Source organism: Vulpes vulpes, chromosome 12 (genome assembly GCF_048418805.1).
Source record: "Vulpes vulpes isolate BD-2025 chromosome 12, VulVul3, whole genome shotgun sequence".
NCBI classification, from domain to species: domain Eukaryota; kingdom Metazoa; phylum Chordata; class Mammalia; order Carnivora; family Canidae; genus Vulpes; species Vulpes vulpes.
In genome coordinates this window covers 169,588,164-169,704,630 of record NC_132791.1, presented here as the reverse complement: position 1 = coordinate 169,704,630, position 116,467 = coordinate 169,588,164, and the positions used below count along the sequence as shown (strand labels likewise).

The 116,467-nt window shown below is 48.7% G+C and overlaps 4 protein-coding genes across 23 annotated transcripts; 1 reads left to right on the top strand and 3 right to left on the bottom strand.

The window, feature by feature from the left end:
* Positions 1-6,215: 6,215 nt before the first annotated feature.
* MBTPS1 (membrane bound transcription factor peptidase, site 1) lies at positions 6,216-60,286 on the bottom strand. Of its 11 annotated transcripts, none has more exons than XM_072731430.1 (24): positions 60,070-60,238; positions 52,472-52,628; positions 46,319-46,809; positions 45,368-45,625; positions 42,368-42,571; positions 40,661-40,771; positions 40,120-40,229; positions 38,513-38,629; positions 38,008-38,075; positions 34,428-34,530; positions 33,016-33,167; positions 30,368-30,529; positions 25,662-25,806; positions 21,832-22,014; positions 21,149-21,321; positions 19,734-19,849; positions 18,977-19,133; positions 18,102-18,226; positions 17,377-17,454; positions 14,402-14,542; positions 12,471-12,602; positions 11,331-11,457; positions 8,391-8,521; positions 6,216-7,068 (listed from the first exon to the last, which is right to left on the bottom strand). In XM_072731430.1, the coding sequence occupies exons 3-24, from the start codon at positions 46,479-46,481 to the stop codon at positions 6,872-6,874; spliced, it is 3,153 nt and encodes a 1,050-aa protein (XP_072587531.1). In that variant the 5' UTR covers positions 46,482-46,809; positions 52,472-52,628; positions 60,070-60,238; the 3' UTR covers positions 6,216-6,871. The 11 variants fall into 11 exon arrangements, with proteins under 11 accessions (XP_072587531.1, XP_072587536.1, XP_072587527.1 ...); XM_072731435.1 differs by having other exon boundaries at positions 45,379-45,625; positions 60,070-60,179; XM_072731426.1 differs by lacking the exon at positions 52,472-52,628 and having other exon boundaries at positions 60,070-60,286.
* A 1,672-nt stretch (positions 60,287-61,958) lies between these two features.
* On the bottom strand, positions 61,959-83,037 carry HSDL1 (hydroxysteroid dehydrogenase like 1). Of its 2 annotated transcripts, XM_072731424.1 has the most exons (6): positions 82,900-83,037; positions 75,231-75,287; positions 71,516-71,741; positions 70,399-70,844; positions 69,965-70,192; positions 61,959-64,191 (listed from the first exon to the last, which is right to left on the bottom strand). In XM_072731424.1, exons 3-6 carry the CDS (start codon positions 71,733-71,735, stop codon positions 64,093-64,095), a joined length of 993 nt encoding a protein of 330 aa, XP_072587525.1. In that variant the 5' UTR covers positions 71,736-71,741; positions 75,231-75,287; positions 82,900-83,037; the 3' UTR covers positions 61,959-64,092. The 2 variants fall into 2 exon arrangements, with proteins under 2 accessions (XP_072587525.1, XP_072587526.1); XM_072731425.1 differs by lacking the exon at positions 75,231-75,287 and having other exon boundaries at positions 82,900-83,017.
* Positions 83,038-83,098: 61 nt separating this feature from the next.
* Positions 83,099-104,190, top strand: DNAAF1 (dynein axonemal assembly factor 1). Of its 3 annotated transcripts, none has more exons than XM_072731423.1 (12): positions 83,099-83,242; positions 85,513-85,648; positions 86,355-86,446; positions 88,926-89,147; positions 89,262-89,428; positions 92,314-92,435; positions 95,310-95,476; positions 96,814-97,080; positions 100,247-100,341; positions 101,923-101,979; positions 102,822-103,185; positions 103,835-104,190. In XM_072731423.1, exons 3-12 carry the CDS (start codon positions 86,356-86,358, stop codon positions 103,930-103,932), a joined length of 1,650 nt encoding a protein of 549 aa, XP_072587524.1. In that variant the 5' UTR covers positions 83,099-83,242; positions 85,513-85,648; position 86,355; the 3' UTR covers positions 103,933-104,190. The 3 variants fall into 3 exon arrangements, with proteins under 3 accessions (XP_072587524.1, XP_025860702.1, XP_072587523.1); XM_026004917.2 differs by having other exon boundaries at positions 83,178-83,389; XM_072731422.1 differs by having other exon boundaries at positions 83,178-83,389; positions 101,890-101,979.
* A 266-nt stretch (positions 104,191-104,456) lies between these two features.
* On the bottom strand, positions 104,457-113,485 carry TAF1C (TATA-box binding protein associated factor, RNA polymerase I subunit C). Of its 7 annotated transcripts, none has more exons than XM_072731416.1 (15): positions 113,345-113,485; positions 111,205-111,331; positions 109,779-109,860; positions 109,499-109,596; positions 109,337-109,426; positions 109,170-109,243; positions 108,338-108,576; positions 108,078-108,194; positions 107,873-107,990; positions 107,719-107,790; positions 107,398-107,533; positions 107,122-107,265; positions 106,197-106,371; positions 105,987-106,124; positions 104,457-105,893 (listed from the first exon to the last, which is right to left on the bottom strand). In XM_072731416.1, the coding sequence occupies exons 2-15, from the start codon at positions 111,328-111,330 to the stop codon at positions 104,932-104,934; spliced, it is 2,571 nt and encodes an 856-aa protein (XP_072587517.1). In that variant the 5' UTR covers position 111,331; positions 113,345-113,485; the 3' UTR covers positions 104,457-104,931. The 7 variants fall into 7 exon arrangements, with proteins under 7 accessions (XP_072587517.1, XP_072587518.1, XP_072587521.1 ...); XM_072731417.1 differs by lacking the exon at positions 113,345-113,485 and adding an exon at positions 112,973-113,167; XM_072731420.1 differs by lacking the exon at positions 109,170-109,243 and having other exon boundaries at positions 113,345-113,473.
* Between the last annotated feature and the right edge of the window lie 2,982 nt (positions 113,486-116,467).

Here is a 116,467-nt window from a genome sequence, read left to right as displayed (position 1 = left end):
GGAGCATCTCCCTTCTGCGACATCCCAACAGGGGAGCACCTGTCATCAAGGGTTGTTCTCCAGGGTCCAGAGCTCCTTTCTTTCTCCACAGAATAAGGGTCACGTGGCAGGTTCAGAACTTCAGAGAGAAAACCACCTCTCTTGTTTCTCCAGACCTCTGTGCTTTCACCTGTTAGAAAGTTCTGGAAGATGGATGAGGACAGGTCCCAGGGGCCAGAGTCTGAAATGGGATCACGATAGTTCCTATCCTACAAGGCTGCTGGGAAGACTCATGAGAACGAGCCTTCGGCACAGGGGTGAGCAGCAGGTGTCATCTGCCAAGAGTGCATGTCAGATTCCATCATCGGTATTTATGCGTCTTCACCTCGGTCTGATTCTGAGCTTCTGGAATGGCATCCTGAACCCTGGCCACTAGGAATCCTGGAGAAACTCTTCAGGTGAAAGCGGTACTGGACTCACTCTCAGAGCTGCAGATGATGGTGTTCTGGGGCGAGGCTGGCATCAGGATCTCACCATGGAGGAGCACAGCTCTGGGCAGGCAGTGTCCTGTGCTCCTGGGCCCGTGGTCCCCCGGTATCCCATGTGTCCCGGGCCAGGGGCAGCTCATCAGAATCCAGCTGGGGTGAACCTACCCCTGGGAGGAGTGAAGTCCTGGCTCCTCAGAGGACAGGAGCCCGGGGCCTGCTGTGAGCAGCTCCACCTGCAGCAGCTAACCACGGACCCAGAGTCTGGCGCAAATGCACTGCAGCTCCAGGACAGGGAGTCCCAGCATGCTCGGCTGAGTGATGGCCCCTGAAGGTGTCCTCATCCTGATCCCAGGACCTGCGAGTACATGAATGGACACAGCAAAAGGGACTCTACAGAGGACAGGAAGTTAGGAACCTCGAGATGGTGCCAGTGTCTGGCATGGGTCAAAGGTAGGAAAGGAGAAGGCGGGGTCAGGGCTTTGAAGGTGAAGGGGGGCCAGGAGCCCAGGGAGGCAGGCTCCTCCAAAAGATGGAAAGGCCAGGATGCGGATTCTCCCCGGGAGACTCCAGAGGAAACCAGCCCTGCCCACACCCGACTTCGGCCCGAGGCTGACTTTGGCTCTCCAACCTCCAGACAACTTTACAGAAACATGTTACGGTGGCAACAGAAGATGGGACTTGCCCAGCACCCTGAGTTCTGATGGTCGGGCCCCTCAGGCCGGAGGTCTGCTGACCCCCACCCACCACCAGGGGTCTCTTCTGCAGGGCAGAGGCTGGGCCTCTGGGTGACACATGGCCCCATGGGCATGGGCCATGCCAGGTCTTGCTGTCCCCTCCCTCCAAGGAAGGGCTGGTGCCCCAGGTTATGGCCCAGAATCCAGCTGTGGGAGAAGGGAAGGTGCCCTCGCAGCCAAAGGAGGACTACAGGGTCTCGGGCATCTAGGTCCTGACCACTAGGCCCACAGCCTCTCCCAGCCTCCAAGCCATGGGCTCCTACCTTGCCTGCTGCAGGAACCCCCCCTGAGGAGATTTGGAGGTCTGGATGCTAAGTCATATAAAATCTACCATCTTACCCATGAAAAGCAGAGTCCAAGCCCACATACCGCACATCCGCAGTGTTGTGCAACCGTGCCCACCACCATCTAGTTCCAGAACTCTGCATCCCCCCAGGGAAAGCCCTGTACCCGTCAGTGGGCATCACACTCCCCCCACCACCCACTAGCACACTAGCCCACTGTCTGTCCCTACGGCCACCTGTCCTGGACATTTCACGTGACACAATCTGTGGCCTTTTGTGTCTAGCTTCTTCCATTCGACGTGATCATGAACTCGAGGTTCATGATCAGTATTTTACCCTTTAGTGGCTAAAAAACAACCTGGTGTCTGGACGGGTCTCTTTCTACCATCTGCTGACGCATACATTTGGGTTGTTTTCAGCTTTTGGCTATTGTGGAATAGTCACGTATAGATTTTCTCAAACACCTGTTTTCAATTCTTTTGGGTCTACGCCCAGCCGTGGGATCGCTGGGTTGGATGGTAGTTGTTTACCTTGGGGAGCTTTTAAAACAGATTTCTAAGCTCCTCCCAAGGAGCCTATAATTCAGTAAGTCTGGGGCAAGGCCCAGGAATGTGTATTTCTAAGCTACTCATCTGCAGTGCCCTCTGGTCACCAGCTTGAAACCAACATCCTGTGTGTTAATATCTGCTTATGTGGGTAGTACCAACTGTTACAAAAAAAAAAAAAAATTCAAGACTCTTACTATTTCTCTGGAAACTTCTATATAATCTATATATAGAATCCTGGTCTCCATTTTGTGTCCAGCAAATCCAAATCTAAGTAGCATGGCCATTGTTACCAGTAAGTGAGCATCTTTCCTGCTGGGGGAAAATAGGAAGCAGCCTGGCGTCCAGGGCTGGAATGCCAGTCTCGCCATGGTTTTCTCATCTGTGAAATGGCAGTGAGAGCATCACAGGTGGCTACGATGCCCAGGTGGCATCATGCACGTAAGACATGGGCCAAGGCCAGGCGGATGGTGAGCACTCTGAAGCGTTCATGTGCATGTTGCTGGGGACAGGTGCTCTCGGGGCCCCATCCTGTGGGAACACAGGACAGATACGGTCTTGGACAAAAACACCTAACATAGGCGGGGCTGAGGGTGGTGTCCGGGGGCCCAGCTGTCCGCATCTACAGCTCACCTTCAAGGTTCCTGCTGACAGGACCTCAGCCTGGCTCCCAAGAAAGACAGCGCCCGTTAGGGATGAGCCCTGGGACCCAGCCTCCATGCGCACCCTGCCCCCTGCAGGGACCTCAGGGGCCCTGCAGACTCCCAGATGTATCTGTGGTTGTGTTGGGTTGACTGCCCTTTTTTGTTTTTTAAAGATGTAGGCTTTCTCTGGGACAATGAGATTTCATGCCAGGGCAACAAAGGATCCCCTAAAAGCAGAGAGTTGGCTCAGCCTGGCCCCAGGCCACTACACACATCTGTCACCGTGGAACAACCTATCATTGACAACAGTTGACATAACCAAGCACGGCTCTGTGAGGGCCCACGAGCAGGACGCGGCTGGGCTGGAACTGGACTCCAGGCAGCCTGAGGCTCAAGCCACGGCTGCAGTTCAACACCTGCGCCCAGATGGTGACATTCTCTCCAGAGCATGCCTTTCAGGCGGACCTTGGGCAACTTGGTGCAAGCATCCGACAAGGGCTTTCTTCTAGGAGAGGGCATCTGTTTCCCGGACCCCACGAACTGTTTTTTTCCAGAGACCTGGTCCCCTTTGTGGGTGAGCACTCCCCATTGAAGACCCTTTTCAGCTCAGCCTCACCCACTCCTTTGTCCCCTCCCGTCTTCTCATGGTTCTGTCCAAGACCTCTGCATCCCGTCACCCTCCTCATGTGTCACTGTCCCGAGTGAGGCGCTCAGGCGCAGTTCCAATCCTGCCTGCACCAGAGGTGTGGTTCTGGGCAAGGTCCTGAGCCCATCTCTCTGGGCTGCCACTTCCTCTGGGAGGTAGGGCCTGCGATGCCAAGCCCCCAGCCGTGTACCAAGATGTAATCAATGCAATCTACCTAGTGTGGTGAGCCTGGCACAGAGCTCCTGATACTAACCCTCTTGCCTGCAGACAGGAAAGGATTCACTTTCTTTTTTATATGTCTATTAACACAGCACTTTTTGGCAGGTATATCACAGAATAGGCTTGCCAATTCACAGGCACACCCCCATCTAGGCCCAGGGCTCCAGGATGGCGATGAAGCCACCCCGTATTCAGTCTTCACACAGTCACTACTGACCTTCACCTTGCAACATCATCCCCCATGCAGGTACCCTTTGTGGAGCTGCAGTAACCACGGGTCCCTAAAAATCTGGTACACTAAACAACTACATGACCCTATGCCCAAACCTAAACCATCCACGTGTGTGTCCTGAGACTGTCGTCAGAGTGTTCCATCCCGGGCTGGCACAGTCCACCCTGTCTGAACAGGATAGCCAGTCCCAAAGGCAAGAGACACACATAGATGCCGACCTTGAAGGCCAAGCGAGGGACCCTCCCAGCAGGCAGAACAAAAGACACCCCCAGGTCCAAGTTCCACCTTTTAGGGGTGGGGGGAGATGGCCAAGTCCCCAGAGAGACAGGTGCACCCAAGGTCCTCAGCCAGCACAGAGACTCGGGTCTGGAACTTGACTTCACAACCACGTGGACTATAGCGCTATGGAGAAACAGTCTGAGTCACAAAAAGTGTCTCTATTTCAACCACTTGCCAACGAACTACAAATTTCAGGCTTCTCTGGAAAAACCTAAAGATGTGCTGTCCCTGAGACAAGGCCTGGGTATTCCAGCCAGTCCCAGCTCCGACGACCTACTCTCTTTTGCTGAGGTCTCATTTCTAGGACCTGCCTGGGCCTGTGGATGAGGACAGGCTGTGACCCCTGTTAAGTATTAAGGAGCAGGTGGTAAGCTGTTCACAGCTGCAGATGCCAGGCAGCAGGCCCAGAAGGCTCATAACAGTGCACAGGCCCCTAGATGTGACACACTGAAGCTAGCCTTGGATCCACGGCTCATCTAAGGACCACAAGGCTACTGTATGCTAAATGCTTACATCCTCAGGGCTGCTTGGGGTGGAAAGAGCTCTGGGGGGACCCAAGAGATGCCTCCAAAGCCTTGAAGGAATAGCAGCCACAGAGTACAGTACAAGCTGCAAGGTCACCAATGTGACCTCCAAGGATGGCCTGTCACAGGGAGAGGTGGGCCTGGGCGACTTCTCCCTCATCCCTTGGCCTGGGCCTTTTCCTCTCAGGTCCTCAGCAGCATCCGATCCCATATGGACTCTACCCCTCCGGTCAATCCGTTCCTCACCTGTGACGAGGAGGCTGAGATCAGCCAGCTGGCATATAGAAACAGACTGGACAGGCAAGGGTTAAAAATCAATGGGCTCCCTGGATTAGGCCAGTTTCCTATGAATGGCACCTGGCAGATAAAATAGCCTTTGTCAAAATTAGACACTTTCATGCTTCAGAAGAGACACTCAGGAAAGTGAAGACAACCAACAGAATGAGAAAACATTTGCAAGTCAATACCTGATAAGGGGACCTGGACCCAAAATACAGAAAGAGCTCTTACAACTCCATGATAAAGAAAACCAAATTACAAACTGAATCTGAACACTTACCCAAAGAAGATGTACAGACGGCCCACAAACACACAAAAAGATGTTCAATATCATTTGTTTTTAAGAAAATGCAAATCCCAACCACAAGGAACACGCCACTTGTCACCCAGGCTGTGCTAGAAGGATGATCACAGGCCTGGATGAGGACACCGAGAGCCAGTATCCTCATGCACCGCTGCTGGGAATATAAAATGGCATACTTGCTTTGGACAAGAAAGCTTGGCAATTCCTTTGAAACTTTAACGTGACGCTGTAAGATCTTACTCCTGGGTATTTATACCCAACAGAGATGAAAACTGATATCCATAAAAAACTAAACTCATACACAAATATTCTTAGTATCAGCATTCCTAAAAGCCAAAAAACAGAACATCCCCAATGTCCACCAACTGAGGAATGGATACACAAGTGGGCCGAGTTGCACGCTGCACTGGTGCCCGGGCTGTGAGAAGGCACAATGTCCTGGTCATGCTAGCACATGAGTACGTCTTAGAAACGTGCTAAGGGGAGGGATCCCTGGGTGGCGCAGCGGTTTGGCGCCTGCCTTTGGCCCAGGGCGCGATCCTGGAGACCCGGGATCGAGTCCCACGTCGGGCTCCCGGTGCATGGAGCCTGCTTCTCCCTCTGCCTGTGTCTCTGCCTCTCTCTCTCTCTCACTGTGACTATCATAAAAAAAAAGAAAAAAAAAAGAAAAAAAAAAAAAAGAAACGTGCTAAGGGGAAACAATGGACTATGTATCATGTGATAACACACGCATGGAATGCTCGAGACAGGTACATCTGGAGAGACAGCACAGGAGGGGTTGCTGTGGCTGGGACGGAAGAAATAGAGGTTGATTTCTTAATGAGAACAATTTCTTGTGGGGGTGATGAAATGTCCTGGATTCACAGGGGTGATGGCTACACAACCCTGTGAATGTACTAAAAATCAGTGAATTGGACACATCAGAGAATCTCACAGTATGTGAATTATAGCTCAAACTATCCCTGCACCCTCACCCCAGCAGGCTGACTGGGAACCCGTTCTAGGCGGTCCTCAGGGAGAAACGGGGCAGGTGGAAGAAGAGCCTGTTATATCCTTCCTTTCAGCTTCATACAGGTAATGCATATTTATTGAAAATTTTCTTCACCGACAATGGTGAAATCAAGACCCCAAATTACAAAACATGATGGCAGTTGATACTTATAAAAATAAAGCGAAGGTCTATGTTTCACAGATCTGTGCAAGTTTCCTTCAAATCTCAGTCTGTCCTTTCATCAAAAAGGAGACCACGGAATCTTTGTTCCTTATGATGTCATAGTAAAAAACCGCATTCCACTGACAAAAAAAATAGCTTTGCTTCCAAATAGCACAAGTCTTTAAAGTGACTTTTCCCAACAATAAATATAGAAAATAGCCTTTGACAAGCACAGTTCAGCTTGGTCAGAACTTCAGCATGTGTAAAGCACCCGCCCCTCGGGTCGGGAGCCCCCAGCCAGCCTGCCACAGACCTTAGTCGGTGCATGCAGTGGCTACAGAGGTGACCCTGGAGGCTGCCCCGCGAGCCCCTCCCACAGGCCCCCACTGCCGGATGATGCCCTTGTGTGTGGCACCCAGGATGCCCACGGACAGACGCTAGGACACTGCAGCTGGAGCCATGATCGCTTTCTGACGGGCTGCTCCTGGAAACCGCAAGTGCTGCCTGCTGGTTTAGGTCCTCGAAGGCTCTCTTTGGCTCTCAAGGTCAGCTGGTCTGGTGTCACACAGAAGGGGTCTTTGGTGGGTGAACCTGCTGCATGAGCTGGGGGCGCTTCACCCTGGGCTTCCTGCGCTTCGGCCTACTTCTGGCCTTGTTGATTTGTACCACAAAGAAGGCCAGGACCACCATGGCTCCCAGGAAGGCAAACACAGGGATGGTCTGGCCCACCTCCTGGTTGTAGCGGCCAGGCATGATCCCTGCAAGAGCACAGCATAAATGGTCAGTGGCACCACAGCCTCTCTGCCTCAGAGGCAGACTTGTCAGAAACAAAATGTTAAGTAATTTCAGCTGGGCTCACAGGGCAAACAATTTAAAAACTTCAGGTGAAGTGACCAAGGCCATTAGCAAAAGAGAGATTCTCAGATTAGCAGCTTCGGGGGTGGGATGGGCAGGGTGTCTGGAGGTGAGGTTTTTGCTCCTTCTATACCCTATACCCAAATTGGACTAAACTGGCCTTTAGTCACAGACTAAACTGTGAAGGCCACAGACTGGCCTTTCTTCTGTCACAGACAACCCACAATGGGGGTGCATGGATGAGCCTGGACGCCAGGAAGGAGAAGAGGTGCTGGTGTCAGAGGAGTTGAGTGGGAGGATGAGGGAGGCAGACCAGGCTGGGAGTAAGGACGGCTGGCCGTGCCCCTGCCCCTTCTGGGAAAGCCTTCCGCAAATAGGACATGTGGTCAGAAGTCAAAAGTGATGGCTGGAAGACCCTGGTTTGTTAGTATGACTCTGCAACTGAGCCATGCTGGGGTTCCAGAAATAACCATCATCGGTATGCCCCATGACTGCAGGCAAGGCCCTTAGGAGTTTGGCACCACAGTTAAAAAGTTCCCAGGGCTGGAGCACATGGGCCATGGCACCAGTTCCTGGAACCAGCAATCCCAGGAGGCTATAACCTCTTGGAAGAGCACAAGGATCCCCAGAAAGTACTGCCCATGCCCTGCTGAACACCTGGATACAATCACTCCAGGTACAGGAGAACCTGTGCTAATGGTCTCGTCAGGCCAAAAGCCACTGCCCATGGAGTGGACACAATCAGATCAGTGGAGGAGCATAAACCCACATCCCAGCCTAGGGAAGTCCCATCCCAGGTGGGCCAGAACAAAGAATCAGTGGGGACCTCTGGGCTGAGGGTTTAGGGGCCAGGGCAGCTCAACCACTTGCTGGGACCCAAACCAGCAGATGACAGATGTTCCCTAGGATGCATAATAGACATTTGCTTGCAGAACTTAGGACAGAAGTGTGCAAGTTACAAGTTACTCTACTGAAAGAATTTTAACACCTAGCTATCATGACAGAAATTCAAATTTGAAAATCAAGGTAGAATATTCTGAAGGGAGCATGGTGTGTTAATCTTTTAGGTCCACTTCCGGCCTGGCTGATCTGTACCACAAAGAAAGCCTGGACCAGATGCTCCCAGGAAGGTGGACATAGGCGCCTCTGGCCCATGCTGTGGGGGATGGGGAGGTACAAACAAACCAGAGCCGGATCTAGCACCACGAAGCACCTAAGAACTGACCTCCAGGAATGTCCCAGGCACTGCTCTCTCCGGGAGACAACGGTCTAACTTGAGGGCGGTTCGATCGGAAATTGGGTAATACCACTTTGTCCAGGTCGATGGAGAGCAGCTTCTGGTGTTTCCAAAGATTACTTCATGAAAATGGATTAGAACAAAATAAAAATAAGTAATTGTACCGCCTGTGATGCTTAGGCAATACCTAAGAAATAAAATGTGATTTAAAGAGAAAGGTGAAATGATATCCCACTAACACCCACACTTAAGCCCAACTGCTTAGCAATGCTTGTGACAGCTTCTGGGTCCCAAGACGGAAATGTTAAATCAAATCCATTTGTGGGAGATTTTAGTATTCTGAGTAGGGGTCAATTCTGCTGGGTTCCTAACAGCCCCCAAAGAGGTGTCCTGCTTCTGCTTAAGCTGGACACCACCAAGCTGTGGGAGAGGAAACCACACATGAACCTCTGAAAAGAGCCGGAGGACAGTAGCCGAAGCCAGGGCTCAGGGAACCTGGGGCTGATGGGAAGGTGTGTGGACGTCTCTGCCATGAGGCACCACAGCTGGTGGGGCTTGCTCTCTGATGAATGGTGGCCAGTGTGGCACAGGAGGCTCTGCGTGTGCCAGGAACCAGACACCCTCTCTGTCCTCAAGGACACCACCACAAAAGGCCAAGAGGCAGACACATAATAGTGGAGCTGTGGAGAGAAGCAAACCACGGGCCAGAGAGAAAAGAAAGGAAACCTGGCTGCTCGCTGGGTAATCATGCTGGACTCCTATGGTAGTAGCACTGCTCTTGTTCCTGATTCTGAGATCTGAACAACTTTTCAGGATCACACCTGAAGGACAGAGAGGCTGACACACTACACAGAGCAGCAGACAGCCTGGGGGGCACCTGGATTAGAGCAGCACACAAAGAGGAGTCTGAAGACTGCTCTGGCGAACGCAGGGCAAGGGAATAAAGTATGTCTGCTGATCATGAACTCCCCATTTTTCTGCATCTTATTCTTCTGGAAGCAGCTGGCTTGTCTTGTACTTCGGCCAAATGAAGGCAAAGACACTTCGTTCTCTGGGCATCCGGGGAAAGGGGCACCGGGCGACACAGGGTCTGGGAAGGGGCTTCCTATGCAGGAGAGAAACTACTCTCCCTTCTTGCAGCTGGGGAGCTACATGGAAAATGCTGGTGAGCACGACCACTGGTCCTGCCTCACAGGGTCTAACTTTACGTTTCAGGTTTCATCATCTGAAAATTAAACTGACAAGGGTATGTTATGGAATCGATGCTAAATGCCAAGGTAAGCTCATGACCCTGCAGCTCAGTAGAGGGGTGGGGGGGGGAGGGACTGTGCTCTCACTCTGACGGGGAGATCATACTCCAGAATTTAATTATCTGGCGATGGCACTTTCTAATTGAACAATCGTGCAAACAGCACATAGCGCAGTAGTCTGAGAAGTTCATGATGCTCCAGTGGAAGGACAGAGGGGTCACCTTGCCCCTGAGGTTCCTCTCGGGTGTGACATTCCTGCCACTGCCCTAAGTAAGGTCACCTGATGCCCAACAACAAAATGGAGAAGGATCATTTCAGAGATGGACAGAAATGGAGTTCAGCACTGGACGGTGGGACACTGGGCCTTTCAGGGGCTGTCTGGGGCTGCAGAATCAAGATCCAGGTGTAGGTCCCGGGTACTGAAAGTAATTTTCAGTGTGAGATAAGGGGGAGCCTGGCAGGCATGTTAAGAAGCAATCCCCCAGAGTGCTGGCAGACACCAGACCTCAGGCTTTGCACGCTGTCCCTGACAGCTGGCTAGTGTCGGATTATGAATGTGGACTCGAGTACAGACCAAGGACGGCCTTCTCTGCTTCTGAGTCCCGAACAGCGCCGGGGGCTGGGGGGTTGGGGGGGGGGGGAGGACGACACTGACTGCCACCCACCAGGAACTGCTGACCACAGCTGGAACTAGAGGCTGGTCTAATGTGATGATAATGGCAGGTTACGAATAAATGGGATGTAAAAATGGCATCTTAACAGAAATTTTTAAATGATGGGATGCTAACTAGAATGGAAAAATACTCTGTAATTAAAGTCGCAAGAATAAACAGTTGATGGGAAGACAACGTGAGGACTTTACAATCCCACTGTCTTCTGCCAAGCATGTTCTGAAGAGGACAGACCGTCTGAGTGGAGTGGTGTGCGGAGTGCTCTATCCATGACAGGTAGGCATCCTCCTCTCGGTGGCTCACAGCGCAGACAGTGGCCCTCTGTCCCCTGCCACCCCCGTGCCTGGACACACTTGGACCCAAGCTAAGTGGGCAGCCTGGTGGGGAGCCCCACCGGCCAGGGTGTGAGGTGTGCTGCCAGTGAGCGGCGCAGTTTCCTGCACCACCGCCCAAAGGAAAGGCGGGGGGCAGCCCCCAAACTGGCCCGGGACACAGGCCCCTGCCTCACTATGCCAGGACCCCAAATCGGGACCAACCCCCATTCTTCCTGCCAGAAATGGGGAGAAGGAATGAGGGGGAAAAGAAACACAGGAACCAGTGTGGCCAGGCCACGAGCAGGAACGCACACCTGCTCTGAGCAGTCCCAGCCCCCTGGGCTGACAGAAGAACCTGTCAGCGTTTCAAAATCCACATCACAAACAGGGCACACTCGACTCTTGAACTCCAAACCAGAGGAGTAAGAGATCTCAGCTTCTGAAGCAAGAATCAACCAAACCTAACAAAGTGCTCACTCCCCAAAGCACTTCCTCAGGCAGGACACCGCCAGAGAGCGTAATTCTAAAGGTCGATATGGGGGCTCACCAATTTAAATAACGTCACAAAATGACAAGCCGAAAGATCTGAGGATTTACTAATGATGTCAGTAAAATTCCATTCTCTCTTATAAAAAAAGAGTAATGAATCACAAGCCCTGCAGAAGAAGTGGAAAAGCACAGTAAGGCACTAACCTGGGAGCCGTCTCGTTTAAAGGCTGTGGCTTGGCCCATGACAGGTGCGGACAGGCCGGCAGAGCCCGCGGCTCTGGGCCTCCCAAACGCGCCTCCAGGACCTTGGAGTACCGGTGCAGGTGGTTTCCTGGGGCGGCAGCAGCACGGGTGACACAAAACCATTGTTGTTAGGAAGATGCGAGGAGATAGCCCAGGTACCCTGGCCTGTCTGCTTTCCCGTCAAGAGGCCAGCCCGGCGCCCTGTTACCCTGGCTCCCCGGTGCCCCAGGTGACGCGTGCTCACTGCTCACAGCGGGGGAACAGAGCAGAAGGGCCACTGCCTTTAAAGTGGCCATGCCATACACATGGCAGGGGCCAGGTGACCTTTACTGACCACATTTTCACACACAAGGCTATGCTCAAGGAATCTAAGCTGTAGATGTGCTTCATAAAGAAAATCTTTCTCTTTTGGCATATTTATTCTCAGCCAAAACAAAACAAAAAAAAAATGTACATTTTCAAATTTCAAAATTTCTTTAATTTATCAGACCGGTGCTGTCCAGTACTGTAGCCATGTGTGGCTGACTACTGAGAGACTGAAATAGGTTGAGTGTCTCATCTTTAAACAATAATTTGGTGTATTGGGCCAAAGAATTTTACTAAAAATGAATTTTACCTGTTTCACTTTATTTTTTTAACAGGGCCACGGGAAAACTTAGAATTGTTTGTGTATTCAGAATTGTACGTACAGCTCACACTAGGCCTCTGGTGGGCCTGGTGGTGAGGACCTGAATACTGTCTGACACACTGAGGGCAAGGCCGCAGGGGTCACCTCTCAATTCCTGTCTCTTCGCCTGTGAACTGGAAAGAACAGTATCTATGTTCCCGAGTTCTAAGAGGCCCTGAGGAGGTGATCCATGTGCTTGGCACCTGGTGAGTGCTCAGAATCGCTGGCCCTTCTTCCCACAGACCCACAGGGGCCAGGGCTCCATCTGTGAGAGAGGACAACACATGCTAACCCAGGGCAGGGTGAGGACCTCAGAGTATGCGTCCTCTCTATTCCCCAGGACAGCCTGCCTGTGAGCAAACAGTCTGGAGCTTGACCAACAAGCATGACGGCCTCCTGAAGCAGCCAGCCGCCCACCCACCGTGCTCACTCACCTTCCATCCTCTCTGGAGTGGCCGAGCCAGCTCCGCTGGGAGGGCGCTGGCGGTTCCCGGAGTGACTGAGGCTGGGAGGGGTCACTCCATATGACGTGTACTGAAGGAGTGCATCCAGGAGCCAAAAGCAGTCTGTGGGTTCAATGGGCATGTTGTTTAGGGATCAGTGTGATTTTAAGGAATCCCTATAGGAAAATAAAAGCCCCCCAAAAGAGGGGAAATGGGAGGTGAAAAGATCACCCATTCTTGAGAAGCACACATCCTCTGGGGTCAGCCCCAGCCCACAAAGACCAGCTCGATGGACAAGACCTGACTGGGGCTTCACTCCTAGCCCCAGGGCTCAGGTGGATCAGTGCCACCGAGCACTGGGCTGGACGGGCTGCCCGAGCACCATCTGGCTCTGCGGCCCCTCACGAGGAGGCCAGAACAGAGACCACTCAGGGGTTGCCAGACCACGTGACACCCACTGAGCAAAGAATCGCTTAGAGAATGGGCACCAAAGCTTCTGCTAATTCCCAGAGGCTGTCCTGGGGGAAGGATCTGGATCTATACTTCGAGGACAGAGCCAGGACCCCAGTGTGTACTCCACTGGGAGGGGAGTTCAAGTTCCACACAAGTGCAGAGTCTAGTAATTTGGGCCAGTGGGCCCCCCATACAACATATGGCAACGGGAAACGGTCAGTCATTCTGAGGGACATGGCAGGGAGCCTAAGCGCTGGGCTATGGCTGACAGCCCTCATCGCAGACCCACACAGGAGGTCCTCTTGTCAGGAGACCGAGACGCTGCTGTGTCTGTAAATCCGGGCCCACCGCCTGCACAGGGGTCTGCCTATGTCTGCCACCGCAGCCTCACTGTCACCAGCGGGACTGGACAGGCCCCCCCAAGATAAGACAGCAGCAAGCACTTCGCTCACTCAAGGGCACTCCAGCTATGTGCATGAAGCACTACCACTGGAAAATTCAGAACCAGGACAGTCCTCTCAGGCATTTAAAATTTTAATAAAGACTCTTACCAGGAGATCTCCAGTCTTAAAAGAAAATCTCTACGGAAATAAAACATTAATCTTCTTTCAACTGTGACTTTAACCTTTTAAAAAAGACCAATCATATTACACAAAACACTAGGAATTTAGTCAAGCTCAACTTCACTCAGAGAGAGGCACATAGCTCCCAGCTCACACTCCAGTGGCTAACGTGAGGCTCCTGCCCAACCTCCCCAGCCCCATCCTCCAGGGAGCCCACAAAACTTTAGACTTGGCTGTGTTATCACCTCACTAGACCTAAATATGCAACACTTCCACATCCCATTTCCTCCTTCACAAAATGAGAGAAATAAACAGGCTCAAAACCCTGAATCTGAAACAGACACTGAGATACTAAAACAGTGGAGGAATGCCAAGAACCAATCCCCCCAACCTTCGCTAGTTCCCCCACACCCGACAATACCAAACGCCCCCACTAATGAAGGCTCACAACAGCCAAATCCCCAAGTCTGGGAGAAAAGCCAGGTGCTGGTCCTCCAGGAAGAGTGGGTCCAACCTAGAAGATGGGCCCCTGACCACAGCAGCGCCTGGGATGTATAGACTCCAGAGGGGGAAGCGGAGGTGGACAGAGCCAGGCGGGGAGCCTGTCCACCAAAGGCAACAGTCTTGGCATCTGCCCGCCTGAGGACGACGGCTTGGAGGGAAGGCAGCACAGCCTACGTGCCCAGTTTTGTTTGGCTTATTCAGTGTGCCTAGACTTACATACCTAGTCAACGTGCCGTGCGACCAAAGCAGCTGACACTTGCCAGATAGCACCTGGAGCTCACTGGCATGTCCCTTTACCTTCCAGCACCTTACCAGTGCCTTTTCAGGGACAAGGGGGATCAAGGATTTGTACATCGCAGTCAGGAAGCCCAGCTGCTTTCCGGCCACGCCACCAATCCTCACCCTTCTGTCGGTGACTGTCGTCCAAACAATTGGAGTCTCCGTACAGCACAATCCGGCCTCCGCCCTCAACTGGAATCTGATACAGTCCCAAAATGGGCACGTTTTCAACAACTGCAGTTTCCTGCTTTAAAACCTCCAATCCTGAAATAACATCACAACAAAAACAAAAATGTCGAAGGATGAGTTACTTTTTTTGTTGAGGAATGAAATGATTTTCCAATTGCTACTTGACATTTAGTCCACACGACCGGGGGGGGGGGGGGGGGGGGGATCACAGCAAAATCTAATATTCAATCACAACAGTGCAGGCAGCCCCAGTGGCGCAGCGGTGTGGCACCGCCTGCAGCCTGGGGTGTGATCCTGGAGACCCAGGATCGAGTCCCACATTGGGCTCCCTGCGTGGAGCCTGCTTCTCCCTCTGTCTGTGTCTCTGCCCCTCTCTCTCTGTGTCTATGAATAAATAAAATCTTAAAAAACAAAAACAAAAACAAAAAACAACAGTACAAACTTTTACACCAGGAAAATGCCATTAATTTGGGTTTTAGCAAAACTCACCTGTCTATACACATTCCCATACCATCCTCTTTACATTTTCACAAAGTATTTTTAATCCTAAAAACACACATGCATGTCCTTTCTGATTCTGCTGAAAGGCTTTGGTCTTGGGGCTGCATTCACAAGGGGCAGCCAGCCAGGCAGCTCTCAGTACACACAGGTATCTTCGTGGGCTCGTTACATATACCTAGGTTTTAAAAGCCAGGACAAGGGACTCCCATGTGGCCCAGTTGGTTAAGCATCTGCCTTTGGCTCAGGTCATGACTCTGGGGATCATGCTGCTCAGCAGGGAGTCTGCTTCTCCCTCCACCTCTGTCCTCCCCACCACTCGTTCTCTCTCACAAATAAAATCTTTAAAAAAAAAATGTAATAAAAGGAAAAATATTAACTAATTTTTAAAACATATGCCCACATACTTTAAGTTTAGATTTAAAACACTTGTTACATTTGTCTCACAATTACAAATGTTCCAGTGGCAGAGCGTTCTTATCTCTGCCCAATCAGAGGATACAGTTTACAATGTTAAATGAATCAAGAGGTCAAAAATGCATAAATACCAGGGGCAGCAACTGCCAATAATATCACCATATAATCTAAGAGTCTAGCCCTGAAGCAAAAGCCTTCCTCCATGCTGGAGATGACGCACATCTTCAGCATGGTGTTTACTGTGTTGGTAACATCTAAAATATCTAAAATGTCTGTGGCTATAAACACATGGCCTTTCCTGCTCACTCTGGATAATACCACTAGGAACAAAGTGGAAAATAAAACAAGATTCTCAAAAAAAAAAAAAAAAAGAAAGAAAGAAAAAGAAAAGAAAGAAAACAAGATTCTCTTTGTTGGAGGGAAAGACAGAGAGCAGTAACAGATGAAACGGGGCAAGCATGCACTGTGCTGCCACGTGGCCTCATGCTTTGTTAGAGATTTGTGTCTGACAAACAGGGTCCCTTCTGATCCAGCATAACCCAGATTTTCAAATTCCTATTTTGTACCCAAAAGATTATTTAACGTAAAGGCTATTTGGAAATAAAAAGTCTCTTAGAAAGGATTTCAAGGTAACTACTTTTTATTTTCACCAGCAAAGAGCAAAACAGGCACCCTGAAATCTACAGTGATTCCTCTCCCCCTCAAAACCAGGCAGTGACAAGCTGATGATGAGACATCTACTCTCACCCACTGTGCACACAAGCATCAGAAACCATGATGCCCTGGGACAAACGGATTCCAGAAAGAATCACTAGCCCATGGGTAACTGTGCATAGTGACTGGAACACTGAATCACTGATGTGCCTGAAGTTACAATACAACCTTATGAATACAGATCTATTTATTGACTGACCTTGCCTTGATGAAGAGAAAAAAGTCATTTTAATAAAATAAATTCTACTTTATAAATGCAAACAGATGTGAGAGAAATTCTGTCTTTTTGTTATTTTTAACCAAAGAAACTGTCCCTAACTTCCAATTACAGAAAACAGCAATCTTCATTAGAAGCAAAACTGCAAGGGAGGACCTTTCTTTCCTTCAAATGCTTTCTCTTTTTTTTAAGGATTTTAAGTAATCTCTACACCCAACGTGGAGCTCGAACTCACAACCCCAAGATCAAGAGTCACATGGCTCTACCAACTAAGCCAGTCAAGCACCCCCACTTTCCTTCAAATTCTTAAGAGAATTTTAAGAGATGAATCTATAATTAATATTCTTTACACAGTTAAGAACTTTAAAACGTGGTCAACATTTTTCTAAGATTTTAGTGATCTGGCAACCACAGAAGCAGAACAATTCATAAATAGTAACAAATTTCAAGCAACGTTGAAGGTAGTAAAAAAACAAAACAAAACAAAACTATACAAATATTGGGGGCACCTGGGCAACTCAGTCAGTTAAGCATCTGCCTTTGGCTCAGGTCATGATCCCAGGTCCTGGGATCAAGTCCTACAATAGGGATTCCTGCTCAGCAGGGAGTCTGCTTCTCTCTCTCCCTCCATCCCTTCCACTACTCGTTTTCTTTCTCAATAAGTAAATAAAATCTTTTAAAAAAGATCTAGAAATATTCAACAGCTGCTCTCCTGAAGGAATTCTATTTTGCAGTGATCAATATCTACAAATACTCAAATTATCTATCTCTGCAGCCCCCGGATCCACCATCCCGAACTTCTGCCTAAATCAGGTACCATACAAATAATATTACAGTAAGTTTTTGAAAAACAAAGCTGCTAAAGGGCATGGAGTGATGAAAATATTCTGAACGCAGTTAACAGGGAGGCCTGCAAGAGTCAGTGAACATGAAGGATCATAGAACTGTACACCTTAAGAGAGTCAAAGAGTCCCCCCACCCAATTTTTTTTCAAATAGATGTGAATTATATGCAAATAAAATGCTTATAAAAAAAGGAAAGAAACCAAAATAGCATTACTTACCTTGGTCTTTAAAAGTCTGTGTTATCACTATGCCATCTTCTGGAAATTTAGCAATGCTGCACCCTGATGCATAATACACTAGAGAAAGTAGTTGTTTAGAGTTACGAGAATGCAGAGACACTCAGCACTTTATCAATAGCTACTCATTCACCTAAAATGCAGTCTTTATACATGATAGTTTTTAATTCCAACACTGTTTTTAATTCTAAGACACAGGTTGCTGTTACTTCCTGTTCACACTTGAATAACAAGTAATCACCTAGAATTCAAGCTAACAAGTACTACTAATGTAAGGTTTCTTAACAGCCTTCCAAAGTCAGAGTTTCCAGTGAGGATGAGCACAGTTGGTAACAATAATGCTCAAGACATTATCCTAGAGATGAGTTACCAAAAACTCATCTGTGAGGAAACATCGTAAATGAGGCACGCAAAGTGATTTCATAAACAGAATTTTATAAATCAGGGATCCGTAAGGGGTTTGCTCTGTAGGGTCACAGAGGAGGAACATAAAGAACCTGACAGGTGGCATGAAGATTAGGAATGCCTGCAGAAAAGATTTTCATTTTAAGAATCTGGATAAAACAACAGCTTTACTACAGGTGTCCTTTTTGAAGACATGGCTGCTTCTGCGTAGAGGCCCCATTTCTCTGAAATCCTGACTTCAAACACACACAGCTTCTGCTCTTGATATAATGTGCCCTAATAAAGAAAAAACAAAACCTTACTGTCATGGTTTGCTAAGGTAAAATCCCCTTCATACAGGCCATCGCTGAACCCCATGTTCCAGACAGACAGAAGCTCATTCAGGGCAGGGACGTTGGCCCCTCCGGTGTCTGGCATCCACCACTGCCTGTGGGAGAAACAAGGGGTGCGGGGTTGTAAGGGGCTGAAACAGCCACCCCCACACTCAGGCTTCATGACGAAACTAAAGGTCTCCTGACAGAATGCAGCCTGTGCACACTAAGGTTTCAGCTGAAACACCTCCTTGGGTTTGAGTGATAATACAACTACATGCTTCAGTCAGCGTACAGAACAAATCAAAGCTCCATTAACTTCACACAACACACCATGTGTACATAAACACACAGCCTAGACCTCGAGAGGGTACGTGAAAATAAATGAAAAATCTCTAAAGTTGAAGTCACAGACTCTGAAGAAAAAAACCTCAAAATATATTATGATAATGATATTCATAAAACACTGGGAATTCTTGATTGATAACCAACCTACCAGAAGGTATAGACTCAACAACAGAGAGATGGGAGAAATTTAAAAATCAAGTATCTAAGATGAACAGGGAAGACAGGACCTGGATCAAGGAGCACCTGGCTTTCTCTCTCTCTGTGACTATCAAAAATAAAATAAAAATTTAAAAAAAAAAAAAAAAATTAAAAAAAAAAAAAAAAAAAAGGAGCACCTGGCTTACTCTACAAGCGACTCTCAGCCGCATCACTGCTGGGGTAGAGGGAGCCTGCACCAGCCCAGCGTCTGAACTGGCTTCCGGCAACTGAAGGACCCCCAGTCCTCTTAAGTACTTGCTAGACAGAATTTAATTCCCAAAAAGCCAAATTTCTTATAAAATACCAACTCCCATCAGTACCTCGTGTTTTCATCGTAAAACTTGACTTTTCTCATGACAGACGTGTTGTACCAATCACTGAAGACAATGAGTGAAAGGCCATTGTGCACATCCCTCCGCAGCTTGGCGACCTCCTCAGGGAAGTACTCCTCCTCGCTGTCCACCATGAGCAAAGTTCCTGAGGGACAGAATGCTGGCAGTGAGTCTGCGCCTCTGAACCACAGGACTCAGGTCAGAAAAACAGTATTTCACTGGTATCCATGTCTCAAGCTCCAGCTTCTAGTGTTTTGTGTGGCCCCCAGTATCCTTCAGGAAGGGGGTGAAAAAGAAAGGACCAGGGTCCAAAACACAGACCCCTGCTAATGACACCAGCCTCTTTCGTGAGTGACACCCAGGTACACAGATGTCACTCACTGGAGAAAAAGCAAAATGCAGCACTAGTTTCTTTTCTTTAAAGTAAATAAATAAAAATGTACAAATATCCTTGTCCCTAGTTTGCCAGTGTTCCATCTTACCTGAAGGTTACTACTGTCACCACCGGACAAGAACATGTGTCACTCTGCTTCAGAGCCTCATGCAGCCTTCGCAAGGACTGGGAGGCCTTGCATCCGCTCCCTCACTGCCTCTCGTTTACATAGGGATTCATCTTTCAAACTGTCCCCATACACAGACACACACACACACACAGACACACACACACACACACACACACACACACACACACACACACGACCAGGGAGCAGGGGGGCGGGCAGGGAGGCACCTTGTGGCTACTCACCATACTGACTGGCGTCGAAGCACGTGAAGGGGGAGCCGAGGACTTCAACAAAGTAGCCCATGCTTCTCAAGTGTTGGTACATGTCCCTGAAGTTGGTGTGGATATGGTCACCGTTCCTGAAAAACAGTAGGCTTTGCACTAGGATGACCAATCTACTCATGATGAAGGCTTAGCTAGCCACACACAGCTAATTTCTGGAACCGGTTTCCTCAAAGGAGCGTGGCTCACCACAGAAGAGGCCTGGGGGTCTGGCCCACCTTGCAGAAGTCAGCCCTTCCAGACCAGCATTCTCTGGGCTCACATGTAAAATGGGTGATAACACAAATGATGCATATGGCATGGGCTCGAAGGAAACAGAACGATGAGGAGGATGGACAAAGAGCTGCTCTGTAGAGTGCACTGAAGTGTCACGTTAGTGGTGGCATACACCCAGAGCAGAACAACCACCAGGACTCAGCATGGGAACACAGAGGTGCTGGAGCACCACACTGGCTGGTGAATACATTAACCATGCATCACCCTTCTATCTCTTTTCCCCCTGCATGTACTCATTTTCCCACAGTACCCTCTACATAAGCCCCTTCCCAACCACCCCATGGAAGCACCAGGGGCCCAGGGCTCATTTTATCTGCCTACCCCCTCCCTGCAGCCCTGCAGAGCTAGCTCCTCCACAGGGCTGAGGCCGGGCATTTCTCCAGGATGTGGCCCTTACCTCAGCCTACCCTCTTCTCACTCCTCTCCCCCTGCCGCTGGTCTGAGCCTTCATGAAAAGACATCTTCATGGAAAGACATCTTCATGAAAAGCTCATCACACCTTTAAGTGTCCTGCCTGCATCTTTCAAGGCTCCTTTCTCCCCCACTTTGAACTTTAAGTCCAAACTCCCAGTACTTACAGAGGGTGGCAATGAGCTAGGCATACGGGCCAAGAGGAAGCCAAGCCAACTGCCCTGGAGGGCAAGCCAGGAGGGCATAGGGCAGGGTCTGGAGGGTGGAGCAGGGCACATCAGGGAGTCTGGCGTGTCACTAAGTCTGGAGAGACAGCCACTGGAGAGCTTTAGGCCAAGTGTGCTCAAGTTCCTGCCCTTTCAGATTATCAGGGCTGCTGCATGGACAATGGACTCTAGGGAAACAGCTAGACTGGCTAGGAGGCTGCGACACCATCCAGGCAAGCACGGACAGTGGGCTGCGCGGGGAGGGGGAGGGAGCAGGGGCAGCTATAGCCAACTGTGCAGGACTCGGGACATGCTGTAAAGGTAGGACTGACAAAAGTCTGCTGGCTCAACAAAAATAAGGAAAGAGAGCAATCAAGGATGAGCTCGGCGGTGGCAGAAGTAGGGCTCCCTGAGGGGACAGGGACACTCAGTTCTGCTGTGGGAGGACCAGTGGGACAAGCGTGGCGGCTGGTGGCTGCTTACCAGTCCAAAGGGTCATTCTTCATTCTTAGGTTATCCCTGGGGAAGTAACCAGGTGGGTAGCGGAGGTTGTGGTACTGGTCCCAGAGAACTCTCTTACTCCGTGGAGGAGCAGGAATTATCTTCACCTTAATTGGGAGCTTCACGGTTGAAGTCTGTTCTGCACCATTTTTTGACTGAAATAAATAAAAGACATCGAAACTGCCCCTATTGCTCAGAAGAAACTTTCAGACTTTTGGGTTTTAAAAAAATCACTTCTATATCAATTTAACACAAATAATTTGAATGCAAGCATTCCTAAAACAAATGTAAGAAGAAATATTCACATGTCACAATTCATTCTGTTAAAGTTCTTCCTTTAAGTGTTCAAGCTGTAAAATTTAAGGCATCTTATTCCTAAAAGCTACTAGGCCACACAGGTTTAACTGCACAGTCCCTAGTAAAGAATCCATATTGCTGCAATCATTTTGAACTTGAACTCTGGCACAAAACAGTCTAACTGCTGTTGCTCAGCAACAGAATGGGGATGAGTGGGCTCTGACACTCCAGCTGCTCCACAGGCCCGGGAAGCACTGACCAAGGCCTGCAAGCCTCACCACACCCATCAACTGGCTTCAAATCCTAGACCCCAGGCACTCAGCCTGCACCCCCCCGCCCCCCACTTCTTGGTGTGTACTGACTCCCACCTCTGCTGGGGAAGCTACAGTGACAGTGACGTGTCCCTGTGCGACACCTTCCCACGAAGCCGCCTTCTTGGTGACAGAGATGGAGATGGCCAGGTAGCCTGACCAAGGCCATAATACGGAGGAGTAAGAGAAAGCAACTTCGATGTTGTCTCCATTCTGTGGTAAGTAGGGCTGCCAGTCAGGCTGCAGGAGAAAAACAAGCAAAGGCTCTGGTGAGAGGCTCACTTGCTACCTTACCTGCTTTGGTTTTAGACCACTCCTCTAGTAGACAGCATAAAATGAAATTTATATTCAGATCCTAAGCAACCTATAACCAAAGCAGACTAGGTAAAGTCTGGAACATCATCCACTAGAATAGTCTAGAAACCACTAATTCGGACAGCCTCCATTTTTTTTTTCAAGATTTTATTTAATTTATGAGACAGAGAGAGAGGCAGAGACATAAGCAGAGGGAAAAGCAGGCTCCATGCAAGGAGCTCGGTGTGGGACTAGATCCCAGGACTCCAGGATCACGCCTTAGGCCGAAGGCAGGTGCTAAACTGCTGAGCCACCCAGGGATCCCCCAAACAGCCTCCAATTTTAAAGAGAATTTTCCCGAAGCCTTTAAAAACAAAAAACAAAAGACACATGGTTTGGCAAAGAGCTTTCATCTGATAGAGAGCATTAAGAAATGAAAACTCTCCAATTTGAGAACAAAATCTATTTGTATGCTTCAAGAATCACAGTAATGCAAAGGAATAAAATACTAAAATGGTGCGGATTAACTGTTCAAACTCAGACCGTGCAGCTAGTGGCCAGGCAGGCAGGTCTCCAGAAGACACCCAGAGGAAGAGGGGAGCATGTGAGGAGGCATCTGGGAGAAACACAGACTCGCTCCTACAAAATGAATCGGTATTTCAAACCACACTAAATTACTCCCCAAGTGAGTCAGCATGTTAAAAAAAAACTCTGAAAAAGAAGACAAACATTTGTAGGCTATGGCATCATAAACAGTGAGGAAGGAAAGGGATTTGTGATCAATGCTCCAGGGACCACCAGTTAGCAAAAAAGCTAATTTTTATCTATCTCTTACGACATGTATCAAATGAAATCAATGCTGATGAGAAAATTAAGTATCTTACAAACATAAAAGAAACATTAGTAGAAAATAAAGTCCAGATTTTATCCTATCTCTGGAAAGGAAAGTTTCTAGTTTTTGAAATAGAAATTACAAAAGATGAAAACTCAACCAGAGGATAGTGTGGAACTTATACAAAACCAAAAATAACCAGGTAATTACACTACCACTAGTATTAAAGAGAAAGACACTAATCTGGGAGAAACTGTTGCATAAACACAGCAGTCAACTTCTCTAGGACAAAAAGATGTTCAAGTCGACAGAGAAAAACCTGAGTTCCAGAAGAATGGGTCGCAGGAATGAAGAGCTACTACCATAAGAGGTGATGGGGACAAACACAGAGAGCATCACCTCCCAAATAACTGGAGAAGTGCTCATGAAGCCGACTCGCATTTCATCTCCTCTAAAGTTTGGGTTAAAACATGAACCACCTACAAACAAAATGTCCACCAACTGATGAATAATACACAGACATGGCCCACCCACACAATGCAATATTACTCAGCCTGAAGGAGAACTTAAGCACTGATGCGCTCTGACACAGATGAACTGTAAAGACACACTGCGTGATAGGCCAGTCTTGAAGGGCCACACTGTCTATGACTCCAAGTATATGCACTGTCCACAACAAGCAAATGCAGAGACAGAAAGCACCTCAGGAGCTGCCCAGGGCTATGAAGAGGGAGAATGGAGAGTGGCAGCTAACAAGGTTTCCTTTTGGGGTGAGGAGAATATTCTGGAATTATAGAACAGTGACAGCTACAATCACTACTTATAAATATAGTAGGAACTACTGAATCACTTGATTGATATTTTAAAGATTTTATTTATTCACTAGAGACAGAGACAGAGAGAGAGGGGCAGAGACACAGGCAGAGGGAGAAGCAGGCTCCATGCAAGGAGCCCAATGTGGGACTCAATCTCGGATCCCAGGATCACTTCCTGAGCTTAAGGCAGACGCTCAACTGCTGAGCCACCCAGGCGTCCCTGAATCACTTGATTTAAAAGGCTGCATTTTATGGTATGTGAAGTTTATTTCAATTTTTAAAAACTTCACAGAATTAAAAAAAAAAAAAGCGGGGGCTGTCTGACCCTGTGCAGGCAATGGAGCCAGCACCCTCATATACTGCTTGCAGTAACTACAGCAACAGTCTGCGCGGACTACCTCTCAGAGAGAATTCAGTAGCATGTACCTGGGGCCATAATAATGTCTGCACACACTGACTTGGGATTCCAATCCAGGAAGTTTGTTAAAAACCTAATTCAGGGGCAGCCCAGGTGGCTCAGTGGTTTAGCGCCGCCTTTGGGCCAGGGCGTGATCCCAGAGTCCCAGGATCGAGTACCACATGGGGCTCCCTGCAAGGAGCCTGCTTCTCCCTCTGCCTGTCTCTCTCTCACTTCTCCCTCTGCCTGTCTCTCTCTCTCTCTCTCTCTGTGTGCCTGTCATGAATAAATAAATAAAATCTAAAAAAACAAAAACAAAAACAAAAACACCTAATTCAGAAGAAAAGGAAACCACATATGCAAAGATACTCAGTTAAATGTTTACAGTTGGAAACCCCTGCTGTCAAACCTTGGGGATGTGGGCCACTTCCCATGTAGCCCTGGCAGGTCACACTACACTGACCGGTCACAGCTGCTGCCTCTGTGCCTGCAGACAGATATAACATCCAGAATTCATACTATGAAGAAGAGTGATAAGGAAATTGTTGGCAAGTTTCTGAGATCGATGACTTTGTTTCAAATCATACCAGAAGGAAGAGTCACTCAATTAGATAAGAGCTGGCTCAACAGAAATACTCTAACACTGCTGAGAATAGGGCCCTGACTATGAATGGATTTCTTACACTTGCACTAGATTCTGTTTTGCCTTATGAAGCCAACAAACTAGAAATCTCTCTTAACTTGTGAATGTTTGGTTATATAAAACTGTACTGTTTTTGTAAGCTCATCACAATTATCTTGGAAAAGAACATTTTGTTCCTTGAAGGCTAAAATAAGGTTTGGGGTTAAAAAAAAAAAAAGAAAAAGGTAAGCATATTATGATTTAACAATCCAATGTGATATTCCATAGTTGTCAGCAAGTACACTGGGACTGTGCAGAGAGTTACAGTGAACATGACATGAACCGAGAAAGACAAAGCCCGATGTTGGGCCCAGCACAAAAGGATCAATGATAACTACGGGCTGGAGATGAGGGCTGGACATACAGTGGCTACATCAGTATGCATTAGTATACATTTTTCTGCTTTTTCTGTCCTTTACTATCATGATAATGCTTATACAGTAAGTATTATTTAAAAAAATATAAAATAATAATATGAAATTATAATAATTAAAATTATTTTTAAAAACCTCAAAAGAGAAACACACCTTTTCAACTGGAAGGCCCATTCATACTCACTCAAGAATACAATAATTACATGTAAGCCTTTAATTATGGGTGCGAAATTATAAAATGAAAAATCAAAATTAATTAGTCCATTTAGGAGCCCAACTCAAAATGTCAAAGTCAGAGAGTAGCAAATTGGTTCCATTAATTTCTCCTGAGTTTATCCATAAAGGACGCAGCAGAAAACAAATCACTGCTTCCAATACCCTGGCACCTCAGACAGGAGGAGAAAACTTCTCCTGCTCTAACATCAGGAGAGAGAGACAAGGCACAAAGGGTGGGCCATGTCTATGTTCACCATAAGCCAGAGAGCAGGGTCACCTTGTCTACAATTCTTCCTGTGACGCCCATGCCGTTGAGGATCGTGACGTTGACAATTGTCGGCATCCCTCCATAGTAGATGGGCTGGGAACAGTATGGCCACATGTAGGGACACTCGGTCAGATCTATGTAGCTGGGACTCAGACTGAAACAAAGAACACAGGGTCAGAACACGGCACGTCAGAGGAGAATGAGGTGCTACAGCTGCAGCAGCACGTCAGCAGGGGACCTGAGCCAGGGAGGGTTGCTTGCAGGACCACCCTGGGCTGGTATCCGGGGACTTGCTTTGCAACACTCCCTGCACCCAGAGGGCACCGGGCTGGCCTGCCTAGACTGCTTGTACATGCCACAATGAAACACCTCTTTGCTTCCATGATTCTCAAACTCTGGAGGCCCCAACTGGTAGAGAATGAGTACATGACCACCCCCAGTAATTACCCTGGACCCAGAATCTCACAAGACAGCACCTCAAATTGCTGGGGCAAAGATGGACATTTTATAAAGGGAGCTCACAGACTGGTGGCAAAGATAGTTATTTCATGTTTCCACCTATAGACCAAAATAAACTCCATTTGGATCAGAGAGGCTCATGTATATAAAAGAAAGCAAGCACATATTAGAAGGAAACAGGTGAGTTCCCGTACTTTCCAGCAGAGAAAAGCTTTCTGTGACTCAAAGTCCAGGACTGGCAATGACAAGAGCCCAACAAAAGTGGCTACTGAAAAAACATACTGAACAGCAATGAACATATTACACAAAGCCAAAAGGCAACTGACAGACGGAGAGAAAGAGCTGCAGAATGGGTCGCTGACAAAGGGTCAGTAACCCTAATTTGTAAAGAATTCTTAAAAACTGAGGAACAAAACCCCACAGAGAAATAAGTAGTAAGCAGATGCTTCACAAGAAAGGTATAAAAACAGCCCTTAAAAAAAAATAAATAAAAAATAAAAACAGCCCTTCACCACAAAGTGTCGCCACTTTACTCATAACAAGACAAATGCAAATGAAAGCAACAGTGAGATACCCTGTGTCCCCCATCGGACTGGCCGCCAGTGCAGTCACAAGTATGGAGGCCATCCTGTGGTGGGGGGTCTGGGAAGCAGGCTCGTACTTACGTGGGGCTGAGGTACGCTGCCAGGCACAACCCTTCTGCCTGGGAGCAAGGGAGCAGGGTGGGACTTAACGAAGCCTCCCACGCTGGTAATTTTGACCCAGCAATATCACCTCTAGGAACCTCCCCTAAAGACACACCTCCAAAGAAACTAAATTACACTGGCACTGCAATAGTTTATAATTAACAATATGTTGTAAGGAATTTATTTTTTTAAATTTTTTTTTTTATTATTTATTTATGATAGTCATACAGAGAGAGAGAGAGAGGCAGAGACACAGGCAGAGGGAGAAGCAGGCTCCATGCACCGGGAGCCCGACGTGGGATTCGATCCCGGGGGGTCTCCAGGATCACGCCCTGGGCCAAAGGCAGGCGCCAAACCACTGCGCCACCCAGGGATCCCTGTTGTAAGGAATTTAAATGCTTACATACAAATAAGTAGTTGAACAGACAACGCATATCCACCCTCTGCTGCTATGAAGAGAAGGAAGAGAGATTTGCATGAACTGATAGGGAGTGATTTCCAGGATGCTATTAAGTGAAAAGAGCAAAATGCAATAAAATATTTTCAGTGATGCTATTCTTAATGTAAGAAAAAGGATGTAAGAACATACATGTGTATCTGCTCATTTGTGCAAAAAGAAATACAAGAAGGATAAACTGTGATACCCACCAGGGGTGGAGAAACTGAGGGAGAGGGAGCAGGGCCAGAAGGGATGGGGGGCCTCCCCTGTGCACTTCTGACTGCAAAGCCAGGGTAATGTGTCACATACCAAACACATAGCCAGTGGAAATCAACCACCATGTGTTGGGGGGATCCACAAAGAAATATAAACTAACTTGGCTGTACCAAAAATGAGCAGTGACAGAGGTGAAAGAGATGGAGGCAGAAGGAAGGAAGAAAGGGAGTAAGCTGAGGAAAGCTGGGGCACAGCAGGGCCACGTGCTCTAAAGCCAAAGATACGAATTATACACAGATCCTGCACTCCAATCAGCATGTTTTTTCCAAGGGGACGTGGACTGAGCAAACAGGTAAATGTTCTGTGCATGTCATGGTGGAGAAGTGCATTCCACGTAAGGGGAAGGAAGACAGGGCAGAGAACAGCAGCTCAGGAAGGAGTGGCAGAGGGATAGACTCATGCGCTCCCATCCACAGCAACAGACATACACAGGTGCAGATGGCGTGCATACACAGACACTGCCCAGCCAACTGCCGAAAGGGTCTACAAAGCCATGGGCGCAGCAGGGAGCACATCGCCGTGAGTCTGGGTTCCAAACACATGGAAGAGCCGGGGCTGCATGGAGAAAGAATGAAGACCAGGGCTGGGGCTGGAAATGTGTGATCATCCTCTGCTGCCAAACAAACAGCAAGGAAGTGCTCAAAAAAACAAGGGAGGCATGATGTAAATAACACAGCAGCCAACCGGTAGGAGACTCTGAGGGCCAAATCTGGGACAATCTGAGCCACAAAATCAACAATGATATCAATGGGCTACAATTTACAGAGTAAAATAAATAGCCATGTGCCCACACTGATATAAACAAACGGATAAGTAAACACAGGAGAGAAAAAAGGGATAGCTCTTCCTTGGAGCAGAATTCCAACTAATAAATCACCACAAGGCATTCTCTACAGTAGTATCATTTCAGGTAAGAACCAACAATGGATGCTGGAACCTATGAGGCAAAGGATGTCAGAAACAGGATCATCTTGGGGTGCCTCACCCCATCTATGAGGCATCTTGGGGTGCCTCAGTGGCTCAGTCAGTTAAGCATCTGCTTTAGGCTCAGGTTGTGATCCTGGGGCTCTGGGATGGAGCCCTGTGTCGGGCTCCCTGCTCCTCCCTCTCCCTCTGCTCCTCCCTGCCGCCTGTTGCTCTCTCTCGTTATCTCAAATAAAACCTTTACTAAAAAAAGAAAAAGAAAAGAAAGAAGAGCAACAGGATCATCTCCAAGACGATCATGAAACACTCAGCAATCACAAGGGACAGTAGAGGACACTGCAAATACCACCTATGGAAGCAGGAGTGCTGCTGCTCAGATCTGCTGCAGGAGCACAGCCAACGGACTGGACCCTCTGTTGTGTCTGCTCCTGCCAGGGTAGGCTTCCCGCTGCTGCTCCCAGCCAAGGCTGAGTGCAGGGGGGAGCCAGGGCAGGCTGACCCCCGGAAGCACAGGCTCCTCCTCGAACAGGCCACTCTGGTTCAAGAGCTCCCCGAGAGCAGACACTGTCTCAGACCTAGGCTGTGGTAGTGCTTGGACTCCTCCTATCTCCTTCCCATCCTCCTTTCTGGGTCCTCTCCTCACAGCTGATCTCCTGGACATCCTCCCCACCTTGGTGTCTGCCACCCAGAGAGCGCTGACTGACGCACCACCTCAATCACACAATACCAACGGACACCACCAACAGTGAGAGGAACAGGAACCAAGGAGTGTCCCCACGGGAGGAAACCATGCAGAAAGGCCCACCCCAAGTATCGCAGGATGCTGGTTGCATCCTGGCCCCAGAAAAGGATGGGACACACAGTGGGTGAAATCTGAGTATAGTTGAGAGATTATTAGTCCATGGTAACGGATTAATTAATTAACGAATTAATTTCCAGGCTTTGAGGCTTGCACCACGTTACCTAAGATGCAGTCCTTACATAATATTTACAACTTTGTTGTAAATCTAGTAATTTCCAATAAAAATTTCAGATTAGAAAGCAAACAAGCTCTAACCAAAAATACATAATCTCAAACTAATCATGAGAAAACAGCAGATAAACTCACATGGACAGTCTACTTACTAATAACCAGTACTCCCAAAGGAGTCAGTTATTAGTGACAGCAAAAGACAGATGAGCTGCTAAATCCTGGAGGGACCGGGAAGGCAGAGCTACGGGCACAGGCCTGATCCTGGCTGGATGGACACAGCACCCCAGGGACTGGATGCCTGTGAGCGAAGTCTGTGGATTCATCACAGTACAGCGTCAGTGCTCCTTTGCTGGTTTTAAGAGTTGACGCGTTGTTAACGAAGGTGCCAGCATCAGGGTAAGCTGGGTAAAAGGTATGTGACAACTGCTACACCACTTCTGCAAACCTAAGATTATTTAAAAAGTTCTGGGGCGCCTGGGTGGTTCAACTGGTTAAGTGACTGACTCTAGATTTCAGCTCAGGTCATGATCTCAGGGGCCTGGGACAGAGCCCCATGTAGGGCTTGGCTCTCTGTTCAGCACGGAGTCTGCTTGTCCCTCTCCCTCCCCTTCTGCTCCTCCCTCTCAGCTTGCACTCACATGCTCTCTTCCTCAAAAAATAAATAAAGATAAAAATTAAAAAATTAAAACGTCCCTTTAAACAAAAGTGAAAAGAAACCAATCAGTATTTTAAGCTACTTGTACTACAAATAACAACATCAGGAAGTAGAAAGCAGTTCAAGCGCTGCCAGGTGGTGCCCTTGCCCTCACCGAAAGGCAGCATGAAGCCTTCCCTGAGGGTCTGCTGTGGTGTGGATCAGTGATCAGTTCCTGCCCCGAGGCCAGTATTTTGCACAGAGGGATGAATACCCTCAGAGCCCAGGGAGAGAGAAAGGCCAATTCAAAAGAAGCATACCAACCTTGCCTGCGGTTTGTAGCTGTTGAGAATCTGATAGGCCCTGAGAAGGTCCAGCTTGCCATGGCCTTGCTCAAACATATTGACCCCAGGAAGCCTCCGGGCGGATGCAATGAGGGCCTGCTTCATGCTGGCTGGGTTCACCAGTTCTCGCTTCTGGACTGTGCTGGAGAGAAAACCATGTATTTGCTCATTCTCTCTCAGTAGGAAGAGGAAAATCAGACCATCCTTAACCTGTGGCCGTGCAGACCTGGGACCTTCCATCTGGTGTTGCAACTAATGGGAGCTTGTCAGGTGAAGCCCGTGCAGGATGAGAATAATGTGGCATTTCTGCCCCTGTCTTGGAACTACTGTTTAACCTTCCACTGGCTTGTGTCAAGTGATTCAGGGAGCTTTTGCCTGTTTATACCAGGTTTATCAGAAACATGTATTTTTCCAATTAAACAACTAAAATGACCTCCGAGGCTGCAGGAGACAAGAGCAGGTTAAGAGTGACGGACTCCTGAGGGGAAAGGAAGCCTGATGGCCACAGGAAGCAGAGGAGCTGTGAGGACACTTGGTGGCAGAAAGCATGGAGAGGACCTCCCCGGAGGGCCGGCAGGAACCACAGCACCTAAGTGAAGACTCCCACCTCTGCCTGCCTTTGCTGTTCTGGAGTCCAGGGTGTGCGACCTCCCAGGTGGGGATGGCCTGACAGAACAGAGTGCACCTGAGGCCAGCCTGAGCACTGGCATCATCAGAACGCACCTGGACAAACACACAGCTCGATCTGGCCAGGAACTTAGTGACACACAGGCACCATCAGTGCTCGAGAACACCAGCCCTAGCACGCACATTTCTGTATGTCTACTTATCATAAATACAAGTAAATTTTAACCCTTCAAATGCAGGGGACAAAATCCAGAAAGCAAAAAAGAAAAATGGACTCTCCACAGTTCCCAAATATCTTTCTATGATGGTGGCTGGTCTTGGAAGTGTGGGTGGGATTTCTACTAGGTCTAGATGAGAAATCTGGTGTAAGGAGAGTAAGAGGGGGTAAAGTGGGAGCCGATAAAAGTTCAGTGGCAGCCACAAGCCCCAACCCCTGCATGGACAAGCCAGATCAAAGGCCAGGTCGTGCATCCTTAGGAGTGCTGCCGGGCTACAGGGAGATGACTTGCCATAAGCACATTTCATCAGCTGCAGGAAGATAAGGAAAGTGAAAGGTTTCCCGGACAGCTGCTGGAAAGGAAATCCTCCTTAACTCCCCACTCACCTGACTCGGAGAGGTATGCCCAGCTCAGGATTGCAGCTGAGGCCTCAACCCTGCCCACAGTCATGGCTGGTGGTGAACGAGTCAGGGTCCCATAAACAACAAGGTGGCCAGCAGGAGCCCCTAGTGGAATGCACTCCTCCAGCCAGTGTGAAAAGCCTGAATGCGGCCAGGTAAATCCACATGCCTTCCCTCCCCTTCTCCTCTCTGTATGGAAGATGCGGTGAGGAAAACAAGTGCAAGAAAAAAGACAGGGTTTGTCTCCAGAGATCACCCTAGCCAGTGTCAACATTTTCAAGAAACTGCTCTGAACTCTAAGAGGATGGGAAAAGGAGGACAGAGATAGATATTTACCTTTATCAAAGGATGCTAATTAAAAAACAATATATCCCAGGCATTCAAAGCTAAAATCAAAATAAACTTAAGGGCCAATCACTAAGCTCTGTTCCAACTCTATGAGGGATTCAATGAGACAAAAGAGAATAAATAAATCACACAGAGAAACTGCCAGTCCTGCTGCCTAGCTGGACAGCTCCTCAGCTAACAGAGCACACTGAAAGGTGACTCTCCAAGGAAATGAAGACTATGGCAGGGAAATAACTGACTTTTTGTGCCTTGCCTGATACACACACTTGTTTGGACATCACAAGTGCAACTATAGCACAAAATTGGTATGTCAAAAACAAGAAAATGGAGGCACAGGGTCCATGGGGAACCCTGTACCTTCCTCAGTATTACTACGAACCTAAAACCTAAAGATTTAAAGATAAATCTTTAAGAGGTGCCTTGGTGGCTCAGTCAGTTAGGCATCCACCTCTTAACTTTGGCTCAGATCATGATCTCAGGGTTGTGAGATGGAGCCCCGCATCGGGCTCTGCCTGAATGTGAAGCCTGCTTAGGAGTCTCCCTCTTCCTCTGCCTCTCCCCCAACTCTCTCAAATAAATAGATTTTTTTTTAAAAGTAATAAAAACAAACCAGAACAAAAACAAACACAGGGCAGACTGTGTCCTCACACAGTGCTTTACAGTCAGACTTTTTTTTAAAATTTTTATTTAGTTATTCATGAGAGAGATGTAGACAGAGACACAGGCAGAGGAAGAAGCAGGCTCCCTGCAAGGAGCTCGATGTGGGACTCGATCCTGGACCCCAGGATCACGCCCTGAGCCAAAGGCAGACGCTCAACTGCTGAGCCACCCAGGCATCCCTGCAAGTCAAACTTTACAGTGTGTTCAGGCAGCCATCATCTCACATGAATCCCCTACACAGAACAGCATGGATGGAGATGGAGAGAGGGAGCAATGTTCATGGCATGCTCCTAAACTCACAAACCTGCTTGGTGACAAGCCAGACTCAGCTCCTGGTCTGCTGGACCACAGCCTCTCTGCTGAGCAGCACTCACCTTACCAACAAGGTGACAGCGCCAGCAACTACAGGAGAAGCCACACTGGTCCCCGACAAGGCCCGGCAGCCCCCTTTCACACCAGAGCCTCTCACTCCAGCACCATAGGTGACGATATCGGGTTTCACACGGCCGTAACCTCCTGGTAGTTCCTACAAATGAAAGTAGCTTGGTTTCTACCACAGCACACCACCGGCACACAGCTACATGCAGTTAGAGGAGTGAATATGGTTATTTCCATGTAATATAAACTTAGGAACATACTGGTTTTATCTTAAATTCACTGTGATACAACACAATCTTAATCGGCAATGGGGAAAATGAAATTGTTTTAGGGGTGCTTTATAGTTACTAGTATAATAGTAATGCCACAAAGCAACTGAAAGTGAGTATTTTAAATTCTGCAAGACTAGAAATAGAAATTAATCTAAAAATTAGAAATATGTTAAAAATAACAGAAAGTTAAAATTAAATAAACATGTTTAAAACGAAAGGAGTACATGACAGCATGAAACTACTAGAAGGGAAAGAAAGCACTCAAAATGATAATAACTGCACGAGTAACAAAATTTTAACTGAATACTCTCTTAAATTTCCTGGAAATTGAGGCAAAATGAGAATCACGAGATCTTATATGCTGTAAAAAAGTGCAGCAACCACCAACATGAAGTGAACAAAACCTTTTCTGGCACTCAAACATAACTAGACGTTGGATCCAGATTCATGTGGGGCACTGACTGAAGGTGCCTTCTGAGGCAGCTCTGCAGACCAGTCAGGAACATTTCTCAAAATGCTGGTATGACACAAGGCCTCGGTGCAGGCCAAGGACACAACCAGTGACAGCATCAGGAGAGGCAGGTAGGAGTACCAAGCAGTGCCCATGGGAGCAGCCACCTGTACATCCAACTCTGCTCTGGGAGTAAAGGAGGATGACCCAGCGGCGCAATTAAACCCCAAGGAGATGAACTGATTAACTTGCTAAAATTATTTCAATTTTGCCCAGCTAAACAGAATTATTTCCAGGGCAGCAGAGCTGATAGTAAGTTGTTCTCACCGGCCTCTCCAGCTTCCTAAGGCTAGAAAAATCATCTGACCTAGCAATGAGAAAGGACTGCTCCCCTTCCAACCAGTCAGAACAAGCGGGCATAAATCCAACCGCCCTAAAAGGTGCATTGCTCAGAAGTCAGTTACAAAGTGGGAAGCAGGAAGCACCACTCAGAACCAGCCCCTACCCAATGCACCACCATGAAACAGCAGACATCCAAGGGGCCAGATGACTCATTGTTGTGGCCAGGGGAGCACCCACAGCCCTGGCTACCTCCCCAGCTGCTTTTCCACATGTGCACCTATAAATACACCCACAGCTCGTACACACACAGTTCTGTGTGGTGCATCCCACTAGTAAAGCCTACCCAAGTAGTCATTCCCCTTGAGGAAAAGCGGGCAATGTTGTCCTCAAAGTCAATGCCACCTACTCCAATCACGTCCATCTGGTCAGCAGGGTTATTCAGGGTGCTAGATTGACACACAAAAACACAAAGGAAAAGAAGTCATTTTAAATGAGTACTTTGGGGGGGCACCTGGGTGGTTCAGTCGCTTAACTATCCGACACTGGATTTCGGCTCAGGTCAGCACAAAGTCAGCTTGTCCCTCTCCCTCTGCTCCTCACCCTGCTCCCTCTCTCTCATAAATAAATAAAATCTTTTTTTAAAAAAATGAGTAATTCAGGGGACCCCTGGGTTGTTCAGCAGTTTAGCGCCTGCCTTCGGCCCAGGGTGTTAATACTGGAGTCCTGGGATCAAGTCACACATCAGGCTCCCTCCATGGAGCCTGTTTCTCCAGAACTCTGCCTGTGTCTCTGCCTCTCTCTCTCTCTCTCTCTCTCTCTCTCTCTGAGTCTCTCATAAATAAATAAATAAAATCTTTTTTAAAAAATGAGTAATTCAGATAACAGCTAATATTCTCAGAAAAATCCAAGATGGTCTTAGGTTCTCGTGTAGCTTCTCTGGCTGAACAAAGGCCACGTTCTCTGCTACTCACACACTGGGCTGAGGCCACTATCTTGTACGTGCAGCAAGATGCACTTTCCCAAGATGCACTTCTGGACCTGAGGGAGTCCTCTCTCTGAGCGGCTGAGACTCCATGGGCTCATGACGGCTGCCCACTCCCATGCTCTCACATCATTCTCACTCCACTCCCAGGGAGTGCATCCTGTCCCCACCAGATCCCACACTTTTCTGGGAAGCAGTGATAGCCACAAACTGGCACCTGCCACCATCAGGAAGTCAAAGTTCTCAACTGATCACCTGCAGGTTGCTCCCCTGCTTCACAGGGAACTGAGGAGTGACCCCTCCAGCCTCATTGCGAGCTCCTCAAAGGGCAGACAGATGCAAAGGAAAACCATACAATTCTCAATATCTTGAGTGCACCAGATATGTAAAGAAATCACAGTGAAACAAATTACAACAAAAGTTTTAAACTCTAAAGAGCTAAATCAAGATAAAACCAAATGGTCTGAAAATATCAAACAACTTCAATTCATGAAATTGCATCTCTGAACTTTACCTACCATAGCTCTACCACCAAATTCAGAACCCTGACAATTCAATAACCACAACTGATTCCCAGAGACTTAAATGACCTTAGTAAAGACTCTAGGGCACCTGCTTTTAACCAACTATTTTAAACCAGCGTGAGTCAATCCTGGCACTGCCTCCTTAGCTCACTGGCCACCAACATGCTACCAGGTAATTGTTCAGAGGCACCTACAGTGATTTTTTTTTATTGGCTTATGCTAAAAATGAAGTTCAAGTACACCAAGGACATAGGACCCCATGATGGGCTCACAGGGCAGTTCCCAGCATGATGGGAGTTGCCAGCAGAGGCCAGGGCTCTGCGCAGTTTCACAAACAGATGTGAGAGATGGACATGGGGCCCTCTCAGGGTGCTCCTCTAACACAGAAAAGGAGTGTGATGGCCCACAGATGTCACAGGATTTCAGAGGAGGTACCAGTGTGTGGCAGAGCGGTCAGAGAAGCGCATGGAAGAGCTGGTGAGAGGGGTGTGAAGAGACAGAAAGGCAAGCGATGGGGGTCAGCAGCAAGAATAAGTGATGGGATGGAGATAAATAGGGTTTACTGCAGGGAGGACCAGGAGAGGAATGGGTCTGTGGAGTGTGCAGGGGGGCTGCGGGGAACACAGCTGAGCCAGCACCGGTGGGCTGCAGTTACCCACCTCTGGCCACAGGCCTTCTTGGGCCTACCACCTGTCCAATGTGTATCATATTTCCCTGGAACAGCCACGCCCATTCGTTTATATACATCCAAGGCTGCTTTCACATTACAAGGGCAGGTGAGTGGTTACAGCAAACCCCACATGGCTTGCAAACCCTAAAATATTTACTACCTGACCCTTTACAGAAAAAGTTTGCTGACTCCGGGATAGAGCAGTGAAAACCTTAGAATCCAAGAAGAAAAACGTGGATGTGATTAGGCAATGATAACCCACTGCAGATTCTTGAATATGTTAAGTGCTAAAGTCTATCTGAAGAGAAAACAAGGAAACAGAACAGCCGCCACTGCCAGGGGCTTGGTGCTGGCAGAGCCTTCCCTCTGCTGCCAAAGGTCTCCCTGGCAAGCACCACCCAGGGCAGCCTCACGCCCACGGTGACAGCAAGGCTGAGGCCCAGGGATGAGAGGGCCCAGCAGTGCCCAGCAGGAAGACAGGCTGGAAAGACAATGGACAATCTGTGGACTTTGGGCTGAGGGGTGGGGGACAGAGATAGGAGAAGTGGCCAGGGGGAGAAACACATCGAAGGGGAAATAAGACAACTGGGGGGACTACTTAGGACTCAGGGCCTCCACCATGCAAGGACATGTTTCCACCTTGCACACCTGTGAGTCCCAGCACACATGACTGGCAACACAGCAAACTCAGAACCTCGGGCCCCTCACAAGGAGACTGGAGCCACACCTGCCAACACACACAGCTCCTGACCTAGACAAACAGTAATCCCAGAGTTCAGCCTAATCTTGTGCCCTGAGCCATCAATCCTTAAACCATGGCATGCATGCCTAGGGGTGTCACAGCACAATGCAATGACCAACTCTGAAGGCCTAGGCACACATGCCCACTGTGCACACCACAGCAGCTCATGCACACGCTCGTTTCTCCTGCGTTTTCTCCTCCTCCTCTGTGGTTAACTCACACCCTCCCCATTACAGCACCGAACCGCTCAAGTCCTCAGTACCCAACATGGGAAGATGACACACATCCTGCTGCAAAAGCATTTCAGCACAAGAGACTATTTACACGCATCACCTACAGAATGCAAATTGGAGCCATAGGTGAAAGGAGATCGGGATCTCTAACCGGGTGAGAGCTCAAGACCTGTATCACAGTGAATGGCGTTTCACATCTCACACTGCTTCAGTCCACTGTGACAACCCAATACAGAAGAGCATTTCTGGGACACCATTCTCTCTCTTCATTCCGTCTGACCCTGCTCATCAACCGACAGAGGTCGCCAGGTCTATTATGCTGCCTGTACTGTCCCTCTCTGCCAACTCTGCTGCGTCTGCGCCTCATCCTTCCTAAGACAGGCACCTCGTCCCATTTACCTCCTCACACCTCGGCCTCGCACACAGCAGGTATCAATAAATACTACGGAATCCATTTATTTCTACAGGTTTACTTTCTTGATTGATTTCAGGGAGGAAAAAAAAGTACAATAAAAGCTGTAGGCCTCTAAACTGCTATTTACAGAAAACTAAAAATTATAAATAAAAAATTAAGCAGAAAAAAGACCAGCCTGAGCTGACCAGTAAGGCTCATTACACAGTCTGGCTCGTAATGTGCAGAACATTCCCATGACACAAAGTTTTTGACAGATACAAACAGGCACAGGTAGACACAGAGACAGATGGACAACAGATCTGCAGTTACTTCAGGGTGAGAAAATACCTCTAAGCCATCCCTATGGGGAACACTTACCCATAAAGAGGTCCGTCATTGCCAATAGCAGAAACCATGATTACGTTGTTAGCTGTTAATTCCCACACCTAAAGGATTAACAAACATTTATTTCTGCAACTATGGCTTCTGCAACTATGGCACTCTCAAACAATTAATGTACAACTGTTCAAAAATAACTTCTAAAAAGGGTGCCCTTCAAAATGTAACAGTAGCCCCTTATGGAATGGATGTTTGCCAACCAGTGTGTTCAGTAGCACTGATAAAAGCAGGATATGGGGTCTTGCAGTGCACAAAGCAAAGCCCGCTTTCTGGGCAGGTTCAGAAATGTGTTGTTTGGAAAAGGTACCAACACAACAGATTGTCCTGCTCCCAACGCTAGTTCTCAAAGCTCACGTCATCATCCATCGTCCTCATGAGGCAGTGGCCTTGTCCATGACAGGCTACCAGCGCACCAGAGATGAATGCTCAGAACAGACGCTGTCACCAGGAGTACCACTATCTTTTGTGCGGGGACATGACCAACCTTGTCAACAAAGGGATGGTCCATGAAGTCAGGGCCACCGATGCTGAGGTTCAGCACATCCATCTTCTTTAAGATGGCATAGTTGAAGGCGTCCAGGAACCAGGAGGTGTAGGATACCTAGTTAATGCCAGACGTGACTTTAGGGATTTCAGTGAAAGTCTAAAAGGGCTACAAAAGAGTTTGTTTCTAAAGGTAAAGTATAATCTCTTAAGCAGCACAACATATTAACTTAAATTTCAGAAATGAAAACCAAGAACAAATAATGCTCCGAAATGTAGACACTCGGAAATTCTAGGTCCCTGAAGCTGGACTTGAGGGAGAGCTGTGCTCTGGGGGTGGCTGCTCTCCCCAGGGCCTCACTCTCAAGTACACCTTCCAGGGTGAGGTGGACCCCCACACTGCTCACTGCCTCTCCCACTTCCCTTTCAGTTGAGCGTTCTACAGAGTTAACATATTTGTCTAATATCCTTCATTCCTAAACAGATTGAAGGGTAAATGGCATCGATAAAAGTTATTTCTCTGAATTATTTCTGAATTATTTCTCTGATGTTCAATTCCCCCAGTCTCCTGACAGAGCTGAATTGCATTGTGTATCACCACTCAGATGTTTTTTATAAAATACATGTACAATTAAACTTACAGTAGAAGTAGAATCAGTGCAATATTTCCGAATTATGTTTCTTAAAGGCTTTTACAAATAAGACCCATTTACATTTTTTTGTATAGGCAAAAAAAAAAAAAAACACCGGGGGGGGGGGGGAGGGGGGCGTACAAGAAACTGAGAAACCCTCACACGGGACACGAGGAAGTAAGGTTATCCCTGCTGGATGGGGACAGCATTGGGGAATCTTCCCTGTGTGCCTTTAGAGATTTTTGAACTGTGCACTATTTGTATAAAAATTTAAAAAAGAAATAGGAACCCCCCCCCTCCTTTCTATAAATTGTTATAAAAAGCAAGGGAATAGGGTTGGGAACCCACACTGCCCAATGTGCCACTGGGCACCACGGTACAGAGATGGCCCTTGAGCTGGTCAATAGGGGTGGCAAACACAGTCACTTGGATTCTTCTCTCACACAGAAAGCATGAGAAATGTGCCTGTGACACGGGGGCACGGGGGCACAGAAGCCCAGGGCATGCCCAGAGGACAGGAAGGAACAAGAGGCAGATGAGCCACTGCTGCAGTGCCCCAGGAGTGAGGTCTTCATGGTTCAAGGAGGCTGACAAAGGGATGGATGGCAAAGGGGCAGAGCCACGAAGAAGTGGCAGCAGAGAAACAACATGGCACATGTGAGATGCCAGATGCAGCTCCATCCGCATCAAGGAGGTGTGCTGCTTTTAAAAGAGTATGTGTTTTTTTTTAAAGATTATATTTATTTATTCATGATAAACACACAGAGAGAAGCAGACATACAAGCATTAAGAGAAGCAGGCTCCCTGCAGGAAGCCTGATGTGGGACTTGATCCCAGGACCCCAGGATCATGACCTGAGCGGAAGGCTCAACCTCTGAGCCACCCAGGTGTCCCAAGGAGTATGTGTTCTCCCAAGTTTTACTTTTTATATTTTGATGTCCACTCTTTAAGCTTCAGGGGTCCTCAAAACACCTACCTGGTTATTGGTAAAGACCCTGAAAATATGAAGTTCCGCATCTGGAGCAAACCCTTGGCATTCCCGCATGCTAGCTATCACACCTGCCACAAATGTGCCATGGCCCAACCCTGCCAACCACAAGGAGAAAAGTCGTAAGATACAGCTGATAACGTGCACCAGGATGCAACATTTCAAACCACCGATTTCAATAGACTCGTTCCCTGGACAAAGAAGCTGCACTGCCCCCACATGGTGTCCCACTCAGAACCCACACTATGGCAGCCCCAATTCTGGGCCTGGCACCCCCACCCCGTCTCGAACAGGGAAGTCAGCACTCCTCCACCAGGCAGCCCTCTCTCCTCAAACGCTACTTCCTGACATCCCAAGACAGTGAGACAAGCTTCCACCCAAAGGCACATGAACAACATGGGTTTGTCTCAATAATAGCTGTACACGATCATGTAATCATTTGCATACAGAGAATTGTACTCTTAACCCATAAAACTGGGGACAGGAACAAGGTACAAAGACAGAATCACACCACAGCATCATCACTCACCGTCGTCCAGTGTCCGCTCATTGGTCCAGTTGGTTCTCTCCTTCACGTTTTTGAAGTGGGGATGTTTCTCACTTAGCCCAGTGTCAAAAACAGCAACCCTTACGTTAGCACCTTATTCCGAAAAATAAGCAACAATCATGTTTGGAAAAATCATCTTTTTGGATTTTGTCTACAAAATACTTTCCTCCTTGGGACCCGTCACGGAGGCCCAAAGCCTGCCCAACGCATATGAGTTAGGTCAGGAACCTCAGGGGCCCTGGCTGAGCTATGACGAGGAAAAGTGGAGACCGAGGGAGATGCCATCACTTGCTATTTAATAAGACTTGAGGCTACAGGGGCAATCTCCTGGGACACCCTTCAACTGTCACCAGAGCTCAGTCCTCCACACAGGAGTGACTGTGACTTCCCCGCTTCTGGTGACTTCCACTGGGTCTGCCTCCCCTCATCGCATAAACAAAGAACACACCCTTGCAGGAGGGGAGACTATTCCCACCCCTTTGCTCAGAGCTCAGCCACTGTTCATGAGTAGCCTCTGCTCATGAGTAACCTCGACAACCAGGGGCTGCTGGCAATCTGCGGGGATAACCGCACCATGAGGAACACCACTCCAGTGTACACCTTGCTAGATAATGAGCCTATTTCAGATACGGGCCAAAAGCTACGTGTACCAATGTTAAGATTGATGTTACCAGATCAAGAAATTCTAGAAAACATGTGAACTATCTAAGACACTCATATTATTTAATAGCTAACAGGTGTCACAAAGGTAGGTGTCTTTCTGGTGTGAGAGTCGTGTTTATGTGTCAATACTATGTTAAATAATCAATTACACTGAAGTAACTACCAAAACATATTGCTTACATTTAAATAATGACACAATCTCAAAAACCACTTGGCCTGGGGATGCGGGGGACAAAAAATGCTTTTCTGTTTAGAGAATTTGCCTTGTAAAGAGTTCTCACCCTGGAAAGATAAAACCACAGGTGACAATTATTATTTTAAAGAAAGGTCAATCAGGCATGAAGAGCTTCAGTGCCTTGGACATTCTGCAGGGTGGGGGCTGGGGGAATTAAGGGAGAAGTTATGGTCTCCAAGGCTAGGGGATGCGGATAAGGCCCTTGAGACCAGCTGAGATGGATGGGGTTGGAGTGGCAGAGTAGAGAAACTGGCTTCCATTTGAGTTGGGGTACAAACCTTCACAGTAGTTATGGCAACGATTTTCTGCCATGATGAATCAGTTAGGAAAAATACCACACTGGTTGTTTTATTTCCTAGGATATGGTCATTACTGCCGTCTCCTGCGCTGAAACTAATGATCAACAGGTGCATAGTCTGTAACTTAGCCGTTCTGCAGAGAGAGCTCCACCCTCAAGGAATGAACTCATTTTCACATTATCACATCCAAATAACCATCTTTGCACTTAATCTCATTACCTGAGAAACTGCTCTTTGTTCAGCTACAGGTTGACAGGAGAGAAATGCTCCGCAATCTACCCGTTAACCTCAGAAATGCAGAAAAGAACCAAAGGTGTATAGGATTAAACAACTTAAAAAGGCACAGAAGCAAATGCCCAGCACAACAGAAGTCAAAGATGGGAGGCAGTCAGACATGACCAGCTCCATGCACAGCGGGAAGGCAGATGCCTCAGGCCTGTGGCTGCTGCTGGACCCCTGGCCCCTCACTGCTCCCGGGCAAATGGCACGCACCTGTATAGCCCATCTGCCACAGCACATCTGCCTGCAGGGTCTGGGCGACCTGGCGCGGGATGGCTCTCAGCAACCGTCTGCTTGAATGTCTTCCTGTGGCGTGCCAGAATCCAGAGCCCAGGGAGAGACTGGCCCTTCGCAGGGGGCGGGAAGACTGCCACTTCTGGCTCCACCGGGTTTCGTTACAGGGCACCACGGGGTCAGCTAGAGCCGAGGAGAGAAGAGATATGAGAAGCGGAGTGGCACCATCCCAATACCGGCCAGGGAAAGCACTCATCCTGAAAAGAGCTACAATGACTCTGAGACTCTATGTGACAGAAGGTGGGGTTCTCTCCCTCTGCCAGAGGATTTTCTCTGTGCACTTACATCTATGGGTATCACTCAGCCATCATTATTACTCCCAAGGTGACCTCTACTGAACATTTTACAACCTACGGAAAGCAGCGGACTGATAAAATGACCACTTTAAAAAAAAATAAACTCAATAAACTCGTGACTAAAACTGAAGATATGAGAAACATCTGATTTTTCATGGGGAATGGCAACTTGTCCTCACTGAACGAAAAGCAGCAACAACAAACCACAAGGAAGAGAGTGGCCATGGGATGATGGTTAAGTTTCATAGTGCTGGGTCTCTGGGACATAAAAAGGTACATTATGCCATCCCGCCCATCCCAGTGAAGCATCAGCAGGACCTCTTCCCAACTGTACACTGCTCACTACCCTCAATGTACTGACTAGAGGGTCCCCTTTCCAAGAGCAAGACTAGGAAGCAGTCAGGGAGTTTCTGAGGGCGCTGAACTGTGTCTTCTCTTGATTTTGTGGGTGGATAGCTGGCTGCATATACATCAACACCTGCCAAACTGCCCTGGAAACCAGGAATTTTGCTCTCTACACGCACCTTGCTTTGTGAAAAATGGAAGAAAAATAGTCAAAAAAACACCGCAAGAGTTGTCCTTACCTTTCAGGACCATGCTATCATGAAGAAAAACTGCATCTCAAATCGGTTTTCAGAAGAACACACCTATACTCCTACTACTGACATTCTGTCTTTAACATAAACGACTATCACTTTTATTCCAGGCTAACCAGGCTCACCGGGCTCCCCCATGAAAGCACAGGGAACTGGAAAAACATATAGTTGGGTCAACTCCCATAAGTAATTATTTGCACAAACTGCTTTATTCTGTACTGAACTTGCCATGTTGACTCTGTTAAGTCAATAGCATGGGACAATACCGGAGATGCTGACAAAGAATGGTGTTGACAGCACGTGCGGGTCTGCTCCGTCAGCCTGCAGCAGACCAGACTACACCTAAGTAATGAGCTCGGCTCTGGATCTCATCCATAAGAGCAATTCGAACAACTAGAGAGTCCTGGAAGGAAAGCACTATAACTATGGTGAGAGGGCTTGAACCCGGGCCATGTGAGGGACAGTCCAAGGATCTGGAGAGGAATCCATCAAGCAAGGGGGACACCATGGATATCTTTGAAATGTCTTTACACACTGTCTCGTGGCAAACAGGTTGGCTCTCTCTTCCAGCTCAGGGACAGAGCCAGGGATGGGAGCCAGAGTGGGACAGGTTCCAGCCAAAATAAAGCAGAGCCTTCTCATGAGAGCCAGAGAAATAAGCAATATTTAACATCTACTTACATCCAAAAAACTCTGCTAAGCTCTTACACTTGCACTATTTTATTTCATCTTTGTGAGAACCCTATGAGGTAGGTAGCATTATCTCCATTTTTGGATGGGAAAAATGGAAGCTTACAGGAAAGCCACTCACCACACGAGGTAGCAGATGGCGACAAGACAGACTGGGCCTGTCAGCCGTGCACCACATCCTTAGGGGGTGTCAAGCACCACGTCTGACAACCATGGTGAAGAGTGTACAGAAAGGAACCTAACCTCGAGATTCCAGGACTGCTGTGCTAAAATTAGGCATTTCCATGTTTCTTAAAATGTTCTGGGGCTCTTTATGATAAAAAAACAAAGTAAAATAAAAAAGCGCAATACATTTATCTGGCTAAGTGCACAAGGTTTGGTTTGCTTTTATCTTCCTCGATTGTTTGGAGGCTATTGCTCTTTAAAGAGAAATAGCATCACAAAACATCTGGACTGACAAAGAGAGCTCTGAGGAAGCCAGACACCTGACCTTTGCGGTGCCTCAAGAGCTGGCTTGTCACACTATCCAAATTAGCCTGGCTTTCCCATATGCCCTTACAGGCTGTCAGGGCTAGTTCCTGATGGACAGAGGGAGAAAAGCAAACTTTTATTTCTCTCTCCTTCCAGTGAAAAAATTGACAGTGAATAACAATAAAACTAGTACTTTGTTACTCTAGTTTATCACAAAGAGAAGAAAACCTTTTCTTTGGTAATAAGTATACTTCAGAAAATGTTAAGTGCTAAATATGCAATTTATTATTTAAGGATTAACTACTCTGACAAGCCCAAGTTGCAGAGAAGGAGAGGTGTTCCTCACACCTGTACAGCCTGAGACGTCAGGCCCAGCGAAGGCACACCTGGGCATGGTCAGGAGGCTCTCAGAAAAACAAAATTAAACCTACAGAAAGGATGTTTTACAAGCTGCCTTAAAAATAAAAACACATGCTCACAGAAGCACAGGGCAACCAAACAGGAGACAAAGACCCTGCCTTTCTCTTTAGAATGTGAGGAGTGCTGGGGACTCCAGGCTCCAAGACGAGCCCAGGTGAAAACCACGTCCAGGAGACACAAAGATCCATCGCTCTCCACTGCAAATCTGCAGATATATTCACACCACAAGAGCATGAATTTTGTTTTTTTGTCTTTTGTTTTTTAAATTCCTGGCAAGAAAGCGTTCACAATTCATGAAACTAGATGAAGGGACTCAGGTTTACCCAAGCCTTTCCCTGCCACCCTGCAAGTTTGAAGTTTCTCACAAGGAGGGGGTGGGACACATTCTCTCCCTGAACCCTAGAGAAGCAGAAACTGACAGATGAGCCCGAGGTCACAGTACTCACACTCCGCGTACTTGAGCGAACGGAAGACTTTCCGCTGGGGTGTCACCCGTTTGATGTTGGGATGATCTTCAAGTGTCAGCAGCCCCGCTTTCTGTTTTTCTTTTATCTGAATCACCTCAAAATCACTAGGGTAGTCACTGGATGGGTTGTTTCGAGGAATGATTCTCCAATTGTCTATTTCACTGCTCTTCAGCGCACTTGAAATAAAAGAATTTCTAGCTTTGGCTGTAAAGTATCCATTGAAAGCCACGATGTATTCTGAAATCAATGACCACAAATAAAAATAAGGATTTATATCCGTGTATTGTAACCTAAGAATTATCTACTCTAAAATTTCCCTGGTAAAAGAAAACTTACAGATCTTAAAGCCTATAGCAGAAGGAGCAGTAAACCAAAAGACTGGTTTAAATGTCCTACACAGCAGTTTCTGGAGCTCTGAGTTAAAATGATCTGTATGAATGCCCTGATCACAGGACACAACTTAAAATCAGATACCTGTGTTATTTTTCAAAAAGCAAAGATTAATAGAATGCTGAATATATGGCAAATAAATGCATGTAACTTTTTCAAACAGGAAAGAGAGATTCAGAAGGCTTAGTTTTATTTTACTGAAATAGTAAGAAAATTTAGAGTGGATCAGAGAAGACTATGGGTTTATTTATATCTGGTCACCTCAGCTTCAGCACCTCCCCACTCCTCACTCTCAGCAACTACAATGGCACCTGTTCCACAGAATCAGGTTTTAGGAAGTAATTCAGAATGCCGATGTCCTTGCCTCACAGAAGCTACCTATACCAGGAGAGCAAACTTCAGCAGAGTAAACATCCAAGCGCTGTGTGCTTGCCTCATTTGAAATTTATGTAGAAAAGAGGGAAATCTCTTTTTTGGCAAAAGCTACTAAAGTTAAGTTTTTAAAAAAAATGGGGAGGGGGACTAAAATAATATCATTACCATATTCCACAACCGTTGAGGAGAATTCCACCTTCAATGTCAGGTGGGAACAGCCAGGGCACGGGGCCTTTTCGAAAGACGTCTTCTCCAATCTGTCACCCAGATGTTTCTTCCCACAGAGCAAAACTACTAGCAGGAGCAGCCAGATGTTGACAAGCTTCATGGTCGTAAGTAAATATGGTCATAAAATCGCATAAATTCAAATCACACTTTTTTCTTCCTTGATTATAAGTTAATTTTTGTTTCAGCAAAAAGCTGAAACATCATTGATCAGCCATTTTACAGTCTTGTCCAACGTAAATAAAAGTTAAATTTCATGGCCTTTTGTGGTTTGGCCTGGAAAGAGGCTTTCATTTCTTTCTTCGTTTCTTCTCCATCTTGGGCCTCGGGCTCCTCTCACTCTGGCCCAGACAACTGAGTCCTACACTCCATCTGCAGCACAGAAACACAGTGCAGCGGGGCGAGCAGTCACTCTGGGAGCTGTGAGTGGTCTACAAAACAAAGCGAGCCAGGCAGGAGTCAGTGCTACCGAAGGCCAGAGGGCCACAAAGATGCCCATTTAGATGATGAGACAGACTGCTGCAGCTCAGGCACGAAACACCTTATTATTCTCTATCTCGTTACTCCTCACTTCTCTCCGGGGAGAAAGCATTTTAAGACAGCTTCAGAAATAAGAAAGGATAGAATAAATAGAAAAACTGAGCATAACCAATGATGCCAGGAATACTGAGCCCCCGAGCAGCCAGAGAGAAGGAGGGATCCCGGTCCTGCACTTCCCCTCCTCTGCTTCTACCTCAGATTCTCTATTCTCATCATTTGTAAACCGTTGTCTCCAGGGCTCTTCTCCAATAGCACTTTATTTTTTAAGTAGGCACCATACCCAGCGTGGAGCCCATTGTGGGGCTTTAACCCATAGCCCTGAGATCTTTTTCTTTTTCTTTTTTTTAGATTTTATGTATTTATTCATGAGACACACAGAAAGAGAGGCAGAGACACAGAGGCAGGCACACAGGCAGAGACACAGGCAGAGAGAGAAGCAGGCTCCTCACAGAAGCCTGATGCGGGACTCAATCCCCGCATTGGGATCACGTGCTGAGCTGAAGGCAGACACTCAACCACGGAGCCACCCAAGCATTCCAGCCCTGAGATCTTTAACCCATGACCCTGAGATCAAGATCTGAGCTGAGACCAAGAGTCGGGACAGCTTAACCAACTGAGCCACCCAAGCATCCCTCCAACAGCAGTGTAATTCGCCATAAACTTTACCAAATCTTCAGGCAAAAGCTTGGTAAACATCCTCACTTTCTTACCATAAAATAATACCTAAGAACAAACTAATTTCCATACAGGTCAAATCCTTGCCACTTTCTTTTAAAGAAACTATACTTTAAAACTATTCAAACTACACCTTTCAGATTTTGAAATAGTCCCTGCGAAGAGAACATAGAAGGGTCATCAAATTTATTTTACATGAAGCCTCACCTTAAAGAAATCTAACCCACTAAATAGGTTATAAAACCAGATTACTTCTTTACTGGAAGCAATATAAGAGAACAGTTTGCGAGATACACTGCTGCCAAAGAAAAGTGTTATCTGAGTGTTAAATTACACATGGGCACAGGTACCTTTTAAGTACCTGAATGGCATGAAAACTGATCATTCTTCACAATGAAAAAAGGAATGAAAAAAGCAGTTAAAAAAAAAAAGAAAAAGACACTGACTGTAGCGTGTCCAGAAAAATCTGTTGTTCTGATCCCACCAGAAACATAAATAATCCCAGCAAGGGAAACACAAATCAATGAAACAAGATGGCCTTACACTGCTAACTTGTTTCTAAAAAGAAAACACTTAAAAAATAAAAATAAAAAAATAAAAAGAAAACACTTAGGACCAGGAGTCCGTGAGGTAACAAATTATCAAAACCCTTTCTTCTGGCAGAAACTGGTGCTTTAGAGTAACAAAAACTTTGTGGTTTCTGTAACTATTGATATGTGTGTCTATACACAGGAAAACACCCATAAAGTTAGAGTACCTAAAAAAGTTTGAAAGGTTAGTTTTTAGGACTTCACTACTATAATAACACACAATCGGGATGCCTGGATGGCTAGGTGGTTTAGGGGCATGATCCTGGAGTCCCAGGATCAAGTCCCACATCAGGCTCCCTGCATGGAGCCTGCTTCTCCCTCTGCCTGTGTCTCTGCCTCTCTCTGTGTGTCTCTCATAAATAAATAAATAAATAAAATCTTTTTTTTTTAATAAATAAAATCTTTATAAAAAATGTGTAATACACAATTCTGAAAAGCACGGCTTCTCTGGCACTGGAGACTAAGGTTGGATGAATGGAGCCTGTCGGATGGAAATGAAATTTTATTTTTTTTTTAAGTTTTTTTTTTAAACTTTTATTATTTATGATAGTCACAGAGAGATAGAGAGAGAGGCAGAGACACAGGCAGAGGGAGAAGCAGGCTCCATGCACCAGGAGCCCGACGTGGGATTCGATCCCGGGTCTCCAGGATTGCGCCCTGGGCCAAAGGCAGGCGCCATACCGCTGTGCCACCCAGGGATCCCTGGAAATGAAATTTTAAAAGTTATTTCCATGCCAACGTAAAGAACAACACTGAAAATACTAACCATGAAAACAAATTAAAACCAAAAATCGGAACAGAAAGATCAAAGAACAGCAACAACAGGGTACACTGAAAAAGACACTCCAACATATTTCATAGCAACCCACTTGGGAGTCCCAATTTTTTCTGTTTATATTTGATACTTGCAGGAATGGGGTATCCCAAAATATAATCACATGAAGCACATACCTTCCTTAATTATAGTATGAGTGGTCATAGGAGATAAAGCTCATCACTGATGAGGTCTGTTATATTAAATGAACTTAAATCTAAAAAATATTTATTTATATTTAAAGATTTTATTTATTCATAAGAGACACAGAGAGAGAGGCAGACACAGGCAGAGGGAGAAGCAGGCTCCATGCAGGAAGCCTGATGTGGGACTTGATCCCGGGACTCCAGGATCATGCCCTGGGCAGAAGGCAGGTACTAAACTGCTGAGCCAGCGAGGCATCCCTCTAAAAAAGATTTAAACAGGTCTCTCAGTCAAGGCAATTTTTTTTTTAAATTTATTTATTCATGAGAGAGAGAGAGAGGCGCAGAGACACAGGCAGAGGGAGAAGCAGGCTCCATGCAGGAAGCCTGATGTAGGGACTCGATCCCGGGTCTCCAGGATCACGCTCTGGGCTGAAGTTGGCGCTAAACCGCTGAGCCGCCCAGGTTGCCCTCAAGGCAAGTTAAAAAATAATAATAATAAACAGAAGAAATCTCTTAAGTTCTTCTGCCTGGAGCTAAAGAATCTACTACATATTTGCGTTACATGTAACAAATATTAGCAAGTGATACTAGTAAGCAAATCTTAGACCTTACTGTGTCAGATCAATTTTATTAAACTTATTCCAAAATAATTCACACACAGGTACAGACAGCGACCTCATACTGTGGCCCGTGCAGAAGAGATGGATGACATTGTCCTACAACTGGGCCAGGAGACAGACTTCGTAAAACAGAGAAACAGGAAGAAAAGGTTAGGGGGTTTTTAAACTTTAAAGATGCCTAAGATAGTCAAGATAATAAAATTTTGGGAGTTCTTTCCCAAACAGAAAAATGTAATTTTTTAGGTTTTTGAAAACAGGACACTGCAATAGCACTAAGACAGTCTCTCTTAATTTATGTATTAAATCACACCATTTTATATTACACTTACCAAGTCTCTAAGATGTGATCCAGCAAAGAAGCTGACAATAAACACAAACAGCTAACCAAAGTGCAGGAAAACACCAAAGGAGGGGCACACATGCAGGGCCAGGACATTGCACTGAGAGCTGTTCTGGGTCAAACAGGAGGCTTCTGCTGATGACAGGGATGGCAGCCAGCTCTGGCAGACCCTGAGCTGGTAGGACCGGAAGTAGGGAAATAAGGAAGAAGTGGAGCAGCTTAAACAAAGCTACATCAGAGACCAGAAAAAACCAACATGTATGTAAAGGATCTGCCAGCCATCCGCATGAGGAGGGAGGCCACGGGACACCAATCTGGAGGTGGAGAGATGGTGGGAAGCAGGCTCCTCAAGCAGGTGCAAACTCTGCACGGACCATGCAGGAAGCAATGGGAATGGGGTATGCAGATAAAACAGCCGGGTGGAGCTGCTGAGCAGCTCTGCTCACTGGCCCGACTCCTTTACAGTGCAAGGCCGGAGAGCCAGTTACTGGACAGGCGGCACAAACACAGCAGCAAACCAAACCCACCCCAGCCGGGCCCACCAGGCAGAGTACTGCGGGCACTGGGGCAGCTGAGCCCCTGCTTCGTGTAAGGGAAGGAGAGAAGCCTGTGAGGCTGGAGCAGGGTGAAGGATGCAGAAATCAGAAGCCAAATGGGAGAAATGACAGATGGGGAGACAGGCCAGGGAGGGCCTGGCAGGTCAGAGGAAGGACCTCAGCTTTTACCCCAAATGGGAGGAAAAGCAGGATCTGAGCAGAGAGGTGACCCAAACCAGGGGGTCAGGTCACAGTAACTAGCTTGCTCCGGCTTCTGGATGGAAGGGGGGGTACAGCCGACGCAGGAGACCGACTGGAAGGCCCCTGTGATGATGGGGGCTCAAGCCAGGCTGAGGCAGGAGGGATGATGGGGGTGGCGAGACAATCTGCTGACAGCCAGATTTGGGAGGTGCATATGTGAGGAGCCAAGGACATCAAGGCCTTTCACCTCAACAAAGATGGTATTTGCCCATCTGAGATGGAGAAGATGCAGGAAGAGCTGGTTTGGGGAACACCAGCAGGTACCGTGCTCTGACCATGTGAAAACTAGAGCAAGCATTAGTGCTGGGAGTACATGGTTCAGGGCAGAAAGGAATAGTAAGGTCAAAAGACCCCAAAATCTGGGGAGAAATAATTTCCATAATAAACAGGTCAGTTGAAAGAGATTGCTGGTTTAGTAATTAAAAGGTTCAGACAAAAGAGCAAATAGCAGCCTGCCCCAGCCTTCAAATCCACCAGTGGCTGGAAGGCACTTCCAAGTAGAAAAATCCCCATAGTTATCCTATGGGGATAACTGTCAGGTTGGAAATAATGGGACAAGGAGATACCTCTCAGTTTTATTTGGATACAGGTGACCTACTCACATTCTTTGAAGGTGAACTAAAATCTAGGTTCTAAGAAGACAGGCTCCTAAAGACCCAAGGCTGCTAAAAAATTCTGACAAGATACTGAAGTTTCTATGCTCTCCCAATCCCAGAATAAGAGGGCTCCAAATATAAATTTGCTTTGGAGGGGATCCCTGGGTGGCGCAGTGGTTTAGCGCCTGCCTTTGGCCCAGGCGCGATCCTGGAGACCCGGGATCGAATCCCACGTCGGGCTCCCGGTGCATGGAGCCTGCTTCTCCCTCTGCCTATGTCTCTGCCTCTCTCTCTCACTGTGTGCCTATCATAAATAAATTTAAAAAAAAATTTTTTTAAATAAATAAATAAATTTGCTTTGGAGAAAACAAAAATGCCACCAGGGGTACAAAGGCTGGTGAATGATGCCATGGGCACTGGGATCAGATCAGCCACTACACCACTGGCCTATTTTAAAGACAGCCAGGCCCCATTGACTACTCCCCCTGGGGCTTTGTTTTTTGTTTTTGTTTTTTTTTTAATTTTATTTATTTATTTATTTATTTATTTATTTATTTATCTATTTATTTATTGAGGGGGGGGGGCAGAAACACAGGTCGAGGGAGAAGCAGGCTCCATGCAGGGAGCCCCACACAGGACTTGATCCCAGGTCTCCAGAACCACCCTGGACTGAAGGCGGCACTAAACCACTGAACCACCCGGTTCCCTCCCCTTCCCCCCCATCTCCACCCCTGCCTGGGGCTTTAAAGAGACGGAACTACCCTTGCCTAAAACATCCACTCACCTATGTCAACAATGGATATCCTTCTTCCGGCCCCATCTCCCACTACACAAGGCAAACCTGCTGAGCATTTCCCCCCAAGACAGCTTCACCATCTAGTGAGAAGCATGGAGGCAGCAATGAGTACAGAGCATGTAAATACAGACACAGACATATACCAACAGAAAAGAAACACTTTTTAACAAGAGCTCTACCTTTCCTTTTCTTCCTCCCTTTCTGCACAATTCAGCTGCTGAGGGCAAGAAGGTTGGGTGCTGGTGGAGACCCACAGTGGCCTGGGGTGGGGTGATGGCATCCTGAGAGGGTGAGGAAGGTGTGCAGAGCAGAGGTACCCGGTGACAGTGTTGGAGCCTAAGTGGGGTGATGGCAGTGAAAACAGGAAATTGATTTGATCAAACAAATATTTCCAGATAACAGGATGCAGTTTTGTCACTGCCAGAAAAGTCACAGGTATGAAAAAGGAAAAAAACCTTAAAGATCTGTGCAGGATCAGACTGAACTTGGAAATACTGGTGTGAACTCCAGGTTCTCAATATATGGGACAGACAGGTAAAAACGAACAAATGGAAGCATGTGTACATACATACACAAACACACGTACATTTCCTAGCTCTGCCGACTGCAAGGACACAGGAGTAGTGACAGCCCAACAGGAGGGAGCCCATCTTGTTTCCAGAACTGGTTTCTTTTTTTTTTTTTTTTTGAAGATTTTATTTATTCATAGAGACAGAGAGGGGGGGGGGTGGGCAGAGACACAGGCAGAGGGAGAAGCAGGCACCATGCAGAAAGCCCGACGTGGGACTTGATCCCAGGGTCTCCAAGATAAGGCCCTGGGCTACAGGCGGTGCTAAACCGCTGCACCACCGGGGCTGCCCATCTTTTTTTTTTTTTTTTTTTAAGATTTACTTATTCATTTGAGAGAGAGAGAGAGACAGGTTCACATGAGCGGGAGAGAGAAACTCAAGCAGACACCGTGCTGAGTGCAGAACCCAATGTGGGGCTTGACAAGCCAAAGGTCAGACTTGAGCTGAAACCAAGAGTCCAAGGCTTTAACTGACTGCACCACCCAGGAACCTCCTCAGAACTAGTTTTCTAAATGCCATTCTTCACTGCAAGAAATCAGGCTCCTCGGAGACACGGCTAGCTCCAGGTGAGTGGGCAGGTGAGTCTGGAGCATCTTGTGCCAGAAAGTGAGAAAGCACTCAAAGAATAATGGGAGTGTGTCTGAGGAACACAGAGGCCAGCGTGGAACAAACTGAGCACCAAAATAAATAACGAAAGTAACATGTTAACCCACCAAAGAAAATATAAAACAAAAATCCACAATAACGTTTACAAATAAAATAAACTGAAAGTTTGAAGAAGCCAGTGTCAGTTGTGGGGTTCCTGCCAAAGATTACAACTGTAATCACATCATGAGGAAACATCAGAACCCAATCAAAGGACATTCTTCAAAATAAACTGGTCTGGAATTTTCAAAATTACCAAGGTAACGAAAGCCAAGGAATGGCTGAGACACAGCTCCAGACTGAAGGAGATGCAGGAGACGTGACCGGTAACTGAACTCGAGGTTCTCCACTAGATCCCTTTGCTGTGAAGACATTGCTGAAACACTGGCAAACCTGAATGGGGACTGCCTGGGAGGAGAGAGCAGGGGTGTATCAAGACTAATTTCCTGATCTGAAGGCTGTGCTCTGATTATGTAAGGAGGACTTTGCTTGCAGGAAATGCCCAGTGAAGTATTGAGGGATAATGGGTATCAGGTCTTCAAGTTACTTTCAAAGGGTTGAGAGGGCGAAAAAAGGCTTTGTGCTGTTTCTGGAACCTTTCTGGTGGGTTGAAATCATTTCCAAAATATGCACAAAATAAAAAAGAAGTTTTGTATTTAGTCTCAGCGGCTAGGAATGAATGAGAAGGAGGGGAGAATTAAATTTTGAAAATTGGTGGGGAGGACAATTTTAGCCTCTTTCCTGATAATCAGTCTGAGCGGCCCACTGTGTGCACGACCAGACTAAATACCATGTCAGACAGACACACACACACGTCAAGGGTTACACAGAATGACATCCCAACAGCCCAACCGACGGGACTGAGCTGCTCACAGTGAAATTCAAACTCGTTCTAATGAATTGACAGGACCCCTGAGGAGATTCATGGTAAAGTAAATTTCTATTAAAACTGAAGTGTTTAAAAAACAAAAAAAAAAGCTGAAGCGTTTCCACAATTTACATAACAATCAAGGAACTTCTTGAAAACTGAAGTATAACTGACACAGAATACCCTATTAGCTTCAGGCATACATCATACTGCTCTGATACTGTCATGGGTTGGGAATGGTCCCCCTAGTCTGGTTACCAGCTATCACTATACGACGTTATTACAGTGCAGGCTGAGCCTGACTCCCCCTGACTTCCGTATAACTGGATGTCTGGACCTCTTAATCCCCTTCAGCTATTTCTCCTGCGCCTCAACCCCTCCCCATGCTGGCAACCAGTAGTTTCTTATATCCAACGGCTTCTATTTGTTTTGTTAGTCAAAATCAAGTAATAGTGTGAAAGACATACATGGAGACACCAACATAAAACACAAATTATGTTTCAGAATTCAATCCAATAAACCGAGGACTCTCATATGTTGCTAATGATTGTAAAAAAAAAAAAAAACTCATGTTACCTTTTATTTTTAAGATTTTATTTATTTATTCATGAGAGACACACACACACAGAGAAAGAGGCAGAGACACAGGCAGAGAAAGAAGCAGGCTCCATGCAGGGAACCTGACACGGGACTCAATCCCGGGTCCCCAGGATCAGGCCCTGGGGTGACAGTGGCGCCAAACCGCTGAGCCACTCGGGCCGCCCTCCTGTTACCTTTTAGAAGGGTCACTTACCAACATGCATTATAAAAGCCTTAAAAATGGAAGTAAAACCCTTTCCTAATAAATCCAGCAATAACAACAAAAACTAGCACACGGAGCATTTATCCTGTGACAGACACTATTCCAAGCAATTTGCACGTATTAACTCACTGAATCTTCACAATCTGGACTAAACCCCACTTTCAGATGAAAACACGAAGGCGCCCAGGATTGGGGGTGGGGGGGGGTACCCATCACCAGGCCTGGAGCCATGTGGCAGTGAGTGAGAAAGCTGGACTGGGAACTTGAGCAGTCTGGCATGGAAACCACACTCTTAAGAGGTAGGTCACCCTGCTTTTCTAAAATCTCTCCTAGAGGGGAACCTGGGTGGCTCAGTCTTTTAAGCATCTGACTCTCAGTTTTGGCTCAGGTCATATTCTCAGGCTCATGGGACTGAGCCCCCAGTCAGGCTCCACACTCAGCCTGGAGTCGGCTTGAGACTCTCTCTCCCCATCTCGCGCTGCCCCTCCCCCCAGCTCACAAGCACATGCATGCTCTAAAATAAATATTTAAAAAAAAAATAATAAAATCTTCCCTTGAAATTCATTCCATAAAAGTGTGAATCTGAAAGCATACAATGATTTGCACCCAAAATTATAACCAGGAAAAATCAGAGACCATCTAAATGTACAACAAGAGACTGGCTAATTAATTAATTAACCCATACTATGGAAGAACGCCGTGTAGCAATTTCAAATTATGTCCTCTGGAAGCTTGAATAATGGTCCCCCAAAGATATCCACATCCTTATCCCCAAAACCTGTAAATGTTACTTTATATGGCCAAAGAGATTTTGCAGGTATGATTAAACTAAGGATCTTGAGATGGGGAAGGTAGTCTGGACTATTCCGATGGGACCAATGTAATTACAAGTCTTTACAAGAGGGAGGCAGCTACTCCACTGGCAGCAGGAGAGGGAGGAGATGATGGAAGCCAGAAACTGAGGTAATCAGAGAAAGAGGCCAGGAGCCTAAGAACACAGGTGCCCCTAGAAACCGAAAAAGAGAAGGAAATAATCTCTCCTGGAGCCTCCATAAGGAATGAAGTCCTGCCGAAACCTTGACGTCAGCCCAGTGAGATTGATTTTGGACTACTGACCTCTAGAACTGAAAGGTAATAAATTGGTGCTGTTTTAAACCACTAAGTTTGTAGAAATTTGTTAGAGCAGCCATAGGTCTTGAACATATTTCCCAAAGAATATGGGGAAATATTAGTGCAATATTAAGTAAGACAGTTCATGGATCCAAGTTTCGATTTTTAAATCATGCATCTATATGCACAGAGGAAAAAGAACAGGAAAAGATCTCTGCCTCGAGGTAACAGTGGTCCTACCTCTCAATGCTATAGGTACAAGGAGTTATTTTCTTAGTTCTAGCCATTTACATTTTTACAAAAAGCCTATGTTACACTTTCATAATTAGATGAAATATAATTAGATAAAATATCCTTAAAATAAATCTTATAGGGACGCCTGGGTGGCTCAGGGTGTGATCCCAGGTCTAGGGATGGAGTCCCACATAGGTTTCCCTGAGAGGAGCCTGCTTCTCCGTCAGTCTATGTCTCTGCCTCTCTCTGTGTCTCTCATGAATAAATAAAATCTTCAAAAAAAAATAAAAAATAAAAAAATAAATCTTATAGAAAAACAAATTTTCCGGTAATATAGTGACACAAAGATTCAAAGTATATTAAAGATTTTGTTTTTTAAAAAATAATCTTATTTTTAAGTAATCTCTAAGATGCCTAAAATGGGGTTCGAACTCATGACCCTAAGATCAAATCACACACTGCACCGAGACAGCAAGGGACCCCAAAGATTTGCTTTTATCTGTACATATAGTAGAGCTTAAAAGGAATCTATTTCCTAGGAATTGTGTTAAAAAATCTGTGTCTACCTTAGAGCTCCAGGGCAAATTTTTTGCTCATTTACTCTGAACAGGCTTATCATGCACCATATCATCTACTTACAGGGCCCAGTCAGGGCTGTTACTAGATCCACTGTTTACTGGACTTAATTGTTATAATTTTTTTTATATAGAAGAACTGGTGATCTTTCCATACAAAGGTACTCTTAAAAGATGGTATTTGTACAATTATGGATTTTCTGTATGCCTCTAACACAGGTATAATAAAAGAAAACAAAAAATATCTGACATCAAATCCAAAATGGAAAATAAACAGTTCAAACAATATACACCAGGAAGAAGATTTTTTTGAGCTATGTGTAAAAAGGAGAGCAAGTAGAGGAAATGTGTAACTTGGACAAACAACTGGTCTGACGACTAACATTCCTTGCAGCTCTGAGGTTTTTCTACTTTGCATTATAAAAGCATATCACTTAGATTCGAATTCTGGGCATAGCTAAGATATACCAGAAATCCTTTCTCTACAAATAAGAACACTTTTCAGGGGAGAGAAAATTACTTGTATCACCGACAGTCACCTAATTATGCCGACTCGCCAGCTTTTTTTAATGAACCTTTACTGAAATAGCTCCAGAGAAAAATGAATTGTGTTTAGGTCATGGAAGGGTAGCATTCAGTTCAATTAAACATTAGTTGTAAAAGTACCACTTTCGTAACTAATCGCATACTTGGCTGTACTACCATTGTTTAATCCGCTAACATTTAACCAGTGCCAGACTGCACTATCTTGAAATATAAAGGTGTATTCTTCCGCCTGACTGAACCATTCCTTCTGGCACATTCTGTCCATTAGTAGGTTTTGTAAGGGGACAAAACAAATAATTCAGCCCAAAGAGTCAACAGTGTCAGAGTGAGGAGGTACTGGGCTACACCATCCTTTCGCAGGTGCTCTGCCCGTCTCCTTACTCTCCTGATCCTTCAGCCGTCCAGTACTGGCTAGCCGCACCAGGCAGGCACCTCACACTCTGCACTTGCCTCATTTTACTGAAACTCATTTCCTTAGGCAAAGACATCAGATTAATATATCTAGGTAAGAGATCTCTGCAGTACATCAAAATTGATGAGGCCACAGGGAAGGGAACACTGACAGGGCTGTTTCTACCAGCTCCTTGACCTGTCTAGACACAGGCAAGAGGCTGATGGAGACCAAGGTCCCCACCCAAATACCAAACGGAAGGTCTAACCTCCCATCCTTTTCTGTTTTGTTTTTTGAGATTTTATTTGTTCATGAGAGACACAGAGAGAGGCAAAGACATAGGGAGAGGGAGAAGCAGGCCCCCTGTGGGGGAGCCTCAGGTTGGACTCCATCCCAGGACACCAGCATCACGACGGGAGGCAAAGGCAGATGCTCAATCTCTGAGACACCCAGGTGCCCCTACCTCCCATCCCTGATTAATAGTTCAGGTCACCAAGGGTGGGAGGTGTCAACTGTTTTCAATAAAACACAAACAACATCTCAACTCTCTCCTGGTGCAAAAAGGCAGGTGCAGGGGATCCCTGGGTGGCGCAGCAGTCTGGCGCCTGCCTTTGGCCCAGGGCGCGATCCTGGACACCCGGGATCGAATTCCACGTCGGGCTCCCGGTGCATGGAGCCTGCTTCTCCCTCTGCCTATGTCTCTGCCTGTGTCTCACAGTCTCTCTCTGTGTGACTATCATACATAAATTTAAAAAAAAAAAAGGCAGGTGCAAATCTCCCCCTGAAAGCCCCACTGATGAAAACCTGGGGCAGTTTACCTAAGTGTTCACACTTCCTTGGTTTTGTTACTCTGTTTGTGACACTTACCTGCCACACAAAAGGGCGGTGGGCAGGGCAGAGCGGTAACCACCCACCAGAATGATGGAAGATGGGATCAAACAACACATGAATTTGAAGGCAAGGCTAAAAAGTTCTTAGCCAGGGGAGCTCCAACTTGGTCCCATGGGGCCCCAGGCACTTCAACGGCTCTGCCACCACTAACTTACAATGTCTCTTTTTTCACGGATGCGACCAACCCTTGAATATGAGACACACACAGGGAATGCAACGGAGCGACCTAACGGGCTAGAGTCCCCTAAGGCTGCTCTCGGACACCACGTACAAACCCACCTCAATGAAGTATTAAAAAGACACAAGTCTAGGGAGTCAGAGAGCAGATTAGTGGTTGCCTGGGGCTGGGGTGGAAAATGGGGAGTGACTGCAGCTGGGCAGGGACCTTTTTGGGGGGTCAGACATGTCCTACAAGTGGGTCGTGGTGACGACTGCACAACTCTGCACGGCTACTGCCGAACACACACACACCCCGGAGTCAGCACACTCAAAGTGAGTGAATTTTATGCTACGTAAATTTTAGGTCAACAAAGCTCCGACATAGAATTTTTATAAAAAATGTGTTCTGCAGATTAAAAAGTCGGCGAGAACCAGCGCTCCGAGGTGCCCGCTCGTGCACAACCGCAGCGAGACCCCGCGGCGGGAGCGCGGCCGGCGCGGCGAGGACCGGAGCGCCAGGGGCATCGGCTCCGCAGGGCGCAGCCGCGGGCGCACGCCGCTCGGGACCCCGAGCACGGAGCGCGCCCCCGGCCCCCCGGCCCCCGGCCCCCGCCCCCCCACGGCCCTCCCGGGCTCCCGCCGCACGGGGGCACCTCGGCACGCACGGCCCTGGCCGCCGCCGGCACGGCAGGCCCAGACCCCGGGCTGGCACAGGACGGCACGGCACAGCTGCCCACGGCCGCTCAGAGCCCGACCGCGCGGGGACCCCTGGCGCGCGGGGGGCAGGGGCGGGGGCGGGGGCGGGGGGCGGCCGGGCCGGCGCGGGGGGCGGGGGGCGGGGGGCTCCAGGGCTCCAGGCGCGCGGAGGCCCCGGGCCCGGCCCCGCCGCCCCCCGCCCCCCGCCCCCCGCCCTCGGGCCCTGGCGCGGCCGGCCGCACAGGTCGGGGGGACGTGGCGCCCGGGGCCGCGAGCCGCCGCCTTACCTACCCGCGACCGCCTCAGGCTCGGGGCCGGCGGCCCGGGGATAACGGCGCCTCTGCGGCCAACACGCCTCGCGTCTCCATTCGGGGCTGTTTACTCCCAACTCTCGCGAGACTACGCGACCGGGGCGGGGAGATCGACGGCCGGGAGCCCCCCCCTCCCCCCGCCGCTGTGCGTCCCCTGCGTGCCCCGCGCGGACCTGCGTGCGCTCCGGACGCCGGGCGGGGGCCTGCGGGCGGGGGCGGGAGGCGGGGGCCTGCGGGCGGGGGCCCGGGCCGGGAGGGCGGGCGGAGATCTCGCGACACTTGCGGCCCGGGGCGGGGGGCGTGGCCAACCTGCCGGGTCGGGTCTACCCGGGGCCCAGGGAGGGCGATCCTGGCGGGTCGGCCTGCAGGTACCGTAAACGCCCGCGGCGGGGCGGCCGGGAGGCACCGCGGCTCGCGCTCTGCCAGCCTGTGCGCACCCGCCGCGCCGGGCGGAGCGGGGACCCTAGGACGGCGGGCTGCGCTCTGCCCACCTGTTGAACGGCCCACACGGGGCGCTGGGTCCCAGGTCGGGGGCAGCAAGCACGTGTTTGGCGATACTTTTGGAAAATGACGAGCAGTGCAGCCAGACCCGTTTGTGTCGTGTTGGAACCTTCCCCCGCCCCTCGATGACGCCGGATGGCACCAACAGGACAAAGCGCAGCGCCCCGTACTTGCTATACCCGGCAGCACACCACCATCTAGCTCTGATCCGGGCAGGTGGCACCCGGGCTACTCGTACCTCACCTTCCCGACCCAGAGGGGCATTCTACCCGCCCGACGAAGTGAGGGTTAATGAGACGCCAATAAACAATGGTGCTTAGAGCGAGACCCTCCCCATTCTGAGATCGCATCAATGTTAGCAACTTGCAGAGAATTCTTGGCTTTTTCCCATTGGTAAAAATCCTCAAAGTTAAGCAGTCCCTGCTGCCACCACGCATTGCACTTGATCTTAAACTTAACTGTGGTGTCTTAGTGTGGAGTAAATTGGCCTAGACCAGGGTTCTTTTAACCCACCTTGAAGTCACTGTACCCCTGAATACATGACCCAACTGTTAGGAACTTAGGTAGGCTAGTGAACTGCCGACACCCCTGCCATATGATAGTGAAGCTCCAAAGCAGGGAACAGGGCACTGCTCCAGCTCGGAGAACCTTATGAAATGGAGTGGGGCAGGGTATGAGAGAGGTTTTGGAAATCTACCAACAAAGAGTAAGAACCAGAGGATTCTCATCTATTGGCTTGCTACCGCTCCCGGTTCTGAAACAACACTATGCTTTATGTATATAATAAAGATTTTGCAAATTCCATGGGAAGATAAATTTATATTCAAACTAAATACTATTTTAAAGAGTAAACAGCCCAGCCAGTACTCAGAGACGCGGACAGACTGGACTTGGTTTAGGAGGGCACACAATGTCAAGATGGGACACACCATCTAACCCCCTGGTTCCCAAATGTCACAAGATTTTGAGTAACTGAGATTAAAACAGAACAAAATTTCTCAAAAAAGCTCTCCCCTTGCTATCTCCCTTTTTCTCTCCACTGTGTCAAACCCATTACAATTGACCTTTCCTCCCCACCAGGAGACAAAATGGCCCATGGCAAAACCAGCAGCAATCTCCATGTTGCCAGTTAATGACAGAAATCTACTTTCATCTCCTTAACCTATCAGGAGAATGAGAACAAGAAATCAACTTAGTCGTTTCAAGAAAATTAATAGACACATGGTTATGTGCAATTTTCTTGCTGAATTACCAGCTTTTAATGAATTACTACCATAACTGTTCATGGATTAATGTTTTGGTAATTTTAAAGCAATTGTTTCTATGGGGGAAAAATCTCTCTCTCACAAATATATGGAGCAAAATCTCTTCCATGGGAAGCAGAAGCAACAGCTTTTATTGTTCAGTTTTCAGTTCACAGATTGTTTCAAAGGTTATTAATTTCCCCCGTGCCTAATAAGAAACCCCATCTACAGTGGCCCAATGATGATTCTCAAGCTCTGGGAAGAAGTATTTTATCAGAGGAAACCTAAGAAGAGTTTTGGTTTTGATCTTTCACTAGCTTTGCACCCAGCAGCTTATTTACACGTCCTGCCAAGTAAAGAATTTGAAAACATCACTGTTGCGATTTACTTATTCTCATCACGTAACAGTGACTCAATATGTAACCTATAAATATAACACTGCTAAGCCACATAACACCTTAGATATAAATATGGTGCATTTACATAAAGTTGCTGCTTCTTACTACATTTCAATTACAATTCAGGTCGATGTGGCAGGAAGTCAAATTTTTTCTAGTCTTAATGACCATACGTTAATTGTTGGGTGAGGGAAAATTGCCTCATGTAACAAAATGAAGGCCTCCAAGCTCATTTCATCAACAGCTTCACGTGCTGTGTAACACCGCTAGCAGGTTTTCACATCGGAAGGTCTTCCTTTTGTGTAATGAAGGCCTGGTCTATACGTGGAAGAGCTTCTGAATTCAACCACTGATCTTCTAAGTCCAAGTCAGATCTGGAAAGACTGAGGCAACAGCACTGACAAAATTGTGGGTATGACATAAAAGTATGCTCAGGCCTAACTCATAATGGAATACCATCTCAGAAGAAAATTCCATAGAAGTCCTGATTTCAGCCAATTTACTAGTTTCTGCATCAGTGTAACAGTAATAAACCCCAAACTCTTAAGTTGCACATATTGTCATATTCATACAGTGATTTACAGTTGCTGAAGCACTAGAGAGTGGTCCTCAAAAATGTGTGGCTTTAGAAGATCTGAACCAAAAACATTTATTTCACAGTAGGCATCAATGCCAACCCCCTATCATAGGGGGTTGCGCATAACGATCTTCACACTGACAAAAGTGTTCGCAGTGATGCATAAATTTGTTACACTGACCAAGAATGAGCTTCTAACGTATTTTAACACATACATCATATCACACACATAATTTGTCCATATTTTAACCACTATTCCATAAGTAATTGATGTTTACTCCATTAATGCTGCTATAAGAGAATATTACATAGAAAAGTGTATGAAAACCAGATATAACAAGCTCTAAAGGGCTAAATTTCAGTTATAAAATGGGTCATAGACTGAGAAATGACTACTTATCCACAATAATTATAAAACAAGAGATGACTGAGGATCAACCATTATAGGTTCAAATCTAGGAATGAATTAATTCCACAGCAGACCAAAAGAAAACCCAACAACAACCACCAACAGAATGTATATTCTACATGGCAAACCTATAGCACAAAATTGGGTAGGCTTGTATAATACGAAAAGGAATAAGCTAGAATTTTAAGACCCCGTAAGGTTCCACGTTAAGCCACCTTAACAAGACACCTTTTTAAAAATGACTTACCCATAAATAAAGTTGCCCAGATGTACACAACATACATACACACACGGCTCTCTGGTGAGATACCGCTTGAAGAGCAGCATTTTCATACACAGAGTCAAACAGAGCTATACAATGCGATATACACAGATTTCTACTGCTAATTACACCAGCGATCTTACTCATAAAATAACACTTTCAAATGGTCTTTCCTGATGAACATTTGAAAACCAATACTATAATTCATCTACTGAAATAGATCACTTCCCTTAAGAAACTACATGTGAAACTACAAATGCTGACAGGTCATGCTACAGGTCATTGCTGTAGCTCCGAGAACAACATAAATCACACGGCTTTTAGACAGCTTACAGGAGAAAAAGCATCACAATTTAGGTTCCCTTGATCGGGTGTTGTGCCCTAGCCACACCCGGGTGTGTGCTCCGTGCCATCCATGTGATGCGGCCCTTGTGGTTTTTCCACAGCATTCTCTACAAGTATTATGTATGCTTTGCAAGTGAGGAGTCAACAGTATGCTAAATATGCAGGAGTAGAAGAAAATGCAGAAGATAAATTAAATGTGTTCTTCCAAACGTCAGAATACTGCAGGTTCCCACGAGGTGGCAAAACTTCCCAGACCATCATGCAGTTTCATGCTTTGCAGGATAAGGCCTCCTTACGTAAAGAACGATTGAGAACATTTGCTCCCCACACCCAGAGCCATTCAGGCATATACTGTGCAAAAAGAAACTAAAAATGAAAGAGAAAAAGGTTATAAGGTTAGAACCAAAGCACAGATGTGTAAGTTTCAGTATATGACTTACTGCAACAAATATCATCAATCAAATTAAATTAAAAAAGAAAAAGTCCTTAGGTGCTCTTGTACCAAGCACCTATGTCAGACTCCACGGGACTACGACAAACATGCCACCCCCTACCCACCCCCTCTCTCTAATGAGGCTGGACAGACTCACACGCAGTCATATGATTCCATCCTTATCTAACCTGATCAATAGCAGATTCATTTGGTCAAGAAGGACAAAACCACTCCAGGAATAAAGAGCAGCAGAAATGGATAAGTGCATCCACGATTACTACCATGAGAGAAAACTAGAGCTTGAGGGTTGGGATGGGGTGAAATGAAACAAGAGAACTAGGTCAAAAACCCTAGGACAGGGATCCCTGGGTGGCGCAGCGGTTTGGTGCCTGCCTTTGGCCCAGGGCGCGATCCTGGAGACCCGGGATCGAATCCCACGTCGGGCTCCCGGTGCATGGAGCCTGCTTCTCCCTCTGCCTGTGTCTCTGCCTCTCTCTCTCTCTCTCTCTCTCTCTCTCTCTGTGTGTGTGTGACTATCATAAATAAATAAAAATTAAAAAAAAAAAAAAAAACCTGGGACCCATGGGGATCCTTGGGTGGATCAGTGGTTTGGCATCTGCCTTTGGCCCAGGGCGTGATCCTGGAGTCCCGGGATGGAGTCCCACATCAGGCTCCCAGCATGGAGTTTGCTTCTCCCTCTGCCTGTGTCTCTGCCTCTCTTTCTCTCTCTGATATACATAAATAAAATCTTACAAAAAAAAAAAAAAAAAAACCCAACCCTGGGACCCTGAGGCCCCAGACCTGATATGTGAGGAGATAGCCTAGGCATCCCAGGGGGATATATAGTTATGTCCTGAAACATCCCTGGTTGTCACGCCTGGGGTGCTGCTGAACATTCTATGATGCCCAGGACAGCCTCCCAACAAGGGATTATCCAACACCAAATGCCAACACTGCTGATGCGGGAAACCCTGCACTATGCTGATAGGTTTGTCTAAGACTGAGCTGAACACAAGTTCTACTCATATGGTTAGGAAGGGAGGTGAATGGGATGACTGGCTAGCTAAGTCGGTAGACCATGCAACTCTGATCTCAGGGTTGTGAGTTTGAGCCCCATAATGGGCATAAAGATTACTTTAATAAAAAAATAAATAAAGGGAGGGAGGGAGGAAGGGAGAGAGATGAACAGGCCACTGCAAGTGCTACAATTCTAGCCTTGAACAGAAATAAAACAACAGAGGTTACCCAGACCCAGGGAAGCCACACTGAACAGGAGGGAGTCCCAGTATCATAGACAGCCACAGCTCTCCAGTGCAGGGTCCAGAGAAGCTCCGGCTCATCACCTCAGAGACAGGAGCTCAGTATTTGGTCCAGAGCCACAGGAAACTTTCTGGGGACACAACAAAGGTCACCTTGGGCCTCTTTAAAGAGCCAGGATTTTGTGGAAAAAATCCTGGGATACTCTTCCTTGGAGCTTTGTTTTAAAGCACAAGATTCTAAATGCAAAGAGACAAAAGAAGTCAGCTTAGGTTCTCTTAGGAGGACCCTGGAAGTAGGGATGCACTCAAACACATAGACACCTGGGACAGACTACAGAAGTCCTCTTCCAAGTACGATAGTGCTCCCACTCTCCTGGTTTGCTTTCCACAGCTTCAGGTACCCATGTCAAGATCAACCATGGTCCAGAAGCAGATGATCCTCCTGATTTACCAACCTGTCAACAGCAGCCTAACGTGATATATCCTCACTCCCTCTCCTCACACAGGCATTTTATCATCTCATGTCATCACAACCAGAAGGCGGCTTCATACTGTACAGGTGTTTTCGGAGAGACCATATTCACATGGCTTTTATTATAGAACATTGTTAGAATTCTTCTATTTTATTATTAGTCATTGTTAACCTCTTACTGTGCCTAACTTATAAATTAAACTTTATCACAGGTCCGTACATACAGGAAAAAACATAGTCTATACGGGTTCGGTACTAGGTATGGCTTCTGGCATCCCCTGGGTGTCTGGGAACATATCCCTGTTGATACAGAGAAGACTGCTACGCATTTTTTCAGGATTTATTTAGTGGAGAAGGGATCAACACCTAGAAATCTGTTGGTTTTTAATTTCCATTCACGACCATTGTCTATTGCATGGGGACCAGCATCAGCATGTATCTTGCCAGCCTCCTACAGTGCTACGTGTGGAGACATCACTGGCACAGCATTTCTGGCTTATCCTAATGGAGTCTCAGCACTCTGGGGAGCAGGATGGAAAGAGCTAGGTAGAAAGAGCTAATGGAAGAGGAGAGAACTTCATCCTCTGTGTACTGGTAGATTAGAAACTAAGGGGTGACTCATCTACTTGTTTAGAGGCAGAGTGAGTGAGTGAGGGGGCGGAGGGAAGGGAGGACTGGGTTTGGGCTCTGGAAGGCTCTGTGCATGTTCAGAGACCCTGACCCAGCTATCTAGGCCTAGGAAAGGAGCTGTCCTCCCCTGCAACAAAAGCCAACAGTCTCTGCTCCTGATGTGGCACAGCCCCTGTGCAGATTGCTGTTCAGTAAGACTTGGGGACCCAGAGCCAGAGGAAGTCAGTGGGCAAACATACACATTCAGCTGGTTGGAGATCTGCCTTGGCAATAAAAACGCCAATGCCGTATATTTCCCAGAGACTGGGATGGGTAGGCCTAGGTAAGAAATGGGGACAGAGAGGAAAAACTGCGGCTGGATTCTTAGGCCAGAGTTATTCCAAAGGTAGAAGCAAAGCTGCAGTGAGGGTGTATGGTTCACAGTTCCTCTCCTGGCTGGCAACGGGCATGGGAACTCGGCCTGGGCAGGAGGGCCATGACCTCTGACACAGCCTGCCTCCCTTGGACCCTCAGCCACATCTCGATATGTAGCCCCAGGGCCTTCACAATGCCAACCAGTTTGCCTCTCCTCTAAGTGCCACATCCTCTTTTCCAATAGCAACACACACATACTCTATGGGAATAAATACACCTAAGGTGGGTAGAAATTCAGAGCAGACTGCAGGCCAATCCAGAGAGCTCAGGGACAGCCACCCTGCTTGCCAATTCCTGGGGCTTTCTCTATCATCCCACCACTAGGAGGACAGCCCCCAGAGTTATAAGCAAGACACTTACTGGTCAAGCTGTCAAGTTAATGGCTTTTCAACCCAACACAAAGCCATGTGTTTCTGGTTCACATCAAGTAACCCAAACAGAAGGCTACGAGCTTTCCTGCCAGCCTTACTTTGTGTTCCAAAGCTGACAATACTGGCTACTGCACTTCTGAGAAAGAGAAGAAAGGCTTCCAAATCAACACTGATAACTAGGTGACAACTAAAGCTGAGACATTAGACCCTTTTATAGTTGTTTTAAATCCAATTTTTTTCTACTTCCTGATTGCAAATCATTAAGACAACTAGCATAACACAAAGATGATTAATCATCTAATTAAATGTATGCCAAGAAAGCAGAAAAGGCCAGTTCTCCAACTGCTCCTGTGTAGAAACGATGTTTTTGCAGACATCTGTAAGGGCTGGGGCCCAGGCAAGGAGTGAAGATACCTCCTCCCTAACCTCTGTGCAAGTTCATCAAAAAGAGCCTTTTTTACAGACCTAGCAGTGATCAGTGGATCAATAAGACTGTGAAATCACTGTATAGGCCAGCCCGGCAGTGGCTCCCACAAGAGTCACTCACACAGGTACAGCAGTCTGCTCTCCACCCCAGACAACTCTCACTTCAAACCTCCTCACTCTGCAAGCCCCCACTGCACAGGAGTCAGCAGACAGAGTGCTGGCCTCTGTGACTTCCCCCATGGCCCCTCCACTGTGCTCTGGGTCCTGCCCCCATTGCTGGGAACCATGCTTTCTCTCTCCCATCTTTAGGCTGTTCTTCTCCACACACCCCTCCCTGCCAGCACTCACTCACAGCCATGTCTCTGCTGCCATAAATGGATTAACAAACCCGACTCCCTCCTCTTACCCAATCTACCTGCCACCACACCTACACAGCCTTATTTGTGGAGAATGCAGAGTCCACTCCCTCACCTGCTCACTGCAACCCATCTCTCCCTAAAAAGCTCTCCAAACTGCCTTCATCCAAGGCATTGAGTGTTTCCATGATCCTACATGTAACACAGGCTATCACTCTTACTCAGGCTGTAATGTGGAAGAGTAACGGGGGTTAAGCACAGATAACGCTTTATACAGTGTGGCACATCAAACTCCCTCCAGGAAAATCCTTATATGCAAAAATCGACAGACAATGAAATCCTGACAAAATTTAGATCTTTGCGACCTGACAAAACTCCATTCAGAAGATATGGTGATCACAAATGGAAAGCCTCAGTGTGAAAAGCCGCCAGAGAATCTGGTTACAGGCAAAACAGTGATTGATGGCCAAATAACTGCTGTAAAATTGAAAAAAAAAAAGTGATAATGTTGAAAATATTTTGAGGAAAATTAAAAATGAAAACAGGGAAAATGAAAAGTTTTAACAGCTTTATACAGAAAACTACTCTGGGAATTAAATTAACAGACTTTTCTGGGTAGAAAAAAAACAAATTCTCAGGAAGAGTTCATCAGTGTGAATGAACTATAATTAAAAATGTTGGTGCTGGGATGCCTGGGTGGCTTAGCAGTTAGCTGAACATCTGACTCTTGGTTTTAGCTCAGGTCATGATTTTGCCTGCATCTGCATGCATGCACGCTCTCTCTCTCTCTCTCAAATAAATTAATAAATCTTTTTAAACCAAAAAATTAAAAAGTAAAATGCTGGTGTTTTACAAATGCAATGCAAACATCCGCCGTCTCTAAGCCCCACCCTCGCCACCTCGTCACTTCTCCAGGAACTTTATGCTCAGTGGCTTCTAAAGTTACTTCTTTGGTCTCTCTGCTTTTCCCTAGTAATGAAGGATCTGGAAATAGCCACTTAAATAAAGCTCCTTTTATTAGGAACACTTTCAGCCAAATCTTATGATAAAAGTAAAAGTTAATTGTTGATTTTCTTATTTATTATGTGGTGATGGCAAATTTAATCATCTTTATGCAAAGAGTCCCCAAAATATCTGCTTGGTGATGGAGATGACTGCATACTTGCGAACAACAATTCTCAACTACTGCAGGTCCACTCACACTGCCACAAGCCTGTTACAACAAACCAGGAGCTCACAACCTCATACTTGGAATCAAACTGCCAGATACTTAAGTTACTCTTTAAAATACTAAAGCCCTAAATCTTTGTCATACCTGAAATGTAAACTTGTCAATAAAGTCTACGCTTCTTGAACAAATGAGTCCAGGACTATGCTGAGATATTAACTGGCCTGACAGTTATGTGAGATCCAGACCAAGTCTGTGGTTTTATGTTTGCGAAGTAGGCTGCTGATTCACAGGTACCCTCTCAAGCATCACTAGAATCTTTGTCACTTTGAAATTCCCACATGAATACTGAGTATTTTATACTACTGCCATTTACACCATATAAGCACCATATTTCATCTCTTAGGTGCCACACAGATTAAAATACCAGTAATAGTTTCACAGAAGAAAATTTAAGGACTTAACCAGAACCACTACGAGTGTCAGGTTTAAGAATCAGAATGTGCAATTCTCATATTTCAGCAGTAGGCTTCAATCAGATTGCCATGTATCATTTAGAAAGGTTTAGCATGCATTAACCTAATTACAAGAGTTGAGCGCGTACTGTTACCTGGATAGAATGGGACCAGTATCCTGTGGTCCTTTTTGAAATGCCAAGGGTAGAAACAGCATGATGTGCATATACTTTTGGCGAAGGCACCAACCATGGGCACTTGTGCAGAAAGCTGCCGGCAGAGGTCATGTTGGTAGCCACATAGAATGGGATTAGACTCTGTACAAAGATTCCTTTGGAAGCATATTCATACTGCAGTGCTCTGCTGAAGTGGTCTAAATAAGCCTGTTAAAACAGAGCAGGAGTAAAGATTTAATTTAGGGGGCAGGAACTTGGAAGAAAATTCAGGAGAAAAAAGGCTTATTGCCACTTCAGGAAAAAATACAGTATAAGTAAACATGAGTTGGAGACAGAGAGCTTGACAAACTGGACCAAACCACATAAGTGTCCTATTGCTTTATGACTTCACTTTCCAATCAGGAACACATTACCTTAGAAGCAGAATATGCAGCCAGCTGGGGAGTTGGTTTGCAGCAAGAACCAGAAGAGATGGTGACAACGGCGCCCTTCTTTCTCTCCACCATCCCTGGTAACACTATATGGACCATCAAACTAGCCGCAGCAATGTTTACATTTATGATGTCCCAGAGTTTGTCCTCGGAGACCTGAGTAAAATATTGGGGGTAGGGGTAAAACACGCCGACATTATTCACCAAGATGCCAATGTCTTTGTCTTTCAAGGCTTCTCGAATTGGGTCGTAGATCTCGCGGCCATTGCTGAAGTCTGCAACAATAACTTCGGTTTCCACTTTGTAGGTGTCAGCTATGTCTTTAGCAACCATCTGCAACTTGTCTTGATTGCGACTAATGAGGATGATACTGAGACCACGGCTCGCTAGCTCTTCTGCATAGGCTCTTCCGATCCCATCGGTCGCACCTACAATATAAGCCAGGGAGAGCAACCATGCTCATTTAGTGGCACGACCTTCGGAGCGAACCTTAAATTCCCCTGGGTTTACGCCGAAAAGGTTCATTCTAGAAATAAGCCCAGTCCTAATCCTGATCACTATGTCGAGTACAATGTTAAATCCAAATATGCACAACACGTGATAATCCAACCCTCCTTCAGATACCCTGACAAGTAGAGGAAAGGTAGTCTCCCGTTCACCAAGCTGCTGGTGAGACATGGCAGGAGACGGTTTCCAAACTCCTATCTGGCTTGAACAAGTGCCAGGAGGTACTTTCCTGGGAAACAACGATAAATCAAAATGAAATCTAAAATAAGGGAAGCACTGCTGACAGTGGTGACAGTTTCTAAGGACAATTTCAAAACAAAGCAAAACGAAAAATGAGAGGTGGAAAGGTGGGCTGAGGCAGGACCGGGAACAGGAGGGCAGAATAAGAAGGACAAAACGTCACAGGATGATCCTTCCGAGAGGAGGGCAGTACAAAAACGTCAACATAATAACAACAGAACTATGTTCCCATGAAAATATCACATTGAATTCAGTGACTCCTCAAATAAGGCATCTAATTTAAAACACAACTTAAAACAGAAGAGATTATTCTGTTTTTAAAATATGCAACAATTGAAATCTCATTTCTTACCACTCACGACTGCCCATCTTCCATACTGCTTGATCAGATCTGCTCTGCTCACCAGGCGTGGGATGAAATGCAGTCTGATCAAGCTGTAAAAGTCACAGATGACAGTGATGCTTTTTCTGGCCGTATACCAGGCTCCGACCAAGGCCAGAGCTTCCATGTAGCAATTGCAGGACCTGGCGATCTCCCTATACAAGAGGTAGAAGCTGTCAACAGCAGCCATGGCAGCCTGTAGGGAAGGGGAAGGAGATAGGAGTTCTTTACTTAATTAAGTTAAAGGAACATGCATAGTCTAAATGAAGACACCTAAGGACATCAGAGCTTAACAATTATGCACTTAAATAACAGTGACGTTTCAAATGCATGTAACCCACGGATCCACTCAATTTATAATCTCATTAACATATGCAGCTTATGAAGTCCTTTTCTTCCAAGGAGATTAGTCAACCTAACTACCAAGAGCTATCATATTCCTACTAAAATTCAGGCACTGTGCTGCATGTTGTGGATACAGAGATAAACACAATATGCTCTGTGGCCTAAAAAAGCTCCTCACCCGGCACAGTGACAGACACAGACTTTCAATTCATGTAACAGCTGAGAGGTGTGTTTACTTCTCTGCTTTCTTCATAATCAGCCAGTACAGAGGGCCTACCACCCACACAGACACAAAGTAGAAGAAACGGCAGCAGTATTAAGATACCGCCTTGGCCAAAAAGAGCTTACAATACATTTGAGGCAAAACTCAGCTGTAATAAACTTTCACATAAATTATATTCTGTATAAATAATATACATAACCATTTATTCACAAAGAGATGCTCCCCAAACTTGAGGAACTGGTTTTCTTAAACGACAACACAGTGAGCGCTCCTCCATCTTACTGGGGCCGGGGGCACCCCTAACTTTGCCCTGGCCCTTACGTCTGAGTTAAGAGTCCAGTGCAACTAAGTGTCCACACAGCAAGCATTACGAAGCACCGGTGCATTTATGATGCACCGTGACAGATGCTAAGGGTTCAAAGATGAGTTTAACAATTGGACCTAGGAAGAGAAGGACATTTAACAAAACTATTTTATTTTTTTAAAGATTCTATTATTTATTCATGAGAGACAGAGAGAGGCAGAGACATAGGCAGAGGGAGAAGCAGACTCTATGCAGGAAGCCCGATATGGGACTCGATCCCAGGGCCCCAGAATCATCCCCTGAGCCAAAGGCAGAAGCTCAATCGCTGAGCCACCCAGGCACCCCTAACAAAACTATTTTAAATGCTGTTGGAACTGCGCTAGGTGTGCCTGTGGTGCAAGAGACGACCCTGCAGAAGCAAAGGCCAGGCACCACTGATGCTAATGAACTTGGTCCTGGACTAGACCTGGGAACCGCAGAGGCCAATCCAACTGTGTGCTGTGAGGGACAAGATATCGAAAGGATCACAAGAGGCTGCAATTAAATTAGAGTGAGCTCTGAGAGGCACAAACACAAGGACGTAGCATTTATTACATAAAAGGAAATTGACTTGCATCCAGGATCTATATATAACACTTCTGGGAATGGCCCCTCTTTAGAAGTCCCATTAGAAGAGAAAAAAAAAAATTGTGAAACTAAGAAAATTTCCAATGATAGCAAAAATAGGTATAAACTGAAGGAAGAATGAGTGAACGCCCTCTCACTCCACTGCAGTGTAATCTGAGCCCAATCAAGTTCTGCGGAGTGAAAATGAGCAAAGTAGGAGAAAACCAATTGGCAATTGAAATGGAACACGTTCTAAGAGTGACAGCATCCTGTGATAAAAGGCACATAAAATAATGGAAAACCTGATGAATATAGAGAAAAACAGATATGTGAATATATATTGATACTGATACATATATGAATGTGTAATCCCAATTACAAATCAGCAAAGCACACAAGGAAATGGGACAGAAAACTAAAGAGAGGTACAGGCAGTAGGATCCCAAATGCCCTGCAACAAGGACACGATTGCTTACATAGGAAGTCATACACGGCCACCGTACTACTAAGTAAGTTGATGTGGCATTCAGTTCAAGAAATGTTCTCCCCAAATGGCACAGAAAACAACAGAAGTTGGGCCATCTCATTTCCTGCTGGTAAAAGCTATATCCTGAGGTTCTATTCATGGAGATGCTCCTCCTAGGACAGGAACGCCAAAACTGATTGTGAAAAGAAAACACTGTAAACTTTATTAACTCCACAAGCCAAATACTTAATAACATAAGAACAATTATATGCTCCTTTGGGGTAATTTCTCTTCAGGGACCACATCAACTGAGATTCTCTGAAATCTGAAGTATCAAGATCAATGGAGTTTGGACCAAAGAGGCCCTTCTTGTTCTCATCAATCTGCCAAACAGGAGGTAACAGCACTGGGAGAGTTGCTCCCAGATCCTTAGAAATATATTCATCTGTCTCGAATATGTCCATTCTCTTCCTGCTGTGCATGAATGCCCCCCAGGCCTCCAACACTAGAGAACAGGAGTGTCACATCACCCTTCTCAAGGGCTCTTGCTCTGCATCTCAGTACATAGCCAAGTCCCCGTGGTGGCAGGTGGCTGACTGGGCAGGCCCCGAGCTGCGCAATGGCTGCAGTCCCTCAAGCATTGTAACTGCAAGATTCCCAAAGAAACAACCAAAACAGAAATTTCTTATAAGAAAGAACATAAGAGGGCACCTGGGTGGCTCAGGGGTTAAGCATCTGCCTTTGGCTAGAGAGTGATCCCAGGGTCCTGGGATTGAGTCCCACATCAGGCTCCCCACAGGGAGCCTGCCTCTCCCTCTGCCTGTGTCTCTGCCTCTCTCTCTCCGTGTCTCTCATGAATAAATAAATAAAACCTTAAAAAAAATAAAAAAGAAAGCATGAACGAACAAAATAATGCAATTCCATGTTGAACCTTCACTTTGTGGGGATCCCTGGATGGCTCAGGGGTTTAGTGCCTGCCTTTGGCCCAGGCATGATCCTGGAGTCCCAGGATCAAGTCCCACATCAGACTCCCTGCATGGAGCCTGCTTCTCCCTCTGCCTGTGTCTCTGCCTCTCTGCCTCTCTCTCTCTCTCTTTCTCTCTCTCTCTCTCTCAATCTCTGTGTGTCTCATGAATAAATAAATAAAATCTTTAAAAAAATAAATAAACCTTCACTTTGGGGAGTTCCTGATTTAAAAGCATACAAGTGCCTTCTGTCATAACGAATCCAATATGAAGCCACAAGAAAAGTAAATGCAAAATATACTATTTTTATATTTACTAGTACTAGTATATACTAGTAGTTTTCCAACACAGTGTAATAAAATTAGGAATAACAAAACTACAACAACAACAAAAAATCTAAATTCTTAGAATATTACATCTATCCTCCCAATCAGGTCGGTGTATATCTAAGATACTGAAACACTGTTTTTGGTGCAAATTTATATCCTATGTATCGCTATCTACTGGATTGTCATCAAAACAGTACTTGTGGGAAAATTAACCATGCCCAGGGTCTGCACCAAGGTTCTACTCAGAAGGAGTAGGTCAGACATGGCTCGTGAAATGGCCTTGTACTAACGAGAACTGGTGTAAAGGGAACTTCTTCCTCTTCAAACACAATTTTTTCCAAGAATCTGAACGTTTGTGAAGGAAAAACTCTAGCAAGAGGTGCCTGACCACACACAAGATTTCTGATTTTTCTGCTGTCATCCTTAGCTACCTTGGTTTTCTCTTACCTTCTCTCTGCCGGTCCTAGGTTTTCAGGAAAACACTGCTCTGTCTTTAAGGCCAACCTGTGAACAAAAACCAACATGGAACAAATTCCCTTCTTTCGCCCTCACAGCTCAGCTGGGAAACCTTTATATAAACATTAAGACCAAAGTTTTTAAAAATTAAGAAAACACAAATTCTGAAGCCCTGAATCCCTGGTACAGGCAGTGAAGCATTTCCTCATCTCAGAAAAAGGAAGGCACCAACAGCTTCTGCTGAAAGGCTCAGCTGGAATGTGCCCACTTTTCCTGGACCTTCTTTCTTAAGGGACATTTCATCAAACGGAACAAAACCAGTTCTGAGAGCTGGAAGAGAGATGGTGCTCTGCACAGACACTGGGAGCTCAGGAGCAACTGGGTCCAGGAGGGGGAGCAGACCAGGCCATCTTTGCACCCTCATGTCCGCCCAGGCTTTCCCAGGGCCTCACTGCTCTCTCTGTAAGCCACCTTCTTCTGCTCCACCTGCAGAGCACCTGAACTTCCACACTACTGCAGCCCTGGCACCTCTATTCCTGAGCCCAGGCATCTAGCACTCGCCTAACCCACTGGCAGAGGTGGTGGGGAGAAGTGTCCAGTGGTATTTGGAGCAGCCTCTTCTAGCCTGTGGGTGGGGCAGGTGCTTTCAGGTTGCACAGAGGAAAGGAACCTCTGGCACACCTCTCCCCTTCTTTCCACCCTAGACACTGTCTTACACCACTCTGTTTTTGAAGAACCCCAGTGGACTGAGTTGCTCCAGGGCTGAGGTCAAACTTTATGCCTCTTTGTTCTTCCAGCCCCTTCCACAGCCTGCGGCCCATAGCAGGAGCTAATAAGCAGGCAGCTGCTACATTAGCCGCACTACCTAGTCTCTCTAGTTCAGCTCTCAGCTGCACACTTTTCTCATTCCCCTGCTTGCCAGGGGACCACCAAAATCCTCTGATCCTCTACAGAAGGAAACTCCATGGGTAAAACCCACCAGGGACCTCCTGCTCAGGTTCAGCAGAAAGACATACCAACTTCAGACACTCGCTGAGAACAGCAGTTTCAAGGGCCTTGGACCTGGAGTGGCCTGGCTTCCTGGCTCTGCCCCACACACTCTCCTCTACCGTCCTGGCACAGGGGTACCATGACGATATTTAACATCACAGTTCCACCACAAGCAAACACCTTAAACGTATACTGGCATGGCTACATTTTTTTTTTTTTTTAATCACAGAGAATCAGAGAGCTGAGAGTATTCTAGGCCTGGTCTACAGCCTTGAGGAAGAACAATGCCATCTCATCATTCTTCAGATACAGCTCAAGATGGAGAGACCTGACTCACAGCCACCAACTCACAGAAGACTGACAAATTCAAACATCAACTTATTTATGAATAATATACAACACTGTCAAGAAGTATAAACACGCATGGTCGCTGGTCTATAGGCAAGTCCACCCGGGAAACCAAACTACTAAAACAGTGATGAACAACTAAGCAATGAATGACCAAGTGTCAGATGCTGAAGACTCTTCCCGAGTAAGCCAGGAGTCCCTGCATCGCTCTGTACACAGAATTCATCAAGAGAAATAGCAATTCAGTGCAAAGTGGCAAGAGCACTGTGGAAAGGTATAAGCACTCCTGAGGAGAAAGGAGGCAAGGGCACAGCACTGAAAAGGTCTGGCCTGCTGGGAAATGCTGACCAATTCAACAGGCATAACGGCACAGGAAGAGCACCCCAGGGGTGGCAAGAGGGTTGGGAGAGAAGGCCAGATTGTGAAAGGTCTTTATGCCAAACAGAAGTGTGTGGACTGACTCTGTGTAAATCCCTTCTGCCAAAGGAGGGAGCTGAGCAGGGTCTGTTGTAAAAGGGCAGAGGGCCAGCGGCAGAGGGTGGCGGCTGTGCTGGAGCAGGCAAGGAAGTGAGGGGTCGGGGATCCTGGTCCTTTCTGATGGGGACAAGGCAAGGCTGAATGGAGAGCCTGTGGTTTTGTGATGTCCTCTGTCCTGCTTCTCAGACACACCAGACGTTTTCACACATTTGTGTGAAAGGAAGGAATTTGTTCCTACCCTGATGGACGACCATAAGTGGAAAACAACAGGACATTAGACATTCCTCACATCCTCTTCATCCTCTCCCCACCCTTAAATATGTGATGGAAAATAATGTCTTCCTAATGAAAGAAGAAATCAAGACTTCTCCCAAAGCCACTAACATCCAGGAAATCTCACGTAACCCAGGCTTAATGGAGTTTATTATACACTTAGGTCCAGAAGCCCATCAAGATATGAACAGATATTGAGCTGCATTTAACTTGCAATGACAGTTTGACTAGATAATTTTTCTGCAGATAGGTATTAGCCTAAAACTTAGAAAAATTCATTATTTAGAAAGCAACACTGAACCACAGTAAAATTCTGGTCCCTACCCAATCTGCTCATAAAAGTTATCATAAAGCTTTGTTTTCTGGCCTCTACAGAAAACTAAATCATCAATGAACAAAACAGAAGAAAAACAGGTGGAGGAAAAGAGTCAGAACTGTGCCCAAAATAGGAAAAGAGCAGTCCCCTATCGTCTGTTAGGCATCTTCTACATCTACAGGGTAACATTCATCAGGGCTAATGCATCAAACACGTAAAGGTCCCCCAGGCAAACTATGAACTTCGGGTGATGATGATGTGCCGTAGGTTTATCCTTGATAAAAAACAAAAGAAAACAAAAAAAGGTACCATTCTGGTAAGTGATGTTGACAATAGGGGATGTGTGGGAACGGGGGGGGGCCACGGGCAAGCTCTGTGCCTTTCTCTCAATTTCACTGTAAACCTAACCCTGCTCCCGAACAGTTCTAAAACAAAGACTGTAAAAAACAACAAACAAACCCTAAAGGAAATATTTCAAGTATAGAAGTATCAGTGGAAAATTTTGGTCAAAACTGCAAGGAGCAAAGTCACCTCTTCAGAGCACTGCCATGGGGGTGCCTGGTTGGCTCAGTTGGTAGAGCGACTCTTGATCTCGGGGTTGTGAGTTCGAGCCCCATGTTAGGTGTAAAGATAATAAAATAAATAAACTTTAAAACAAAGCACTGCTGTGGCCTGTAACATTCTCTCGAACCAGAATTTAGCTTGCTCAACTCAGCAGTGAAAAGGGCAGGCAAATCTCATACAAAGCCTTCATGAATCAAGAGTTCGGCAGGAGAAATCTTGGCTCAAACACTGACATCATCATGTTATCTAAACGAATGAGGCCTGACAGTAAAAGAATATCAGACAGACTGGCCACAATGTTTTCAAGGAAAACGAAGCAAGCATGATGGGAAAAGACAGTGAAAGCAGCACTAAGTGAAGGCAGCACAATGGGCTGAATAATAGCCCAGGGAGATGTCCACATCCTAATCCTCACACTTCACAAATGCCCCACCTTATGTAGCAGAGGACTTTGCATATGTGATTAAGCTAAGGACCTTGAAATGAGAAGATGATCCTGGATGATCCAGGTGGGCTGCTGTGATCACACGTGTCCTTGGAGGGGGGGGGCAGAGTCGGAGGAAATGTGATCAAGAAGTGGAGGCCAAGGAGACAGAGAGTGGAATTTAAAGATGCCAGGCTGCTGGATTTGAGGATGGGGAGAGGGTTTACCCTCTAGAATGCAGGCACCTCTAGCATCTGGCAAAGGCAGGAAACAGATTCCCCAGAGCATCCAGGAGTGACACAGCCTTGCTGACACCCTGACTTTAGCTAACCAGGCTGATCTCAGATTTCTGACCTCCAGAACTGTAAGAGAATAAATCTGCACTGTTTTAAACCACTAAGTTTGTGGTAATTTGTTACAGCAACAATAGGAAAATAAGATGGATGGATGGATGGATGGATGGATGGACTGAAAGAGAGACTATCAGTCTAGTTTTTAAGACAGTACAGAGACAAGTTGCAAAACCTGCACATCCCTTAAGCCAAAACATTCTAGTGTTCTCAGGAGCCAGAAACAGCCTGAGAGATTCCTCTGACCTTCCATGGAATGGGGCAGGCCTGAGGTGGTCCTCCCCATCCTCAGCCATAGCCAGCACTGTGCAGCCTTTCAGTAAGGCTCCAGGCCTGTGGACTTCATTCTTGTTAACATGTTTTCATAGGGATCTTACTTTTTTTCACAGGGTCTGCATCTGTCTTGCTCTTAGCACTCAAATCCTGTCTGTCCTCCCAAGACCAGCTTGACTCTCAATTCAAATGTCAGGGCTTACTGATCAGTGCCAGCGACACGCCAGGCCTGGGATGAATGGGAGCCCTGCATCTCTTCCCACTCCTTCCTAAGCTACTACCCCGAGCCCCTCCCCTCTCCCTGAGTGTGTGTCTGTCTGTCTGACCCATGCGACTCTTGCTGCACTGCTGTGTTCTGCTTAGCTGTTTCCTTTGTCTCTCGGTTCCCCAACTAGAGCACAGGCCTCTAAAAGGGCAGGAGATGTATCTAAAACTAGTTTTTCTGTAACTTGAAAAGAACTGAAAAAGACACACGAAAGCCATACAAGCTATTATGCGTAGTTCAAAGAATAACAAAACAACACCCATTTACAAGCCCCATAGCTGGGATCCCTGGGTGGCACAGCGGTTTGGCGCCTGCCTTTGGCCCAGGGTGCGATCCTGGAGACCCAGGATCGAATCCCACATTGGGCTTCCAGTGCATGGAGCCTGCTTCTCCCTCTGCCTATGTCTCTGCCTCTCTCTCTCTCTCTCTTTCTGTGACTATCATAAATAAATATAAAAAAATTAAAAAAAAAAATAGAAGCCCCATAGCTTCTTCCCTGACCATATCATCGCCTTTTGCTGCCCTGGAGGCTACCACTCTCAATTCTGACATCATCCCCTTGCCCTTTTTAAAAAAAAAAAACAGTTGTACAATTACCTCAGCAGAGATTCTGAAAGAAAGTGTTCAGTTTTGCTGGCTTGGGACCTTATATAAAAGAATCACAGCACGTGTGTTCTTTGATGACTTGTTTCTTTAACTCAATATTGTTTTCAAGACTCATCACGCTCCTGGAGGCTGTGGGTCATATACTTTTACTGCTGCACCCTCTGTCACCATACAAACATGCCACGATTCGTGCATCCATTCTATTGCCAATACACATTTGGGTTGGGAGTATTTTGGCTTTTAGTTTACAATTACGAACAGAGCTGCCATGTGCACTCTTGCGCACATCACCTGCGCCCTAGTGCCAGAGTCCATTGAAGGGGTATGCCTGAGGCTGATTGCTGTGCCACAGGGTGTCCATGTGTTCAAGCAGGCCCTGCCCAAGCTGCTAGGCCAATCCCCACGCCCACCATCAGCCAGTGTGAGTTCACAGTACCCCTCCCCTGTGTGGCTGGCTCTGTCAGTTCACCTGCCCACAGGGTGTCTTGAACCAGGGGCTGACTCTGGTTTTAACTTACATTTTCTGATTACTGATAAGGGTGCTGCATCCTTGTGATGCTTCTGTGTTTGTGGCTCCTTGTCTGTGAAATATCTGTTTCTAGCTTTTGCACTTACTTCTGCTGTGTTATCTTCCTTTTCAGTCTATGCTCTAGATACTGGTTCTCTATGTTTGGTCTCTTTATAGTGCTTCTGATGAACTGAACTCTTGATTTTAATGCAGCCAAATGTATTAGTCTTTCTCCCATAGGCTTTGTGCTTTGTTATGCTTCACTTCAGAAATCCCCTCCTAGCCCCAGGACATAAAGGTATCTTCCTATATTATTTTCTCAAACTTTTCACAATTTTGCTCTTCAGATTTAAGTCTTTAATCTTCCTGTGGCTCTGTAATGGTGTGAGGCTGGGATCACACCCACCTTAATATTCTTCCTCAGCAGCTGGTACAAGACTGCATATATAATATCTGTTTAATAAATAGAAGCAAATACTGCTTTGTGTTCCAAGCTCAAATTTCACTCTTGAGAAAAAATTTAAGGAGCTCCTCAAACTTTGTGTCAGCACTTTGATGAAGTTATTATTGGTGTATCATGACATTCTGGAATATCCTTTCCCTCCTTTGCCAATTTTTGGGATACGGCTAACCTGAATTGACGGGGAGCTCAGGGGGAAGAGCAAAACATGGGAGTTCTCCACCTGAGAGCCAACAGGCCTGCGTTCCAGGTCTCCATTTGTGCAGCAGGAATTGAAATAACAACGGCATCCACTCCTGGGTATACACCCAAGACAACTTATACCCACACAAAAACTTATACAGCCATATCCCCAGCAGCACTGTTCACAACAGCTAAAACACGGGAACAAAATGTCAACAGACAAATGGTAAACAAAACACAATCTGTCCACATAACGGAGTATCAGTCAGCAATAAAAAGAATCACGCAGGATGCACACTGCTACAGATGGACCTCGAAAACACCACAGTCAGCAAAAGAAGCCAAACACAAAAGGCTCCGTACTGTACGATCCAATCTACATGAACTGCCCAGACCAGGCAAATCCGGAGCCAGAAGGGAGCCTGGGGGTGCCGGAGCACAGGTACAGCGGGCGTGGGGAGTGCCTGCCAATGGGGTAGGAGTTGTTTTTTCTGGGAGGGTGGGAAATCGTGGCACATAATGAATATGCGAACGGGGTAGGAGCTTTTCCTGGGATGATGGGAACCACTGCACATGGCCAACATGCTGCTATGAAGGGCACACTTCCAAATAGGGGAGATGGTGAAGTTTATGTCTTTCAAAAATTTTACGTCAATTCTTAAAATCTACTTTAATGATTTGCTGGACTCCGTGCCCCTGGAATATTACTGTAGTGACCAAACCACAGACTCTGAAAATAGACTCCCTGGCGTGTGATCCGGGCTCCCCACCCAAGAGCCGTGTGTTGGGCGAAGTCCCTCACCTCTGCTTGCCCAGCCCGAACCAAGCCCCGCACGCAGGGGCGGAGACCTCGCGCCCCCAGCCGCTCCCGCCGCGCCGAGCGTTCGCTGGGCCCGAGTGCTCGGCCGCGGACCCGGGCGCTGCCTCCCGACGCCCTCCCGCCCTCCCGCCCACCTCAGGCGGCGGCCACAGCCGTCCCGTTGGCAGAGGGGGAAGCTGAGGCCGACAGACACGAGTAGTACCCAGGGCCAAGGGCCACCGAGGCCGGAGCCCGGGGAGGGATCGGGGCTGCCGGGCTGCGGGGCTGGGGCGGGCTGCGGGGCTGCCGGGCTGCGGGGCTGGGGCGGGCTCCGGGGCTCCGGGGCTGCGGGGCTGCGGGGCTGGGGCGGGCTGGGGCTGCCGAGCCCTTGCCCCCAGCCGCAGCACACCGCGGCGCTCGCGGCCGGGGCGCCCCTTCCCCAGGCGCTCCCGGTTGGGAACAAAGACGGCCCAGCCCGCCCCGACCCCGGGCTTCGGACAGGAGGGCCGAGCGGCGCAGACAAAGGGGCGGCTCGGGGCCTCGCCGGGAGCCCGGGCCGGGGTTGGGGGTGGGGCCCAGGGCCGCCGGGTCCCGGGGGGAGGGGGCGGCCCCGGAGCACGCGGCCCCGGGAGCGCAACGCCCGGCGCAGTCCGGCAGGGGCGCCGCGGGGCGGGGGCCGACGGGGTCGCGGTCCCCGGTGCGCAGGGCGCGGAGGGGCACGGTCCCGGGGGCGTGGCGGGGCGCGCCGGGCAGGGCGGCCGAGGCGGAGCAAGCGGGGCCGGGGCGGGGGCGGGGTCAGGGTCGGGGGGCGCGGGGCGCGGTACCTGCAGAGGCGGCGCAGTCCCGAGCCGGTCCCGCCGGAGCCGCGCGGCCGCCGCCCCCGTCGCCACCGGCAACCCCGTCACGGCCACCGCCGCCGCCGCCGTTGCCGCCGGCCGCGCCCCACGTGACCCGCGCACGCGCAGGGGGCGGAGCCGTGGCGGGGCCCGGCCCCCGGCGTCCCCGCGCGCCGGAGCCCCCCCCGAGTGCGCGTGCGCGGCGGTTGCCGTGGCGACCCGGCAAGCGTTGGGCGGCCAACGACTCCGACGCGGGCGGCGGGCGGCGGGCGGGGAAGGAAAGCAGCGCGTCGCTGACCCGGCGGGCGGCTTCGGCGACCCGCGGAGCAGGGTGTGCGGGGCTTCCGGATAAGCATGCACCCCGAGGCCTCGGGGCCCGCGGTGGACGGGCGGGCGGGGCAGGGCCGCGCACAGGAGCCGGGCGTGGAGCAGTCGGCGGGCGACCACGGGGACGCGGGCCCGGCGGGCCGCAAGGAAGGTGCACACCGCTGCCCGGGAGCCGAGGGGGGGCTGCGGCCGGCACCACCCTGACCTGGCGGGCCGGCGGGACCCATAGTAATAATGACGGGCGCTCCCGCCCCCAGCGATGGGCACTCCTCCCCGTTTCATGCAATCGGAGAAACTGAGACTTAGAGAGGTTACGGAACTTGCTCCAGAGACATTACCCTCGTGAGGTCCTTGACAGCACAGACTCCCGCTGGACAGTCGGACTTCGGAGCAAGCCCTTACCCAGCACCCCGCCTCCCCAGCGCCCGCCTGTTACCTATTTGGAATGTACCCCTTTATTGCAAGATCAAAGATCAAAGGCTCTGGGGGCAGGACGTCCTGACTGAATTAGCAGGGTCCAGTCCAGTGCCTGACCCATGGTAGAGAGTGAATGGGGAGCTGGTGGTTCTGAGGTCAGTGGGTGACTCCTCACCAGCTTCCCAGACAGCTTTCAGCCTCTGCTCTCACTTTGCTTGGGGCCCCAAGGGAAATCTTTCAATGGCTGCATAAGCTACTTGATTTGTATTTCGTTTTTTGTACTCACTCAACAAGCGTGTCTGGAGCATTAGCCGTCCAGGCAAGCCCTGTATGAAGAGCTGCAGGGAAGCTGTGTGGCTCACTGGAAAGAGACAGGCTTTGGAGGTATTCACCCTGGGTACAGATTGCAGCTCTGCAACTTGCCAGTTTTATGGCTGACAGCCCAGAGTTTAGCCTCTCTTTGGTGGGGGGGGGGGGGGCAGTCTACTGGTCTGTAGGTAGGGGTGATTATATTAGGTTTCTGGGCTACAGTGGGCCATTAATCAACAGTAGCTCTTGTTATTCAGATAATCAATTATTATGTATGCTGAACACCTCTTGTGTATTTATTCCCCCAAACACTTATCTGGCACCTCCTGTGGCTGAACATTGCATGCAGTGGGAAATGGAAGAGTGTAAGACTCTGTCCCACACACAGAGTGGTTAGTCTGGTTCGATAGACCACAGGAACATAGAGCACAGCAGCCAACAACTCTTAAAGATTTAAGTGCATTTGAACTGGCCAATTTTGATTGACCTTTAAAAAAAAATTAAGTGCCTTTGAATGTGCTCATTCTCTTTTTACCAAAGATGTTTTCGACACTTTTGTTTCTTTTCCTGTGGTTTTTCTTTGGGGCACTTTTTAAAAAGAAGAGAGAACATTGTAACAAATACCCATGTATCATCACTAAAAGTTGAAAATGATTAAAATTTTATCATTTTTACTTAAAGTCTTTTTTTTTAATTTTTATTTATTTATGATAGTCACAGAGAGAGAGAGGCAGAGGGAGAAGCAGGCTCCATGCACCGGGAGCCCGATGTGGGATTCGATCCCTGGTCTCCAGGATCGCGCCCTGGGCCAAAGGCAGGCGCTAAACCACTGCGCCACCCAGGGATCCCCTAAAGTCTTCTTTTTTTAATTTAGGACATTTCAAATAAAGTCGATGTTCCTTTTGCCCTTCTCCCCCCAATTCTCATTCCTATACCCTCCTCCCCTTCCCTTGTCCAGAATTTTTGTGTGGATTCTTTCAATCACATCTGTCTCTCTCTCTCTCTTTCTGTCTCTCCCTTCTTCCCTCCCACCCTCCCTTCCACACATGCTTTCTCCCCTCCTCTCTCTCTCTATGTATATATATTATTTGTCCATAAACACCTCATAACATTGGTTTGTATGTTTTTAACTTATATAAATGGTATATATATGTGCTTATCATGAAACTTGCTTTATTTTCTCCTACGTGTTTCTGAGAATTATCTGTATTGATTGATGTAGTGCATTCTTCCCCAAGGCAGATACTAATCCGTTGTTTTACGTAACTAGCCACCACGGGTGGTTATTTGCATTGTTGACTGTCTTCTGCTATTAAAAGTAATACAGTAATGAATACCTTTGTACATGCATCCTTGTGCACCTGTACAAAAGCTCTCATGGAGGACCTCCCTAGAAGTGAACTTGCCGTAGTCTTTACCAATGCTTTACAAATCGTCATACATTTAAAGAGCCCTCATGTTCCATATTAAAAGCCAACATTTACTAATCAAGTTGAAATTGGGCAAACATTTTATACATCTCTTGATCTCTATTCCCTTATTTTATAGAAATTAATGATCCGAAGGAAACATGTGTGAGTCCTTCTGACACATCTTACCCAAGCAAGCAGAAACAGAGTGGCGACAGCAGGTCGGGCAGTTGCTTAGCAAATGAGAGAGATGACCAGGAAAATCACAGCCCCAGGTATGTGAGCATGTTGCTGCCAATTACAGCACACATTTACTGAGGAAAGTAGATGGTATAATCACACACACCCCTTTTTTTAAGATTATATTTATGTAATCATGAGAGACACAGAGAGGCAGAGACATAGGCAGAGGGAGAAGCTCCCCATAGGGAGCCCAATGCAGGGCTCGATCCCATGACACCAGGATCACACCCTGAGCCAAAGGCAGACGCTCAACCACTGAGCCACCCAGGTGTCCTGCTGTAATCACCCCTTTGAACAGATAAGGAAATTGAGGCTCACGGAAATTAAATAGTTGGCCCAGTGTCTGAGAATTAGTACCAGAGTCAGAATGGCACTGCATCTATAGCACAACTAACCACAGTGTATTAAACTTTAATGCCAGGCCTGGAGAGAGAAACATCAGTAGTTCTTGATGACACTATTAAAAGTATTTTTATTAGAACATACATTGCAATTTTTAGGAATGCTGAAAGTAATGATATTGGAGGAGGCCCTGAAAGGTATACAAAAAAAGAACTTTAAATAGTTGATTAGGCAAAAAAAAAAAAAAAAAGAAAAGAAAAGAAAAAAAAGAAAAGTTATCAGCCACTTAGGTTATTTTGGAATTTGGAGAAGAAATGGGTGTGCTAAAGAATTTTTGGAATGTTTCACAGCTGACAAATTGAAATAAATTTCTTATTCATGTTTCTCACTTAACAGAATGACTAAAAGTTTCCTGCAAAAACTCTGCAAGCAACACAAGCTTTATATTACCCCAGCATTGAATGATACACTGTATTTACACTTTAAAGGTAAGGACCTGGTAGAGGGGTCTGCTGTCAGGCAGAAGGCTCTAGTGGTATAAAAAAATTTCTTGCTGGGATCCTCTGGAATTCTCAAAGTATATTTGAGTAGAAATTTCAGAGTTTTGGGGTACCTGGCTGGCTCAGCCATTTAAGCGTCTGCCTTCAGTTCAGGTCATGTTCCTAGGATCCTGGAATGGAGCCGTGGGTCAGGCTCCCTCCTCAGTGGGGAACCTGCTTCTCCCTCTCACTGCCCTTGCTGTTCGTTCTCTCTCTCTCTCTCTCTCTCTCTCTCTCTCTCTCTCTCTCTCTCTCTCTTTCCCTGTGTCAAATAAATAAATAAAATATTTAAAATAAAAAAAGAAGGGGCAGCCTGGGTGGCTCAGTGGTTTAGCACCGCCTTCAGCCCAGGGCATGATCCTGGAAACCTGGGATCGAGTCCCATGTTGGGCTCCCTGCATAGGGCCTGCTTCTCCCTCTGCCTGTGTCTCTGCCTCTCTCTCTCTCTTTCTCATGAATAAATAAAATCTTAAAAAAAAAAAAAAAAAAGAGGGGCACATGGGTGGCTTAGTGGTTGAGCATCTGCCTTTAACTCAGGTTGTGATCCTGTGGTCCTAGGATTGAGTCCCACATTGGGCTCCCCACAGGGAGCCTGCTTCTCCCTCTGTCTCTCTCTGTCTCTCATGAATAAATGGGTAAAATCAGAAAAGAAAGAGAAGAAAGAAAGAAAGAAAGAAAGAAAGAAAGAAAGAAAGAAAGAAAAGAAAAGAAAAGAAAAGGAAAAATTTCAGAGTTCAGTGAAGATCTGTAGAAAAGCAATAATATTTCCTTGACAAGTCTTCACTGACTGGAGCTGATAAAAGGGGCCACTGAGTATATAGATACCAGGGAAGCATGTTGACATCCTTTACTTATATTTTCTGAAGGACTTAAACATTTCTCAAACCAGCAATCCAGTAGTGAACGCTGGGCTTGGGTGGGACACATCTCGAAAGAGGAGGGTGATTAGTGCCTCCCAGGTCAGAGAAGCATGAAGAGTGGCACCCCAGGGGCCCCAGGCCTAGTGTGCAGGATCCCATGTAAACCCAGCGAGGGTCCGTAGACCTCACTAGTCCCAGCAGTGATGAAAAGGAGGGACAGCTTCAGCTTCCTCTGAAATTCGGGTGGTCAACTCACTTCATAGACCCTCTGTGTGTTCCTTTAGTAGGAACTCTTCTGTACTCTGCTGGCGATGCAGAGGCACGTGCAGCCTGGCATCTGGGGGTTGGGGCAGCCACCGCGAGGCATGCCATGCCAGGGAGACCGAGGAAGGGCGCCAGCAGCACACACCCCTTAAGGAAATGCGAGGACTCCTAACTGGTCTCCACACCTCCACGTTGCCATCTCCAAAATCTGGCACCCAACATGTAGGTGTCACAGTGAATAGGATGACTTAGGGGAGAGCCCAGGGGACCAATATTGAAGAGGTGGGGAGAAGAGGATCCAACAGGTCAGACTTAGTGCAGAGTTAGAAGGTGGAAGAGCCAGGATGGAGATGTGCCCGTATTCGCTCCTGCTCCCCTAGACCACACAAACCTAGCAACTGAATTCACTATCTGCTATTTCAAGGGCCGGAACTGGGGGAATGGCTTAGCTGGCTCATTCTGGCTCACCAGGGATACTGTAACTATAATCAAAACTTTTTTAGGCAACAGAATAACTTTCAAGGGCTTTGGTGATAACAGATGAACCCCCAGTTACAAACTGATAATGAGTTACCAACGTAAACAAAGTGTTTGTTCTCCTTACCTTAAATTTGGCTCCTAAAACTGAAAAATAGAACAGGACCCACAGGGATCCCTGGGTGGCGCAGCGGTTTGGCGCCTGCCTTTGGCCCAGGGTGCGATCCTGGAGACCTGGGATCGAATCCCACATCGGGCTCCCAGTGCATGGAGCCTGCTTCTCCCTCTGCCTGTGTCTCTGCCTCTCTCTCTCTCTGTGACTATCATAAAAAAAAAAAAAAAAAAAAAAAGAACAGGACCCACAGTTTGCACTGGCCTCGGGCTCAGCTGGATCCCTGTGCTCACGGCATGGCTTCACCGCAATGCCTGTTTCCTTCGCTTGGTTGGCCCTGCTCCTCTGATTCACTGGGGGCAGGTGATCCCTCGCCTCCACCCACTGCCAACCAAGAAGGGAAGGCAGCTGCTGCAGCACTAGGCTTCACCCCATGGGGCTGGCAATTCCCCATTCTCTCCAGTGGAGCCGGGAAAACCTTCCAGGGTCCATCAAAGTTGGCCCTGCTTGGCTAAGTGTGACCAGCCCAGAGCGAATGGCCGTGCCTCTGATTGGCTGCTCGGGGAGCCACGGGGCAGTATCAGCAGAGGAATGCTCCCATGGTGTCACTAGGGGAAGGGCATGTGGACGGTAGACGGGTAGTCAAAAACGAGGGTGACCCTGTGTCTTGCATGCATGGAGGAGCTTAGCCAGCACCCCCCTTCCTTCTCACTAGGTTTCAGTCGGATCGAGAACTTGGAAGAGTACACAGGGCTACGTTGTCTCTGGCTGGAGTGCAATGGAATACAGAAAATCGAGAATCTGGAAGCCCAGACCGAATTGCGCTGCCTCTTCTTGCAAGTGAACCTGCTTCATAAAATCGAGAACTTAGAATCTCTACAGAAACTGGATGCTCTTAACCTGAGCAACAATTACATCAAGACCATTGAAAACCTCTGTGAGCTGCCCCCACGAGGGTCCTTATGCCACTAGATCCACCGCTTTCCCTTGGGGGAGGTCCTAAAGGTACTTTATACTTTTGTTGCTCACTTCTGCTGACCTCACCTTCCAGCCTGCCTGCCAGTCCTGAACACGCTCCAGATGGCCCACAACCACTTAGAGACCGTGGAAGACATTCAGCATCTGAAGGAGTGTTTGAAACTTTGCGTCCTTGACCTTTCCCACAACAAGCTGAGTGATCCAGAAATCCTGAGTGTCCTGGAGAGCATGCCTGACTTGGTAAAATGTGCATGCACACAAAACTTGCATTCTTTAGAAACTGAATCTCTTCCCCCCTTGCCTCCCCCCACCCCTCCTTTCCTCCGACCTTCTTTACCCAGCCTGTCCTCTTGATGTCTTTAGCTGGAGCACTTGAATGCCAGGTACTGTGTCATTTTGTCCACAAACACTTCAGTGTGAATCTCCTCGGGGGCGGGGGGAGGGTGTCACTCTTAGTCTCTGCTGTCCCCTCCCATCAATCTGCCGAAGACACCAGTCCCGTTTTCAGGACTGCCACATCTGGATTTGGTTGATTGCATCCCCGGGGTGTCATGTAACATGTTCTGCTGGTCCCGTATTTCCTGTGGAATGCTGATGGAGCCGGAGGCTCGGTCCAGTCCAGGTCCAGGGTTTGCCTGGGAGGTGTGTGGCTGCGTCATGTCACAGGGCCTTCTCATGTCTGGTTGCCTCTGTTGTAACTCAAAGACAGCCTGATGGGGACCCACGTGGTCAGCCTGCCGCAGCCAGGAAAAAGCCCTCATCCCTCTGTCCCCAGTTGTATAGCAGCTGCTGGTAGACACCGACTCTGCCTCATGAGTCATGGCTTCTGGAGCCACGTAGTGGCCATTGTCCAGCCCTCCCATCCCTGCCTCGTTTATTAGCTGGAGCGTTCTCTGACGAGCACCTCCCTCATCACCTAAGGGTTCCCTAATATAGAGTTCGCACAGAAGAGTCCAGGATGGAGGTTTGGTTCTTTTTATTCATGGATTTTCAGAGAAAGGGGGCAAGCACCTAGCAACCACGAACAGTGACAAGGAATGGTTTTTCCTTCCCTTGTGTCATTATGAACCATGGTTTATGTATATAGTACTTGATCTGATTTCATCCTTGCTGTCATTTTAGTTTTGGATATTCAGATGGTCCCATCTTCCGGCCTGTGGGGACCCCTCCAGGCAGCTGCTTCCTGTGTCCTTGTGACTCAACTCCAGTAGCCCTTGACAGCCTCCTTGCTTTCTTGTGTGTGCATGTTGTCATGTGCTCTAGGGAAAACATTAAAGATAGCACCCCAAAACCCTGAGTTCACCGTGTACTGCCTAGGGTGTGGATATGTAAGGAAAAAGTGAGATGATTTAAAGAGAAATAGCGAGCAAATCATAGGTCAGGAATAGTGTTCTGATTGTCAGGGAGGACTCGTTTAGAACTGCCAGCACACAGCGATCATATACAGCTGTGTCATATAACACTTTATTTTCTTTTTGCTTAACTGCTATAACAAATTATCACACACTGGGTGGCTTAAACAGCAGAAATTTATCTTCTCATGATTCTAAGAGGGTAGGAATAGTCCACAGTTGTGGTGCCGGGGGTAGGTGAGGGGGCTTCTCCCTGTGTCCCGTGTCCTCGCATCATCTCCTCTACATGTCAGTGTTCCAATCCCCTCTTCTAAGGACAGCAGTCGGGTGGGACCAGGGCCTGTAATCTGAATCACCTCTTTAAAGGCCCTCTCTCCAAATACAGCCACATTCTGGGGTGCTGGGTTAGAAATTGAACATATGAATTTGGGGATGGGGAACACAGTTCAGTCCATGACAAAAGCAGTCTGCTTTACAATTATTTTGTGATTGGTTTTTAAAATTTTTTATGTATGTATGTATGTGTATGTGAGAGAGAGAGAGAGAGAGAGAGAGAGAGAGAGAGAAAGAGAGTGAGCAAGCAGGGGAAGAGAGAGGGGGAAGGGGAGAGAGGGAATCTCAAGCAGACTCCCTACTGAGCATGGAGCCCAATGTGGGGCTGGATCCCATTACCCTGAGTTGGGTACTTAATCAACTGAGCCACCTAGGCACCCTGTTTCATGTCTGCTATTAAATTCTCCACCCATATAAAATCTTTAAAAATAAATAAATCTCCACCCACAATGCAGCCCCCTCATGCCTGCTCTGGGGTGTATATTGCACGCACATACACACCTCCATTCCCCCAGTCCCACAGAGTAAATACCCACCAGAATGAAGTTTGGGGAATGTTAACCTTACTAGGTTGCAGTATATTTGTTTTTTCCAATAACACAGACCACTTTCAATAAGAAAACTCATGAGTGGGACGCCTGGGTGGCTCAGCAGTTGAGCATCTGCCTTTGGCTCAGGTCGTGATCCTGGAGTCCTGGGATCGAGTCCCACGTCGGGCTCCCTGCATGGAGCCTGCTTCTCCCGCTGCCTGTGTCTCTGTCTCTCTGTCTCTCTGTCTCTCTCTCTCTCTCTGTGTCTCTCATTAATAAATAAATAAAATCTTAAAAAGAAAACTCATGAGTTCAGGCAAACTAGTTTTAAGTGGATCTTCTGCTGCATGTTACTTTAGCTGCCCACTTCTCTAAGGGCAGGAAAGGGCACGGGCAGGAAAGGAGGAGACAGGGTTTAAAGACAGTGGATGCCACATGACATCCAGCAGATGCGTGAGCCTGGCGAGCTGGCACATTCCATCCTTTCCCTATCTGAGCTTCCCATCTGCCTGGCTGCTGTGTACGCTTTCTTAAAATGAGTCCTGGCTGGGAAGGTGAGAAAACAGCCAATTAGACTGAAGCTAATGTCAGCCAAAGAGCTTGGGTGAGCAAAATAACGTCCTCGCTGAGTTAGACAGGCCTCCAGACGTGTTTTCCAAGATTGTTCTGGAAGGACAGTGAGATTTCAGGTCTGTGGTTGAAGTACAAGAATGGGCTGCTCCATTACCAGGACAGTTCTGATGGCCAAAAAGCAAGGAAAACCTTCTAGCTTCCCTGATAAAGTCATCTGGGGGTGGTGGGGGGCACAGGTGTCTTATTTGTGTACTCTCAGAGCACAGCACGTGTAGACTATTTGAATCATACCCATGTTTGTTAGTAATCAGTCTGGCTCTGCCTGTTATGCTTCCAGCGCGTACTGAATTTGATGGGAAACCCCGTTATCAGGCACATCGCTAATTATCGAAAGACTGTCACCGTTCGGCTGAAACACTTAACATACCTGGATGACAGGCCAGTTTTCCCAAAGGACAGGTAAGGAGGAGAGAAGTCTTTGGGTCGCATGTTAGTACGTAATGGTTGAGCACGCTTAATAATAAACTTGTACACGTTGCTGAATTGCGAGCATTTGCAATATTCTTAGGAAACAAGTTTAATGGCTACATAATTGTTTATAATAAGAAATTACCTATTCTTGAGCACTTACTCATTGATTTTTTTTTCATAATCCTCTTACAACTATCCTTACACATAAGTCTCTGACCTCATTGCTGATTTTGTTAGGGTGGGATTTGAGTAGTTGTATTATTGGGTTAAAGACTGCAGTTTGAGATTTTGTAGAGGTGCTTGCAAATATTTCCTAATCATTTTCTAGAAAGTTTGTGATGATTCATGACTTCATCAGACATAGCCATATAAATGAAATCTTCATCAGGCGACTCAATGAGTGAAGTCTGTATCTCATCTTACTGTGGGGTAACTGATGAGGTTGGGCACTCTTATGTGTTTGTCAGGCAGGTGGATCTCTTGCCCTGTGAGCACCCCATTTATAACCTCCTCCCAGTTTCCTTTGGAGGTCCCTTTGTTATTGGTTCATAGGAGGTCTTTTTTTTTTCCTTTTTTTCTTTTTTCTTTTTTTCATAGGAGGTATTTTTTATATTAAGAATATTGAACCTGGGACTGCCATGTGTATGGTCACGACTCTTGTATCTATGTTTTTAATTTAGGTCACCATTGATTCTCACTTAGAATAAAATCTCTGTACCATGGGCTGCTTGAAGTGAAATGCAATCTAAACTCTAAGGTACACAGCATTTAAGAAGCAGTGTAGCTGGTAGTATGTTTTTGAATTCACAAAGTTAAACTAACAAATATTTCAAGTAGAAGTGAGAGCCTCCAGGTGAAGAAAACAAGACCACCTGCTCCTGGGAAGTTGGGGGAAGGCGTACCCAGCTCCATGGCACCCAGGGGCCACGGGCCACGGAGCAGAGCCTAGGCAGTGACTTTGAAACACAGCCCTGCAGCCCTGAGGTCTGTTCCCTTGGGTGGGCTCCCTCAGCCTCACATTCCTCATCAGGAAGGTGGGGACAATATGACCACAGGCTCCTTGTGAGTAACAGGTGGGATTTGAGAAGTGCTGGGCTCAGAAGGAATAAACCCATGGGAGCAGCAGCTAAGGATTCTGAGCCTCAACCATGGGTGGTGCTGAGCCACAGGAAAGTGGGAGCAGGGATAGGAGCCAGCCTCTTTGCATATTGCCACTCTGGTTCAGGGGTCGGACTCACTGGGGTTTGAGCCCTAATTCCTCCCATCCCCTTGCTGTCCCACATCAGCCACTTGCTGTTCTCCCTGCCAAGGAGGCTCCTTATAGGTGTTTGCAGGTGTCTGATCACCTGTCCCCTCAGGCAGCTCTCCATCTCAGGAGCACCTTTTCCACCTGGTGTCTCTTTAACCGGCTCTCTTTTCTTTGGACACATCAGCCTTTGACATACTTGTTTCCTTTTTGAGTATCTTTCCCCATAAAAAGGCAGCTCTAATAGAGCGAGTATTGTCATCTCTTGTAACCTGCTGTATCCCCAGCCCCTAGAACAGTTTGCCCACTTAAAGTGTACAACTCGATGGCTTCTGGTATATTCACAGAGTTGTGCAGCCATCACCACATCAATTCTAAAATATTTGTATTGCCCCAAAAGACTAACCCTTATTCATTAGCTGATATTCCTCATCCCCTCTCTCTTCTAGCCCCATCTCCATGTTTTTTTGTTTTTTTTTTCCTATGCTGGATATTTCCTATCAATGGAATAGTACAATATGTGGCCTTGTGTGATTGGCTTCTTTCACTTCCACAATAGTTTCAAGGCTCATACACACTGCAGTGTAGATCAGTAACTCATTCCAAAAAAATTTCACGAAAGAATATTCCATTTGGAGACACCATGTTTTATTCATCCAGGAATTGGTGAACTTTGCAGTTGTTTCCACTCTGGGGCTCTTGTGACAGGTGCCGCTACAAATGTTTGTGTGCTGGGTTTTGTGTGGACACTGGTTTTCAACTCTGTTGAGCAGATACTTAGGAGCACAATGCCAGCTTGTAGGGAAGATTACTCGTAGCTCTGTAGCTGCCAGGCTCTCCTCCAGGGGGCCGCACCAGCCTGTGTTCCCACCAGGATGAGTGGGCTCCACCTCCTTCCCAGCATCTGGTGTCAGTGTTTGGGATATCAATTGTCCTAATAGGCGTGAAGTGGCACCTCCTTGTTGTAACCCGCAATTCCCTGATGTCAAAGGACACTGAGCTGCTTTGCCATCTGCCTGTCTTCTTTGATGAAGTGTCTAGGTCGTTTCCTGCTTTTTTTTTTTTTTTTTAATTGTGGGTTGTTTCTTTTTTTGAGGTCTCATAGTTGTCTGTTTTGAACATAAGCCATGTATCAGTTGTCTTTCTTGTAAATATTTTCTCCCAATTCATGGCTTCTAATTTCATTCTTTTAAATTGTTCTACTTTTAAATTGTGTTGTTTTTGTATTCATGAGTCATAGAAGTTCTTTATTCTATATACTCATCCCCTAGTAGGTGTATGACTTGCAGATATCTTCCCACATTCTGTGGGGTGTCTTTTTACTTTGTGGTATTCTTTGTGTTACAAACATTTTTAATTTTGATGGAGTCTGGTTTCTCTATTTTTCCTTTTTATTGCTGGTGCTTTTGGCATTGCATCAAGAAGCCTTTGCAAGCCATTAAGGAGGGGAGTGTGCATATGTTAACCGATATTCTGTGGCCACACGTCCCATGTGCCTTCAGTTTGATTTGGGGAAAATGAGCGAGTTTGGTGAGACAGTATATTTTGAATTACTTTTACCTTGTTGAAAATTCGGAACTCTCCAATTTCTGTTTTTTGTTTGTCCTCATCAACAGAGCTTGTGCAGAGGCCTGGGCCAGGGGAGGGCTTGCAGCGGAGAAGGAGGAGAGAGAGAAGTGGGAGAGCAGAGACCGGAAGAAGATTCAGGACAGCATTGAAGCCCTAGCAATGATCAAGCAGCAGGCAGAAGAGAGAAAGCGGCAGAAAGCCAGCCAGGAGGGAGGTACGCGCTCTGGGCAGCAGTAGCACCCGGGACTCTGTGTAGACTAGAGATCTGGGCTGGGGAACTTGGCCTTTCATCTCTGGGATTTAGCTTTGACCGATCATTCACACACCTGCGGATGCCTGTGCATGTGGCCTCACCCACCTGCCAAGGGTTAGGAAGAGCCCCAGCATTAATGGGCAGTTTCAAGCCACTTTCAGTGATAAAAGTGCAGTTGTGTTAAAATAGCCTCAGTCTTCCAAAATAAATGATCTATTCGTTTTTTATGACTGTCATGACAAATTACCATAAATTTAGGGGCTTTAAAACAACACAATTTTATAGGTCAGAAGTTGAACGTGAGTCTGTGAGTCTCATGGAGCTAAAATCAAGGTGTGGCCAAGGCTGCATTCCTTCTGGAAGCTCCTGGGGAGAATCCATTTTTTCATCTTTTCCAGCTTGTTGAGATCCCCTCAGTGCTGCCATCCCTAGGCCTGTGGCCCCTCCTCCACCTTCCTCTGCAGGACCTTCAAATCTCTCCTGCTCTGACCCCCTGCCGTCCTCTCTTTAGGATCTATGTGGTGATGCTGAGCCCACCTGGATACTCTAGGATCATCGCCCCATCTCAGGGTCCTTAATCTCCTCTGCCAAGTCCCTTTTACTATGTGAGGTCACATTCTGACAGGTTCTAGGGTTAGGATGCAGACCCCTTTGTGGGGCCATTATTCTGAATAACGTGAGTTCATATCAAAGCACTGTGCTATTGTGCTGATTTCATGCTCACCCCGCATAATACCATTGACAGCAATAAATCTGCCAGCATCTAGACCCGGGGGCTTAGTCTGTGTCTTCATCCCGTATCTCAGCCACATGGTTATTAAGGTTTTCCATTACTACTCTTGCTCCTTTAAATCCACCATTTGTCTCCACGCAGGAAGTTCTCTCTGCCCATGTAGTGGGGATGGGTATAAATAAATAAGCTTTTGCACACAAATGCAGGCACATGTTCTTCCTCACACAAGGAGCTGGCTCACAGACATTGTCACAGATCCCGACAGGGAGAGCACTAGGTCCTTGCTCCTTGGAGTTTCCCTGGGGAGGTGAGTTTTTTGGAAAAGCTTAAGGAATAATAAAACAAACAGCTGTATTGTCCACCTAGATTGTGTTGAGTGCACCCCCACCTCCGTGGACACAGCTCTGTGGCTTCAGTGCTCAGCGCACACTTGGATGGACATCTCTGCATCCCCAACGGTGCCCTGAGCTCACTCCCAGCAGTTTGCTGCATGTCCCCGAGACATGTCCAGACTGTCCCCCCACCCCAGGTCCTTCCGGCTCACCTTTGGTCATCTCTCGTTCAGGGGAGGAGCCAGTGCCAGAGGAGAACCAGAACGTGGATGCCAGCATGCAGGGGAAGGACAAGTCTCATGAGGAGCAGGAGAGGCAGCAGAAAATGGAGCTGTTTGTCAGGGAAAGCTTCGAGGCCAAGGATGAGCTGTGCCCGGAAAAGCCAAGTCTCATAGAGGAGCTGCCTGTGGAGGTCAGTGGGCAGACTGAAGACCAGGAGCCCGGGGTGCTGCTCCTGGGGGAGGCCCTGAAGCCGGCCGCCCCCAGAGCCACCTGCAAAGGTAAGGAGCTGGGGGCTGCATGAGGCCCCCCGGGGGACCACAGCCTCTGAGCCACCCTGTGGGGCATTTCCCATTGCTGTGCCATTAGGACACAGTATACGTGGTGTCTCATTTGCCAGAGCAGCACTGCCCGTGGAAATACAATGAGGCCAAAGTATATTTTCTAGTAAATGGGTGAAACGTTAATATTATATTTTAACCAAACCCAGCCTATCTAAAAGATAATCCTTTTAATCAATATAAAATTCTTCACATGATACTTTTATTGGCACTATGTCAAAGCCCAGTATGCATTTGACCCAGCACGTCTCAATGTGGATGCTACCTTTTCCCTGGTTCAAGGGAGATGTAATCCTCCTAAAAGGAGGGAGGCTGTTTTATACTGCTTCAGGTGTAGAATTTAAATGAATCAAAAATCAAAACAAATTAAGAACTTCAGATCCTCAGGAGTACTGGTCACATTTCCAGTGCTCAGTAGCCAACCTTGTGCAGCTATGGCTACTGCAGTGGACGATGCAGGTCTAGGCAAAGCGGGCCCCCTCGTGGGTTCAGCCACATTCCTTGAGTCCTGCTAACTAGTGGAAAAACCCAGGACTTCCCTGGGATGCTGTCCTATTGCTGTAGCATTGGTGAAGATGAGCCAGGCCTGGGCCATGCCCTACCTGCAGGGCCTTGAGAGATGGGGAGCATGTGGTCCCCCTGAGCAGCATCTGGGGTCTGTTTGGGGAGTTCAGCTGGTCTGACCCAGAACACAGGTGCCCAGCAGGAAGGTGCCCACTGTCAGAGAAACCTAGAAGTAACCCTGTCCCCAGACCGCCGAGACCACCAGCCAGAGGGACAAGGGCCACACCCCAGCGTGCCAGGTAGGGGTGAATTCTCTTTCCAGTGAAAGGATTTGGACAGAGCAGACCATCCTCAGTGATGAACTCAACTGACCCCACCCCTGAAAGTACCCCACTATCCATCCATGGGGACTTAGAGCCACAGCCTTTTCTTCAGTGATATGTGAAAAACCCAACTCCTTTCACAGGCTGCGTGTGGGAGATAAAGATGCACATTAGGCAGGAGGCATATGGGGGGGGGGGATAGACCTCCCGCCCCCAGGAACTCAGAAACCCTGTTTCTGCCAGGGCCGAGACTCAGGAATTCCCCAGGGATCCCAGGGGAGTGAGAGGCAGTGGGCAGAAAGGAAGAAGGAGCAGGAGGGACAAGTGTTCAAGCCCTCCAGGCCCCACCCCCGAGCGCTACAGGAGGGAAGAGTTCTGTCCCCGCGGCCACTGCCACAGAAAGAGAACAGTGCTCTCTGGTGCTGCACCTGGTGTGGCAGCAGAGTGGCCCCTGAGGGACGCCAGCCTTTGCCTTCCTGAATGGACAGAAGACACATTTGAAAAGAAGCTTGTTCACCACAGTGGCCATGGTCTGGAGCACGAGACACAGGCAGCTCTGTTATCCAACATGCATTGCCCCCTGAGATGGCCAGGGCTTCCCAGGTCTTGTGTGGCCCCATCTGATGGAAGTGGAAACAGAGGCTCAGAAAAGTGAAGTAACTTTCTCCAAGAGGAGAGCAAGCGCATGGTGGACACGGGGATCAAAGCCAGCACTGCCCCGGCCCCTGCTCTCTGCTCCCCCTGGGCTAACCCCTCTGGGTGTCTGCGTCCCGAGAGGTGAACTGGGCTGTCAGAGCAAAGAGATCCTCCTTCCACTTTGATTCAAATGACTCTGCCACAAGAAGGGCCAATCTCAACCTAAAAACCTTCTGTTTAAACAACTACTTTCCATCCCCCTTTCCTGCGTTGGACCGTCTTTCCTCATATGTGGAGGACGGGAGGAGTGAGGAGGTGGCCGGCGTGAGCAGCTGTGCTGCATCCTCCATGCGAAGTCTGGACCACCTCCTGCGATCAGGAGTCCGTGCTGGCTCCCTGAGGAGCAGGGCCGGGATTGGGTGCCCGAGTCACCTCCCAAGCCCATGGGAAGTCTGCATCTCAGGGCAGGGGGAGCACCTGCACCACTGTGGAAATCACGGCACCTCCCGCCTCTCCTTTCACCCTCCCCAGAAGGGCTTCAGCTGCTTCCTGTTGGTCCCCAGCACGGTCTGAGGACAACACAAGGTTTCACTAAAACTGTGTACAGGTGGGGCAGGGAAGTTTCTAGATAGATATCCTGAGGTCAAAGCCACATCCAACCCCTCAATCAGCTGAGTGACTGCAGGCAAACCCCAAAACCTTTGGGAGCCTGTTTCAGCCACTGTGAAATGAAAACAGTCTCTGCCATGGATTGAACGAGGTACGTAAGCTACACTCCCAATAATTGTTCATCTCTTCCCTGCCTTACCTTTTCCCAAAACAAAGCCTAAGCAGATTGTTTTTAGGCAACAAAGGGACCCAGCTGCTGCCTTGAGAAGCTTCTGGTGGCTGGCCGGAAGGGAAGCAGACCATGGTAGTTCTAACCAGCACTGAATTGCAGAAGCCGCAGGGACGGCGATGAGACCGTGACCGCTGGACCCAGCGAGGGAAAGCCAACCACAACGGCGACCACAGAAGCCCTCTGCCCACCTTCTTGTTTCATGGGACACCAGGCCCACTGGGGTTCTCTGAGCCAAACTGGACACGGTGGACCTGTGTGTGGCCAGGAAGGTTGAGCCTTGGATCTCTCATGATGGAAGCCATGAGGCTGAAGAGCAAGCAGAGAACAGGACCCAAGGATAGGGCCTGGGGACGTCCAGGAGTGGGAGACGGAGTAGGAGGAGGGACCCGTCCCAGCTCCACATTCGCAGGCAGCCCTGTGTTACTTAGTGAGCCTCCTGGACGCTGGCGCTGCCACCAGGGACGGGCAGGCCCCACAGGTGGTGGACTCTGCCCGTCTTGGGCAGGGCCGTCACCCTGGAACCTCCAGCCTGCCTCCCATCCAACTCCCCTGCCCGCCACCCCGGCCAAACTGCCACCTGGCTAGTACTTTCACCTTGTCGGAGTCACTGCCCAGTTCCAGCCAGAGGGTGGCTCTCTCCTCTCCTTCTTCTCCTTTCTCTTTAGACAGAACCCGGTCCTAATCTGGGGATTCTTGCGCTTCGGTCTCTGGGGCTGGCCTCCCTCTGCCCTCGGGCTTGTCAGCCTGTGCACTGAGCATACAACCAGCCCCGAGGTGACTAATAACTCTGTGTCATTCTTAGAACCGGCCCCCGACACTGTGGCCCCCAACACCGCGAGCCCTGAGACTGTGGCTGGAGATGAAGATTTGGAGGTGAAGGAGAAGCTCTTCATCGATGTAAGTAAACAGCTGCCCCTGGAGAGAAGGGTCTGCTTTATGGTTGGTATCGGATCACACGGAAACCCTCCAAATCCTCACGAACCAACGTGTGCTCCGTGGCCAACGGGCTTGCCATCCACAAGCTGCTCAGAATTCATTCTGGATGCTCAGACCTGTTAACATGGTCTCCCCAGGTGTTCATACGTGTGTGTGTTCGAGATTGAGAGGTGCCAGGCCAGACGGTTCCCCATCTCCCTTGACAGAACTCTCGATTCGTTTTCTCCAAAGTGACACTGCAGAGCAGTTCTCTGGCGAGCCTAATACAGAATCCCTGAGAATGTGGCATTTTTCACTGGCGCCTCCAGTCCTCCGCTGACGCCATCCAGTGAGCAGCATGTGCCACATCCAGGCCTGTTGCTTCTTGATGGTGGGCATGTGGCCTTGAGGACCCCTGTCCTGGCTTTGCCCACGTTGGTGACACAATAAATGCCCTGGCCCATGGGGGTGGGTACCATGGGGTTCGCACATTTCCCACCTGGCCAGGGAAGCGTGCTGGGGGTGGGGACCAAGATTGCGGAGGCATTTCTCCCCACTTCAGCCTCACGGCCTGCAGGCAGCCGGTGCTCACTTGGGTCACTGGGTGGGATGGCCGGCTTCCCGGGGCACGAGTGAGCTCCTGCCGGCTTCCCAGGCAGCCTTCTCGATTTTCTGTGGCTCAGCAGGACTTACACGGAGCAGTCAGTGTTCAGAGCAGGCTTCTAGTTTTCAGAGCCTATGTAGAGTAAAAAACAGAGCTGGGGAGAGAGAACCAGCTGTATATAGGATGGCTAAGAGCTAATGCTTAATTTTTTTTTTTTTAAGATTTATTTGAGAGAGAAAGTGAGAGAGCGAGCATGAGCAAGGGGAGGGGCAAAGGGAGAGGGAGGAAACAGACTCCCCGCTGAGCAGGGAGCCCCACATGGGACTTGATCCCAGGACCCTGGGGTGATGATCTGAGCCGAAGGCAGACACTTCACTGACTGAGTCACCCAGGCGCCCCATTACTCATGGTTCTAATTGTACCTGGCACTGTTCTAAAGATACCATATATTGGTTGACTGACCCTGCCAGTAGGTACCATTCTCATCCCCATTTCACAGACGAGGAGATGGAGAAACAGAGGTTAAGCAATTTGCCCAGGGCTCCACAGCCAAGCAGGGACAGAGCAGGAATACCAAGCTTGGCAGTCTGGCTCAAGGTCACACATCCAACCACATCCATCGCTGCCTGCCTCACGTGCTGGGCTGGTGGCTCTAGAGGAAGAGACAACAAACCCACAACACAAAAGCCCCCTAGTTGCAGGGAGGCCCAAACCACACTCATTTTATAGCACTTCGAGTCCCGGGACGAATCTGGACATTGGCAGTGCACGTGGTTTGGGCCTCACATCTCTCCCAGGTGATCTGGCCCCGTCTCTGATGACAAAGCCAAGTGGAACCAGGAGGTTGGGATCCTCAGATGGCAGCGTGCGCACGGTTCCCCAGAGTGCTTGCGGTCCTTATTTCTCCGCACGTTTTGCTTGCACAGGACCCAGGCTCACGGACTTGCTTGCTCTTCCAGGACCTGCCGGACTTGGAGGACGCTGATGTGGGCGAGGCTCTGGACGGCCAAGATGAGGTCATCAGCCCTGCTTTCCCACTGTCAGCCTGATGTCACGGTCACTCGGGCCCTGTGACCCACAAAGCACGGCTCCCCCCCTAATGCACCCGGGCCCCCTGAGCCCCCTCTCCAGAGCAAGTGCAGCCGCTCACTTCCATCAGGTCTTATGATGACTCCCGTGTGTCTTCCTGGACACACGTTTTGTCACTGACCTTCACTGCTCCTAGCAGATAATTCCCTGAGGACAATTCTGTCCTTCAGAGGTAGTTTGTGTGCACTTTCAGGATGTCTGTCCTGTAGTGACACACAGATAGGGAAGGGAAGGAGGAGTGCAGGAGGCAGGATGGGGGCTCTCCCACGTGGACCGGCATTGCTGGGGCCTGGGTGCCAGACTGGGGCCTGAGGGAGAGGACAGCATAAGGCACCGTCTCTGTGCAGGAGCACATTGCAAGCTAGGAGACGCGCACACACACACACACCCCACCCCACAGCTCCCCTCATCTCCAAGTGAGCTAGGTCCCGGAGGAGCATCTGCCAGCCGATTTGGAGCCCTGGGGGGTGGTGTTGGTGTAGCAGGCACAGCACTGGTGGGGGGAGTGTGGCTGGACACCCGGCGGAGGGCTGGAGCGGAGCCCCGCTGCACACCTCGCCACCACCTCGGGGCTGGGGAACGGCTGGCCAAGGGCATCGGTGCTGAGGCCTCTCTTCCCAAGGGCAGAGTGTTAGGCTCCCTCAGGCCTGTCTTATATGTGGAAACAGAGTATTTTATGATTAAAAAAAAAAAAAAGAATCAGCACTGGGCATTTTATAGGTGACTATTGGGAAAGCAGAAAGGGTCACACACGTTTTTATCTTAACAGATGTGCTTTCCAAAGGTGACAGCCATCTCGAGCTTGAGTGATGACAGTGAACCCGAACTGGACTACTCCTCACTCCCAGTGCTGGAAGACACCCCAGATGCCCTTTCAAACATATTCGCAATCCCCAGGGACACCTCCAGGAAGGCTGAGACACCCTTTACGGACATATTTAAAGCAGCTAAGAGGAACTCGGAAACCCCAAGTAGAGACACCAAGTCCCTGCGCCCACTGATCCAGGAGCTCCACGGCGAGGAAGCTTCAGACCAGTCACCAAGGTCACCAACCTGCCAAAGGGACACACCACCCCTACCACCCCCTTCCAGTGAGGACGGGGACGGTGACCTGCTTCCAGCCTCTTCCCCAGGTAAGACCACCCTACTTTCAGAACCACAGAGGTCCAAGCTTGGATGGGGGGAAAGAAATTGCCAATAACCCAACCCCAAGTGGAGGGCAGCTGATGGGTTGGAGAGGCCGCTCACAACAGGCCATGGAGATGGCTTGGAAACCTGTATTCACCCCCAGCCTCTCTGGACTCAGGCTTCTGAGGGCAGGTGGGCTCTGGTGACGTGACGACTGGGAGTGTGGGACAAAATGAGAGTGACTGCTGGCCTGAGGGTAGAGGATCTGGTGAATGCTGAGAGGGGTGGTGCTGGCGGGGAGGGGAGGCTCACCAGGCAGGGGGTGACCAGCTAGAGTACACCTGGCTGGGCAGGACAATTCACATGTTGACTGCTCAGCCTGGCCTGGCACTTGGGGCCCATGCACATGGCCAAGGAGAGGCACGTGTTGGGGAAGTGGGGAAAGCAGGGTCGTGTTCACTGGAACGAGCCAATGGGATGGGGTGGGGTGGCTAGTTCAGCAACTGTTGCTGGGCCTCTGCTGAGCTCAGGCATTCCTGTTCTCACCTGACGCTGGCCAGTAGCTGGCCTGGCTGACCCGAGGCCCACAGGCAGGAACACACGAGGGGCTGCCCACAGTTCCCATGCACACAATGACCTTTCCCAACTCCTTAGAAAACATCACCAAAGAGAATGAGGCGCTGTCTAAACCCGAGCTTGTGGAGCGTGAGGCGGAAGGAGACCGAGAGGACATTGAATTTGGCTTGGACTGAACCCTCAAGTGGCCCTTCCGCCCCCACACTAATGGGGACAGCTGGTGGCTAGGGCCCTCCGTGGGCGCAGGTCACCCCCTTGACTGGGCTCCCCTTCCTTTCTGAGAGTGCTCGGGGCCTCAGCTGCCCCTCCACTGTGCCTCTGCAAGCGTGCGACAGTCGTGTTCCTGTTCTCAAAGCAGGACACGACTGACCTCCCCCGGTTCTGTGGCATAAGCTGTGTAACTGAGCATTACAGACATTTTAGCATCCACGTGAGTCAAAGTGTTATTGGATTATTTACTATCTGTGTGAGTCCTGTGCTTCCTTGCACCAAGTATCCTGAGAAAAGATCCACTCTACATGTGTGATTAGAAATCTAGATCAAATCCTGGTGTCCTGTGATATTCTGAGGGGCTGTTTTGCCCCCAGGGGAGCAAAATCTTCCACTGAGTGAAAGGCTTCCGAGGACGTGAATGTAGGTGATACACATCCCAGGCCATGTGAGGGGACACTGCTGGCCTCAGAAACTGGATCACTCTAAACCATGCTCAGCTGCCAGCTTTATTCAATCCCTAAATGTGGGTCCAGAGTGCTTCCCTCTACAAAACATCAGATCCTGGTAGAAACTGCTGAACAAAAACTAAGCAGCAGCAGCAGCAGCAGCTGCAGACTCCAGGTGAGGAGCTGGTGCCGTCACCCCAACACCAACGGGGGACTCAGGAGGCCCCCGCTCCCCTGCAGCGGCCCCTGCTTTGAAGCATAACACTGCCTCTGGGAGGGAATCCCAAAGACACTGACTTTCAGGACAGGGTCACCAGGGCCTTTCAACATGCTTTTTGGAATGATTTTCTAGCAAAAGCATAAACAGGAGAAACCACCATTCTGTTGTCCCCCTGACTCCAGAAGCAGAAAGGCCTGCAGCCTGTTCTCTGCACCTCCCAGCTTCTAGCTGTGCAAGGCACCACCGGTCCAGGACGAAGGGCTCTCCGAAGGTGGGGGAGCAGCTCCCCTGGGCTCTCAGAAGCCCATGCGGGGCTTCTTCCGGTGTCGTTGAGAGCCGGAGAGGCCGGGTGTCTGTTGCCTGGAGGGGGTGGCCTGGAAGCTGGAGGTCTGGGAAGACGGGAGAGCCGCACCTCTTGGGGGGTTCCTTCGTGGCGGCAGCTGGGTTGCACCACCCTGGAGGGTCTGCTGCCAGGAGGGCGTGGCGCTCTGGGAGAGGGATGAGGAGACCTCTCCTGGGGCATCCCCTTGGACTGGCAGCTTGGCCATGTAGTCCCGGAGGGTCTGCTGCCGCTCTGAGGGGACACCCTGAGCCCACAGCTCCTGAGTCAACTCCTGGGAGGGTGGGGTCGCCAGGGGTTGAGGCCTGGCCTCAGATGACGTCCGGTCTGGGCTGTGAGGCGGGCTGGTGGCATCTGAGAGGTCCAGGCGGCCACTGAGTGAGGAGAAAGTACTGGACAACTGAGTCCGGCGCTTGTGCCGCTTAGGTGGTTTTCTGGGCCCGGAGCTCCTGCCCTGCTGCTTCTCCCACCAGGCAGCCACCCGGCCTTCCCAGGCTGCCTCCAAACGTGCACTAAGCTCATTCTCAGGGCCTGGCTCAGGGGCGGGGGGCGGCTCCGCAGAGGGGAGTGAGCCCAGGTCCCTCTGCTGTAGCAACCGTCCTTCAGCCATGGCTGCTCGGAGACCCTCCGGCACTTTCTGCTCCACCTTGCTTGGTTCCACCTGGTTGAGCAGACAGCGGTTGGAAAAGGTGGGTGCTGCCCACACAGGCGGAGTCGGGGGTACCTCCAGCAGGGTCTTTAGCCACCGGCTGCAGCAGGCAGTGGCTTGGGGAGTCCAAGAAGCTGTGGGTGCACGGGAGTGATGCCCGGGTTCTGCCTGGAGGTGGAGGCGCTGATAGAAAACATCCCCAGCCGCCGAGAGTTGGAAGAGTGACAGGACTGGCTTGGAAGCTGAGGACGGGATGGTGGCAGCCAGGCCTGGAGACAGGAGGGACAGTGATGCCAGGGCCTGGGGTGGGTGAAGCCCCCCTGGGGTGAAGCCCCCCGGACCCGTTCCCCACCCCGGCGCACCTATGGTTGGTGCTTTCAGACGCTCCTGCAGCCGCCACTGACTCCTGGGCTCCAGCAAGGGGAATGCGGAAAGGGAGTCGCTACTGGAAGGGAGAGACTGGGGGGGCCCCGCCAGCCGGGGTACAGACGCCCCCTCTCCTGGAGGAAGGACACATGGCTGAGGCCCTGCCCACCCTCCCACACACTTGCCACCTGTGCCCCCAGCCTTACCTGTGAGGTGCAGCAGCTGCAGGTGCCCGCCCTGGCCCCCCAGGATTAGTGGCTGTGGGTGCCCGGGGCGCGGTGGCGGCTGCAGCTGGGCCCACAGAGGAGCAGAGGGGAGGCCGTGGTCCCACTTCAGCATGGGCACCAGGGGGAGGCGCTCGTCCATCAGGTAGAGGGAGAACTGGAGACCCATAGGAGACAAGACATGGGGGGGGGGGGTGTGACCCAGGGGGGCCATGACTGAGGAGGGGAGGGATGTAATGGGAGAGGTAGGGGGACAGGATGGGTGGGGGGGACGTGATGGGTAGGTGGGGGGATGGGATGGTGAGGAGAATGTGATAGAGATGTGGGGGGGGCAAGTCTAGATGAAGGGCTACAGTGGGGGTGAGTGGGGTTTTGTAGGCGGAGGCTATGACCCAGGGGGGCTGTGACCGAGGTGGGAGGCGGGGGGAGATGGTGACGGAAGGGGGCCGTGACCAAGGCACAAGGAAAGTGTCTGATGGGACAAGCTGCTCTGCGTGGCCTTCACAGGGCCCTGTGTGGCTCCCAAGAGGAGTTCAAGTCCCAGAGCTGTCCCAGCACCGCAACCACCCTCACATCTGTCCTGTCCTGTATAGGCACCCCACAGGAGCCACTGCCCTGGTGCGTTGCTCGGAGCGGCCCTCAGGAGAGGCGCAGAGCGGTCTTGTCATACAGAGACCACGTGGCCTTCCCCAAACCCACCCAACCCCGGAACCTGTGCTTGACACAGGCTAACATCCCAGGGCTCAGGGGGATGGGAGGCAGACCCTCGGAGACCCTCAGACTGCTTCTTTTCCTGAACACACAGGGAAACTGCCCCACTTTGCACACATGCTCCCCTGACACCCCATGCCTCAGCTGTCCCATCTGACGCGGCGCACAGGGAAAGGAGGGAGAAGGCACCACTCACCTGGGTACAAATGAGATGGACCGTGGGAAGCAGAGGCTCAGGGCCACACTTCCCCAGGTACTGGGTCAGCAGGACACGTTCCCCTTTCTGGCATGATGCTTCCGCCCCGCCACGGAATAGCAGCAGGCCACATCCGGGTGGGCCCTGGGGGAGAAACCCAGGTCAGCCCTCCCACAGCCCGGAGCTGTGGCAGGATCCCTGCCTCCCCCGACCAGGCCCTCCCCAATGCATCTGCTCTGTCCCACTGCTAGGCCTGTAATGGTCCCCTCTGCTCACCTTAGTGTCAATCATTTTCACTCCTGTGCGGTCACCCACGGTCAGCACCCGGGGATGAGCAGTGAAGTCTGCCCAACGCCAGGGAGAGGGGTCCCAGAACACAAGGGTCTCAGGGTCCTTGTAGACTTGCTGCAGCCTTGGGGAGACAGGCCAGTCATGGGTGAGGAGATAGGCTGATGTTGGTCGGTGGGGTGGGGTGGGGTGGGGGACACAAGGATGACCTGACCCAGCGTGCAGGACATGCTGTACAGGGAGCACGGGCTGTGGTTCTAGGGTAGCTGTTTACAACGGTGGAGGATTTTCACAGGAAAGGGACATTACCCATCCTGTGGAGTCCACAGACAGACGGTTCCGGAACGGCTGCAGACAGCCAGCTCCCCAGGCAGGTGAGGGCTGCAGGGCACAAGCAGGGTCAGCTGATCTGCCCCTTACCCACACCCATCTCCGTGCAGACCAGCCCGACTGAGCCCCTCACCTGAGGCTGATCCCTGTGGCCCCCTTCCCGACCTGCAGCACCTGGAGAGGGGCAGGGTGTCCCTGCTTACTGACCTTCCACAGGGCACAGTGGTAGTCAGAGCGGACAGCCAGCAGGGCTGAGGGATAGAGAGAGGCAGGGCCAGTTAGGCAGCAGGCCAGCCAGGGGCGGAGGCGGAGGGGAGGGAAGTATCCAAGGGACTCACATTCCCCTTGCACAGTGCGAGTCACCACCTGCCGGACAGGTCCTCGAAGCTGGATGTGGCCAGGGTCCCCAAGAGCCTGAGGGTCACCATTTGGGGTCAGATTGACCTCTTGAAAATCTGGCCCTCTGGCTAAGGATAAGCATATGAGCTCTGGTCACTCCCAAGTCCCCCGACATCATGCCATTCTCCTGGACCACACCGAGAGCACCTCTTCCACCAGAGAGCCTCCTTCACCCCCTGCTGCCCCTGAGAAAGGATACAGAGCTTGTCTAGAGCACCTCCCACAGGGTAGACCAACTGTCCAACGTGGGGCGTCCTGCCGGGCACCCAGGCCAGAGCGCCCCCTGTGAACGCATCATCCAGAAGCAGCTGCTCCCACCGCATAGCCAGCTCCTCATGCAGCAGCTCTCCCAGAAGGCTGGCCACTGACTTGCCCAGGACAGGGCCCCCAAGGATGGAGAATCGGCGCTGTCGGAAGCTGAGGAAAGCCCAGGGACAGCTGGGAATGAGAGAACAGCAGGAGATCAGGCTGTGGTGGTGAGAGAACAAGGTCCCATCCCAGGAGAGACCCAACCAGTAGATGCATTTTTTTTTTTTTTTTTTTTTTTTAATCAACTTAGAGCGTCTTCCATTGGGAAATAATTCTTCCCTACTCCCCAGCTGCAATGGCACTCCCATGTCACCTCTGGCCACAGTGATTGGCTCATGGAGGAGCCAAATACCCAGGCCAAGCCAACCACACCCTTCCCAGGACTTCTGCTGCTGCGTCAGGAAAAACACTGGCTTTTTCCTTGAAATTGTAAACCAGCTTCCTGGCACTTAGAAACAATCTGCCCAGGAATTAAGCCAAGCAAATGAGAAAATAAAGAGATACACTCTATTAACAATATTTGAACAGCTAGATGCAGTCATGCCGGCAGTTCATCAATTCCCTCTTCCACTTAGAGCTGGAGTTTGATATTAGGAACCATGGCTCCTGACCACATGGGGGAGGGGAAACAACTGTGAGGGGAGCCTGGATTGGTGCCCCAGCTGCTTCCACATCACCCCAGCTAGGCCTGCCCAGACCGTCCTTTCTCACTAGCCACTTGCCCCCAGGGCTGGTGTCCACCGAGGTCCTGGAGTAGACTCTTCACACTGACCACTGTCTTCTTCTTAGAACGACTCTGTATGGAAAGGCCTTGTCAAGCTCGCACACCCAAGGTTACCCCGACAAGAAGTAGGGAACCCCCTCTCCGGGCTGGACAGGTGTCACTCACCCCTGCTCCCTCCAGTTTGAAATTCTCCAGCATCAGCTTCCCCAGGGGTGCAAAGGCTATGTCCCCATGGTCCCACAGGAACCGACTGAGCTGTGAGGGAGGAGGTCAGGTCACTTGGGAGGGCCCCAGCTGCACACCACCACCCACTATGTGTCTACTCACCTGTTCGGTAACATCCAGCACTGCCTGGGGCTTCCTTCGGAATGAGAAGCCTCCCCGGAAAAGCAGGTCCTGGGCAGTCACCCCAGGGTCCCAGGGATCTGAGGGAAAAGTTGAGGCCAGGAAAGGGGTCTGACTTGAGTGGAAAGGACCCAGAAGTGGGGCCAGATGTCCCAGATGACAGGAGGTCACCAGCAGGGAAGACGGACTTTGGGTGAGAGGTGGGGGACAGAGTGACATGGGGAACAGCTTGGAAGGGAGCCCCAGGGACCAAGATGCTTACCAGGACCAGGAGGCAGCAAAGGAAGAGGCCCCGGGGTCTCTGGCTCCCAGAGTAGGCCCGTGGCCAAGCGCGGCACCCCATTCTGAAGAAACACAGACAGAAACCTAGTGAACATACAGTCCTAGACCAGGCGCAGGCATGTGTCTTTTTAAAATTATTTATTTCTTAAAGATTTTTGCTTACATTTATTCAATCATAAGAGACACACACAGAGAGGCAGAGACACAGGCAGAGGGATAAACAGGCTCCATGCAGGGAGCCTGACGCGGGACTCTATCCCGGGTCTCCAGGATCACACCCTGGGCCGAAGGTGGCACTAGACCACTGAGCCACCCAGGCTGCCCTTTATTTTTAAATTTTTATCTTAAGTAGGCTCCACATACAATATGGGGCTTGAACTCATGACCCTGAGATCAAGAGTTATGTGCTAAAAAAAAAAAAAAAAAAAGAGTTATGTGCTAATACCACTGAGCCAGCCAGGTATCTCACGATTTACTTTTAATCTGTAAGAATGTATCTTATCAACTCATTGGTACAAGTCATGCCACTTTGAAGCACTAGAGGCAAGGGGAGGCTCACCCCAGGAAACAGCTGGTTAAGAGGAGGGCTGGGAGCCTGGGACTAGTTGGGGCTTCCAACCTGTAGGCCCCGCCCCATGCCATCACTGGCTGCCCCAAGTGCCGCCTGATTCTCGCTTCTACTCAGGAGACCTGACTTACTCAGGGCACCCAAAGGCCACTCCACTCCCCAGTGCGGGGCTGGCCTAAGATAACTCAGCCTCAAAACTTGCAATCACTGGCAAGCTGGGCTCCCAGAGGGGACCAATTGGACATTAAGCCCTTCCTTGTTGGGGGACCCCACCTCACCCCTGGCATAATCCCAAGCCTATCTCCAAGTGGGAGCCAGATGGTTTAGGCTTAGGCTTCCAAGGAAAGCACCTTGTCCTTTCTGTCCCAGGAGGCCTCTCCTCCCCTCCCATACCCTGCCTTCTCTCCCGGCTTCATCCCTATTGCACTATTTGAGCATCCTCTGGGTTTCACGCAGAGCTCTTATCACACAGGGTGAGGATTTTATCCTTTGGTCACGTCTCATGGGACCTAACCCTAAGTTCCACAGTGCAGGGGATGCCTCCGACATAGTCACCCTAGATTCCCAGGCCTAAAAAGGCCCCCTGTACACTGTAGGGGCTGATCAGTGAGCATCTGCTGAGCAAGATGAGGCAGGAAAGGAAGACTGAAGGAGAGGTGCTCCTGTGCTCAAGAGACCTTCCGTGGAGAGCAGGGTATCCCCTGCAAATGCAAGTGGCTCAACCTATGTCTTGGCATAGTGCCTATGTCACCCCACCCTGGCTCCTGATAATGGGTGTGAGTGCTGGAGAGGAGGGCCGGTGAAGGGGCCCTGCCAAGGCTCTCTGTGCCGTCCTCACCTGAGAGTTCTCGGGCAGGGTCAGTGCGTCTCTCCAGCTACACATGAAGGACATGTCAGGGACATTACTCAGACCAAGGGGACCAGTCATAAACAGTGTGGGATGGAGAGAGCTAGGGAAATCCATCCTGGAAAACAAGAAGCACACGTCATGCTTTTGTAGAGACTAGAATCTGATAATGCCCTCCAGGGTTCCTGAGAGAATGACAAATACCCTAACAAGAGCATATTTCATTTCAGGAGGTAGATAATAAGCAACAAATAAATATGCAGCTCACTGCCAGATATTAACAAGTGCCATATTAATGACCATGAGGCACGGGATGGTGATGGGCAATGGCAGCCAGGGAAAGCCTTGCTCATTAGGGAGCATTTGAAGCCTGAACCCAATGAGGAACAGAACCATGCAGATGACTGAGAGGCGGGTTCCTGGAAGAGTGAATGGCAAGTGCAAAAATCCTGGGGCAGGAAAGTATGTGAAAAACAGCTAGGAGGCCACAGAATGAACAAGGTGGAGAATGGGAGGGGAAGAAGTCAGCCAGGCAGCAATGGGGTAGCTTCCTAGCTCTCCTGTATTACAATCACACATTGTAGACTATGCACCCTACACCCCAGGCTGCATTCCCAAGACCAACTTAAGTTCCTCCAAAGCCAGGACAGAATCTTATTCATAGGTCTTCCCACTGTCAAGTACAGTACTTTGCAGAAAATACAATTGACCTTGCACTGAATAATAATAAGTTTATGTCAGAGGAGAAAAAAATTAAAAATAAATTTATGTCAAAGGGTTTTGCCAAACGCCAATTGCTCTAGAAAAATAAGCAGCCATACCATCCCTTTTATTTTTTTTAAATATTTATTTATTCATGAGAGACAGCGAGAGAGAGAGAAAGAGAGAGAGAGAGAGAGAGAGAGAGGCAGAGACACAGGCAGAGGGAGAAGCAGGCCCCACGCAGGGAGCCCGACCTGGGACTTGATCCCGGGTCTCCAGGGTCACGCCCTGGGCCGAAGGCGGCGCTGAACCGCTGAGCCACCCGGGATGCCCTCCCTTTTGTTTTATTAACCACAAAAATCACAGTTCGCTTTACTGAACGCAGGCACCTGCCAGGCTCGGGCTACCGTCCTATTCTCCTGGTGCCCCATCTTGGCTCAGCCAAGACAGCAAGCACTCCAAGGCCACCAAGCGCGAGCCCCCGTGTCCAGGTTCCGAAGCCCTCTGCCCTCACGCATCCACAGCAGACACGAGCTTTCGTCTCGGTCCACAAAAATCTTTCCCCGGAGCGGCAGCCGCACACCCCCGCGTTCTTCGCTCGTCCGGGGCGGCCGTCACGCCGTCAGGGCTGCTGAACCCTCCCCAAACCGACGGGCAAGCGCGCGCGGCCCGGCTCGGCGGCCTCCCCTCGCGCGGTCTCGGCTGGCCGGGCCGGGCCTGCCCTCTGTTCCGAGACTCCGAGCTCTCCTCCCAGGCCAGGGTCGCACCGATGGCTTCGGAGTTGGAGGGGCCGCGCTCCCGCCCTCACGCGCCGTGCCCCGCAGAGCAGCAGAGGGCAGCAGCGCGGATCTAGGAAGCGCTCGGAGAATCCTCGTGCACGACGCCGGGCCGGGGGGCAGGGCCGAGCACCGCGCCTCGCGGCGGAGGCCGCATCCCTCCCGCCACACGGCTGCGCTCCCGCCTGGAGGAAGCCAGCGCCCTCCCCGCCGCCCTCGAAGCCCCCCTCGAAGCTCCCCTCGTCCCCCCGATTTGCGGGCAGCAAGCCTCGGCCCAGCACCTGCAGCCCTCGCCCAGGGCCCGCGCTGCAACGTGTGCCAGGGCCGGCTGGGACCTGCGCCGGGGCCGCCGCGGGGCCTCGCTCTGTGCTCCTGCGGCCCGCGGCACGCAGACGGCGAGGGAGCGGGCGCAGCAGCGAGCGCCCCCGGGACCCGCGGACGGCGGGGGGGGGCTCCGGGCTTGGCCTCCGCAGACGCCCCGCGGGGCCGGCCGCGCGCCCGACGGCTGCCGCCACGCTCCGCTCCTGCGCGGCCCCGCCCCGGGGGAGGGGGGCCGACCACCCAGTCGGGGTGGCCACAGCGTGGGGGCCGCGGACGCGCGCGCAGGCCCAGCCCGGAGACCCCCCCGCCGTCCGGGCGGCGCGCGCTCTTACGTGGCCCGGGCCCGCTGCGCTCCTCGGGGACCTGGACCTCGCCGCGCCCGCGAGCCGCGAAGCAGCCCGCGATGGAACGGCGCCTCCGCGGCAATTAACGGTCTTCCGGGCCGTGCCGGAAGTGCTCCCTCCAAGGCAGGAAGTCCCGCCTCCCAGCCCGGCCTCCTCGGGCTCCCTAGAGCGCCACCGCCCGGGTGGAGGGGGAATGGGCGTGGAGGCGGCGCCCTGGCCAGTGGAAGGAAGTATATAGTCTCAAGGGCCGATAGTGAAGGCCAGTTTGACGCGCGTTCGAATCCCATCTCTAACTTCCTAGATCACAGGCTTCTTATTGAGCGCTTTAAAAAAAATTTTTTTATCTATTTACTCATGAGAGACACACACAGAGAGGCAGAGACATAGGCAGAGGGAGAAGCAGGCTCCTGCGCATCAGGAGCCTGATGCTCGACTCCATCCCAGGACCCCCCACGATGAGGACCTGAGCCCAAGGCAGACGCTCAACCACGGAGCCACCCAAGCATCCCTTGTGACAAAAGTATTAACTGAATTTATTCCACAAACACGCACTGAGCACCAATATGAGCCAGATACTGTATTAGTGAGTAGAATTCCAGTTAATTGTCCTCATACCCTATGAACCAGTCTTTACAACTAGGGTTACCAGCATCCGTAGAGTGCATGAGGCCCTCCCAGTGGTCTAGCAAGTATAGCTCTAGGTATTGCTTCTCAAATTCTAGCTTGCGTCGCATCACCTGAACAGGGTGTAACATAGTTTTTGGGTGGGGCGGGACCTGATAATTTGACCTAAATTCCCAGGTGACACTGATTGTGCTTCCTGGGGGGCACACTTTAAGAACCACTGTGCAATCATAAATCTTACCATTGTCTTAACCCAATACCTCTCAAAGTTGAGCGTATAACAGAATCTGGAGGGCTTGTTACACCAGTTTGCTGGGCCCCACTCACAGAGTTTCCAGTTCAGGAGGCTCTGGGATGTGACTCAAGAATTTGGCATTTCCAATGAGTTCCCAGGTGATACTGATGCTACTTGCTGGTCCAGGCACCATGCTTTGAGACAATTGTTTTTTAAAAATCCATTTCCAAATTCTCAGCTTCCATCTATACAGTTTTTATCTGGGAGGTGCTTGAGATAAGAACACTTGTCCTTCCACATTTTCTTTCTTCCACACTGTGGAGTATTGCCAGAGTTCGGTGCTGAACAAAAAGCAGAGTTCCCACAGAAGAGAGTTCCCATTAGACTAAGAAAAGTGCGTTCAGTAAGAAATAGTGATGGAAGGACACAAAAGGAAGACTTTTGGGAGCTGACCATACTATGTTCATGTCAGTGCTAGTTACATGGATGCATTCAGGGTGTGAAAATTCATCAAATGATCTGTGCAATTTTCTGTACCTATGGTGTACAGCATTAAAGCAGCATTTTTTTAAAAAAGAAAATGTGATGCTTTATCACTTTGAAATTTCAACCTCTAGGTTAGGCTGCATGACTTCTCAGCTGTCTTAGAAACAGAATGCATGGGCATCCCGGGTGGCTCAGCAGTTTAGGACCGCCTTCAGCCCAGGGCGTGATCCTGAAGACCCGGCATCGAGTCCCACGTCGGGCTCCCTGTATGGAGCCTGCTTCTCCCTCTGCCTTGTGTCTCTGTCTCTCTTTGTATATCTCATAATAAATAAAATCTTAAAAATAAAACAATGCAGATGGCACTTTATGAGGGCAGGAATTCTTCCTGGTTGGTCACTCCTGCACCCGAAACACCTGGGAGTGGATGCTTGGTGAGTACTTGAATCAATGGAAGGGGACATGAAATGAGATGTCCTTCTGAGAAAATGTCAACACGTTTACTAAAACTGAAAAAAAAAATAAAGTCAGACTGTTTCGGACAGGTAGTAATTCTGTTTTAGCTGATAGGTTTGATTAGGAGGGTAGGCTTTGCCAATAAGATTATTTGGAGGTGTATTTCATAAGTGGAATAGGTGAAGGTTGCATCTCCATGATTTTGGTGGAAACATTGGAAAGATGATTATAATATACAATAAGAAATTGCTGCTTTTGTAAATATTTAAACTTGCGATAAAAAAATCGAAGATGTATAGTTTTTCAAAATTGTTTTAAGGGTGTATATATATGCAAAAAAATTTTTGAAGACCATTATATGAGTTTCCCATTACTGCCGTAACAGATTGTCACAAACTTAGTGGCTTAAGACAGCATAATATTGGGGGTGTTTGGGTGGCTCAGTCAGTTGGATATCAGAGTCTTGGTTTCAGCTCAGGTCATGGTCTCAAGGTCCTGGGATGGAGCACTATGTTAGGCTCCACACAGTGGAGAGCCGGCTTGAGATTCTCTCCCTCTCCCTCTGCCCACCCCTCCCTCTAAAATAAATAAATAAATCTTAAAAAAAAAGACAACAGAACACTGTACAGATTTAGAGATCAGAAGTCTGAAATGGGTCTCACTGAGCAAAAACCAGGGTTTTAGCAGAGCTGTATTCCTTTCTGGAGGCTCTAGGGGAGAATCGGGGCTCTTGCCTTTTCTGTCTTCTGGAAGCTGCCTGTGTTCCTTGGCTCATGGCCCCCTTCCATCTTTACAGCCAGCAATGGTGATGCCAACTTTCTGATTCTGCCTGTCTCCCTATTCCCTATTTAAGGACCCTGGTGATTGGTTACCCTAACACTATCTCCCTTAAAAAAAAAAAAAAAAAAGAGGGCAGCCTGAGTGGCTCCGTGGTTTAGCGCCACCTTCGGCCCAGGGTGTGGCCCTGAAGACCCAGGATCCCTCCATGGAGCCTGCTTCTCCCTCTGCCTGTGTCTGTGCCTCTCTCTCTCTCTCTGTCATGAATAAATAAATAAAATCGTAAAAAAAAAAAAAAAAGGCACCAGTGCAGCTCAGCAAGTCTTCACACGTGCAATACCCCCATAACCAGCACCCAGATCAAGATAAAGAACGTTTCTGGCACTCAAGAGAATTCCCCGGTGCTACTTCCCAGTCAATATCCCCTTCAAGAAGTAATCACGACCTTGACTTTTATCACTATAGATTAATTTTGCCAATCCAACAAATTTATATCAATACAATCATGTTGAAGGTGATCACTTTAGCCTGGCTCC

Excerpts from the sequence above, each read along its gene's own strand:
- MBTPS1 (XM_072731426.1), bottom strand. The coding sequence starts at position 46,481 with ATGAAGCTTGTCAACATCTGGCTGCTCCTGCTAGTAGTTTTGCTCTGT. Across the intron at positions 42,572-45,367 it reads TTCGCTCAAGTACGCGGAGT|CTGACCCCGTGGTGCCCTGT; the intron begins GTGAGTACTGTG and ends CCTCGGCTCTAG. Across the intron at positions 12,603-14,401 it reads CGACAGTCACCGACAGAAGG|ACTGCTTTTGGCTCCTGGAT; the intron begins GTGAGGATTGGT and ends TTGAACCCACAG.
- DNAAF1 (XM_072731422.1), top strand. The coding sequence starts at position 83,266 with ATGCACCCCGAGGCCTCGGGGCCCGCGGTGGACGGGCGGGCGGGGCAG. Across the intron at positions 85,649-86,354 it reads CAGGAAAATCACAGCCCCAG|AATGACTAAAAGTTTCCTGC; the intron begins GTATGTGAGCAT and ends CTCACTTAACAG. Across the intron at positions 86,447-88,925 it reads ACTGTATTTACACTTTAAAG|GTTTCAGTCGGATCGAGAAC; the intron begins GTAAGGACCTGG and ends CCTTCTCACTAG.
- TAF1C (XM_072731415.1), bottom strand. The coding sequence starts at position 111,330 with ATGGATTTCCCTAGCTCTCTCCATCCCACACTGTTTATGACTGGTCCC. Across the intron at positions 109,427-109,498 it reads TGCTGGATGTTACCGAACAG|CTCAGTCGGTTCCTGTGGGA; the intron begins GTGAGTAGACAC and ends CCTCCCTCACAG. Across the intron at positions 108,577-109,169 it reads GGTGGACACCAGCCCTGGGG|CTGTCCCTGGGCTTTCCTCA; the intron begins GCAAGTGGCTAG and ends TCTCATTCCCAG.
- HSDL1 (XM_072731424.1), bottom strand. The coding sequence starts at position 71,735 with ATGGCTGCTGTTGACAGCTTCTACCTCTTGTATAGGGAGATCGCCAGG. Across the intron at positions 70,845-71,515 it reads AAGATGGGCAGTCGTGAGTG|GTGCGACCGATGGGATCGGA; the intron begins GTAAGAAATGAG and ends CTTATATTGTAG. Across the intron at positions 64,192-69,964 it reads ACTGGTCCCATTCTATCCAG|TTTCTTTTTGCACAGTATAT; the intron begins GTAACAGTACGC and ends TTTCATTTTTAG.